Raw genomic sequence first — 144,179 nt, 5'->3', positions numbered from 1 at the left:
CAGTGGGGAAGAGGATGATTACGCCCAGTATCGCAGGGGATGTACACCCCTGCTGTGATGTTGTTCCTAATATCGGGGGGGGGGAGAGGTGATATTACTCCCCCTATCACGGAAAGTGTTCACCCCCGTTATCTGATTCGTAATATGCAGGAGGAGTGGGAGTGACATTACTCCCCATATCGCCCATATCGTGAGGTGTGTACACCCCTGATATGGTTTATAATATCCAGGTGGGGAGAGGATGATATTACACCCAATATCGCAGGTCGTGCACACCTTTTTTGTAATATTGTTCGTAACATCCAGGAAGGGAGAGGATTATATTATTCCCAATATCGCAGGAAGGATACATCTCCCCCATGACATTGTTCCTAATATCAAGGTGGGGGATATGATATTATTCCCAATATCGCAGAGGTGTACAACCCCCTGATATATTATTCCTAATATCCACGTGGGAAGAAGATGACATTACTTTCAATATCGCAGTGGGTTTACACCTCCCCTGTGATACTGTTCTTAATACCCAAGAAGAAAAAGAATGATATTACTCCAAATATCTCAGGTGCTGTACAACATCCATGTGATATTGTACCTAACATCCATGGGAAAGAGCATGATATTACTCTCAATATCGCAGAAAGTGTATACCCCCTTTGCGATATTGTTCGTAATATTTAGGGGGGGAGAGTATAATATAATTCCCATTATCGCAGGGGGTGTTCACCTCCCATGTGATATTGTTCCTAATATCCAGGGAAGAAGAGGATGACATTACTCCCGATATCGGAGGGGGTCTGCACCCCTTCTATGACACTGTTTTTAATATCCAGGGGGAGATTATGATACTACAGCCAATATCGCAGGGGGTGAACACCTCCCCTGAGACATTGTTCCTAATATCAAGGGGGGAGAGGATATTATTCCCAATATCGCAGAAAGTATTCACCCACCTTGTGATATTGCTCCTAATATCCAAGGAGGGAGAGGATGACATTATTCCAAATATCGCAGGGGGTGTACAACCCCCCTATGATATTGCTTTTCAATATCCAGATGGGGAGAAGATAATATTACTTTTAATATTGCAGGGGGTGTACACCTCCCTTATGATTATTGTTCCTAATATTCAGGGAGGGAGAGGATGATATCATCCCCAATACCTCAGTGGGTGTACACTCCTTCTGTGATATTGTTTCTAATATCCAAGCGGGGGAAGGTGATATTATTCCCAATATCGCAGGGGGTGTACAACACCCCTGTGTTAATATTCCTAATATCCAAGGGGGTAGAGGATAATACTACTCTGAATAACCCGGGGGGGTGCTCACCCCCACCCCATTGTTCCCAATATCCAGGGGTGAGGGGATGATATTGTTCCTAACATCCAGGGGTGAGGGGACGATATTACTCCCAATATAGCAGTTGGTGTAACCCCCCCCCCCCCCGTGATATTGTTCCTAATATCCAGGGTGAAAAAGATGATATTACTCCCAATATGGTAGGGACTGTACACCCCTCCTGTGATATTGTTCCTTATATCCAGTGGGGGAAATGATGGTATTACTCCTAATATTGCAAGTGATGTACACCCCCGCTGTGATATTTTTTCTAATATCTGGTGTGAGAGAGGATAATATTACTCCCAATATTGCTGGGGGTGTACACCTTCCCTGTGATATTGTTTCTGATATCCAGAGGGGAAGAGGATAATACTACTCACAATATGGTAGCAGCTGTACAACCTCCTGTGATATTGTTTCAAAATCCAGGGGGTGAGAAGATCATATTTTTCCCAATATCCCAATAATATGTTCCTAATATTTAGTGAGGGAAAATATGATATTACTCCCAGTATCGCGGGGGATGTACACCCCTTGTGTGTTATTGTTTCTAATATTCAGGGGGGGAGAGGATGATTTTACTCACAATATCACAGGGTGTTTACACCCCCACTGTCATATTGTTCCTAATATCAAGGGGGGAGAGGATGATATTTCTCCCAATATCCCAGCAGGTGTACACCCCCCATGTAATATTGTTTCTAAATCCAGGGGAGTGAGAAGATGATATTACTCCCAATATCGCACAGGGTGTACACCCCACCTGTGATATTGTTTCTAATATTTAGTGAGGGAATGGATGATGTTACTCCCAATATCGCACGAGGCATACAGATCCACTGTGGCATTGTTCCTAATATCCTGGGGGGCAGAGGATTATATTACTCCCATATTGCAGGGGTTGTACACCTCCCTGGATATTAGGAACAATATCACAGGATGTACAGCCTCCCCACCCCGTGATAATGTTTTTAATATCCAGAAGAGTAGAGGTTGATATTACTCCCAACATCGCAATGGGTGTATACCCACCCTGTGATATTGTTCCTAATATCCAGAGGGGGAGAGGATGATGTTACTCCCAATATCGCAGGAAGCGTACACTCCCCCTGTGATAGTGTTCCTAATATAAAGAGGGAGAGAAGAATATATTACTTCCAATATCGCAGCGGGTGTACACTTTCTCTGTAATATTGTTCCTAGTACTCAGGAGGGGAGAAAATGATATTACTCCCAATATTAAAGGGAGTGTAACCTCCCCCTGTGATACTGTTGTTAATATCCAGCGGGGGAAATGATGTTGTTACTCCCAAGCAGGGGGTGTACACCCATCCTGTGATATTGTTTCTAATATTCAGGTGAAGAAAGGATGATATTACTGTCAATTTTGCAGAGGGTGTACACCCCACCTGTAATATTGTTCCTAATATTCAGGGGAAGAGAGGATGACATTACTTTCAATACCACAGTGGGTGTACACCCTAATTCTGATATTGTTTTTCGTATCCAGGGAGGGAGAGGATGATATTACTCCCAATATCGCAGGGTGTGTACACCCCCCCGTGATATTGTTCCTAATATCAAGGGAGGGAGAGGATGATATTACTCCCAATATCCTAGGGGGTGTACACCCCCTCGTGATATTGTTTTTAATATCCAGAAGAGGAGAGATTGATATTACTCCCAATATCGCAGTGGGTGTGTACCCACCCTGTGATACTGTTTCTAATATGCAGAGGGGGAGAGGATGATGTTACTCCCAATATCACAGGAAGTGTATACTCCCACTCTAATATTGTTTCTAATATCTGAGGGGAGAGTATAACGTTACTCCCGATATCGCAGGGGGTATATACCCTTCCTGTGATATTGTTCCTAATGTCCAGGAAGGGAGAGGATGATATTACTCCTAATATCGCAGGGGGTGTAAACCCATTCTGTGATATTGTTTTTAATGTTTAAGGGGTTAGGATGATATTACTCCCAATATCGCAAGGGGTGTACTCCCCCCCATTACATCGTTTTTAATATCCAGACGAGAAGAGGATGATAATGCTCCCAATATCGCAGGGGGGGGGTACACCACCCCTTTGATATTGTTCCTGATATCCAGGTGGCTAAAGGCTGATATTACTCCCAATATCGCAGGGGGTGTACACCTCCACAGTGTTATTGTTTCTAATATGCAGAAGGGGATAAATTGATATTACTGCTAATATCTCAGGGAGTATACACCACCCCTGTGATATTGTTCCTAAAATCCAGGGAGGGGAGAGGATGATATTACTCTCAATATCGCAGGAGTTCTAATACCCTCTGTTATATTGTTTCCAATATCCAGGGTGAGATTATTATATTACTCCTAATATTCCAGGGGGTGTACACCTCCCCTGTGATACTGCTCCTAATATCCAGTAGGGAAGAGGATATTATTCCAAGTATTGCATGAAGTGTACACGCCTCTGGTGATATTGTTCCTAATATCCAGGTGCGATGATGATATTACTCCCAATATCGCAAGGGGTGTACACACCCCCCGTGATGTTGTTCCTGATAGTTAGGTGGGGAGAGGATAATATTACTTCCATTATTGCAGGGTGTGTACACACCCCTTGTGATATTGTTTCTAATATCCAGGGGAAAGAGTTTGATATTAATCACAATACCGCTGGAGGTGTATACTCACGCTGTGATATTGTTCTTAATATCCAGGGAGGAAAAGGATAATATTACTTCCAGTATCACAGGGCATGGACACGCCCTCTGTGATAGTGTTCCTAATATCAAGGAGTGGGGGAAGGATGATATTACTCCCAATATCGCAGGGAATGTACACCTCACCTGTGATATTGTTTCTAATATCCAGTGGGGGAGAGGAAGATATTACTCACAATATCACAGGAATAGCCATATAATCCTTAATCTTTTCTTTTTTAATGAAGCATCATTTATTGATGAATAAATTTTTTCTTCCTTTGGTCAACATCCCATCCCTTAAAGCTAATTATCCCAAATTTAAAAAAAAATTTAAGACATTACAGCATAGTTGGACTTCAGAGGTATAAAAATATAGCTTTCATTGGCCATTCTTGTTCCCAATCTCTGTAAAAAATAATAAAAAAAAATTCCATCAGTTTTCTAATTCCTGAAATTCTACCATCAGATATTCTATCTATTGCCTTTATTTTCTTTCCAAAGATAAATATTTATATCCTTTGCCCACTTTTTGATGGGGTTGTTTGTTTGTTTTTTTTCTTGTTAATTTGTTTAAGTTCTTTGTAGATTCTGGATATTAGCCGTTTGTCAGATGGATAGATTGCAAAAATTTTCTCCCATTCTGTAGGTTGCCTGTTTACTCTGATGATAGTTTCTTCTGCTGTGCAAAAGCTCTTTCATTTAATTAGATCTCATTTGTCTATTTTGGCTTTTGTTGCCATTGCTTTTGGTGTTTTAGTCATGCAGTCTTTGCCCATGCCTATGTCCTGAATGGTATTGCCTAGGTTTTCTTCTAGGGTTTTTATGGTTTTAGGTCTTATATTTAAGTCTTTAATTTATCATCTTGAGTTAATTTTTGTGTAAGGTGTAAAGAAGGGATCCAGTTTCAGCTTTCTACATATGGCTAGCCAGTTTTCCCAGCACCATTTTATTTAAATAGGGAATCCTTTCCCCATTGCTTCTTTTTGTCTGGTTTGCCAAAGATCAGATGGCTGTAGATGTGTGGTGTTATTTCTGAGGCCTCTGTTCTGTTTCATTGGTCTATATATCTCAAAAGAAGACATTTATGCAGCCAACAGGCATATGAAAAAATGCTCATCATCACTGGTCATTAGAGAAATGCAAGTCAAAACCACAATGAAATACCATCTCACATCACAATGGTGGTCATTAAAAAGTCAGGAAACAACGATGCTGGAGAGGATGTGGAGAAATAGGAACGCTTTTACACTGTTGGTGGGAGTGTAAATTAGTTCAACCATTGTGGAAGACAGTGTGGCAATTCCTCAAGGATCTAGAACTAGAAATACCATTTGACCCAGCAATCCCATTAGTGGGTATATACCCAAAGTATTATAAATCATGCTACTATAAAGACGCATGCACACGTATGTTTATTGCAGCACTATTCACAATAGCAAAGACTTGGAACCAACCCAAATGTCCATCAATAATAGACTGGATAAAGAAAATGTGGCACATATACACCATGGAATACTATGCAGCCACAAAAAAGGATGAGTTAATGTCCTTTGCAGTGACGTGGATGAAGTTGGAAACCATCATTCTCAGCAAAATATCACAAGAACAGAAAACCAAACAACAATGGGAACACGTGGGCACAGGGAGGGGAACATCACACATCAGGGACTGTTGGAAGGTGGGGTCTGGGGGAGGGATAGTGTTAGGAGAAATACCTAATGTAAATGACGAGTTGATGGGTGCAGCAAACCAACATGGCACATGCATACCTATGTAACAAACCTGCACATTATGCACGTGTACCTTAGAACTTAAAGTATAATAATAAAAAAATTAAAAAACTAAAAAAGATGAATATTAGAGGATAAAATTTTAAAAGGATTTTCAGTCAATTACATCTAACTCACTTTTTTGGATGCAAATTTGGGGTCTACAAAGGTAGAAAGCCAGCAGAGAAGCTTAAGTTCAAAAGTTTTGGAAACTTAAGGGTAATGAATGAAAGGGAGAAGATGATTCAGGGAACAAACTTAAGCTACTTGGAGAAAACAATAGAAGTAAATTAAAATACAGGAGTCTTGTATGGAGACAATCTAAAGAACTCCTATATGTCAATAAGAAAGGGACTGACGATCCAATAAAATTGGGCCAAAATATTGAGCTGCCACTTCATAAAAGAAGATACACAAATGGCCAGTCAGCATGACCAATTAGATGTTCAACATCTTAAGTACTACTGATCTCCACAACAACATGGATGATCTCCCAGACAGAATGTTGAAGAAAGAAAGCAGATGTGCAAGAGCATGAATTCATTTATAAAAAGTTCAGAAACATGCAAGATTAACCTATGGTAATAGAAATTAGAGTAGTGGCTATGTTTGTGGGGTGGGAAATTTAACTGGAAATGGGCACAAGAAGACTTCCAGGTACTGGAAAATAGCCATATAATGATATGGTCTTGGTTTAATGGGCATAGTCATATGTTTAGAGTCATCAAGCTGCACATTTAATACTTGTGTTTTTTCTGTTGATATGTGATATCCCCAAAATTTATTTCACTTTTAAAATCGGGAGTCTTTATTGGAAATGTGAATGATATATCTGTGGGTTCTTGGGCCACACATTTTGAGATACAGCATACAAGCTTTGGATTCCCTTCCCTCAAAAGGAGCTGGTGAGATGATTATTGAGATCTTTCCAGGCTCAGGTGAGAGTGACAATAATGCCTCTGCCTACTTTGGTCCTTGACTCTGCCAGGTTTCAACTTCTAATTTCCCCATACAGTTCTTTAGTCTTCTCTCTCCTTATCAATCCAAGGTCTTAGAAACAAGATTTAGAGTCCCACATGGTAACACCCCATTGTGAAAATGTTGTTCTTAGAATTTTTATTTAACATTTTTCTTCTGCTGAGGCAGAACATTTTGAAATAAATTCTTGCCTAATACTCCTTGGAGCAGTTGAAATTAGAACATTAATCAACCAACTTGCTAGATCAAGTGTTTTCTCAATTTCTCCTATAATTGCCATGGCATTTAGGTCCTCGTCCATCCCTGAGACAAAAAAGATGGAACAACCGTTGCTGTTACTTAGATGCCTCTTTCATTCAACTGTGACTTCCTTGAAGCCAAGAAATTATCTCATTTATCTTTGTATCCCTGGCATTGAGCCTAGTGCCTGGTACATAGTAGGTGCTCATTAATTTTTCTTGAATTAAAATGAATGAGGAAGGCCTTCACAAAACCTTTTGCCAGAGGCAATTTTAACTTGCATTCAATATCCGAGGAGAGTGGGCGTGCTGCTTTGGCAATAGCTCTGACATTGAATAATCTGGATGTTCCAAATTTCTTGTTGCTCATTTATTTTCAAAAAAAAAAAAAGAAGAAGAAAGAAAGAAAGTTGGGGGAAGCAGGGGAATATTGTGTTTGCAGACCAGGCAGACACATCTCAGACTCATCACCCTGTGAGACGGATCAGATGAGACAGCAGCAAGACCAAGGCCACCTGCCCTGCTGCTGTCTTCTGACTGCTGATGTTGCCTTAATCACTGAGCTGATGCAATTTCCTGCTGCTAATCCTCACTATGGTCCACTGGGAGGTCTCATTTGTCACTGTCATTACCTTTCAGATCAGCAGAATATCCATCTTTGGGTGGGCCCTCTCTCAGTGTCTTGTTCAGGTGTCTAAAAAGCATGTGATCAGCGTGACAATTCAAGACAGTGACCCTGGGTGCCTAAATATGAAGGCAAATCTATGCACTTTGGTATATAAACTTTATTAATAGTGATTTTGAAGAGCAAGTAAATTTTAATCTCATTTCAAAGAAGTAACACTTTATTTTAATGTATCCTTCATAAACCACACTAGTTTTATGTCTATATAATTTAGATGTTCCATGGGAAGACCTTGATTAAATGAAAAGCTACAATTCAATCAATCCTATCACCTCTGATCCTACACTGAGCCCAGACCAGTCCTGATTTTACCTCCTTCAACAGTCCTACGTCCATCAGCTAAAAAACTCATACACACTTGACTATGAAAAGGAGTTCGACCCATATAAAAAATGCCTCCTTTCTGACATTTGACTTGAATAAAGCTAGCTTTCTTATTTGTTAAACAAGCACCTATCTTGCACTTACTATGTGCCAGACACAATTCTAAGAGCTTTGTAATCATAAACTCCTTTATTACAGTAAAATCTCATTTTATAGATGAAGAAACTGAGGTGCAGACAGACTCAGTGTCTTGTTCAAGTCGTATCACCAGTAAATGAAATTCTAACTAAGTACATGTTGTTCTTGAGCCTGTGCTGTCAACCACTACGGTCAGACAACAGAGGTTCTCTGGACCTAAATGTCAGGCCAAAATCTTCCAATAATGTATTCATTTTTTCTTTCAGCTCTGGCCCAGAGCAAAGGAGAGGTCAGGGAGAAGGGAACAAACAAGTAGTCCACAAAATTGTACACTCTACCACTTTCTCTCACATTTTACACCTCATTGTCACCAGTTGGATCTCCAAAAGCAGATGTGGAGATAGCGTTTGAAGTGCAAGATGTTCACAGATTCCCTGTGAAAGGAAAGAAGAGGAGGCAGAATTGGGTAGAATAGGGCAGGGAAGAAGTTGAGCTGCAGTAAGTCCTGGCAGAGACTTGGCCAACCAGCAGAGAGCTCTGGAGCAAATATGGCCTGTCAAAGTGGCCTTGGAGAACTGAAATGGCCAGACCTTATATACCCAACTTGCTGAGTTACCAGATTTGGACTGTCCTGGGAAGGGCATAACTTCAAATGAGGCACCTCTGCAGCTGAGGCAGTTCCTGAAGGCACTAACACCTGGAATATATTCTATCCCAGGACTCAGGATGACCCATTTTATACTGAAGAGGGAGATAAAAGTGGATTGGGACTCCATTCAAGAGCATCTTATCCAGATGACAGGATACATGGTCTCCTTCCACAGTTATAAGTTTTTCATAGCAACTGTATAGAACTGCCCAATAGTCCTATGTCCCAACAAGGAAAAAAAAAATGTGTAGCTCTCTGACACTGAAACATAAAACATGGTATTTTATGAAATCAGGTTCTCAATTTTGAAATCTAAGTCAATATTTTATTTACTTTGTAACAGACTAGGGCTTTGGGGTTTGTTTGTTTTTATTATTAATTAAAATGGAAACCAAAAGCAAAAATAATCTGTGAGCACCACCTTGTGGAGGTATCTATAACTATCACATCTGTTTGGACCCTATCAATCTGGATTCATTGAACACATATTTAATATGCTGACCCTGGGGATGGAACAATAAACAGGCAAAACTCCCTGGCGTGGTGGAACTTACTTTCTAGTGAGAAGACAGAAAAGTAACAAGAACAATACATGAAATACATAACGCATTAGACAGTGATTAGTGCTATAGAGCAAAAATAAAGCAGGGACAAGGATCAGGGAAGGGGAATTGCAATTTAAAATCAAGTGGTCCAAGAAGGCCTCACCTGAAAAAAATTTGAATAAAGGTTTGAAAGAGGCAAAACCAGATACGCCATTGCCTGGAGTCAGAGCCATCTACATAGAATGGCACGTAAAAAGTACTGAGTAGAAAAATGCCTGGTGAATTTGAAAAGGGTTGAGGCCAATGTCCAGAGCAAGGGTGGAGGAGAAGGCAGGAGATGAAGACAGAGAGGACACATGGGGCCAGATCACACGGAGCCTTTCTGGTCACAGTGAGGATTTAACATCTACTTCAGATAAGATGGGAGCTTCAAGAGACTCTGCACAGAGGGGTAAGATGAGCCACTTTTTTTTTTTAACAGGATTGCTTTGATCAAAGGAGTCAAAAGCAGAAATAAACTGGGAGTGGTGGGAGGAATGTGTAGTCCCAGCTACTCAGGAGGCTGAAGCAGAAGGATCACTTGAGCCTGGGAGGTGAGGCTGCAGTGAGCCATGTTAGCACCACTGCACTCCAGCCTGGTTGACAGAGCAGGACCCCACCTCAAAATAAAAATGAATAATTTTATTTTTCCAAGATGGAAATAGGCAATACTGCCTTTAGATGTATGCAACAGGGGCCCTGCCCTAGACCCATGCCTTAAAGAGTTCTTCATAAAACAAGCACAACAATGTATAAATTTATTATAGTACTCAGAGCACCTTGATTAGAGATCAGGGTTCATTTCTGGTTCAGTACAATCTGTAATCTTAAACATGTGCTCCTTTGACTAACACCCTTCAGGAACCCTGAGAAACTCACCTCCATGCTTCTTACCCTCTGCACATCAAACAAAAGATGACCGTCTCCAAACACCATCAGGTTTACTGGGTTGTACTGCTGCTATCATGGGTTTGGCATGGGAAGAGTTGAGCAACAGGTGGGCTTGATTAAGAGAAATGCAACTTAACTTATCAAGTCTTTCCTTTTGGGGAGCACAAATACCATAGATAACAGTGTGTTATATATCAGTTGTCCTGGGCATTCATTTTCCTACTTTCTCTTTGTGTTTCATTTTACCATTCTTGAGATACTCATGAATTGCATGGCATTTGGAAAAGTTGCACATTTAATGGCTAAAGGATAAGAACTCATATCACCCAAATTTGTATTAATGCAGGTCTAGACTGAAAATTCATAATGAATGTAGATTCTAAAATAGTATTTTAAGAGATGATGAAATGGCAATATAACTGATCATTGGTTTATATATACAATTTCAGTATCTTCCAATATTGTCTGCAATAGTAATAATGCATCTTATGCAAACCCCCTTACAATTTGAACCAAAACTTAATCATAAAATTACTACTGCATTTTCAAGTCTTACTGCCAATTCAGCTGAGAAAACTTTCTCTAAATAGAAATTAATTTTTTAAAATTAGTAAGAAATACAATGACTCAACAAAGGTGGTCAAATTTGACAGAACTGTCAACAGAACATGTACTGTATGGAAAGCTTGATTACAAAATATATCATATTTGTCTGAAATTCAGTTTTAAAAATAACATTTATGGGATAAATATAGAGTAATTTATGAATTAATGTCTTTGTCTTATTACTCATCCAAATATCACCTGCCTATTACTAGGACACCTAGACATACACCATAGTAATGAAGTCACTTTTGATATTTTGTTTACTGTGAGTGATGTAAAAAGCCATACTTTATTTTCTATTTGTTTCAACAAAAATGCTTATATTTCAAAGTAGAAGGATAGAAGATATTTTAAATAAACATTTGTTAGCTTCATTTTTAAGCTTTAAATATTTCAACATGTGGTATGTTGAGCTTTATTTGCATTAGGTCCTTGGATCTCTTATATGTGAGAGAGTTACATTTATTGCAATACTTGGCTATAGTTTGACCCAGGGTTGTGGCAGTGAAGAGGCACTATTCCTCAAACTCTGTACACATTCTGAAGGAAGCACCAAAAGGATTATCTGACAGATTACATTTAAGTATAAAAGAGAAAAATCAAGTGACACAAGGTTTTAGCCTGAGAAGCTAGACAGAACTTGTCACTACGTGAGTTAAGGTAGAATGTGGGAGGAGCAACTTGATTTTGTCATGTTAAGCTTGGGATGTACATTTCACTCAAGCAGTTTAGTACTCAGGGCTGGCAGTCAGGTGTGTATATTTGGTAATCATCAGGGTAGGAACAAGCTAGGGGTTGTGTTCAAATCCTTGGGATGGGATTTTAATTTTCTCTTTTTTTTCTGCTTTCCTTGATTTTTCTCCTTTTGACAAGATGGGAGACATGATGTTGTTGAAAGATGGTGATAGTCGGTTGTCCAATTCTCCACCTTCGTAGCAGAAAATGGAGTGAAGAACCTAGAACCTCCCTCCAAAGCCACTACCAGAGAATAGCAACTTCCTTGGTTTGGATGCCCCGGAGAGAACTCATAATCAACTACTACTCCTGGATCCTAACCCTGAGCTCGTAACTCCAGACTTCCTATGAAATGTCAGCCACAAACACTGGTGTAAGGTGCTGACAGATACTCCAAATCTTACACATGAATTGTTGTACCCCTACGGGTGCTCTGCCTGGTTCTCTTTTGTATCAAATCCTGTGGCGTGGTTTTTTTCTTCTATCTTCTGGGCTGCTTGTCTCTCAGCCTCCCCAGATTGTTCCAATCCACTCATAGAGATGATATAAAGAAAAAAAAATAAACATAAGAACATAGGAATAAGAGACAAAACTCTAAGTTCCTGAATTTCTTTATTATTCAATTCTAATTGGAAAAAGAAAAATCTTTAAGTGTAAACATCACTTTTTAAATCACTTGCAAATTATCTTATTCTCCCTCTGACAAATAACAAGCACAGCTACAACTAAAGCAATATTTCATTCTCAACAGGGAAGAACTGCTGAAGAAAGGGAGAAACGTCAGGAGTTAACTTTACCCCACTTGGATCCTTAAATGAGAAACAAATGCAACATTTCCAAAATGGATATACTACAGAATGCTCTTTCACAGTATGTTACTTGATCAATTCTATACCCAAAATAAACGTGATCATTGGATAAAATAAAATTAAACAAACTTATTTTCTGCGGGAACATCCGAGACTACACTAATGTGCTTTATAGATCTGCAACAGGAAGACAGAATATAGTACTTCCAATATTTGTTTGAGGCAGAACCCACTTTTTTCCAGTAGTTCATAATACCAACTTCCAGAAATGGTATTCCTCTGAACACAGTTTGAGAAACACATGTATATAAACATCGTTCATTTTTGAGGCTCTCACTCATATATAAATATATACATATGTGTATATATATATGTGTATATACATATGTGTATGTATATGTGTGTGCATATACATACGTGTGTATGTATATGTGTGTATATACATATGTGTGTGTACATATATATATGTATATATATATATATATATATATATATATATATATATGAGTGACAGCCTCAAAAGTGAATGGTGTTTGCCAAAGTAGGCAGTGCAACAAAGTAGGCAGAGCAGACCAGAAAGTTTTCTATCACCCACTCCCTGTCTTGATGCACCAAGATTTCCAAATCTGCATAACTATACCTTCATAGAACCAAATTCAATTTGGATTCAATAAATTTTCTTTCTTAAAAGATGAAACCAGCCAGGCGCAGTGGCTCACACCCATAATCCCAACACTTTGGGAGACCAAGGCAGGAGGATCACTTGAGCCCAGGAGTTTACGACCAGCCTGGGTAACATAGGGAGATTCCATCTATACAAAAATAAAGAATAAATAAATAAATTAGCCAAGCATGGTGACAAAGGCCTGTGTTCCCAAGTACTTGGGAGGCTAAGGTGGGAGGAACACTTGGGCATAGGAAGTTGAGGATGCAGTGAGCCAGAATCACTCCACTGCACTCCAGCTTGGGCTACAGAGCAAAATCCTGTCTCAAAACAACAACAACAACAACAAAAAAAAAACAGAAAAAAAAAATGAAACCACTGAATTATCAAATATTCACAATTATTATACATTTGCATTGCAAATGAACTCCCAAATCCCCACCTGCTCCAGCAATGTTATCTCTGAATAACTGGAATTAATTATTATAGAAATGATGATAATGATGTCAAAGAATTTATCCTAATTAAATGTTCTATCATGAAGAAAAGGCAAAAATTCAGATCCATAATGATTTCATTTTATTCTTGATTCTTTTGGGGACATTCAGTTCTTCTAAGCACAATAATTTGATGAATGATTTCATCTTCACTATGATCATCAACTTTTTCTTACATTTTACCCAATACACAAGTCCATATAATATAAGTTTTCTAAGCAAACCTTTACACACTGATAAATTTTAAATATCCTTTAGCTAGTCTTTGCCACCCTTTCTGTGTCATCTCCATGAATTAAACTAACATGAGAATAGCTCCATTTTGTCAGAAGGCAACCCACCCAAGAGAGTCAAAAACTTGCTGTCATACTCTGCAATTCACACAGAAAGAAGTGACACACATTGATCTGAGATATAGAAGATATTTAGCAAGAATACATTTATTAATTATAAATCCCATTCATACTTTGTATACAAATATTAATTATTATGCTTAAATGGAATGACTAATGCTAATAATGCCAAATTTTAAAAGCTACCTACAAAGTTAATAGACATATGCTCTGAAATACATATAAATATTTTTAAAGGAGGTGCCTTAAAATAGGAATAATAATTGACTAGGTGACTTTTTAAATTTTTCTGTATTATTTTTATAATCTTGAAAAAATGGAAGTTATTTTTTAATAGCACTACTCTGTGTTAACTGACTTATTCCACTGAATCTAAACTACAGGATTCAGGACACAAATTTATGGTGAAATTCCAGAAGTTTCCTCTGGGTACAAAAGGAACCCAGTAAAAATGCTGTCATCCTCAGCACTGACATACACCCCATTCCAATCTTTTGACACCTCAAGCCAGACTTGGTCTCCTGCACTTAATTTCAAGATGACGAGGAGAGAGGCCTGGTCTATTTCCTGACCATAGAGAGTTTCTCTGGACTTGAACTGCTTCTTATTCTGGGCCACCAGACTGATTCGAGCAGGTCGCCCCCTCACCGTAATATGGTAGGAAAAAACATATGTCCCAGGAATAGAGCAGTTAAACTTCCCAGTGACAGGACTGTAATTCCCTTGGTCATTATAGAGAATCTTTTCAAATTTGATGGGGATGTTAGGAGGAGGAAATGGCTTTGACAAACCAGCGCTGAAAGCCGACCGGGGCACTCTAGCCAACTCACCCTTGGAGCCTTTAAAGCCCCGAGAGCCCTTCTTCCCAGTGGGGCCTCGGACCCCTTTGTTGCCAATGTCACCCTTCGGCCCAGTAGGTCCCAGGAGACCAGGAGGACCTAACTCTCCTTTTTCTCCTTTAATCCCTGGATCACCTTTGGCCCCAGGCAGACCATTACGGCCGCTTTTGCCTTCCATTCCACTGTCTCCTTTGCTACCTTTTTCCCCTTTCATACCCCCCTCACCTTTCTGTCCTTTTCCTCCCCTCTCCCCAGAATCTCCACAGCAGCCCTTATCCCCCATCTCCCCCTTCTCCCCCATCTCCCCCTTCTCTCCCTTGGCGCCAGGCCCTCCGTGCAGGCCAGGTGAGCCCATAGCCCCTTGGTCTCCTTTTTCTCCTTTGGTACAATTCCCACATGTGTCTCCCTTGGAGCCTTTTTGTCCTTTCACTCCTCCCAAACCAATGTTTCCTTTATCTCCCTTAGGGCCAGGTTCACCTGAAATGGAAAATTAAAATAATGTTTAAGGATCACATAGGCCATAAACAGCATGCTATTACCACAGAGCTCAAAAAAGTAGAAACAAACCTACTAATTAGGAAACCTGATTCTTTCCTCAGTAAAAACTGTGCACACTTAGGAGGCTCTGACAATGAATAATTTATATTATGCCATGCTCTTAGAAGGGGAATAGTTAATGTTTCCAAGAAACAGTGGCTTATATTCAGATGCCATATATCTAATTCTTTTTGTTTTTTCACTTTTAAGATAATAAAGAATATTAGGACTGTAGTTGTTCGTTGTATTCCATTACCCTTTGCATTTTGGCCTAACCCAGGTATTCCCCTAAATCCCCATATTGTCCATTCAAGCCTAAATTATTATTGGCAAGGAAACTGAGACCCAGAACGAGTGAGGGATTTTTATTTTCCATTGACAGCTAGAGAGAGAAGCAGAGCACAGATACTATTACCTGGTCTCCAAATTCCTAGACTGGTTCTCCTTCACTGAGTCAGTACACTGAATTATTAGAAGAATAACAGTAATTTGTATTTTCAGCTTACCTCTCTGATAATTTTAAATACAAGCAGGAAGAGAATGAAGGGCTATACTGCGCACCTGACTGTACACAGTAGATACATTTCATGCTCTACCTTGTGCTCCCGGTTTTCCTGGGTATCCTGGAACTCCTTGGTCCCCACGTTCTCCTTTGAGTCCTAAGATGATACCAAGATTAACTTTTTACCAACTACATCATTTATGATATATTTAATATTCCTCTCACAACCATGTCACATTCTAGTGTTTTCTTTAACCAAAATGGGCTAAAGTTAAATCGTGTGGAAAAAGAATGTACGCCAGGCACGGCGGCTCACTCCTATAATCCCAACACTGTGGGAGGCCGAGGCGGGTGGATCACCTGAGGTCAGGAGTTCCAGGCCAGCCTGGCCAACATGGTGAAACCCCATCTCTACAAAAAATACAAAAAATTAGCCGGGTTTGGTGGTGCACACCTGTAGTCCCAGCTACTTGGGAGGCTGAGGCACAAGAATTGCTTGAACTCAGGAGGTGGAGATTGCAGTAAGCTGAGATCACACCGCTGCACTTTAGCCTGGGTGACAGAGTGAGACTTGGTCAAAAAAAATGTATTGAGGGTCATTAGGAATAATTAATTTCAACTGGTAAACTATTTTAGCGATCTGGAGGCAGTGATCCCTTCAAACAGAATTCATCTTTGCCCTCAGCATTTCCATGGCTCTTCAAACCTCTCATAAAACTCATGACATTCTGCTTGTATTATATATATATGTATTCATGTTTTTCCCAATATGAATTTTGAATAAAGTTAAAATGCCTTCTTTATATGGCCACAACACCTGAGAAATAATGCCATGTTCCCTACAAGTTTAAACAGAGTGCACAACATCCTGTAGTTGGCTAAAACCAATGATAAGAAAAAAAAGTCCGGGAAAAAAAACTGTTCTTTATATAGAGTATCTATGTAAGTATAGAACTGTAGGAATTCATAGTTGAAAAAAATGAAAACATCTGGATTTTCAGATATTTGTCATATTACCATAAAATATATTTTTATATTGGGCCTAACAGCCCATACTATTATAGTTCAGTCACACTGAATTGATTTCAACTATAAATTACCATAACAATAATAATGGTATTAATAATATCTCACTCTTATTACACATTTACTTTGCACAGATACTGTTCAAAGCTCTTACCTTTTTTTTACTTAATCCAGCCTTTTTATTTAATATAATTTTTACTTGACATTAACACAGCCTCTTCTATAGCACACAGGTTCATATAGCAGAACACATTTAATCAGTTGGAAAATTTCAAATTCACAAAAGTTTATAGCACCTGCCCTTCAAGAAAAGTAGGGAAGATATTTTTGTCATCATTTTATCAACAAAAGAAGCTGAGATATGAAAAAATTTAAAGCACTGGACAGAGTCAAATACAACTACATATAACATTGGTTGGCATCAATTTGCTACCTATATTGTTTATGATATAACTAACATCTTTTGTTTTATTTTTGTGAGGGAAAAAATAAATCCTAAGCCAAATTAAAAGTGGTGAGAATAGACTCCCTCCAGTTTCACAAGATCAACTAGAGAAATCCCACCATAGGTCATTTAGCAGAGTTTTCTAAGTTGCTAGCTACCCCAACACCACTCCGCATGAAATGCAAAATTTGGAAATTAAACCTTAGGCCATCAGGAAAATAACTGGACGCATTTTGAGAAACCCAGCCCTAAATGGAAGGGAAGAGCCGATTGTATTCCTAGCCTTTGCCAATACTCAAATACCAACCTTCACCACACAGAGTTATACTGCTTCTTGAATTCCTCGAAAGAGTTTAATTGCTTCCCCTAATTTACTCAACCAGGTAATGATTAACTAGAATGGAATCATTCAACTCATTTTTTTTTCTAACTTTCTATCTTAACCAAGAGTCCAAGCTAAGTCTGGAAGTGAAAGGAAAGTAGAGTTGCTACTTTATAAAGAATGGCTGAATGAATTTCTACTTTTGATCCTTCATCAAAGTGTATTCTTAAGAACCTTATTTTATTACACTTCCCTATTTTTTTCTTCTATTTCCAGAAGTCTAGCTTCCAAAATGTATGAATCACTGGGGAGGTTCATCACTCATCTTTATTTCACAAGGTTTTCTGCTAACATAATTCAGGCACAAAAGGATTAAATGTTTCCAAGAATGAAAATCACATAACTGACAAGTGTGAAGTAGCTCTCTCTTCCCTTAGCATTTTTTTGAGTAATTACTTCACTGAATGTTCTACCAGAAATGAGTTAGGCAGTTCCTGAGCCATGTGGAGGGTGATATATAGATGGTATTAGGCCTTTTGACATGTGACACTGAGGCTAAAACATTTAACTTGATGGATAGATGGTATTTCTACAGGCTGCTGGTATTCACTGAGGAATTTCTAAATATCCTAGTGAATCTGTAGCCTTCCTTCAGTACCTTTAAGCACTTACAGAACCAGGGATTTCCTGGGGCAGAAAGCCTTCTTTACTGATACACCTATGGAATTACAGAATTTCTGAGCTTGAAAAGAGCTATAAAGCCACTCATAACTACAAATCTTCTTCGATAGTAAACAAGATATAAATAAATATCTAGTTCATTTCCTTCAATTTCCAGGTGAAAGAAAATGACTTGCCCAATGTCATTATTATAAGCTTGATTACTTCTGTTTTAATTAAGTTGTCTTCCCACCACTGACACTGCCTCTGATTTCAGAGTGAGCCAAGGGATATATTAAATTCTTCTTAGCAGGCATACTATCCACCTAAACTGAATATTCAGAGAATTGCCTGCTCTAGTTAGTTCCATCTAATACAAAATTATTTGCATCCAAAGGAAGTAGGCTAACATGAGCATGTACAGGAAGGGTATCTCTATACCCTTCCCCAGAGACTATACTCTGTGGCTGCTTGTCACTAGGTCAGCTAGGTGACCAATGAGAGATGGAAAAGCTGTGTGACAATCTGTGTGCCTGCATGCATGTGTGCAGTGTTCCCAGGTAAGTTTAAAATTTCTCAATTGGCTGTTTATAAAGTTAACATATTTATATCAAATATAATGTGCTTTATCAAGTATTTACATTTTTAAAATTGACTCATCTGCAAGAATCTAGTCTTTAAGTAGCAAATTGCTCTCCTGAAAAATGATGCAGAATGTCCCTTGAGTTTTGACATGAATGAATTACCTACCTTTCTCTCCTTTGTAGCCTCTAGGGCCTTGGGGCCCAACAACTCCTGGTGGCCCTGGGATCCCCAAATTTCCAGCCTCTCCTTTAGGACCTAGAAATGGGATTTTAAATACATCAGAATATAAAATTTCTCTTTTAAAGTTCATTAGTTCAGGAAAGAAAAAAAGCATTTTACTGCAATCAATAAGTATCAATGACCTAATGGTAAAATCTGAGTAAGAATAAACCACACAGAGTCCTAAGGGCAATATTTTTGTCTGATTTGCAATTTCGTACTACCTGAATAGATAAATTGAGACCATTAGTACTTGTCACTGTATTCATGGCAGTGATCAAATGATTCAGGGAAGCAGCACTATATCAAACAAGAACAAAATGATAATCTGACACTTAACCTCATATGGACCACACTTTCACATTGGAAGTAAAAACAACACCTAGCACCTTTGGATTTCCCTTTTATTCACTTACTCATTCATTCATTAACTATTTCTGAGGCATCCTATACACCAAGCACCCTGCAAGGTGTTAGGAATGCAGCCATCAACATTCCAGCAGTCCCTACTCTCATGAAGCTGAGAGTCTATGAAAGATAAACATTTAACAAATAGCCACACAAATACGTAGAAATTGTCACATTGTAGTAAATGATATAAAGAAAAATACGAAGGTCTTATTGAGGACTTAACTGATGAGATCAGAGGCTTCCTTGAGAAAATGGTATTAAGCTAAGACCCAAAGAATAGATTAAGATTTCCCAAAGCAGAGTAGCTTCCCTAAGTAGGACCAAGATAGTCTCAGCATTCTAAGCTCTCAAGCACTATGCTCTGTGGCAGAACCAGTCAGACTAAGACATATGAGCTCCCCAGGCAGGGTAATAACTTGGCACACCTTGGAATTATTTGTCATATATATTTAGAGGAGAGAATGAACCCTGAGAACAGCACAGCTAAATCCACCACTGGGTAAAACAAAAGCCCTGATGTTACAGAACTCACAGCCTTAGCAAATAGTTTAGCAACCAGCTGTGTCTACTTGACCATGCCCTTGGGATTTTCACCGCCAAGCAGCTTACCAGCCAGATAGGATACTAAGACTTCTGGTAAATATAATTTTCTCAGTCTCATTAAATTTTCAGTAATGTTTTAGCAATCCTGACATCTTGGTACCCAAGCTACGGCCCATCTCCTTTACTCCTTAATGCAGCTCTGCATAAATACTAACCGCATTTCCCAAAAGGTCCCTACAAAGGGATGAAATGAATGAAAAGCTTGGTGAAGATGTATAATTGCTTAGTTTATAACATTAAATTCCTCAGGCAATGGTGAATTTTAAGTTGACATTCTGATCTTAACTTTACCTTGAATTCTCTTCTAGATGACATGTAAAAGCTGAAATGTATTAGAATAAAGCCAAGACTATATTCATTATGTATATATTATAGACATCTGAAATCTTGAAATACATAACCATGGTGTTCAATGGAGAAAATCATTGGGCAATGACACAGTATTGCCTCAGAAATTCAATGAGAAGCAAATGGAATCCTAAGCTTTATTCTCCACCTCAGAGCCATTCCATTTCTAATCCTAACTACAAATAGCACTCAGAAAATCCATCAGTCAGCACACATTCTTGCAAGGCAACAGAAGTTTCATTTACCCTTTTTAAATCAGCCACTAATTTAAAAAATTGTACTGGTAATAAACCTGTGCATCTTGAAGAACCAGAGCACCATGCTGGAGTTGGTAATTCCTGACTTTGCTCTCACCAGCACTGTCCAGTAGAATTGTCTACAATGATGGAAATGCTATCTGTGCTGCCCAATACAGTGGCTGTTGAGCACTTGAACTGTGGCTAATGTGACTGATGAACTGAATTTTTTACCTTATTCAATTTTAATTTTAATATTTATTAATTACCACATTGGGCAACACAGCACCCATTTACATTTGTAACAATGTGACACCTAGACCTGTTACTATTTGCATAACAACGTAGAAACTCCTGGGGCAATTTCACCCGACAACCTACCTCTCAACTCTACCAATGTACAAGTGAGAAACATGACTTCTTATATTTTCTAATACCTGGCTGTCCAGTCTCTCCAGGTTCTCCTTTCTGCCCGGGTACAGGTGAACAACAATCACAACAATTCAAAAAGAAATCAGCTGGGTCAAGAGTGAAGTTTTCAAAGGGAGAGAGAGTGGCAGTGCCAAAGACAGAATCCAAGGCCGAGGGTTTGGTAATTGGTTCTGCCATTTCAGCCATTTCTGTGAAGAGGGTTTCTTCTTCTTCTGGAGGTGGGCCACTGGATGGCTTTAGACCCTTTGGCATCTCTCTTTCCTCAGATTTCTTCGTAAATTTGGTATGTGGTGTGGTCTTTGCTATTGTGTTCATACCAGCAATAGCCAAAATAATTAAAATAGCACAAAGCCAAGAAAACATCCACATATTTGAAGCTGGAAGAAAGATATAATAGGAAAATATATACATATTATGTGAGGTCCAAATGAAAAGACTAAGTCATATAAACATATACTCATATAAAAGAAATATATATGTATATGAATCATAAGAATGAATGATATGCATAATATAGAATGATATATTTTCAATATATTTTACATGTAAATGTGTACTTGAATCACTACAGAATATTTTATGTACTTATTTATTATAAAGAACACTTTACTTCCATTCATCTTTCTGGTTATTTTCTTAGTATTATATATTGTTCCCAACTATTCAAACTATCTGGCCAAATAGCAAACATGATCTACAATAAATACAACATGACTCAATAGCTCATATACCCTGTGGAAGATAAATGTGTATAATTTCCTCACTGATTTCACTCAGATTTATAGAAATCAAATACATTTGTATTAGAGGGAGATGAAAAATATTGAACTGAGTAGTTTATTCCAGCAAACTCAATTATTTCAAGAAAAAATATGGTGAAATAGTCCTTAAATCTACTAAGGATAATGGTCCTGTTGTGAGAGCAATTTTTTAAAATCTATTTTAATAAGTGAAGAGAGAGACAATTAAAAATAATAAATTTGAATATATGCTACATTCTTAGATTCTTCACATGGCATTTAACTCTCCACCTCTTTGCTTTGTAATTTGGGGAGTTTTTCTAGAAATTCATGTTTATTCTTGTATTATTTTAATGGGGCAAAATGTGGTTATTCTAAAAAGAGCTTTGGCAATGTCCAAAGTGATATGATGTAAGGTTTCTAATGAGGTGAAATTTTGATAGTTCAGAGTATTCCATTCCAAATCAACTCCCAGTAGTCTAAGGGGTGCTAACAGATAGCCAGGGTTATAAATCCACATTTCCTGATAGGAGAAGGCAGCCATAATTAAGATAAATAGTAAGAGAGTAAATAGAATGGAAATAAAGAGATTAAAAAGGTCTACTGTTTATACAGTCCCTACTCTGAGTAGATGCCGTACATTAATCAATCCAATCAGGTCTCACAACAGCTCTCCATTCCCCCTTGAGAACTGGAACATGACGATGATGCTCTCTCTCACCACTCCTATTCAACATAGTACTGAAAGTGCTAGCCAGAGCAATCAGACAAGAGAAAGAAATAAATGGCATTCAAATAGGAAAAGAAGAAGTCAAACTCTCTCTCTTTGCAGAAAATATTATTCTATACCTAGAAAACCCTAAAGACTGCCAAAATTCTCCTGGGACTGATAAATAATTTCAGCAAAGTTTCAGGAAAGAAGGTCAATGTACAAAAACGAGTAGAATTTCTGTACACCAATAACATTCAAGCTGGGAGTCAAATCAAGATTGTAATTCCATTTACAATGGCCACGAAAAAAAATACCTAAGAGTACATCTAAGGAAGGAAGTAAGAGATCTGGAGAACTACAAGAAGAACTACAAAACACTGCTGAAAGAAGTCAGACATGACACAAATAAATGAAAAAACATTCCATGCTCATGGATTAGAAGAATCAATATTGTTAAAGTGGTCATACTGCCCAAAGCAATTGATAGATGCAACACTATTCCTTTCAATCTATCAATGTCACTTTTCATATGACTAGAAAAAACTACTCTAAAATTCATGTGGGTCCAGAAAAAGAGCCCTAATAGCCAAAGCAATCCTAAGCAAAAAGAACAAAGCCAAAGGCATCACATTACCTGATTTCAAACTATACTGTAAGGCTACGATAACCAAAACAGCAAGGTACTGGTACAAAAACAGACACATAGACCAGTGGAACAGGATAGAGTATCTAGAAATAAAGCCACACAACTATGACCATCTGATCTTTGATAAAGTCAACAAAAATAAGCGATGCAGAAAGGACTCCCTATTCAGTAAATTGTCCTGTGATAGCTGGCTAGCCATATGAAGAAGAATGAAACTGGACCCCTACCTTTCACTCTATGCAAAAATTAACTCAAGATGGATTACAGATTTAAATGTAAGACCTCAAACTATAAGAATCCAAGAAAAAAAAAGCCTAGAAAATACCATTCTGGACATCAGCCTTGGCCAAAAAAATTATGACTAAGCCCTCAAAAGCAATTGCAACAAAAAGAAAAATTGACAAGTGGGACCTAATTAAACCAAGGAGCTTCAGCACAGCAAAAGAAACAATCAACAGAGTAAAGAGACAACCTACCAAATGGAAGAAAATATTCTCAAATTGTCATCTGAAAATATCTAATAGTCAATCTATAAGGAACTTAAACAGTTCAACAAGCAAAAAAACAAATTATCACATTAAAAAATGGGCACATGACATTAGCTGACACTTCTCAAAAGAAGACATGAAAGCTGCCAACAAACATGAAAAAATGCTCAGCATCACTAATCAAAAGAAAAATGCAAATCAAAACCACAATGAGATACCATCTCACACTAATCAAAATGACTACTATTAAAAAGTCAAAAACTAACAGATTTCAGTGAAGATGAGAAGAAAAGGGAATGCCTGTACACGGTTGATGGGAGTGTAAATTAATTCAACTACTATGGAAAGCAGTTTGAAGATTCCTCAAGGAACTTAAAACAGAATTACTATTTGACCCAGCAATCCTATTACTGGATTTTCCAAAAGAAAACAAATTTTTCTCCCAAAAAGACACATGCACTAGCATGTTCATTGCACCATTTTTTGCAATAACAAAGACATGAAATCAATCTAGGTACCCATCAACAGTGGACTGGATGAAGAAAATGTGGTACATATACACCATGGAATACTATGCAGTCATAAAAAAGAAGGGGATCATGTCCTTTGAAGCAACATAGATGCAGCTAGAGGCCATTATCATAACCAAGTTAATGCAAGAACAGACAACCAAATACCACATGTTCTCATAAGTGGAAGCTAAACATTGGGTAGTCATGGACATAAAGATGACAACAATAAAAACTGAAGACTACTAGAGGGCATAGGGAGGGATGGAGGCAAGTTTTGAACAACTAACTGTAGGGTACTATGCTCAGTACCTGAGGATGGGATCATTTGTACCTCAAACCTCAGCATCATACAACATACCCAGGTAACAAACCTGCACACATACCCCCTGAACCTGAAATAAAAGTTGGAAAAGATTCTTAACTTAAGGGGAAACAAAGCCAGCTCCAGCAGGTAGGTGACACTATTATTCACCTTCACAGATGAGGTAAAAAGCACCAAGAGGTTACGTACCTTCCCCAGGGTCACATAACCTGTAAGTTATAGATCAAGTTCTCTTTAATTTCAGAGTCTAAACCCTTTTCCACAAATCATGTGGCATTTATAAAGATGAGATTAAAGAACAATAAATCCAAAGGTAATGAGATTAAAGAACAATAAATCCAAAGGTAGCTCCATGGAACAGAGCTATGGATGAAACAAATATAAATCAGTGCAGATAAAAAAAGGAGAAAGATAGGATGCTTTGTTTCCAAAATCATATAAAGATAAAAAATGCTAACTTTCCTTTGAGTTGTCTTTGCTACCATGTTCATCCATTCAACCAATATTTAACAAGCCCGAAAATATTATATACGGTAACAACAAACATGAGGCATGGTCATTGTCCTCAGAGAATTTATAGTCTAGTAATGAGAGATGAAACACAACAGAGGAAATGGAAGAAAATGTGAAAAGCAGCTGATCACATTGCATCTTCCCAAATATAGGCCCTTCTGTCCCCAAATGCAGATTCCCACACACACATATATACTCTTCATTCCACAAGAATGAGGACATCAAACACAGATACAATGCATCAGCCAGCTAAATCCAGTCCCAGCAAAAACTAGAACACAGAAATATTCTGTCTGGATATAAAATAATTAAACTTTCATTGCTTCACACAATTGCATTCAATAAAATATTCGTTTGTTCAACAAACATTTATTTGAGCATCTAAGAAGTCTATGTGGGGTCCCAGAATACAAGGAAAAGTAAAACCTGGCCCCATCCCTAAGGATCCTTTTTGCCGTAAACATTCAAAAATAACCAGGCCCACGTATTTGGGCAAAAGAAAAATCAGAGATTTGGCAGAAGGCTTGAAGGGAAATATTGGTGGCTTTTAATTCTCTCACCATTTTAAGAAGAATTAGGGTTTGCAGAATGCTCAGTGTTAATACTCTAAGATATTTCTTACATTCTTTAGACAAGTGAGGTCATGTGAGAAAATAGCCTTTCTTTTTCCCTACTAAACGTATCTGTGTTAGTCTTCCATACATACAAAGTATTTTTGACCCTGCAAAGACGTTATGACAGCATCTTGGTAAGCCAGTCCTGAGGGTGCAAGCAAGAGATAGCCAGTGGGACAGGGAGGAAAAGGGAGAGCATGGGAGACATTGTCCTAGTTATTTATAATTGTTATTCAATTATACCACACAGGAACCATGCAAGATAAGATTTACTATGCCCATATAATGGATTCTAAAACTGAGGCACAGAGAGATTAAGTAGCCTGCACAAAATCACATTATTAGCAAGTAGTGGGGCTGGGATTAAAATCTAGGTTTTGACCCCAAAGTCATCCCATGCACTTCCCACTGTGCCATGCTTCCTGGGGATTAATGAGTGATCAGAGATGTTGCAAAAGTGAACTGAGTTGGCCCCTTCATGAAGCTCAACTCTGGGTCTTTCAGTAGAAGAAAGTGACTTTCTGCAGACAGGAAATGGGAACTTAATGAGAGCAATGAGAAAGGAGAGAGATGAGAAGTCTGCAGTAAGAACCTATTGGTGTGAGGCAAACAAAGTTACAGACAGCATATCTGACAAGAGGTCAAAGAGTTACAGAAAGTAATGAACAGAGCTAATCAGTATGAGGAAGGTGTTCAGCCTCCCTATTGAAGGGCATGGATTGTCCTCATATATGTTTCCTTTGCATTGTGGTTTCCTGCTTCCCGATTTAAACACAGATGTTAAAGGATAATGTTGGCAGCACTTTGATTGTGATAAGGCTCCCCAAGAATTTGGAGATGAGGAAAACATGAAGTTCTTCGAAAGACAGTGGAACAGGAGTTGGTAGTAACTTGACTGATGATGCAAATACGTCACTTCTTGTAACCAGAATTTTTCATGATTGTGTAAAAACATAAAATTCCAGCCAAACAAAATTTCCACAATGAGTGAAGCAAGTAAGGGCCCCTGACCAAATTTTAAGTCGCTAAAACAATAAAACATAACTTAAATGCTAAGCCTAAAGTAGGTGTAGATCTTAACAGAAGGGCTAGAAGTAAAAATCAAAATAGGAGTTTGGGATCCTTAATTAGAGAACCTAAGTACAGGAAACCCTTTTACTTATCCTGAAGATTGCCTAGACTGCAAACATTTCCAGTGCAAAAAGTTAAGTCTCTTGTTTCTGTGTTTCCAAAGAGTAGTATAATGTTTGGCAAATAATAGGTGTTCCATAGATGTTTTGCTAAACTGAAATGAACTAAACGTAGTAGATTGCATTATTGTCCCCAATTTTTTATCCCTCCTTGTACTCACACCCTTTGCTAAATGGATTTTGCACTGCCACACACAAAAGAAATGGGTTCTGTACTCCAATCCCTTGACTCTGAGTTCAGCCATGTGACTTCAGACCATAGAATGAGGTAGAAGTGACAGGGTATTAGGTCTCAAGGGCTCTTGGGTGTTTCCACTTGCTCTCCTGCAGTTTTGCCATTGCCATCAAAAGGATATGAATGACTCAGCTTGCTGGTCACTGGAGGAGGAAGAGAAACACATAGAGTGGAGCTGTCCCAGATAAGCTGTCCTAGCCAAATATGACCTAGATCACAGTCCCCAACTGACCTGAAGACACATGAGTGACCCCAGGTAAGACCAGCTGAGGCCAATCAATATTAAACAACCCTCACCAATCCCACAGATATGTTCCAGTTATCTACTGTTGTGTTGCAAACTACTTCAAACTCGGTGGTCCAAAAACAACCATTTTATTCTAGCCAACAATTTTGTGGGTCAGAAATTCAGGTCTGGATCAACTAGGTGATTCCTCTGCTCCATGGGGAATGAACTAAGGTCACTCAGAGTGTTCAGCTAGTGGATGAACTGGTGTAGAGAGGCTTAATTACAAGTCTGATACCTTGATAGCAATGGAAAATACTTGGGCTCCGTTAGGACTTTCAATCACATAATCTCTCTGGCATGCCAGTCTCAAGATTTTTAAACTTCCACCTGACTCAGGGCTCCTAAAGACATTTTTCCAGGAACATGGAAACTGCTAATATATTAAGGTGGCATAGTGACACTTCCACTAAATTTTTAGCCAAAGCAGTCTCAGAAGCCAGCCATACTCAAATGAAAGGGGCATGGACCTCATTTCTTAATGTGAGGCATGTCAATTTCTGATCATCTTGAATCTACCATAGATACACAAGCTATACTTTGTAAGCAATGGAGTTTTAGCAAGATTTGGCCACAAAAGCTAACTGACACCACGGTTCCAGCCTCTAGCCTAACATTATTTTTACCATTGAAGCAAAACTGACTAAGCAGCCTCCAGACAATGTCATCTTACCTTTCCCTGACAGAAGACAACCTTTGAGCTCCTCTCCCTCATCAATTAGCCCCCATAACGCTGGAAATCTCTCCCACTGAAAGTGTTCAAGCAGAATTTGGGCCACCCCTTGTTGAGATGCTTGCTATTAGAAAGGTTCTTGAAGATGCTATGATCTTGAATGTACCTTCCCTGAGATTCTGTGATGAGGTTTTATAACAGCGGGCACTCTATTAATACATAAAATTTAGCTCATTCTATAAAATTTTATTCTAAATATAGGAGGCATTATGTTTCTTCTAATAGTGTACTCTTTACTCCCATTAAAAAGAAAGTGCCCAAGATTGGGAGAACATTCTTTGAAGATTTATTAGTTTTTTTCCCGGTAGAAATAAGATGTTCACACTGACCTAATAGTGCACATTTGGAAGATGATCAACAAGTTTTATGTTGAGGCTAAAGCCATGGATTATAAATAAATTTTAGTAAGTGACTATCAAATAGTGTAGTATAAGGATTAAAAGCCATTAGCTTTGTAGAGAATAAGTCCTGAGTTTAAGTTTCAAATCTTCCCCTTTTTAATTGTTTGATTTGGAGCAAGACACTGTGCCTCTCTAAGTCTTGGTTCCTCATTTCTAAAATGGAGATAATAATAGTAGTTTCATCTTGTATGGTTGTGAAACTAAGTGAGGTAATACATGAAAAGCTCTCAGCATAGTGCCCTCAGTAACTGTTGCCTATTTTTTAATGAGAATTAGATCTAATGAAATTAGCCAGAAATATTTTGAAGCAGTGACAAGTTTTTCCTGTTCTCAGTTTAGTATCTTCCAATGAGAGCATTTGATGGAATTGGAGATACAGAAAGAAAATAGAAGCTCTCTGTAGTCCCAGCTACTACTTGGGAGGCTGAGGCAGGAGAATCGCTTGAACCCCGGAAGTGGAGGTTGCAGTGAGCCATGATCGCGCCACTGCACTCCAGCCTGGGTGACAGAGCGATACTCTGTCTCAAAAAAAAAAAAGAAAAAAAGAAAAAAGGAAGAAGAAGAAGGAGAAGGAGAAGGAGAAGGGGAGGAAGACGATAGCAACAGTAGCAATTTTCTGATTCTCTGAAGGCTAGAGGCAAACCTGACAGCTAGTGACAGCCATCCCTGCCTTTTGCTTCTTCCCCCTTCAATGATTAAATAAGCACCTAGTTACCCGAATTAAATCCCTTTCTGCCTAACATGCCTGTAGTGCCTTGAGAGCAAATTTTGTTATCATATCTTCTCCTCCATTTAATTTTATCTCTATTTCTTTTATTATAAAATCCCAGCCTGCCTCCCTTGTTTTGTTCTATAGTCAATGCTACATTCTCTTTCTTTATACCACGATCACTCCTCATCCATCCACAACATCTTTGTCTATTAGAAGATAGCTATATCAAATTATGTCCAAAAAAGTTTTTCAAAAAATTATTCCCATTTTAGTCCATTTTGTGTTGTTGTAATAGAATCTTACAAACTGGATAATTTATAAAGAAAAGAAATCTATTTCTAACAGTTTTGGAGGCTGGGAAGTCCAACATCAGGGAATCAGAATCTGGTCCAGGCCTTCTTCCCATGAAGAAAGACAGAAAGGCAAGACAGTTCAAGAGAGGGCTGAATTCACTTTTATAAGAACCAACGCCAAACATAGTGACATTAGTGTTGAGAGGTGATTAGGTAATCACCTAATTAGGTCATATTTGGCTAGGACAGCTTATCTGGGACAGCTCCACTCTATGTGTTTCTCTTCCTCCTCCAGTGACCAGCAAGCTGAGTCATTCATATCCTTTTGATGGCAATGGCAAAACTGCAGGAGAGCAAGTGGAAACACCCAAGAGCCCTTGAGACCTAATACCCTGTCACTTCTACCTCATTCTATGGTCTGAAGTCACATGGCTGAACTCAGAGTCAAGAGATTGGAGCATAGAACCCATTTCTTTTGTGTGTGGCAGTGCAAAATCCATTTAGCAAAGGGTGTGAGTACAAGGAGGGATAAAAAATTGGGAACAATAATGCAATTCTGCTACGTTTAGTTCATTTCAGTTCAGCAGAACATCTATGGAACACCAATTATTTGCCAAACATTATACTAGTCTTTGGGAACACAGAAACGAGAGACTTAACTTTTTGCACTGGATTAGGTAATCACCTCTCAACACTGTTGCATTGAGAATTAGGTTTTTATCACATGAACCTTGGGGGATATATTCAAACCATAGCACTCCCACAATGTTCTGAGCCTTCAAATATATTTCCCATACGAATATTGTATTCCAGTTGTACTCTTGAATGCTAATTCTAATATAAATACTGTTGAAATAGTTTTAGGCACATGGATATGTGTGCATATATTGTTTGGGCTGCAAAACTGGTGACCTTTTCTTCTTAACCTTATATAAAGCATTCTTCTCCTCTGACCCTGTACAGTTCTATAGAATTATAAAATGAACCATTATGTCTATAGCATTCGTTTGCTATTTGAATAGCTACTTTTAATGTCTCACATCATTTTATTTAGAGCAATATTTCATGCTGTGTTTCTTCTCATACTCATGCTTCTCTTTCTTCTTTTCACTCTTCCTTATATTCAGTCAACAAATGTTTATTAAAACCTACTCTGTGTCAGGCACCAAATTATATTCAGGAGTTATAGAATAAAATATATGCTCTCATAAAGCTTACATTCCAATGAGAGTAATAAATAACATGTGGTAAAGAAATAAACATTTCAGACTGTAATTAGGTGCTATAGAGAAAATAAATAGAAGTATTTGATAAAGAGTGACAAGGAAAGTTTATTTCAGACAAGAGAATATTACACAAGAATATCAGGAGAAGGAAAATGGGTAGAGGCAGTTGCTGCCACTACTTACATCGCCTTCCTCAGAGCTACATCCATCAAACAATCCTATTTTCCTTTTTAAGGTGCCTAGCATTGCACCTTCAACGCTATGCAGCCGTGAAGATAAATTAGGGGAGAATTTCTGATAAGTTATTTCCTCTTGCCCCACTTCTTCTAGTAAACTCAGACAGGGAGTCATTTAGAGCTCAAATCTTGAGTTCATTCACAAATTGCCACATCAAAAGGAAGAAAGAGAAACTTTGTAACTACAGATTTCTATTTCCCACTTTACTTTTTAAGAGCAATTCCAGAGTGATTGTAATCAGCTCTGATAGACGTGCCCATCTCTTTGTGTTGATAGATGCAGCAAAAGCATCATTATTTCTATTGTCTAGTGAAAGGCTATTTCTTCCAGAGTGTCTAAATAAGTGAATCCATTACAATTTTATTAAGGACATTGAATATAACATTACATTCTACCAAGTTAAATGCTTCTTGTATTTAAGAAGTATGAAGAAAATTAAAACATTCTCAGCATTTTTCTCTCAGATGGAAAGGGATTGGCTTTCGTTCAGAATATACCATAAAAACAGTCCAGCTGCAAATGTGGAGGCTTTTTGCCTCTATGGATGCCATCACTTTTTCAATTCCTCCTCTTCTCCTCTCATCCTGCCTTAAATCAAAGCTGTAGAACAGGAAGCAGAATGTTACAAGTGACAGTCAGGACCCACGGCATAGGAGAAGGAACTGCACTTATCAGAGCAATCAAGCTAGGGCAGGACCAAGGAATAACTCGGCAATTAGTTGGTAGAAAAGTTAAGTCACCTGCATGGGTGAGTAGACAGGTAAAAATGTAGCCTAAATTTGGTCACAACAATAAGCCCTAGCTCCATGTCTCCACAACCTTTAAAGAAACTTTTAAGGATCAGATTAGGCAAAGGCAAGAAGAAAATTATTACTCCTTAGTTTCACCATTTTTATTTCCCTCACAGTGATTCTGAGTATATCCGCTATAGTAGTTTTCTTATTTTAGGAAAAAAGAGAACTAAAGGAGGTGAGGGAAAGGGACAGTGTGCATCTGTGGGTGTGTGGCTGGATAACGAGCCTGAATTAAATTTTGCAGGCTGATATATTCCACTGATTAAAAAAGCAATGGGGAGTTGGGTGTGAAGAGTGAGGGAGGGTGGTATATGGGAACTCTCTGTTCTTTCTGCTTAATTTTTTAGTAAACCTAAAACTGCTTTAAAAAATAAAGTTCGTTAATGGTTTAAAAGATAAAGCAATGGGGTCCAGACATGTTAATGGATTTGTTCACTTACCAGTTAATAAACTGGTCCTGGCAGCAGTTAATAATCTATCAAAGTTGTTATTGCACTCCTGAATTTAAAACTTATATATGTCCATAATACATTTTTGTTAAATTTTGGCATGTTAACAAAAACCCATGATGGAGTCAAACCAGTTCCATGTTAGAAACTCTCCATGAAGTAAAATTTCACTGAGACTTTTCTGCTTCTTTGATATGAAGAATTTATATATCCATTAAAATAAGTAAGCAAAGCTCTTCACCTTTTTGGAGACCAAGCCGAATGCCTGTTGTAGGGTATTTCTCAGGAGGGAATTATTGTGTAAAATAAATGGGAGCTAGCTCATTCCTGCTCCATCCAGTCTATCCAAAATTAACCAGAGCTGTCCTAAAGGGGAGGTTCTGAGGAAGCATCAGGATACAGAATCTAACAGATGAGTGGGCTTTAAAGAAAAGGAATTTGTCTTTGAAGCGAAAGATGTTTTTCAGATAAGGTGATAGATACGGAATTTTCATTACTAACAGCTTACTTTCGGTTGATAACCTGGCTTCTCAGTGTTGAAAGCCTGTGTTGATTCTTTTATCAGCTTACTTGAATGCTCGCATGTAAGGCACTCGAATATGAAATATAACTACTAAAGATATGGCATTAAATAAATGCTTTATTATTAAACTATTTTCAATTACCCAACTCCCATATGTCTTTCATTTCTACAATGTTTAAGATCTTTTTATTTTCAATCCAGAGAGTTCTAAACCTATTCCAGGGCTCAGATATTCTTATAAACAAACATCAGAAGAATCAGAAGTTTGAAGATGTCAACAGACATTACATATCCCAAAAGATATCCATTTTTATGTTGTCCATTGGAATATGAACTAGTTTCAGAGCCATTTAGAATCATGGATCAAGGGAAGAGCAGGCCCCGTTACATTTTAATCAGAAGTTTCCAAGAAAAGTCAATTTAGGGACAATCTAAATAATAGGTACCAGAGTTGGTTCTTACTCTGTCTCTAGTTCTCAAAAAGTCCTCGAGAACCCCCTAATTACCCTTCACTATTCACAAAGCCATCGTCACTGACCTGTGGTAGAAAACATGAGAGGATTATCGGCTACATGGCAGTTTTTTGGGGTGTGTTGGCATGGTGACCCTAGCACTCTCCTGCTTTGCTCAAACTCCACAATTTGGCATCAGACTTCAAGACATAATCTTGGATCTGGGCTCATAAAAGGGAGCCCTGATCCTGGGTCACTAACAGCTGCCTGAGGCTAGGGTAAGTCCCTTTATCAGGAGAAAAGTAGTGTCCTTCCATTAAAAACAATGAATTCAGACTAGAAGAGCCAGCTCTAAACCCTTTTCTACTTCTAATGTATTAAGATTCTTTTCCTAACAAATCCTGTCTAATCATAGTCAGTGCTGAAGATTTAAATATCATTACATTCTCATTTTGTCACTTGGTCCAGAGCCCATTCCATGGCTTCAGAGTCAGCTCATGGAAAACTCTGCCTGTGGCGGTGGCTCTGGAAGACCCTTTAGAAGTCAAGGGCTCCCCTAGAAAGTTGAGAATAAGATAGCTCTGATAAGCATCAGGTTTGGGATCAGCCCAGAGAAGAACAGAAGGGAGTCTGTCCCTGACAAAGCTACCAAGAGGTTAATGCATCACATGAAAACACAGCAGTAACTTCCTCTCTCAGGACAGCCTTGCTATTTAATACCCCAAAAGACCAAGGACAAAGAATGACATTGTATAAGCACTGTAACTCAAGCAATTAGCCAGGTAATGGTGTGTGGGGTTCATCATAGCAGAATGTCAATTAAAACACTTGGAAGGAGGTTATGCAAAGCACTGAGATTTCAAATCTTATAAGCTACCAGTAGGACTAAATTATAGTAAATGTCATATTACTACAGCAGGTATCACATAAATGAAAATAAAGTTTCTTTTCTAATATGGACTCTTGCTTAATATCTCATAAATCCCAGAAATTGAAAAAAGCAGCCAACTGTCTAGTCTTTACTCAAGAATAAAGGAAATGGGACAAAGGATGTCATGTTTTAATTAAATATCTTCTTTGATACCTTGTATATCTCTAGTTAATTGTTTTAAAGATTCAAAATTATACCTTAGTTTTATTTTGGGTTTTTGCCAATGAATTTAAGGGGAAAGAAGAGAATAGGAATTGATAAAATGTGAATTTCAGGAGAAGCATTGTTTCTTAGAAGGATCTTTAGATGAAATTCTCCTGTTTAATGACTTGTCTGACTTCATTATCATAGAAGCATAGCATTTTCTTCTTTTTTCTTTTAGTGCAGATATATTACTAGAAAAACTGGCTTTTCAAAATGAAAAATAAATGACAGAGTTCTTTATGAAATTTCAAAATGCAAATAGCTTTTAGCATCTAAATAGATAGCAACACAGATTTTCCCTGAATACTGATAGACAGAACATAATATATAAACATCAGTTTCTTTCCTAAAAACCCACAAGTCACGTTTAAGCCAGCAGTTAATTTTTATTCATGAATTATAAATCCTTTACAGGAGGGAGTGAAGATAAAATGAAAATAAAATATATGTAAAAATGTAATGTTCCACTAATTCTATCACAGAAAACTAAATGCATATTAAATTTTTATTATTATTCATAATTGTTCCATAAATAGCACAGGCATAATACATTTTTAAAAGCAAAATACCTTTTTCTCTTATCAGATCATTGTTATGAGAGGAACCATATTTTTATGCACCTGTATTGTCTTAACTGAAGATATACCACACTGTTATAATCTGAACAAAATCTGATTTTTAAGAAGTTTGTTGCACATCATCTTGACAGATATTAATTACTGCATAATACCAAAAATGTGTAGTTCTACCTCAGTAATGCCAATATGTTATATTCTCTCTTTAGAATTTATTTTACTTATCTCACAGATATTCACAAATTTAGTAACTTTAAAATGAAGAATGATTCTATGCTCCATGCCACAAACTTCCATACTCCAAAAATCAAACAAAAACAGATTTAATACCAGAAAGGAAAAACTACCTTTTATCAATTGCATAGTTTTATCATTTCTATTCATATTCTTATTTCCTAGAGGCAAATTATGTCAACAGGACCTTTTTCAGCCTGGGATCTTATTGCAAAAGCTGGGTTGGAAGATAAAATAAATCAGTGTTTGTAATCATCTCCTACCTTATGGATCTTTCCTTGTCAGCAATTCCTCTCCCAGGTGGCACATTGGAAAATTCAATCTCATTTACCATTACACAGTAGTCTGTTTTATTTCTTTCAAGGTTTGCCCCTACCCAATAAGAAGTGAGTGCCTTGTGATAAGGGGAGTGGTAACCTTTTCAAACTCTAAAGAAAAGCTCTGAAATCTGATGAAATGCAAATGTCTTGGGAATATTGAAGGCTTAGCTCTTCAATGGCCTGACTTTGTCCACCATTGCCATTGGTTTATAGGACTATCTTTCATTTTAATACATTAAGGTCATGGCACCATAGCAACAAACAACTCTCCTGTTTAGTAAATACTATAGTTTTCTGAAGTGTGTCCACTGTAATCTGTGATCTGGACAGCATGTAGGCATTCAGAAGCATCTGCTTCCATTGTTGAGTAAGCCCTCACTGCAGCAGAATAGACACTTAGGTGGCATTTCTGAACCACACACTCCTCTCCTCCACTCACAGCCTCCCTTTTACTGAATTAGCTGCCACCCATTGAAAATTGACAAAGATATATAGATTCTTGGCCAGATTTACTTCTAAAAAGATATCTTTGTCTTCACTGGGGGCTACAATGTAAAAACTTGTAAATTACAAAAGTGCTATGGGCTTCTTGACTGATTCATTCAACAGCTTTCATGAGAACCTGCGAAGTGCCGCATTCTGTTCTAGGTACTGAGCAAAGAGCAGAGGAGAAAGATTGACAAGGATCTGCTTTCATGAAGGTCATATCCTGGTGGGAAATACAACCAAAAATTAAAACACACACATATAAGCAGTAAATATCAGATATTAAAAGCTAATAAGTATCACGTACAAACTAAAATAAAGTAATAGAGAATGAATGAGTGGCTTTTTTAGATTGGGTGCTGGGGAAGGCTGTTCTAACAAGCTGACCTTTAAGCTGCTACAATCTGAATTACAAAGGAATCATCTAGGTAGAGGAAATCAGAGGGATAAAAGCACCCCAATTTTGGAGACCCAGAGATGGCAACGGGCATTGAACTGTAAGAGTAACACAAAGAGGATCAGAGCAGAGATACAAAGATAACCAAATTAAATCCTGGAGCAGAAAAATGGTGATATGATTTAATATATTAACATATATAATATACAACTATCAAAACATAGAGAAAGGAGGGTGTATGGCATAAACAGAATTACCATCCAGTCAGACAGTCCCAAGGAACATAAGCCAATGACCTGACTTAAATATTTCACTCCCATTAGTAAGTTGATTTCCATGATGAGCTGGATGCAGCTAATTAATTTAGCCAGATGCCATTAAATATTTTGATTAATGTAAATCCTCTCCTTCAGATTCCACACTCACCAAGTGCTCTCTGATTCTTCCCTCTGAGAGAAGGTGTTGATCATAAGACTTTAAATAATTTGATATAGTGATTGGCCATCTAAGTTACAAAGTAGATTTCTATTTACCACTTGGCTTTCTCCTTAGCTGTTCACTTCGATAGAATGTTGTGGTCAGGCTGATGTAATGACAGCAGCCCATGCAGTTATACTTCTCACTGCAAATTGATGGGCATTCTGGAAGCTATCTATCTCCTCCTCATTTTAGTTCTCCTCTGGGGAACTGACCACTGTTAGACACTGACAAGTTCAAGTTTAATCAAGCCACTACCTAGCATATCCCTGTCCAGCCCCAGCTGGCCTTTTCTTAACAGTCACTGCCTCCTCCTGATGCTGAGGATATGGCTATGGGTACTGCAACCTCATCTAAAATGCCTAATTAGCTCAACTGAGCATGATGAAGAAAGCTACTGCACTGGCTACAAGCAGTTATAAGCAATCGAGCACACGAGGTGTATCTATGAGTTTACCAAACTGTCCGAGACCCTTGGCAGACAAATATCAGTTTCCTTATCTTAATAAAATGAAGGAGTTGAGCTAGGTCTTTATTCATAGATTTTTTTAATTACACAAGTAATATATAAATACATTTTTCCTGTAAACATATAGAACATTACAAAGAACACCTCAATTGCTATCTCCTGCTTCTGCTGTCTTAAGATGAACACAGTTATTGTGTATCAACCCTTTCAAACCCTTTTAAGCATTTATATCATATGTCCATATGTGTGTATATATACATACCCATTAAAATAGGTAGTATTGTTCACTCTGTGTTTAATAAATAGTTCCACATTGTACATCTTGTTCTGTAACTTGCTTTAGCGAAGCAATATGTCTTAGAGACTTTTCCACATCAGAAAATACACATCTCCCTTAGTCTCTTTTAATTGTTGCATAGCATTGCATTATAAGAATGTACTACACTTTTGTTAGCTGTCTATCAATTGAGGGCTAGTTAAACTGTTTCCAATTTTTAACCTCTAAAAATGTTGGAGTAACTATCCTTGTGTATTCCTTATTGTGCGTGCAAAAGAGAGTTAGTTTCTCTAGAATAGCTCCAGGAAGGGGGACTAACAAATAGAAACATCTGAATCTAGGCTCAAGCTATAGTTCATAGACCACCTGAATCAGAATCATAGAAGTGTTTATTAAGAATAAGGCAAGAAACAAATAAAAATAAAGAAAGTGGCAGCTTCTGTCTCACCTCAGACTAGAACCAGAATCCATGGATATGGGAGCCAGAAGCCATGATTTATACAAGCACCTTCAGTGGTTTTCACAGTTAAAGCTGGAGAACCACTGGACTAGGTGGCCCTAAGATGCCTACTGTCTCTAAAAATGTACTCAAATGCTTAGCTACCAACCACTTCCATGTGCAAGACACTGTATTAAGAGCTGTACGCATGTTTCCTGTTGAACTATAACTTTCATAGTCCAGAACCTGGGGTGGTTTGCAACTAAACCCAGATTCCAGTCCAGACATATATCTACTAAAATATATGAGGGCTCATGGACACAGTGCTTCCCTCCCAAGTAAGCTGTGCCCCAGAAGAGTCTTCTTTCACCCCCCAGTTACATCCCACCCCTGTGATCATCCTCCCAATGAGTTCTGTCCCCCTAATTAATGTTGCCTCCTGCAGGGGTGTGATCAGCAGCATGCTGCTCTGACTCTGGTTTTTCTCTTATTTTTTCCTCTGTTATTATCGAATCAGCCTGAAAAGCCTCTGTCTTTTAGAGATGGGGAAAGGAAGACAAGCTAAATGAGCAAAGGCACATGTCTATTGTGGAGCAGGAAAGTTACAGAGGATGCTGTAAATATGAACACATAAATAATTGTATTTGATTAATAATTTACTAGTCAATGAAACCTACTGAGGTAGACATTATTATTCCCAATTTATAGATGAGAAAACCAAGCACAGAGAAGTTTAAAAATTTGCCTATTGCTGGGCGTAGTGGCTCAAGCCTGTAATCCCAGCACTTTGGGAGGCCGAGGCGGGTGGGTCGCCCGAGGTCAGGAGTTCGAGACCAGCCTGGCTAACATGTTGAAACCCCATTTCTACTAAAAATACAGAAAATTAGCTGGGCATGGTGGTGCGTGCCTGTAATCCCAGCTACTCAGGAGGCTGAGGCAGGGGAATCTCTTGAACCCGGGAGGCAGAGGTTGCAGTAAGCCGAGATCTCGCCTTACTGTTGATGGGCAACAAGAGCAAAATTCTGTCTAAAAAAAAAAAAAAAAAAAAAAAAATGTGCCCAAGATAATTAGGAAACGAAGGATAGACCTAGCATAAAAACCCAGGTCTTTCTGATGCCAAAGTCTAGCTCAGAAGTCCCTTTTACACTATTTTACCTCTTTAAACCACACCTGTTTGTGATTTTTTTTCCTTCCTCCTTTCTGGGTATTTATTCACGTCTTTATTGCTAACGTAGAAGAAACAACCTTGAGCATGAAGTTTAAAGGAGTGTGGCCCATGGAAATCTTCATCAATTCATTCAAAAGTGTTCAGCAGGCAACACACATTATGTTGAGTCACATTAGGAATTCACGCCAGCCTATAATTCTCTACACTCCCTAGCATGTTGGCACTGGATGGATTTATGCACCACTAAACTTAGATAGCTTAAAACACTTCATTGCCTGAGCCCTCAGTAATGCTGATAAAATATATGTAGCTTCACTTATAAATCATCATCTTTACTTACATTTAATAAAATTGAAAATAATGTTTTCCAAGAAGTTGTTGGACAGTTTCAACTCACTATGGGTCGGCTGTGGTTGCTTTTTATACACCATGTCCCTACACTATTATCACTTTTTCTATGGTATTAGATTACATTGTTTAGATCATTTTTGTGCATTTCTTTTGAGATAAAGTTAAGATAATTTTTAATCATGTATACGCTATTTCAAATTAAGTTGAACTAATGGAAATGACAGAATGTTATGCTGTGGACTGAACGTTTGTGTCCTCCCAAAATTCTTACGTTAAAACCCTAATTCCCAAGGTAATGGTATTAGGCTAGTGCCTTTGAGGGGTAATTAGGTCCCTTATAAGGGCATTAGTGCCCTTATAAGAAAAGATACAAGACAGATGATCTCTCTGTCTCCACCATGTGAGGAAGAGGGTCCTTGCCCGGAACCAAATTGGCCATTACCTTGATCTTAGACTTCTCAGCCTTCGGAACTGTAAAAAATAAATTTCTGTTGTTTAAACAACCACTGTATGGTATTTTTATTACAGCAGCCTGTACTGTCTAAGACAGTTATTAGTCTTAGACATTCTATAAACTAAAGTATTTATGAAAGTATCAGATGCCTAAAATTTTTCAATGGTCTCCCAAAAATAAAAGAAAGACAGATGGGATAAAAATGACACAATGTTAACATTGGATGAATTTAAGTGAAGATCATATAGATATTCATTCTACTCTTCTTTCATGGTTTTATAGATTTCTGATTTTGAAGAATTAAAAGTTGAGGATGTATAAGTTAGATTCTGCTCTGATATTGCTACATAACAAACATGTCTAAAAATCTCGTGGTTTGTAACAAAAAGCATTCCTTTATTTTCCAAAAGTTTATAAGTTGGACAGGTAGTTCTACTTCAAGTTGTAAATCAGGTTTATTTCTGTGCTATATGTCTGTCATATTGGAACTAGAAGCTTCCAGTGCCTATTCAACTTGTAGCAGATGGCAGAATGCAAGAGGGTGAGAGAATATACAATGTCTCTTCAGATTAGAATTTGTATAGTCATTTTTTTCCATATTCCATTAGCCCAAGCAAGACACGTGGTCAATTCCAAGATCAATATTATACCCACAGTGAACCACAGCAAGTGTGGGAGAAAAAGAATGATTGACAAATAATACAATCTGTGTCAGGGAAAACATTTCTTAAATATCAAAAGGATGAAAGAGGACATATCCCAGAGTAAGACAAAGAGTATTGGCCGGGTGCGGTGGCTCACGCCTGCAATCCCCAGCACCTTGGGAGGCCAAGGTGGGCAGATCACGAGGTCAGGAGATCGAGACCATCCTGGCTAATAAGGTGAAACCCCGTCTCTACTAAAAATACAAAAAATTAGCTGGGCATGGTGGCGGGCACCTGTAGTCCCAGCTGCTCAGGAGGCTGAGGCAGGAGAATGGCGTGAACCCGGGAGGCGGAGCTTGCAGTGAGCCCAGATCGGGCCACTGCATTCCAGCCTGGGCGAGAGCAAGACTCCATCTCAAAAAACATATATAAAATAAATTTAAAAAGAGAGTATTTATACTAAATACAACACAAAGTTTTTTTGAAAAACGTTCAGTTTTTAAAAATCAAGGGAAGCCACACTGAAGAAATCATGTTACAAGGCACAATCTAATGGAGGCATAAAGGTGTGAAACACTCTTACTCACTTTGCTTGATGAAAGGGTGTGTGTAGTCAGGTAAGTGATTTAAACAAAGAGATGCTTCTGGCCAGGCGCGGTGGCTCACACCTGTAATCCCAACACTTTGGGAGGCCGAGGAGGGTGGATCACCTGAGGTCGGAAGTTCAAGACCAGCCTGAGCAACATGGAGAAACTCTGTCTCTACTAAAACTACAAAAATTAGCCGGGCATGATGGTGCATTCCTGTAATCCCAGCTACTCGAGAAGGCTGAGGCAGGAGAATCGCTTGAACCCAGGAGGCGGAGGTTGCGGTGAGTGGAGATCACACCATTGTACTCCACCCTGGGCAACAAGAGCGAAACTCCATCCCCAAAAAAATAAAAAAATAAAAAACAGATGCTTCTTTGAATACCGCCAGGTTTCCAGTCATTCAAGATCCCAGAAAACATGGAACCAGTTGCAGCTGCCCTAATTTATCATCCCTGCTGGGCGATATAGATCAGGAACTCTGGAATAAAATTCAACCCTGAGCTGTGCCTCTGACTTCTGATTTATTTTGCACTAAACTGCACTATCCATATAGCTGGGCATCTTAACCTGAAAATCAGTATTCTTGCACTAATGCAGCCTCTAAATACTACCTTTTCTTCAATGGCCATCACATTGATCTATAAAGAAGTCATTTCATGTATTAAAATTGAGAAAATGAAGTGTGTCAAGGTTACATTCAAATTATTAGTACTAGAATATCATTCATATATATATATATATACATATGTATAATATACATATCCTCCAAAATTACTTCATAAAATGTTTTGTGCTCTTCAAGAAAGCATTTATACTCAAAATAATTTATCAGGAGGATAACAATGAAGGCCCAGAATAAAGCTCCTTTCATAAAACAGCTGCATCACCAACTAGATCATGTTCCTGACCCTGAATTGAAGGAGCTTGTCAGCTTACATTCTTTCCAAGTAAATCAGTCCTGTTGGGCTTCAGTCCAGAAAGCCTCTGCTTAACTCACTTTATCTCTCACTGACCTTTACTCCCCAGATGTGTATCTCATGTAACAGGTCTGCACACTTGACCCTGACTACTTTGATCAAACACAATAAATAAAGGAATTAAAGGACAAAGCTTCCCTTAAAACAGAAAATCTTGCTCTTTCAGAGCCTTTTGTTTTTAAGAATATAATTTTTTCCTTAAACTTACCTATTTAAAAATTAAAGTTACATTGGTAACATGGAGCTCTGAAAGTTCCAAGCAGTTTGAAATTAATTTTATTCTTTATAAGATTTTAATTGCTGTGAAGTTTTTGTTTCATCCTCTCTCTTATTGAAAATCTTATTGCAAAAATATTCATTTGTTTTCAGCTCTGGTGAAGTTACAAACCTCACATTGCAAAATTTAAATGGCACAGAGCTTCCTTCTATTTTTGTAATTTAATGTGTAAATAAAGTCAAAATTTAACAACTAGGCATTTCACTATACTTGTTCATCATTTAAGTTGACTGCCAGAAGAAAAGAAAGATTATCTTTTTGGTTGCTTCAAACCTTTTTCAAAAATCATTTAGCTTTTTCCCCATTGATTCAAGCAATAAGAGACCTAATGTTCCTTGAACAACTTATATTTGAAAATGCTTTTTCTTCCTGAAAATAGTCAAGTTTTATAACATTGAGGAGTTTTTTTTCAATAAAGTAAAGTTCCAGAATATAAGCAAATCTCCCACCAGGGACCTTTGAAATATTGCAATATGCCAGCAATTCAATTTAATCACTAAAAATAGTTCTTTTTATATCATATATTCACTTTAAGTCTTACATATGTATACTTCTCCTCTATAAAACCAATTAATATTTGCTAATATGCATCCATCACTAATATACATTAATATCTAAGTGTTTACTTTAAATACATGGTAAGGTGCCATTTACAATAAAAACCTTTTGTAGTTATCTGAATTCAATCTGAGTAGTGACTTCATGTATCTGGAAATAGTCCTATTTAGCAGCAAACTAATCCCAAGAATATAATGATAGATCGAAAATAAAATACATGTATAAACTGCTTTTTCTCCCAGGTTCTAGGTCACCTTACAAGCAATTTTTTAAATTTTTCCTTGCTTTTATATCCATGTTCTAAGATCCACCCTCCATTATGTCTAGGATTCCTGGTGGCTTCTTGCCAGGTGACCACATGGGCCCTGCATGCTACTGCATCTCAGCCTCCCCTGAATCTTTCCTGACACCATCTGTGCTCTTTCAGCGGTAGAGGATGATGGTGCATTGTGAAGCCGGAAATGTACTTTTCCGCCTTGTTTTAGGCCTTCTTGGAGGAGCCTGAGTGTAAACTTCTTATTCACTTGATGTCTTCAAGAGATTTAAGTTGTTAAACTAAGTTTGACCTAAAGCTGCCTCCTTACATATTTAAGTTCAGCCTAAAGGTTATTCCATACGTAATGAACTATAACCTAACTTGATGTGTAAACAGACTGTAACCTACTCCTTAGAAATTTACATATTTATTTAAGTTCATATTTACAAATTTAAGTTCAGTCTAAAGGTTTACATATTTAGGTTCAGCCTAAAGGTTTCCCCGTAATGAACTGTAATGTAATTTGATGTGTAAACAGACTGTAACCGATTCCTGTAACAAGTAGCTGAGTCTCAGCCAATCACAGCAGGTTCTAGTAAGGCAAAGACCCAGCTGTAACCAATCCAGCTGTTTCTGTATCTCACTTCTGTTTTCTGTTTGTCACTTCCTTTTTTCTATCCATAAATGTTATCTGGTCACATGGCAGCCTTGGAATTGCTCTGAACCTATTCTGGTTCTGGAAGCTGCCTGATTGATGAATCAGTCTTTGCTCAAATTCTGTTAAATTTAATGTTTCTAGAGTTTTTCTTTTAACAAAGTAAAAAACATTTTCCATTTCTGTCTTGCACCACATAAGAGTCCAAGGAGGGCTAGCCTGGGAGATGAATTTAAATAACATGAACATATTAAAATTACCCTTTCTAAGGGGCAACTTAAAACCTAAGAATGAATTCCTCTCTCTTGAGGGTTCTTAGTGCTTATGCTTGTCAGCTTCACTTTCCTCAATGTTAATCCACCATTTTCTACATAAGGGGGACATGCCATCCCAAAATATGACTAGGAGATCAGAATATGCCATCCCAAAATATGGCTTTCTGGCATAAGGATTATTTTGAGTTGGTTACTTTGAGGAAGTGCAGACACAGGAACAGCTCTGAAAAGTTGCCCTTTTGTAAAGAAATTTACATTTAATAGAAATCTCCATTTGTAAAGTTATCTCCCTCTCTGTAGCAGAAGAAAATGATGACTAAATCACTAGAACTCTTAATCAATGGAGAAAGCATTGACTCAAATCTGCATAGCAACCCTTAGCTTTGTTTAAGGTCCTTTCCCAGCCTTCTCATCTTAACCAGACCTTTCCATCCTTCTTTCTTTGTTTCAGAGAATGATGGTATTTAAGCCTGAAGTTTAAACCACCCCTTTGAGATCTACTTCAGATATTCACTCCTTTCTCTGAGTGATGTCTCATGCATATAGGATGTGTGCATGTGCTATGGTCTGAATGTTTATGTTCCTACCAAACTCATCTTGAAACCTAATCTGCATTGTGATGGGCATTAAGCAGTGGGCCCTGATGAATGACATTAGTTTCCTTGCAAAAGAGATTGAAAGGAGGACACAGTATTCACCCCTTCCACCATGTGAGTACACAGAAAAAGGACCATCTACAAGAAACAGGCCTTCACCAAATCTGCTGAGGCCTTGATCTTGGGATTCCCAGCCTCCAGAATTGTGAGAAATAAATTTCTGTTGTTTATAAATTGCCCAGTCTAAGGTATTTTTGTTGTATTAGCCCAAACAGAATAAGACAACATGTTTTTAAATTTTGCTTGTTTTTCTCTTGTTAATTTATTTTTTATTGCAGGGATCTGTCTCAACTAAGAACTATGGAGGATAGAGGGAAAATTATTTTTCCTCCCCTACACAGTAACACTAGAAATATCTGGATCCTGCTTAGATTTAAGACCCCTGTTCTAGGTGATTACCCACAATAAAAGTAACAGGTAGATATAGCTAAGACATTTTCAAAACTATTTATATTTTCATATTAAAATAGGAACTTCTGAGGAGAGAAATGATCACCTGGTGACCATCAAGCAGGCCATCCAGAAGCAAAACTCCTTACCTGGGGAATTTAGAAGTAATTAGACTTCCTTATTATCTAAAGCCAGCATCTGGTACCAGGCTTCTTTCCCCAAAACAACTAGAATTTCTATTTATCTCCAGAATGCATGCATGTTGAAACTCATTGTGCAGTCCTTGCTGACATTAAGGCACAAAAATATCTACAAATGTAATCATTTATCATGACCTATGTGGCTAATATGGTCCAAATGACCCTTAAGCTCCTATTTTAAGGTCCATAAATGTTCCTAAGAAAAATCCACTCCATTGTGTTCAGTCCTCTCTTGCTGAGACACCCCGCTGCACTCTTCAGCAATGTTTTTTCTATCTAATAAAACTTTCCTTTTCAAACTTATACTGGTGTTGGTAAATTCTTACTACCCTATGACCCACAAGCCAACCACTTCCAATGCTAGCGCTCTGATTCCTTGCCCTACAATTTCAAATACTTGCAGCTTAACTTCAGAGGTACACGTTGTTGTAGACATTTGTAGATATCCTGACTGACAAGCTTTTCTCTTTTTGTTTGGCAGATTTTTAAGCTTACTAGTCCCTCATCCTCAAGGTAGAACTCAGGAAACAGCCTCCCTTGCAACTAGGACTTAGGCAAGTGACCCAGGCTCTACCAATAAGATGTACTCAATGAGACTTCAATTTGGAAGTGAGCATCTTGAGGAAGGAAGCTCTGCACTCAATTTATCATGTTGGTGATGCTTACAGTAGAACTGTCTGGCTTTCTCAGAGACTTAACCTATGCAAGGGTCTATAGCAAAGCAAAAGATATAACTCGCTTCTTAGTGTTTGCTTTTGTTTGCAGGATTCCAAAGCATTCCTGGGGGGTCCTCAATGTTTTACAAACTTTCCCTGAAACAGTTCTTCCTGTTTTCTATAGCTTTCCTGAATGATGTGGGACTCAAACAGAAGTCCAATAACAACTACACTCTATTGTGAGTATGCCATCCTTACTGATGACTAAGTCTTTTTCACTAAAGACTGTTTGTTTTCAGCAAACCTGGCCCATTCTCCCCATATATTCCTCAAGCCTCCCCTGCAAATAGACATCTGTTAGCCCAACCCACACTTTTACTCTAGCCATGTCCAAATCCTACTTAGATTCAAGCTGGAGTCCTGACTTTATCAATGTCTTAAGTGGTTAAATTACTAAAGGATGAGAATGTTTAAACAAATCTAAACATGCTTAAACAAATAATCATAATGTTCAATTTTAACATTGTAGAGTACCAAAAAAGTTTATCGCTATCACTGTAATTCCAAGCCCCTTTCTACAGTTGCAAAAAGATGCCGTCTTTTTCTCATGGCTCTTCCCTGGAGATATTCCCAAGGACCTCCAGCATAGTTTAATTAATCTAAAATGTTAATTTCTAATGACTACTGTCTGAGCCTCCTCAGACAGCCAACCACCCCTTTGGTTTCTGCCAATGGCCATCAGAGCCATCCAGACCAATTTGCTATGACAGTTCTTCTCCTGGTGCTGGGCCAGGGAACTCAAGCAAGAGATACATTCTGTGCCCCAAACCAGCCTTCCTTATGAATTGCTCTAAACCTGGCTGAACTATACCCCTTTGACTTCCCAAAGGCACAACTACAAGCAAGCACTATAGCCCTGACAAGACCATCTCAAATTCTTAATCATTCAATCTTAAACAAACCCAGTACAGGGCACTAATAGTCCCTATTGAATATCTTTGAGGAAAACTACCTCTGTTTCCTCTTTTAGAAGTAAAATATGTATACCTAATTGACATTATTAAACAGAACACAATGCATCCATTTTGATTCAAAGTAACCTCATACTTTTATCCAAGGGCTTTGGGTGGGTATTTACTTATCTTACATACCTGGAATGAAAGAGCCTATTCTGGAGAATTTTTTTAACAAAAGTAGTCAGTTTCAGAGGTAAAGATGTCTTTACCTCCATAAAACCAAACTGCCAGCAACCCTGGAAAGAAATGTCCTTAGTAAATCTTTTAAACAGTTATATCCTTGTTATATAAGTTTTTTAATCTAAAAAAATTAGTGTTTTTTTACTTTAAAAGTCATTTAAAGGTTTTTAAAATTATATATATATGTATATGTTTTTAAAATAAATCTAGCTGCAGATGGTACAAAATTTAAAATACTCAAAGTAGCGCTCTGTCTCCCACCCGATTCTCCTTCTCAGAAACAACCACTCTCTGTAGTATTTTGTGAATCCTTCCAGAGATTGATGAAGAAGCAATACCAGCATAATGGCACAATATTTCTTTGAAATCTTCCTGAATCAACTTCTCCTTAAGATTATGTTTAACTTCTCATATGTGTGGATTCTATTGTCTTCCAATGTTTATGTTTTCTTCTCATTTCTGCAATTGCTTTGGCCTTTTACCTCACCATCAATTAGGCTTTTTCACTTCTCTTATTCTTCCCAACTGCAAGATGGTTTCTATTTTTCCTCAGAAAGAGGTAAGATAGTAACTTTGTTCTGCACAGTTGGGGAAGTCGTACTTTTGGTTAGATTTTGTTCATCTAATATATTTTGCTACTTATTCTGATTTTTAAGCTTTCCTGAGATTATGCACTCTAGTGCATAGCATGTATAGAGAATCATGTATAGAGAATCAAAAGCATGTATAGAGAATCAAAAACTGTGCAGTATCTGAGATTTTAACCTACTTACAAATTAACACATTAGCCTCTCACAGTCTAATGGATCCAGGTAGAAAAAAATGAGACTTCTGGATCAGAGACGGAGAGTTGACTGCTCAGAGCAATGCCTATAGCCAGAACATCAACATTCATGCCTGTTCCCCAAGGCTCAATTTCTATAATGTAAAACAAAGAGGGCCAAATGATACCTGCTGTGTAGTATAGTATATTACAGAGGAGGAATCCTCAGCATAACGTCCCAAATCTTCTATAATAGGAGGGAAACTTTTCTGACTTTTGCTCCTAAAGAAGATATACTTATCATATTGGATAGTAAGCAAGCCTTGCCACTGTTCTGGAGGAGACGCTATCTCTATCTTCCAAGCCAGTTTACTACACAAACATGTTAGAAGAGACAGTTCATAACAAGGGAATCAATTTCTCTGCTCACCAGATATGCAGAAATGTAAGAAACAAATGGATAATTGTCTCCAAACACAGAGTGCCTACCATGTGCTAGACACTGGTAAGAATTCTAATTCCTCCATTCAGCAAGCTTTTATTGCATACCTACTTTGTTTCCAGGACTGTAACAAGTATCCTTTAAAGGAGATAATGTATGTGAAGAAATTTTTTAAACTCCGGAAAAACAAGTGTTAGCTATTTTTTCTATTACCATAGTTCATTTATCTTTTTGGTATTTTCCTATTTTGGTAGTTATTCCATCCATTTCCGATGCTGGTTATCTTCCAGTATTGATCTTGTACATCTACAATTAAAATTTAGTTGAAGAGGCAGAATACTAAAGCCTCAGCAACTGGTTTCCTTTGCACAAAACAGGCTGACTTCACTTTGCCCATAACCAGCCATCCTGGGCCTTCAATCCTCTCCTTCCAGGAAGGGATGAAGGCTGGAACTTAAAAATGCAAAATTCTCAGTTGTGAAATCAAACAATATTCAAGCACATTAAAAAACATTGCCCATGTAAATCAGTAGTGGGATCATGCCTGTGAATAGTCACTGCACTTTAGCCTGGGAGCCATAGTGAGACCCCCATCTCTAAAAAAAGAAAAAAAAATGGACAGAAAAAATGTTTCAGCTGGGCATGGTAGTTACACCTATAATGCCAACACTTTAGGAGGCCAAGGAGAGAGGACTGCTTGAGCCCAAGAAGTTTGAAGCCAGCCTGGACAACATTTATAGGGACTCTGCCTCTACAAAAAAAAAAAATTTTAAAACTTAAGCAGGCATGGTGGTGCACACCTGTAGTCCCAGTTGCTTGGGAGATTGAGGTGGGAAAATCACTGGAGACTAAGAGGTCGAGGCTGCAGTAAGCTGTGATCACACCACTTCACTCTAGCCTGGGTGACCGAGTGCGACCCTGCCTCATAAAAAAAAAGTTTCATCAAGAATTTTTGGGTTGGATTGCTTTCTAATTTGAACTGATCCGTTTTGCTTACATAGATTTTCATACGGTGTATATTTAATTATGATGTTGTATAACGAATAAGAAATTGTGATGTTGTATAATGAATAAGAAAAACTCTAGTTTAACCATTCGTGTAAAAATATTTTCAAGATGAAAAAATCAACTATTATGCAAATTCATATATAATATATAAATTGTTTTTATAATACCAAGTAAAAAAAGTACTTTAGGCAAAAAAATGTAAATTATTTAGGGTTTTGTCCTTGTTATTGTTTATTATTTTTTTTCTTTACAGTTTATTGAAATATATTTGACATGCAATAAGCTGTACATATATAAATGTACAATTTGAGAAGCTTTAACCTGTAGATATAGCCATAAAACCATTACCACAATCAAAATAATGAACATTCACCCTCAAAAGTTTCCATGTGTCCATTTGTAATCCCTTCCTCCCTTTGTCCCCATCCTTAGGCAATGACTTTTTGCATTATATCAGTATAAATATGTTTTCATTTTCTAGAATTATACTTAAATGGAATATACAGTTCATAATGTACTTTTTTGGTCCAGCTTCTTTCACTAGCATAATATCTTTTGAAATTTACTCATGTTAATATCTTTATTAATAGTTCATTACTTTTTTTGCTAAGTAGTATTCCAATGTATGTATATACCACAATTTATTTATTCTTTCACCTATTGATGGACATAGGGTTGGTTGCAGTTTGCAGCTTTAACAAACAAAGCTATTCTAAATATTCATATACAAGATTTTATGTGAACATATACTATCAATTCTCTTGGGCAATTAATAATAGTAGATTGGTTGAGGCATACAGCAGTTATGCCCACTTAACTTTTTAATAAACTACAAATATGTTTTCCAAAGTATTTGTACCATTTTACATTCTTATAGCAGAGTATGAGCATTCTAGTTACTTCACATCCTTATCAATACTTAATATAGTTGTACATTTTAATTTTAATCATCTAGTTGGTGTGTAGTGGTATATCATTATAGTTTCAACTTACTTTCCTTTAATGACTAAGGATACTAAACATCTTTTCACAGGCTTATTGATCATTTGTGTATCTTCTTTGGTGAGGTGTCTATTCAAATATTTTGCTCATTTTTTCATTGTGAACTCAGTTGATTGTAAACATTTTAGATATATATATTCTAGACACAACGTATTTGTCACATATGTTTTACAAGTAGTTCTCCAAGTCTGCCGTTTGCATTTAAATTATCTTAACAGTGTTATTTGAAGAACAAATTATTTAATTTTAAAGAAGTCAAATTTTATTGATTATTTCTTTTACAGGTTATACATTTTGTGTCTTATTTAAGAAAGCTTTGCCAAACTCATGATCACTAATGTTTTAGCCTGTGTTTTCTTCTAGAAATTTTATTGGTTTAGGTCTATAATTCATTCAGGTTATATGTAGGTCTGATTCATGTCAAATTAATGGGTACATGTAGTATAAGTTAAGGTCTTGTGTTTGTTTATTTGTTTGCATGTGGCTGTCTAATAGTTCTAGCACCATTTGTTGAAAAATTTATCCTTTTTCCATTGAAATACTTTGGCAACTTTGTTAAAAGTCAGCTGTGCATATAAATAGGAAAACTCAAAGTGTTTTCCCCATTCTTTCACACATCAACACTGAACACTTCTGCAACCACAGATATGTGGGTGTTTTCCCCCTCACACCAAGCAATTCAGTGAACACCAGCTAGGTATCCTCTAATTCAGTTCAATTCTGACACTACTTACCCGGAGATAGCATCAGATCCCACAGGTTGAGCACTCAGTCCCAGAATACTGCCTCCAACTTCAGATGCCAATCAAATCCCAGGTTGTGGCCTGTGATTCTCATTGGCAGACTATTCATCAGGGTCCCCAAGACCCCCTTCTTGGGTTCAATTAATTTGTTATAGAAACTCACAGAACCCAGGGAAATGCTTTAGTTACATTTATCAGTTTATGGTAAAGTGTATTTACAAAGGATACAGATGAACAGCCAAATGGAAGACATGCATAGAACAAGGCATATGGAAAGTAGTGCAGAGCTCCCATGCACTCTCCAGGCTTGCCACCCTCCAGGAGGCTCCACATGTTCAGGTATCCAGGAGCACTCCAAATCCAGTCCTGTAGGGGTTTTATCAAATTTTTATTATGTAAACATGATTAATTAAATCATTGACCACTGTTGATCAATTTAACCTTCAGCTCCCCTGTTTTGTATTGTTATAAAGGAATACTTGAGACTGCGTGATTTATAAAGAGAAAAGGTTTATTTTGATTACGGTTCTGCAGGCTGTGCAAGAATCATCATGGCTTCACATCTGCTTTGGAGGGGGCCTCAGGAAGCTTCTACTCATGGCAGAGGTGAATGGAGACAAGCATCACATGACAAAAGAGGAAGGAAGAAATAGGGGAGGTCCCAGACTCTTTTTAACAACAGATCTCACAGGAACTAAGAGTGAGAACTTACTCACTAATGGGAGAATAGCACCAAGCCATTCCTAAGGGATCTGCCCACATGACCCAAAAACCTCACACCAGGCCCCACCTTCAACATTGGGGATTATATAGCAACATGAGATTTGAAGGAGACAAATATCTAAACTCTATTAAGGGGTGAGAGTAAAAGTCCCAGTCCTCTAATCCTGCCTTAGTTTTTCTGGTAACTAGCCCCAATCCTAAAGCTATCTAAGGGCCCCCAGTCAATAGTTGTCTCATTCACCTAAAAAAGACACTCATCACTCTAGAGATTTCAAGTATTATAGAAACTAAATATCTTTAAATGAGGAGGAAGACCAAATATATGTACATATGTATATATATATATATATATACACACACACACACACACATGCTCACACGCACACACACATATATATGTGTGTATATATATATTCTATTATAAATCACAATATTGCAAATATGAAAAATCTTTTTTCTTTCTCAAAATTGTTTTGGTATCTTGATTCATTACCTTTCCACATAAATTTTAGAATCAGTTTATCAATTTCTACTAAAAAATTCTGCAGGAATTTCTATTGGAGTTGCTTTAATATAGATCAGTAACATTTTAACGATATTGACTATTCCAGTCTATAAGCCTGGTATTTCCTTCTATTTATTTGTCTTGAAATTATCTTAGCAATGCTTTGCACTATTTAATGCACAGATCTTAACCAACTTTTGTCAACTTTATCCCTAAGTATTTCATATTTTGGTGATACTGTAAAGAGTATTATTTAGTTAATTTAAACTTCTAATTCCTTTTTAGCATTTTATTATCTTAACCTTTATTGCCATTCAAGCTAATAAAATTATTTCAAAACATGTAGGATGACAGAGTCCACAATTTTTAGAACTCTTCCAAGCACAAATTTCATAGTGAAGTAATATAATAATTACTAATTAATTGAACCAGTACTAAAGACTACCAATTAATTTTTAAGGATTAAAAAGACCACTTTTTTTTTTAGTGTATAAGTGGGGAAAATGTATTCCCTTAACTCTCGTAGTTTCCCTGGCTGGGCTACAAATTAACTTGACATAAGATCAAAATGACTGACCGTAGGCACTCAGCAGTCACCTCCTCCACAAAGAAGGGCCCAAAGAACAAATAAATAGCCACATATTGAATAGGTGTTCCCCTAAGGAACAACACTGGAATTCAGCCAATAAGTGATAAAGGCCCTCTGAGGTATAGAAACTCAGAAAGGCATTATAAAGAGGTAAGCAAAGCACCCAGATGATATCAATTCAAAGCCAATAGGGTCTTCCCATTTTAAGAAAAAAGTAGGTCTAAAAGTCCACACTTTCATCATGGATGCCTGCAATCCAGGCTACAGGAGAGCCTCATAGTCCTCACAAGCACGGAACTGAGTATAAAGAACTACCTGGAGTCCACAATACTGCATTATTCTACAGAAGAATTCCCTCTGAAAATCCTCTATTCCCCGGGATTCAGAGTGCTGTAACACAGGACAATTTTGAAAGCAGGGCCACCACCGGAGTGCATCCTGCTCTGGAGACCAATAGCCCCTGCATCTCCACGTCCCTGGAACCCCACTGATATCCACCAATATCCACCCAGATGGCTGCAGGGTTGCAACACCAGCTGAACCCAGTGGTACAGCCATGACCATGCCAGATGAGCCTGTGTATCTCCCCACACCCCAAGGAACAGGTGGTCTAGCCCATCAGGAAGGCTGCCCCCAATACAGAGAAAGCTAATGTGTGGACTCCCCATAGCCTGAGAGCCATCTGCCCGGGCCCCACTGCTACTGCCTCTGACCCTGCCCTCTCCAGCAATGGAAGCAGCCACATGCCATGCAAGCCCCGCTAAGAACCCAAGGATCTGGGTTAACAGCTGCCACCAGCATTCGCACCTCATCCAGCCGCAGAACAGCTGTGTGCCCATGAGCAATTTCCCAGGGGCCTGAGGACAGGAATACCTGGAACACACTGAAACTGGCAACCCCACCTCCTCCAGCAGCAAAGCCACCATAAACATGCAAACTCCCCCATAGGTTCTGAGGACCTGCCTGCCCAGTGTCCTCATCTCCAATAAAGCTACATCACAGCTTTTACAAACAACCACAGCCTAGGCCACTGAGAAACTCACAGACACTGTTGACATTGATTACAGTTGAAGAAATAATATGGAGAATACACTATTTTGCCCAGCCAGAACCAATGTCAAAGCACTCTACTCAAATGACACTGTAGGAAACATCTACAAGAAAAAAATCTTTCCCTATGAAAGCTATTCCATAAAATCGGTAGAAGTGATTGTTTCAACCAGATACACAGATATCAACAAAAGGACACAAGAAACATTTAAAAATCAAAGAAACATATTATCTCTAAAGTAACACAATAATTATCTAATAACAGACCCCAAAGAAAAGAAAATTTATGAAATGCCTGAAAAGGAATTCAAAATAATAAACTTAAGGAAACTCAGCAAGATACAAGAGAATGCAGGCAATGCAACAAAATCAGAAAAACACTTTATAGCCTGAACTAGAAATTCAGCAGACGTAGACATCATTTAAAAAAAAAGAACCAAACAGAAAGAGTGTAGCTGAAAAATTCAGTGAATGAAATTTAAAAATACAATTGAGAGCTTTGACAATAAACTAGATCAAGCAGAAAAAAGAACTTCCGAACATAAAAACAGGTCTTTTGAAATAACCCAGTCAGACAAAAGAAAAAAGAGAATGAAAAGAAAGCCTTCAGGACATATGGAATACCATTAAGTGAACAAATATTCACATTATGAGAATTACAAAAGGAAAGGTTATTAAAAAGCAAAAAAAAAAACCTGTTTAATAAAACAATAGCTGAAAAATTCCCAAATCTTGGGAGAAATATGGACATCCAGATGCAAGAAACTCAAAGATTCCCAAGTAGGTTGGGAGAGATACAGACATCCAGATACAAGAAACTCAAAGACTCTCTTGTGGATTCAACTTAGAAAACTTGTACATTACAGTCAAATTGTCAAAAGACAAACAGAGAACTCTAAAAACAGCAATAGCAAAGTGTAAAGTCATACATAAGTTATCCTATCAGACTAATAGCAGTTATATTAGCAGAAACCTTACAGGGCAGTCGAGAATGAAATCATATATTCAAAACAGCTGAAAGAAAAAAAAAGCTGTCAGACAAAAATACTATACCCACCATAGTTATCCTTCAGAAATAAAGAAGAAATAAAGTCCTTCCCAGACAAGCAAATACTAAGAAAATTCATCACCACTAGACCAGCCCTAGAAGAAATGCTAAAAGAGTAACATTTAGAAATGAAGAGACGATATCTACCACCATGAAACACACAAAACTAAAAACTCACTGGTAGGTGTAATGCACAAATGACAAAGGGAAAGGAATCAAACTATCACTACAGAAAACCACCAAACCTCAAAGATAAGCAATAAGAGAGGAATAAAGAAATGACTATACACAAAACAACCAGAAAACAACAAAATTACAGGAGTAAGTCCTCACCTATCAATAATAACCTTGAATGTAAATGACTTAAATTCCCCAATCAAAAGATATAGACTGGCTGAATGAATAAAAAATAACAAGACCCAACTATATGTTGCCTACAAGAAACTCACTTTACCTGTGAAGACACAGAAATAGAAAGTAAAGAAATACAAACAGATATTCCATGCAAATGAAGAGCAAAGGTGAGCAGAAGTAGTGTTACTCATGGTAAACAAAATATATCTTATGTCAAATAACATAAAAATAGGCTAGGCATGGTAACTTATGCCTGTAATCTAGCATTTTGGGTGGCTGAGGTGGATAGATCTCTTAAGCCCAGGAGTTCAAGGCCACCCTGGGCAACAGAGTGAGACCCCCTCTCTATTTTTCATAAAAATAAAAACTTTAAAAAATAAATTTAAAAAAGACAAAAAGTGGCAAAAATATTATCATAAAATGATTTAATTTAAAAAACACAAAAAATGACAAAAATATTATTATATAATGATTTAAAAATCAATTCAGCAAGAGGATATAATTATAAAGATATATGCACTCAACACCAGAGCAGCCAGATATGCAAAGCAAATATTATCAGAGCTAGAGAGAGTGATAAGGCCTAATAAAATAAAATTTGGGAACTTCAACATCCTACTCCCAGCAGTGAACAAGTCATATAGACAAAAAATCAACATAGAGACATCAATTTAAACTGCACTATACTCCATTATGATCTAATAGACATTTACAGGACATTTCATCAAACAGCTGCAGAATACACATTCTTCTAATCAGCACATGGGATATTGGAAAGGCCATACATTAGAGCTAAAAATGAGTCTCAAAAAAAATTTTAATCAAAATCATAGCAATTATTTTCTCAGACCAAAATGGAAAAATTCTAGAAATTAATAAAAAGAGAAACTTTGGAAACATATAAATACATATACATTTAAAAACAGACTCCTGAATGACTACTAAGTTGATGAATAAGAAGGGAATTTAAGAATTTCTTGAAACAAATGAAAATTAAAACACAACATGCCAAAACCTATGGGATACAGCAAAAGCAGTGCCAAGAGAGAAGTTTATAGCAATAAACGCCTATATTAAAGAAGTAGATAGATTTCAAAAAAACAACCTAATCATGTAGCTCAGAGAACCAGAAAACAAGAACAAACCAAATCCAAAATTAGTAGAAAAAAAAGAAATAAAAATTAGAGCAGAATTTTTAAATTGAAACTAAAAAATACAAAACATCAATGAAAAAATTGTTTTTTGTGAAAATAAACAAAATTGACAAATAACTAGCTACACTAACTAAGAAAATAAGAGAGAAGACCCAAATAGATAAAATCAAAAATTAAAAAGACGAGGAAAGAACAACTTATACCACAGAAATAAGAAGGATAATTAGAAATGTTTATGAAAAAACTGTCAACAAGTTGAAAAACATAGGGGAAATAGATAAATTTCTGGACATATATAACCTACAAAGATTGAACCAGGAAGATACAGAAAATCTGAGTTTACTAATAATGAGTAACAAGATTAAATTAGTGATAAAAAGTCTCCCAATTTAAAAAACAAAAAAAGCCCACAACCAAATAAATTTACTACTGATTCTACCAAACTTTGAAAGAACTAAAACAAATTCCTCTCAAACTATTCCAAAAAGTTGAAGGGGGAATTCTTTCTAACTCATTCTATGAGGCCAGCATTATCCTAATACCAAAAACAGACAAGGACACACAAAAAAGAAAACTGCAGACCAATAGCCCTAATGAAAACAGACTCAAAAATTCTCAAAAAAAATGTTAGCAAACTGACTCTAGCAGCACAACAGAAAGATAATACATCATGGTCAAATGGGGTTTATCCCAGGGATACAAAGATGACTTAACATATACAAATCAATAAATGCAATCTATCATATCAACAAAATGAAGAACAAAAAAAATGTGATCATCTCAATAGATGCAGAAAAAAATCATTTTATAAAATTCAACATCCCTTCATAATAAAAATTCTAAACAGAGTAGTTATAGAAGGAACATACCTCAACACTATAAAGGTTATATATGACAAACTCAAAGCTAACATCATACTGAATGAAACTGGAATGGAAAAAGACAAGGATGTCCACTTTCACCAATCTTATTCAACATAGTACTGAAAGTTCTAGCCAATTCAACAAGACAAAAGAAAAGAAATAACATCTAAATTGCAAAAAAAGGAAGTCAAATTGTCTCTCTTTGTGGATGACATAATCTCATACATAAAAAGGCCTAAAGCCCTCATCAGGAAAAAATGCTTAGAATGAATAAATGAATTCAGCAAAGTTGAAGGATAAAAAATCAACATACAAAAATTTCTACTGTTTTTATACACCAATAACAAACTACCTGAAAAAGAAATTAAGAATACAATTCCATTACAATACAAAAAGAGGCTAATTGACTCATGGTTTCACAGACTGTACAGGAAGCATGGCTAGGAAGGCCTTAGGAAACTTAGAATCATGGCAGAAGGCAAAAAGGAAGGAGGCACATTTTACATAACTGGAGCAGGAGGAAAAGAGAGAAGGGAGAGGTGTTACACACTTTTAAACAACCAGATCTCATGAGAACTCACTATTATGAGAATAGCAAGGGAGAAGTTTACATCCATGACCTAATTACCTTCCACCAGACCCCTCCTCCAACATTGGAGATTACAATTTGACATGATATTTGGGCAGGGACACAAATCCAAACCATATTATTCTTCCCCTGGTCCCTCCCAAATTTCATGTCCTTCTCACATTGCAAAATGCAATTATTTCTCCTCAACATTCCCCCAAGTCTCATTCATATGTGGGAGCTAAAAAAGTTGAGTTCTGAATTAGAAAAGAGAATTGTGGTTATTAGAGAATATGAAGGGTAGAGGGGAAGGGAGAACAAGGAGAGTCTGATTAATGGATATAAAGTTATGGCTAAATAGGAGGAATAAGTTATAGTGTTCTATAGCACTGTAGGGTGACTACAGTTAATAATAACTGATTATATATTCTCCAATAGCCAGAAGAGAGGATTTTCAATGGTCCCAATAGAAAGAAATAATAAAACTTTGAGGTGATGTATATGGTAATTACTCTGATTATAATCACATTGTATACATGTAACAAAATATTACTCTGTATCCCATAAATATGTACAATTATTACATGATAATTGAAAATAAATTTTTAAAAATAAATACAATAAAGATAAATCAACATAAGACAGGTTGATAGGAGAAAAACCATTTTAATTACATGCATACACATGGAAATCCCACAAAATATGAAACCCAAAGAAGCTCAGATAATTAAAGCTTATATAGCATCCTGAATTTCAGCAAAGAATAAAGGCTTGGGGTCTATGGAGAATGGTAGAAACAAGTTATGGGAAGCTGAGGGGAGAAAATGTATAGTGAATAAAATCTGTCTTATTATACAGATAAAAAGTCTCTCAGATAAGAAAAGTTGTCTTGGAGCAGCCCTCTTCCTGATGCAGATATCTTTACTAATGCAGATATCTTTACTAATGCAGATTTACTTTATAGTTGCAAATTTTCTTTATAAAAGGGAAGCTTTTAGGAGTTACTCCTGTATCTGCAGTTTCTCAAAATAACCTGTGCGAAATATGCTAAAGATGTGTATTTTGGGGTGGCATGTTCTGGTTACTCACATTCATATTTTGGGGTGGTATGTCCTGAGCCCCAACAAGTACAAATAGTTTATTGTGCTCAATAGGACCAAAGGAGGAGTGGGAAGTGAGACAGGGCAGGGAAGGAAACATATATATGGTGAGTTATCAGGGAGATTATTCCTATGGACAAAAACGTCTCAATACCATCTGAGAACTCAGGGACAGTGTGGAACACACTTCAGAATTATTCCACCTGATGGGTTAGGATGCTGGGGTTTTTATTCACCCACTGGCCATCTGTCATTTTTTTTTTGGATTTTTGTTTCATTTGGTTTGGGTTGAAGTTTTTTTTAGTGTTTCCCAGACATGCTTTTATAATTTTCTATGGTAAGAACACTTAACATGAGATCTACCCTCTTAATAGATTTTTAAGTGCACCATACAATATTATTATCTATATGCATAATGTTGCCCATCAGATCTTTAGAACTCATTCATCTTGTGTCACCAAAATTTTGGGCCTATTGATTAATGACTCACCATTTCTCCCTTCCTCTAAGCCCTGGCAATCACCATTTTATTCCTTACTTCTATGAATTTGACTATTTTAGATAGTTCATACAAGTGAAATCATGAACAACTTGTCCTTCTGTGACTGATTTATTTCACATGACATTGGTCTGTCAATTATTTTACGAATATTACACCAAAAGCAAAAATAAACAAACTACATCAAACTAAAAAGCTTCTGCACAGCAAAAGAAACAATCAAAAGAGCAAAAAGGGGCTGGGGGTGATGGCTCATGCCTGTAATCTCAGCAATTTGGGAGGCCAAGGTGGGTAGATGCCTTGACCCCAGGAGTTCAAGACCAGCCTTGGAAACATGGTGAAACCTCATCGCTGTTAAAAATGCAAAACTTAGCAAGTCTCATAACTCAGTCTCAAAATAAATAATTAAATAAAAATTTTAAAACAGAGAGCAAAAAGGAAGCCAACAGATGTGAGAAATTATTTACAAACAATATGTATAATAAGGGTTTCATTTCTAAAACATATAAGGACCTCCTACAACTCAATAGCAAAAAATAAACTAATGGCCCAATTAAATAAATGAGCTAAGGACTTGAAGAGACATTTCTCCAAAGAAGGCATACAAATAGCCAACAGCTACGTGAAAAGGTACTCAACAAAAGCTAAATCCAAATCAAAACTATTATGAGATATCATCTCACACTTTTTAGGATGACTACTATCAAGAAACAAAAGACAGCAATTGTTGGCAAGGATGTGGAGAAACTGGTGCACTGTAGGTGGAAATGAAAACTGGTGCAGCCATTAGGGAAAACAGTATGAAGGCTTCTTTAAGCCTTAAAAATAGAGCTACCATAATATCCAGCTATCTCATTTCTTGGTATTTACCCAAAAGAATTGAAATCAAGATCTCAGAGAGATATTAGTATTCTCATATTCATTGCAGGACTATTCACAAAGCCAATATGAAGAAACAACCTAAATATCCACCAACAGTTGAATGGATTTTTAAAACATAACATATATATATATATATATATATATATATATATATATATATATATATACACAGTAATGCCATTCAGCCTTAAAAGAGAAGGAAATCCTGCAATATGCAACATGGATGAGCCTTAGGAAATTATGCTAAGTGAAATAAGTCAACCGATTTTGTTTACCTAGTATCCTAACACTTTGCCAACTTTACATATTACTTCTAGTAACCTTTTACAGATTCCTCAGGATTTTCTACATAAATTATCATGCTGTCTATGTATAAAGATGGTCTTATTTCTTCCTTTCCAATCTGTATGACTTCTATTTCTCTTCCTTGCCTATTTCACTGACTATGACCTCTACTACAACGTTAAGGAGAAGTAGTGAGAGTAGACACTTTTGCCATGTTACCAATATTGAGAGGAAATCATTCAGCCTTTTATCAAGTACAATGTTAGCTGGAAGTTTTTAATAGATGCCTTTTATCAAGTTGAGAAAATTCTCTTATATTCCTAGATTTTAATAATTTTTATTTGAAAAGAATGTTGATTTTTGTCAAATGTTTTTCCACATCTTTTTAAGACGTTCATACTTTTTTTCTTTTTGTCTGTTAATATTGTAAATTACATTGACTGTGAAACCAACCTTGCATTCCTGGGATAAGCACCACTTGGACATAATGTATTATCCTTTTATAACATTGCTCAATTCAAATTACTAGTTTTTAAATTAATTCTTGCATTTATGTCCATGAGGAATATTGATCTCTAGCTTTCTTACAATGTTTTTGATTTAATGGCATTAGGATTATGCTGGTCTCATAAAATGAGTGTCCTCTCCTATTTTCTGGAAAAAAAAATTGCATAGAATTGTTATGATTTCTTTCCCAATTATGTGGTAGAATTCACCATGTGATCTGGGCTACTCAAGTAATCTATTCTTGAGCTTTAGAAGTTTTTATCTATTAAAGGATTTTCTGTTCATCTAAGCTGTTGAATTGATTAGCATAAAATTGTTCATTATGTATTCATAATATATTCTTTTCAATATTTATAAGATTTGCTGGCCCTTGCTCTAGGATTATAATATATACATTTAAGCTATTGTACTCTACCTTAAATTAATACTATACTACTTTATACATAGCATAAGAACTCTATATAACACTCTTATTTTCATTTCTCCCAATCCTGGACTTTGTACTGCTATTGTCATACAGTTTTCTTCTACATGTGTTATAAACCATACATTGTTGCCATTTTTGCTTAAAACAAGTATTCTTTAAAGAGATTTTTGAAATAAGAAAGAAAACTCTTTTATATTTATCCAAATATTTATTCTTCTAGTTCTTGTCATTCGTTTGAGTAGAAATAAATTTTTATCTGTCATCATTTTCTTTTTCCTTCAAGGATTACTATGACATTTCCTGTAGTGCTGCTCTGCTGGTGATAAATTCTGTCAGCTTGTTAATGTCTGACAAACCCTTTATTTCACCTTCATCTTTTAAACATATTTTAGCTAAGCACAGATTTCTACAATGATGGAGGTTTTTTTCTTTCAATACTTTAAATTTGTTGCTCCATTATTTTCTGGCTATATTCTTTCTTTGTCATTCTTCGTTTCTCTGTATGTAATATGTCTCTTTTTTTTTCTTTGACTTATGTAATTATTTTCTCTTTATTCCTGGTTTTAAGCAATTCAATTATCTGGTTTATGAGTGTGTGTGTGTGTGTGTGTGTGTGTGTGTGTGTGTGTGTTTCATGTGTTTTCTGATTGAATTCTGTTGATCTAAAATCTATGGGACTCATGGTTTTATCAAATTTGGTAATATTTCAGCCATTATTTCATAAAATATTTTTTCTGCCCCCTTCTCATCTCTCTCCTCTCTCTCTGTAATTCTTATGACACATGTATGACTTCATTGACAAGTGAAACTGAAGCACAGTTTACTAGTGCTGTGCTCATCTTCTTCAGTCTTCTATCTCTCAGTGTTTCAATTAGGATAGTTTTGGTTACTATGTCTTCAAGGTCACTACATTTCCTTCTGTAGTGCCTAATTTCTTGTTAATCCCATTCAGTGTACTTTTTATTTCATACATTCTGTTTTTTTTCATTTCTAGAAAGTCAGTTTAGGTTTTATTTGTTTCTTCTATTTCTCTCTTCACTATGCTTCTACCTTCTTCAACACAGAAGTATATTATTATAACTGATTTAACGTCCTTTTCTACTAATTATGTCATCAATGTCATTTCTCTTTCTAGTAGTTAACTTTTTCCCTCATTTTAAGTCATATTTTACTGCCTCTTTGGATGCCTTGGTAATTTTTTATTAGATGCCAGACAGTGTGATTTTCACATTGTTAGATACTGGACGCTTTGTATTTTTTTAAGTATTTTTGGACATTGTTCAGGGATGCAGTTTAGTTTCTTGGAAATGTACACTAGACTCTTTTCCTTTAAATGTTTTTAGGCTTTGTTCTAAAAAGTGGTTAATTTGCTTGGAAATAGTTTTATACTTTTGAAATTTGCTTTTCAGCTTTATTAGGCAGGTTTAGAACAGCTTTTAGTCTAGGGTAGAGCTCAGCAATTAGTATAGCGTGGGGCTCAGCAAACATTTTTGAAACACAAACTATTCCTGGCATTGTGTGAGCTCCATGTGCTATTTGAGAGCCAGATCTTCAGAATTCCTTTATGGGCAGCTCTCTCTTCTGTATTCTGTCCTTTCCATTATAAATGCATTGGCCTTTGTGAACTCTGCATTCCGTCTCCTTAGTTAAGAGAGACTCCAGGCTCTGTTTGAGCTCCCTTTCCCTGTGCTGAAGCCTGGAAACTCTCTTTATCCTGTAATCTAATGCAATCATACAGCTTACCCTATTTGTTCTGTTTACTCAGAAATCACTTTCCTGTACTTCCTGTTCTCCAATGTCTAAAAACTATGGCTTTATATATTTTGTTTGGTTATTTAATTTTTTTATTATAATTATTCTCTCTATTAATCCATCATAGACAGAAATGAAAGTCAAGAATATAATTTTTTGTATTTATTTACATAAAAGTAAATATAGATTTAAACTCAAGCAAAAGCATAATAGTTTGTCTTCCCATAACTTTTGTAAATCAAATTATGCTCATAAGTACGTGAAGCAAAAAAAGAAAATATATCCTTAGGACATTTTTTAAAATTAATTTTATGTGTAAGTATAAATAAGGAAATATCTATTGAGGTGACAAATTTTTATTTAATTATAATGTTTCCTGAGAATGAGAAAATTAGCATTAGCAGGTAGGAGAGCAGGGGAGATAGGAAAAGGTTGGTCAATTTGCACAAAGTTCCAATTAGAAAGGAAGAATAAGTTCTGGTGTTCTATTGCACAGTAGTCTATTGCACAGTAGGGTGACTATAGTCAACGACAAGGTATTGTGTATCTCCAAATAGCTAGAAGAGGGGATTTTGAATGTTTCCACCACAAAAAAATAAATATTTGTGGTGACAGGTATACTAATTACCCTGATTTGATCACTACGCATTGTTTACATGAATCAAAACATCACACCATCCCCCATAAATATGTACAATTGTATGTAAATTAAAAATAAAAATAATGTTTTAAAAATGTAAACTTATGCACAATAAAATTTTAAAGAGTTTTTAAAAATTAGCATTAACTATAAAGAAAAAGCTATAGGATACACCTCACCTAGATATTATAACTAGAATATATTAATATTTGCTTTAAAACTTTTTAATGTGGGTCTGGCATCAAATTTGGTAACTAAGTAAGCATTATATTTAGAACACCAATAGATATTTTAGTGTTCTAGGCAATTTGATTTTTAGAAAAAATAGAAGAATTTCAGTTACTTATTTAAAAACTAGAACAGAAATTTTAGTATTATATATTTAAAGCCATTAAATGTATAAAGTAAATAAATTCAACTTGTATGGGTCTTTTAAAAACCATCAGCTAATTGCTTTAAATACCTGTAATGACTTCTTTCAGACTTTGTTTAGAATGCCAATTATTCCAAATGACATGTTCACTATAATTTTAAGTCTTCCTGCATTATAAAATGATTTCAGCTTGTGATATTGCTTTCCAGCAATTAAGCTAAAAATATGCCTTAAATAGTCAACATTAGAGCCTAAATTACATGCACAATAACATTTCATCCATGAACTTCCAAGGAAAACTTTCTTTAAAATTTAATGATATTTCTTCTACTAAATGTAAAAGTAATAATAATACTTCTGGGCCGGGTACGGTGGCTCACACCTGTAATCCCAGCACTTTGGGAGGCCAAGATGGGTGGATCACAAAGTCAAGAGATCAAGACCATCCTGGCTAACACAGTGAAACCCCGTCTCTACTAAAAACACAAAAAATTAGCCAGGTATGTTGGCACATGGCTGTAGTCCCAGCTACTGGGGAGGCTGAGGCAGGAGAATTGCTTGAACCGGGAGGCGGAGGTTGCAGTGAGCCGAGATTGCACCACTGTACTCCAGCCTGGGCAACAGAGCAAGACTCTATCTCAAAAAGAAATAATAATAAATAACAATAATAATACTTCTGAAAAGACTCTTCAATTAAAATGTCACTTCTAACTTGTGATAAATTTACAGAAAACAAGTCTACTTTCATTAGAAGATATTACAGGTCATTCTGCTGCTAATCAAATAATACAACTTCATATTCTTATATGTTAATACAGAGTATCTTTTTCACAGAATTTAATTTAGCTTACATTAAATACTGTGGAAAGCAAGGAAGGGTAGAATGCGTTTCCCGCCTACGTGGAGCTGGCAGTCTACTTGTAAAACCAGGCACATAAACAATAGAGATAGAGTAAGCAATTTGTGATTTAATACACAATGATGCCAGGAATTTTACACATATTATGTTTAATCTTCTCAGAATTATTTAGGAGTGAAAAATTAAATAGAACTCTTTAGTTGCAAATAACATGTCTCCCCCCTTGTCATTCTCTCTCTCTCTCTGTCTCTCTGTCTCTGCCTTTCTCTGCCTCTGTCTGTCTCTTTCTCTGTCTCTCTGTCTCTCTGTCTCTCTCTCTCTCTCTCTCACTCTCTCTCCCACACACACACACACACACAAACACATACACATACACAAAAACACATACACCTCTCTCCTTCTCTTTTCAGGTTAGCTTCATTTTCTCAAGATCAGCGGCCACTCAAACCTGAAACTCTGATAAGAGTCATCTTGGGCCTTGTATACTCTCACATGCTCTCACAACCAGAGCACTTCACTTGAAAAAAAAAAAAAAAAAAAAAAAGAGTGCTAGGGGAAAAATTGACTGGTCTACCTTAGAGCAAATGTTCACATCTGTGAGTGATTGCTGTAGCAACCGGGATGGAGAACTATAATTGGTACAGATAGAGGAACCCTTTATCACCAGGAGAAGGGGCAGCACAATAAGACTACTGAAAAATACATTGTAAGCCAGTATTTAAGAAGTGGAATGTAAGCCTTTTTCATGCCGTTGACCTTTTTTTTGGAGGAACCAAGTCACCAGTTTCCTGCAAATCGTTGTGAGATCTCAAATCTGTTGGCACACCATGGTCCGTGGGCCAAATCTGACCTTCTGTGGGCTTTGTAAATAAAGTTTTACTGGGGCAAAGCCAACCATGCCATTTATTTACATATTGTCTATAACTTGTTTCGTGCTACACTACCTGAGTTGAGAAGATGCAACAGAGATGGTATGGTTTACAAAACCTAAAGCTTGCAGATTCCTGATCGAGATGCTTTATTATATTCAGTTCAATTGTTTAGGCTGGAATAATTTGTATGTATGCTGTGTAATTTTTTGCATCTCATTCTGATGCGCACAATACTGGATTTTCCCACTGTGAGCTTAGCAGTGGTCCAGGCTTGACACCAGTGATTCCATCTTGGGCTACTGACTCCACACTGAATTGCTGATGAACTTTGAAATGGACAAAGAAACTGTAAAAACATTTCCTTCATAAACATCTATGCTCTCAACAATACACAACACAATGAAATTGATCCTCAGTCTTTAAGGACATACTGTTTATAGCTTTCCTTGACTAACTAATGCAAATGCACTATTCCACTAATGATAAAAGACTTCTTTGTTTAATCAACTGGTGAAATAATCTGACACACAGTTTAGGTAATCTAAAAGCCCTGTTGACTCTCACTGGTGCTGCAGTCTCTGACTGCTACCTGGGTTACAACCCCCATTTCTGACTATGTGCTTATTTGCCTCCTTTTTAGGGTTAATACCACTTTTAGTAATACTAAGATGAAACCACATTTTAAAGTTAAACATAAGCTATCATATGACCCAGTAATTCCACCCCTAGGTATAGAACCAAGAGAACAGAAAACACATGTCCACACAAAAAAAAAATGTACATAAATGCTCTTAGAAGTATTTTTCACAAGAGCCAAAAATTGAAGCAACCCAAATGTCCATCAGCTAATGAATGGATAAACAAAATGTGTTACATCCATACAATGGGATGCTATTTAACCATTAAAAGGAATGAAGTACAGATACATGCTACAATATGGACAAACATAAAAACATTATAGTAAGTAAAAGAAGACATATTTCAAGATTCTGTTTATATGGATTTTCAGAATAAACAAATCCACAGAGAGAAAAAGTAGATTAGTGGTTGCCAAAAACTGGTAGGAGGGAGGAATGGTGAATTACTGCTAATAACTATGGAGCTTCTTTTTGGAGTGATGAAAAATGTTTTGAAATTAAGTAGTTGTTAAATAAAATTTATACAGGACCATTGGTTTGGACTGAGCTCCTGCACTAGGCCCAACAGACCTAACCAAAATGGAATCACTTGTATTGAAGTTTCATCTGTGCTGAAGCTAAGTTGTTCATCTGACCTTCAAGAAATCAGAAGACAGGGATAACAGTCAAATCCCCACACAGGCCACTTTCAGCTGGGATGGTAAGAAAGTCCTCTCTGCTTTAACCTTTACAGGGAAAGTGACTTTGAAATGACCAATCCGTCTTTAGATCCCTGGTCTTACTTTCTTCAGCCCTTTCTGTCTATGAAGCCAACTTTCTCTACTCAGCTCATCAGAATGAGGTGTTGTTTTATTCTAAAATTGCAAATAAAAGCCAATTAATTAATATCTTTCAACTAAATTTGTTGTAATTTTGTCTTTTGACAGAGAGGTGATGGTTGCACAGCTCGTGGCCACACTAAAAACCACTGCATTGTATACTTTAAGGGGTGAATTTTATTGTATGTGAATTATTTCTCAATAAAGCTATTTTTTCAAATATGAAGTCAGAGGGTTTAGGTTGCATCAGCCTGACTTCTCCATTATAAAATTATTCCATCCACATTTTACCTCATGCTTTTGTCATTTATACATGAATGTTGCCTGGAAGCATTATTTCATTAGGACTTGCAAATAAGTAAATTTCTAATACTGCTATTCTATCTGTATCTATTAGCTATAATTCTTCTATAAAGAATGATTTTCACTCACAAGCTTTTTGATTACATACATATACTATTCATACAGGTAAGGCAGATAAGCTTGATTATTTTTCTTGCTCAGTTTTTCAGAGAAATAATTGGTGCTCTGGCAACCTCCAGTGGTGAATAGTGAGATATTTTGTTAGTTTTGATTTGGTATCATTACAAACTCACTGATTTTTATATATGTGTTGTGTTTCAGTTTGATGCAGTCATTCCTTTTGATGCTCACATTGTCCCATCCACGAGGGAACTCCCTTCTAGTTGGCTCCAATGCCAACGTAATCTAGAGAAAATAAAATGTCACTAAGAAAATCATAAGGAAGAGAAAATACATGTACAGTACTGTACTGTATTTATTGATACCATAATTTGTGTTGCCTGTTTACAAGATGAATCACCTGTCTGAAATGGTGAGTAAAAGCAGCTGCAGACTTCAATCAATAGTACTATCAAGCAATTCAACTTTTTCTTGTAATGTCATGATTTTTCTCTGCTTCTCAGGAGCACATACAGCTTCACTAGTGGCACTTCATATAGGTCTCGTGGTGCTATTCAAGGTATATGGTATTGCACTAAACATGATGAAAAATATAAAATAACCATGAGAGATCACTTTGCACTGCAATCAGAAGTTTATCAGAGAGGTGACCTGTTCACGTGGAGTTGATTAGCATCATATGGTATTTTAAGGAGATATACACAACACTTGAGCTCACCACAATAGCAACAGGAGGTGGCTCCAAAATTATTACAGTAGCACAGTATGATCACAGTTAATTTTATGCAACTATGACTTAACACTGCATATTTTTATTTGTTTACATTTCTCTTGACTGCTAATGGCACCATGTATGGCCTGTAAGTGTTTGTGTGCATAAATTTTAATCAATTTTAACTTTTTATAATAGATTTTTATACATTTTATGGTAGTAAATGATAAAATAGTCTCCACATATATTTTATGCATTCATGCCATACCTAACTTTTTCTTAATTGTTTTATATTTCTAGGCTAAGCAGCTCATCAATGAGTTTTTTTTCAAATTGTCACAAATCTCCAAAAAATTTTCCAATATATTTATTGAAAGATATCTACATATAAGGGGACCCACACAATTTAAACCCATGTTGTTCAAAGTTCAACTGTATATGCATATTGTTTTATACAATTGCTGTTAAACTGTACCTAAGAAAAGAAATAAAAAGAAATATTTTATTTATACTTATTTTATATTACACAATTACCTTTACCAGTACTCTTTGTTTTAGGGGGTGCATTTGAATGAAGATCTGGACTCACTTGCTTTCAGTGTGAAAAACTTCCTTTAGTATTTCAGGTAAGGTGGGTTTCCTAGCCACTAATTGTCTCATTTTCTGTTGCTCTGGGAATGTCTTTATTTCATCTTTTTTGCAGAATAAAAGATTCTTAGTTGACAATTTTTTTCTTCCAGCTCTTTGAATATGTCATCCCACTATCTCTGGCTTCCATTGTTTCTGATGAGAAATCATTTATTAATTTTATTGGGGCTTGTGCGTATATGAAGAAATTACTCAATTTGTTTCTCACTCCTTTCAAGATTTTCTCTCTGTCTGTTTTTCAGCATTTTCTATAATGCACCTGATTGTGGACTTCTTTGTGTTTGTCCTACTTGAAGTCAATTAGTGGTTGCCTAGGCCATATACATAAATCTGTCCTTAGATACATCCCACTAAGCAGAAATAGTCAAAATACTGTGCTTTAAAGTCACTTTAAATAATAAATTTATCTGTGTAATTTTGCTACCAAATTGATATGCAGCTAGGTTTGTTTATTTCCATTTTTAATGTTTAGGGATTTCTTTTTATTATTTAATTTTAGCTTTCATTATGTAAACATTTTACATAGTACCGAAGTCAAAAACATAACAAGGTATATTTACAAAATTCTCTTGTCAATCCTGTTTTCTTCTCTTTGGTCCTTGACTCCTCTTCTAAGTAACCATTTTTTATTTAATTTGATTTATCATCCTACTATTTCATATTGAAAATATAAGCATTGGTGTGTATGTATTCATAGTCTTTCTTATACAAAAGTTAGCATATAAAAACACCTCACACAGATATTCTTTATTCCTATTAAAACTAATATTACTCCATTGTGTGAATGTATCATCATTTACTTAATCTGTCCCTATTGAAGAACATTTTGGTAATATTTTATTTGTCACTGTATTAGTTTTCTATTGCTGCATAACAAATTACCATAAATTTAGCAACTTAATACAACACAAATCTAATATCTGAGTTTCTTTAAGTAAGGAGTCCAGAGCAGGATAACTTGGTCCTCTAATCAACATCTCACGAGGCTGAAATCAAGATGTCAGTCAATGCCATGATCTCATCAAAAACTTGAAGTCTTCTTCCAAGTTCACTGGTGGTTGGAAAAATTAAGATTCTTGTAGTTGTCAAGTAAAGTCCCTGTTTTCTTGACAACTATCAATCAGGACTACTCTAAGAGGCCCTCCTCAGGTTCTTACCACAGAACCCCCTCCAGGGGCCATCTCAAAAATGATTTGTATGTACATATGGACCTGCTCTCACCTCCCAAAGAAGTCTTAAAATACCCATGTTAATTTTAATACACTACTCATAACATTGCTTTGGATATTTATTGCTTTCACATAGGCAGCATAGAAGAAAAACTGCTTTTTATAAAAAATCATTTCTCTCAATATTGTAGATGACTGTAATTTCTTTTTTTTTAACTTCCTGGTATATCATCCCTCTATTAACTCCATTCACTGCTCATGCCCACTTCCCAGCATGGGAACCCCAAAACCTGATGATTGTTCCCCAGCACCCCTGGCAGTTTAAGTCATGGGTGACTGAAACAGACCTGGTCAATTAAATGCAGCAGGCTGGCACTGTGAATTTGGACAAAGAAACAGGCAAAGTGGAGAATCCATTACAGTGGTGAAGGCAGCAGCAGCCAAGTCCAGTGTTCAGTGGCATTGGTGGTACTGATTGAAACTGAGATGTCTGAGTCCCTGTAGAGGCATCAGTGTGCTTCCCTGAGGTTGATCTGTGGTACAGTCTTGGCCATGGCTCTGCCTGCCTGGCCTGCCATTCTTCCTGCTGGCTTCTCAAGGCTTGTTCATCAGCCCTCCTGGAAACTCTGGGAGCAATCCTATGTTCTTTCAGTAAAATCCTTTTCTGCTTTAACAACTCTGACTGGTACACTTTCATTTTTTTCTTGCAGAAATTAATGGCAACTTCCTAAAAAAGTTGAAATGAATAAAAATTGTTTATATGAAATGAAAATGAACTTGATGACTGCTCAGAAATAAGAAATCCGAAGTTAATGAGAAAAAGAAGTTAAAATTGTAGTGATCTTTGACATAACACACTTTATTTATATCTCTTGTTTCTAATAAGTGCTTAATCACAAAGATGTGCATTGTTATAACTCTCTAGACAGCTGGAGGCTGCATTACCTCCTTGATCTTTAAGTAAAATCCCTTATACTAGGTAACTTCATAGCCAATGGAAAGCTAAAATTCTACCTCAACGTTTCTGCTAGGTCAGCAGCAACTGGCATCTGCCTGCCTCCTCCACTTCTAAGCTCTGATATCCCTACATTCTGCCCCATCCCAGTCAGCACTGACCCCATCTTAGCCCCTTTCCACATATCAAGCTTTTGTAATAGTAATAGATTTGATTGTATCTTTGGGAGGATTCCCATGGAGAGGTCACATCAAATAATGTGACCATCAACAAAACCTCTACCATTTTGCTGGCTCTTAATTTTTCCCTTTTTACTAAACAAAGCAGTTATGACCAATCTTTGAAGCTTTAGGACCCACTGACACCCTAACACCTTTAGGCAACCTGTTTACCCAATAGTAATTGTTGTACCTTGTTTTTGGTGTTCTTGTGCCACTTCTTTGTACTGACCCTCCCCAGTACACCAGAGGCATCTACATTGCCTTGAAAAGAATTAGAAAGGGAGATATGCGAAAAGAAAAAAACATGATTCAGGGTTTTTGTTTTTTGTTCACCTCTTGATTTCTGTTTTATATGTAAAATAGGTTATTAGGTGTCAAAGCAGGAAAGCCTTAAGGGAAACAGGACATGGAGTTTGATCCATAGAAATTCATTAGAAAAAAAATTGAAGGAGGCACAGAAAATTTACCCTTGAATCTCCATGGTGACTAAATGAAAGTTCCTGGGATAAGGAGGTGGCAGGAAGGGGAGAGTGTTCTGGAGCATCACCTGAGGGGAGGTAGGAAGAAGGGCTGAATTGTGGTGGGGGAGGAAAGGATAGGGAGTGAAAGAACAGAGTCACCATCAAGGAAAGCCAAGCTTCCAAAGCCTCTTCCACAGGGAGCCTGATAGAAGCTGAGCCAATGCCATCACCCACAGCCATTCCAGTAGAAGTCACAGGAAACACAATGACCACACTGAGGAACTATGTCAGTTTTCTTCCCATTGCTGATGGAAGACAACTTGTCATCCATGGATCAGCAGGACATTTATCTGGCACATACCATCCAAAATGTGCTGAATAGACATTGCTTTTTTTTTTTTTTTTTCCGAAAGTCCAGACTTTTCCGAAGTTTTCCAGAAAGAGGGGTCCTTAACACCAGGAAGCAGTTGGAAGTCTTGGAGGGGCAAGTGACCAAATCTCATATTTGAGAGAAACTGAGTAGCGACAAAATCTATCCCAGTTACACATTTATCAGTGTATGACTCTAGACAGAGTTTTCTCTAAAAGAGATTTGGGGGCCAGCTTTTAATATTACAGCATTTTGCCCACAGCAAATGGAATCAGAGCTACTCATCACTCATTTTGCCAGGTTAGAATAATTTTGTGCATAACAACACCAGAATTCCCCAGGACTTTGAACTGAATATGAGTCAAGTCTTCTCTTTTGTCCTCATATCAATGAGGGTATCTTTAGCAAGTCTGAATTACTGGTGTTATTTTTGTTAGCAAGGAAAAAAATTGCAAATCCAGATTCCTATTTTAAGGTTGTTTAAATAAAATAACTTTCAAAAGAACTCTGCCACATTGCCAGGAATCTATATATCACTATCTCCTTGGCTTTCCCATTTCCAGAGTACAAAAGTATATCTTCATCCAGTATCAAAAAGTTCACATACTTGCCCACCTCTAGCAACAGCTTAGTCAAAGAGCTTGTAATTTTTCAGTAGCACCCATTGTCACTGCAGAACCCGGAATCGAAAGATTTACCTTAAGTATGTAACCAAAAATATTTGTTATGTAAGTCAAGCCACAAGCGAGCTATTCTCATGCCAAAATTATTTTAAAAGTAGATTTACTTTCTTTTTCTCTCAAGAAAAGGAAAGTTCCATGTGACATTCAATCACTTATTACCAGATTTGCTCTTGGGAAAGCCAGTAAATGGTGGAATAGAGAAGAACTTTGTATCTTGCTCCCATCTCTTGACAAAACATCTTGAAATGATGCCGTTATAAATTTAACACTTTTCATAGCAGTAAGCAAAGCTTCCTTCAAAAATTTTGAAAAGGCTTTTGATGCCAATGCATGCCCATGTCAACAACAGTGAATCACCCTGACATGTTACCAAGCAGTAAAGCGCAGGGTGGTGCCAAGCATTACAGGGGTCCTGTCTGCACACAAGAAATTGAGATTTTTCTTTCAGGCAAATTTTGCTTGGCTAAGAAACACTGCATCATTTTGAAACTGTTGACAACCTTTACAGTTTCCAAAAGAGGTTCACAAAATGGGACTTCTTGGATAGCATCAGAATGCACACAATAGACAATCAATAGGAGCTGGCTACACTGAAAAACACTGTGGAAGAAACTAGTGTTGACTTTATGATCAGTCATGAAACATTAGGAGAAATGTCAACAGCTACATAGAGAATTGTGTAATTTAGGAAAGACACTACTTCAATTATCTTCCCTGCCCCATGCTACTCCTAGCTTGACTATTCCCAGGGCACACGGTTTCATCAAGATCTCTCGATGTGAGTAGTTTCTTTCTTTCCTGGTGCCCAATTAGCATTCTAACAGGCATCAAGTCAAGGCTTTTATTTAGGGTCAAATATGAGTGTGTATAAAATCCTGGCTGTTTCAAATCAAGTCTTTGTTTCAAGAAAAAGATTCACACTTTCCAATGAGTTTCAGAATGGTCAGACATGAAGTATCTCCTTGGTTTTGTTTGGGATTTGGGATACCATTGACAAGAACTCAGCCACACAGGAATCATGCCAGCTTTTGTGTTGGTGATAAAAGAGAAACCCAATGAAATATACATTTCATCATTTTAACCATGTGAGTATCTCAATTACAAAATATAAGCCTCTTCTCATTCCTGCTAGGCTGATAGAATGAGTTCAGTTTTCTGTTATAAGCAGAAACAGCTTCTCCCACCTCCTCAGGTTTCCAACACAGCTCAGAGCAGGCAGACGTTTCCAGCTCTCCCCATCCATGTTGGGTACTTCCACACATTCCCCCTTACTCTTCTTCCTAGAAGAAGAAGATTATCAATGGATAGGTCATTGGCCTGCATTTTATGAGCCGCTGAGGCTGCTTTTTCTTAAAAGGCTAGCAGCCATGTTCTGGTGTTTCTCTTCTATTCTGTTTTTTAGTCTAATTAGCACGTGTATGTGGCTCTGGTTCTTTGGAGCAAGTTCATAACGTTTTCTGCATTCCAGCAGCTCCTCCCTAGACTGGGAAGATAAGTCTGCTCAAAATCTTCTCTTCAGATCCAGCCATCTTAGTTCTGAAAAAGCCTGTTCAAGCCTCGGGCCTTAGTAGCTCTCCTGTCCTCTAACTTAGCTTACCAGAACAGCCATATTATAGAGGGATATTAGTCAAGGATTCAATCAGGAAAATAGAAAGCTCTCTAATTATTTAAAACAGAAAAGAACCTAATCCAGAGAATTAAGCTACTATACTATTGGAAGGCCTAGAGGAAGACAAGAGGGGAAAGTAATGTCTCTCAGAGACCAGGACCTGCAGGAGGCCACACTGGTCTGCCCTAAGCAGTGGGCAGCCATCACAGAGCACACATGCACTGCTGCTGCTGCCACTACTCCTGCCACTGGCACCTTGCAAGCATTCACAGGTGCATGTCAGCAATGCAGCTGGAACCAGAAGTCTAGGGCCTTCAAGTGACTTCTACCCGCTCCCTCTCATCACACAGGAGTCCATCCCATTAGAAGAACCAAACTGGAAACCAGCTGTCAAGGGGGTCTGGGAAAGGTGGTTCTCAGGAGTTCTGCCCCAGTGGTACAAGACAGGTATAGGCCTGAGTACTCCCAGACAATAACAGGTACATTGGTAATTATAATCATTTAATAAATAGTCATGTTGTTTTCTTTCTAGCTCCCAATCTTTGTGTATTGCCTTCTGCCAGAACTCTACAATAAAGGAGGAATGGAAGTGAAATTTGGGCAACAAACTCTATCTGAACCCTAATATTTTTTCTGCATTTGCCAAAAGCAGGTATAGCAATTTCAATGACTTATCATTCAAATCAGAGTAGTTTATTAATTTTGTAATAAAACCATACATACAGACACAAATTTTATATGAAGCAGTAAAAGAATATCCTATAACCCACACGCAAGAAAGTAATTTTGTGAACCTCTAATAATGGGGTGATTTCTGAGTTTCTGCTGAGTCCCGTGCTAAAGGTAGGCCAGAATGTGTGTTTGAAGAGAATGACAATTGAGAGAAAGGGGTGAAGGTTTGGGGGATGAGTTGGGGGGAAATTGTTTTATTTTCTACTGAAAGGACTGGATGGAGGAGAAAGAGAGAAAGAGTAGAAGAAGTAGGAGAGAGTGGCCAAAACAATTTTAAGAGCAGAGATGCCTAATACTCACTCTTACTTTGTTTGAAATGTTGTGATAATGAGTTTCCTTTTATATCCATACACATTGAGTGGGGTTTTAAAAGAAAACAAAGAGCTGATTTCACACTCAGATTGATGCCAGAGAGGAGGTAAAGAAAAAGTCACAAAGCACAGAATGGAGAACCAGAACTCAAGAAAGAAGAAATCAGACTCAGAGATGCCCCAAGGGTGTGTCCCTAGAGAGTCCACAAAAATCTTGGGAACAGCACTGGACTTTCCCACAGAGTGTGGAATAGAGACTAAGTCAAACCTTTCTAGATCTTAGGGAGAATGATACTTATGTTATACTTTTGTACACTTGACTCATAGGAAATTTGGTACAATAGGAGTTCCATTGCTATGAGCCTCAAGTGTCTGCTATGGTACCATTGGTAGACTGGGCTATCCTGAGCCAGCCCTTTTTTGTCACCATTGCATTATATCCATGGGCCTGGCATCTAGCTACAGATCACAGTAAGGAAAGAGAACACAGAAGCTTGAGCCAATTGTTCCTTTATAAAAGTCAGTTTTGCAGTTTTATATAGATCTAACATTCAAAATGGCCTATGGTCACTTAATAGGAATTCCACGGCTGGTTAGCAGTGGCTAGATTGGGGCATTAAAGTTAGCCTGGTATTTTTTCATTGTCTTCAAATATTATTGTGGCATAGACAGGCATGGGAAGTTAAAGTAAACTAAAATTACAAATGCCATCCAAAGGTGGGGAAAGGGAGATAAAAAGAGTATTACGTCCTGATTTCTTATCTTCTATTGAGATACCTTCCTATTAATTCTTTGCCTGAAATCACAAGCATTTATTAGATTCGAAAGATGTGCTTACTTAAGGGAAGAAAAATAGAGGTAACCTAGGCATTCAGAAGGAATCATCTAAGTTTGTATGTTTGTGCATCTTTGTGGTGAGTGTGTATATATTTAATTTGAAGAGTTTAGGAGTGTTAGGTTTTCCAAGCTACTATATTTATAGTCACATTTTATTTTCTTCAACATTTTCTAATTGTATGTTAGACCCAATATCAACAAACAAACAAAAATATTAATAATCATAATGGCAGAGCACATTTGCTTTAATTCTAATCAATAAATCTTAGATTATATGACATGATAACAATCCATTTTTAGCTCGTAAACAGTTGCAGTACAAGATATTTGAGCTGAAACAAACCACAATAATGTAATTTTATATATTAACATAAAACATTTTTTCATAATACCATTTTCTGAAAAACAGGAAGAAAATTTGAAAAAAAATTTTAAGTCTAAGTATTTGTATACCTGGTTTTTAAACTCCTGATATGTCCCCTAGAAGGTAACTCATTGGCCATGGCTTTAAAACTCCTGGCATAGTGTGTGCTTGGTGACAATGGATTGCTGTCTGTCAAAAAGCAGAAGGCTTGCATAGTGGAGAAAGGTTAAGAAAAGGCTGCAGTCAGATGGAGCTAGCACTAAAGACCCACTCAAGGAAGATGGACTTAATCCTACAAGTCAGCAAGAGCCACCTGCTACAGAGGAGCTTTTTGACAATGCAGTTTCTTGGGCACTACCTCAGATCTAATAAATCAGATCATCAGGGGCAGGGCCTGGGGATCTGTATTTTTCATGGCCCTCCAGGTGATTCTTACTCATGCTAGTATTTGAGAACAACTTCTTTAGGTGGCGATGGACTTTTGCAGGCATGGGGCTTTTATTTGCTATTTTTTTATTTGTTTAAAGCAGAGGGGTATAATAAAAACACAAATTTTAGTGTTTAGTGGTAGGCTGGGCACAAGGAGTCCTAGTAGGGCATTACTTTAATTGCCTAAGTAATGTGATGAGAATCTGAATGGTAAGGGAAACTGTAAAAACGGTTTGGATTTACTGTAAAAATGTAAAAATGGAATGGATGTGGCTTAATTAACAGCTATTAAAAATATTTTAAAATATATAATATATATAATAAATAGGCAAGAAGATTTAGTAAATTATTGGCTATGGAGAGAGAAAGAAATCAAAGTTAGACAATGACTTTCAGCCTTAATCAATTGATCAACAATGGTACCATTAAAAGAAACAATTAAGATTCATTGCATTAGAGATCAGAGTAAAACAGTATTCACTTGGCAATTATAAATATTCATTGAAACTTCAGAGAGGTTAAAATAAAATTATATATTCTAGATACTAGGCCCTTAGCAAATATATAATATGCAAATATTTTTCCCATTGTGGGTTGTATCTTATTTTTAAATTTTATTAATTTTTTTTTATTTTTTAGAGATGCGTCTTGCTATTTTGTCCAGGGTGGTGTCTCAAACCCCTGGGCCTCAAGCAATCCTGCCACCTAGGCCTCCCAAAGTGCTGGGATTATAGGTATCAGTCACAGCACCCAGCCTCATCTTTCTTGTGGGTTGTTTTTTCTTTCAACTTTTATTTTAGATTCAGCGGGTACATGTGGAGGTTTATGTGGATAAATTGTGTGTTGCTGAGATTTGGTGTACAAATGATCACATCACCCACATAGTGAGCATAGTCTCTGAAGGGTAGTTTTTCAATCCTGGCTTCCCCTACATCCTACCCCCTTGAGTAGTGCCCTGTTTCCATCTTTAAGTCCATGTGTACTCATGTGTACTCAATGTTTATCTCCCACTTATAAGTGAGAACATGCGGTGTTTGGTTCTCTGTTATAGGATAAATTCATTTAGGATAATGGTCTGCAGCTGCATCCATGTTACTGCAAAACACATGATTTTGTTCTATGTAATGGTTGCATAGTATTCCATCATGCATATGTACCACATTTTCTTTATCCAGTCCACCACTGATGAGCATCTAGGTTGATATTTGCTATTGTGAATAGTGCTTCAATGAACATACAAGTGCATGTGTCCTTTTGGTAGAACAATTTATACACCCAATAATGGGATTGTTGGGTCAAACGGTAGTTCTGTTTTCAGTTCTTTGAGAAATCTCCAAACTGCTTTCCACAGTGGCTGAACTATTTTACATTTCCACCAACAATGTATAAGCATTCTCTTTTCTCCCCATCCTTGCCAGCACCTGTTTTTTTTTTTGTTGCTGTCGTTTTTAATAATAGCCATTCTGACTGGTGTGAGGTGGTATCTCATTACAGTTTTGATTTGCATTTATCTAATGATTAGTGGTGTTGAGAATTTTTTTATGTACTTGTTGGCCACTTGTACGTCTTCTTTTGAGAGGTGTCTGTTCATGTCCTTTGCCTATTTTTAAGTGGTTTATTTGTTTTAGCTTGATGGACTGTTTCAGTTCTTTATAGATTCTATAGACTATAGAATCTATAAAGATTAGACTTCTGTTGGATGCATAGTTTGTGGACATTTTCTTCCATTTTGTGGGTTTTCTGTTTACTCTGTTGATAGTTTCTTTTGCTGTGTAGAAGCTCCTTGGTTTAATTGGTCCCACTTGTCAATTTTTGTTTTTGTTACAAGGACTTAGTCATAAATTTTTTCCCAAGGCTGATGTCCACAATGGTGTTTAGTAGGTTTTCTTCTAGGACTTTTGTAGTTTAAGGCCTTACATTTAAATCTTTGGTCTATCTTGAGTTACTTTTTGTATATGTTGCAAAACCAGAGTCTAGTTTCATTTTGTGTATGGCTAATCAGCTATTTCAGCACCATTTATTGAATAGGGAGTCCTTTTCCCATTGCTTACTTTTTTTCTTTTTTTATACTACCTTTAAGGGGTAGCAGCCGCAGGGAAAAAGGGGGCGAGCGCCCACACACACCTGCACATGCATGTGTGTTGTTTTTGTTGATTTTGTCAACAAAACATTGTTGATTTTGCTTATTTTTGTTGATTTTGTCAAATATTAGATGGCTGTAGGTGTGTGACTTTATTTCTGGATAAATCCTGTTCCATTGGTCTATGTGTCTGTTTTTGCACCAGTTCCATGCTATTTTGGTTACTGTAGTCTTATAGTATAGTTTGAAGTCAAGTAAGGTGATGCTTCTGCTTAGGATTACTTTGGCTACTCAGGTTCTTCTTTCATTCCATATGAATTTGAACTTTAGTTTTTTCTAAATTTGTAAAAAATGACTTTGGTAGTTTGATAGGATAGCATTGAATCTGTAGATTGTTTGGGGCAGTATAGCCATTTTAACAACATTGACTCTTTTGATCCATGAGCATGGGATGTTCTTCCATTTGTTTGTATCATCTATGATTTCTTTCAGCTGTGTTTTACAGTTCTGCTTGTACATATCTTTCACTTCTTAGGTTAGATATATTCTTAGGTATTTTATTTTGTGTGTGTGGCTTTTGTAAATGAGATTGCATTATTTATTTGGCTGTTGGCTTGACTATTATTGGTGTAAGGAATGATACTGATTTTTGTTCAATGATTTTGTATCTTAAAACTTTGCTGAAGTTGTTTATCAGCTCTAGGAATCTTTTGGTGAAGTCTTTAGGGTTTTCTAGATATAGAATCATATCATCAACAAAGAGAGATAATTTAACTTCTTTTCCTATTTGGATGCTTTTTCTTTTTTTCCTCTTGTCTGATTGCTCTGGCTAAGATTTCTAGCACTATATTGAATAGGGGTGGTGAGAGTGGGCATCTTTGTCTTGTTCCAGTTCATAAGGGGAATGCTTCTAGCTATTGCCCATTCAGTATAATGTTAGCTGTGAGTTTGTCATAGATGACTCTTATTATTTTAAGGTATGTTCCTTTGATGCCTAGTTTCTTGAGGGTTTTCATCATGAAGGGATGTTGGATTTTATCAAAAGCTTTTTCTGCATCTATTGTTTTTAATTATGTTTATGTGGTATCACATTTATTGATTTATGTATGTTGAACCATCCCTGCATCCCAGGAATAAAGTCTACTTGATCATGGTGAATTAACTTTTTGATGTGCTTCTGGATTCAGTTTGCTAGTATTTTGTTGAGAATGTTTGCATCTATATTCATCAAGGATATTGGCCAGCAGTTTTCTTGCTTTTTTCTTCTGTGTGTGTGTGTGTGTGTGTGTGTGTGTGTGTGTGTGTGTGTGTGTTTGCCAGATTTTGATATCAGAATTATGCTGGCATCATAGAATTAGTTAGGGAGGGGTCCCTTCTCAATTTTTTGTAATAGATTCAGTAGCATTGGTACATGCTCTTCTTTTTACATTTGGTATAATTTGGCTGTGAATCAATCTGGTCCAGGGCTCTTTTTGGTTAGTAGGTTTTTTGTTACTGATTCAATTTTAGAACTCAATATTAGTCTGTTCAGGGTTTTTATTTCTTCCTGACTCAGTCTTGGAAGGTTGTGTGTTTCCAGGAATGTATCCATTCTTTCCACTAGATTTTCTAGTGTTTGTGCATATAGGTGTTCATATAGTCTCTGAGGATCTTTTGTATTTCTGTGGGATTAGTTGTAAGTCACATTTGCCACTTCTGTTTGCATTTATTTGGTTCTTCTCTCTTTTCTCCTTGTTCATCTAGTTAGCAGTCTATAGATCTTGTTTATCCTTTCAAAGAACCAGCTTTTTGTTTCATTGATCCTTTGTATGGATTTGGGGTCTCAATTTCATTCAGTTCTGCTCTAATTTCAGTTATTTCTTTTCTTCCTTTAGCTTTGGGTTTTGTTTGTTCTTGTTTTTCTAGTTCCTCTAAATGCAATATTAGATTGCTAATTAGATATCTTTCCAACTTCTTGATGTAAGCATTTGGTGCTATAAACTTTCCTCTTAACACTGCTTTAGCTGCATCCCAGAGATTCTGGTATGTTGTGCCTCTGTTTTCATTTATTTCAAAGAAATTTTTAATGTCTGACTAATTTCATTATTTACCCAAAAGTCATTCAGGAGCAAGTTGTTTAATTTCCAGGTAATTGTGTGGTTTTGAGAGCTCTTCTTGGTATTGATCCTCACTTTCTTAATAGTATCTTTTAAAGACAATGCTTTTCATTTTGCTGAAGTCTAATTTGTTTTTCAGTTGCTTGTATTTAGGTATCTAAAAAATCCATGGCTTAATCCAAGGTCACAAAGATTTACATATAGGTTTTCTTTTAAGAGACTTATAGTTTTAGCACTTCCATTTTGGTTTATGATCCATTTGGAGTTCATTTTTCTATATACTATAAGGTAGGGATCCAATTTTCTTCTTATAGAAAAAACAATTAAATTATGGATATGAGAAACATCCACAGGAAATTGATAGTCACAGCAATGAGAATGAGTGAGTTCTTCGAAGGAACAAGTGTAATGAAGACAAATGAACTGAGTCTTGAGAGTCACACATATTAATATGGAAGTGGAAGAAGAGACATTAGGGAAGAAGTCAGAAGAGAAATGTCTTTAAAGACAAAATGTCACATTTTAAGGAAAAATATTACCCACAATTGGTGAAAATGAGATTACCCTATGCTGTCTACCTGCTCCTCAGTTGTTCTTTGCTAATTTTGAAAGGATATAGCCCCACCTGAAAGGAATCCAGGGGTTCAGAGAGGAATATAAGCTGGAAGTACTACTCCCAGAAGGCCAATAATTCCTCAAGACTAATACCATGCTCTATAAAAGAGAAAGCTGCATTTCATCCATTTCTTAATTTGTAGTGTGTATTTTTTCCCTAGTAGGGTTTTAAACTTTTAATTTCCTACTACTCTTCCAGCCTCAGGCTCTATCCTCTGACATTTCAAGCCAGGACGCATCTCATAGAAATAAACTCATGTTCACAATGCAGCTCTGTCTTTGAAGGGTCTGTTCCTCTGGGGTCTCTGTCTGCTTTTTCACTGGGTCCCTGAGGTCTCTGTGCGTACAGACTTTAATGATGAGAAGAGGTGTGGGCAGCGTGTATGCTCAGATTTCTGAGTCTCATCCTTTCTACAGTTCATTCTCTGCCAGAGTCTCCCTCTTAAATTTCCAACAGGTTTTTAAGCCATGAACACTGTTTAGCCTGGTAAAGCTACATTTTCTCCTACCTGCAGGGATTAGGGAGCACTATCAGGTAACAGGCCACAAACTTGCAATTCTTACCACTTTCAGTTGCAGTTTCTCAGGAGTAAACTTACCTTATTTCTGTTTGTTTTTGGATACTTTCCCATTCCTCTACATAGTTGGTGTTTTTTTTTAATATTTTGTTCAGATTTTATCAGTGTTATCTGTGGGAAGTTTCATATGATCACTTCACTCTGCTATAATTATGTCTTTCTCTCAGTTTGGGAGTAGGATGTTTGGGGCTCTTTGTGGGCACATGTGAAGAAATGGATAGTGGATAAATAAAAATATCTCTTCCCTAAAGAGCTGCAGAAGGAAACATTGTCAACACAGGAAACCTTTCTTGAATTAATATTAAATGCTTCTTTTTATATACAGTGGCCAGATTATTATTCTGACACTCTCCTTTTTCTCTATTTTACCAAAAATCGATCATACTAGCTGGGTGCTTGTCAGAACTCACTAGAAGTGAGGGAAAGGGAATCTTTGGGATAAATGCCCTCCTGCCAAACAAGGATACAGGCAAATAAATAAATAAATAAATAAAACAAAGCTACACATAGAAAAAATAACAATAATCACAGCATAGGTTTTCCTTGAAATTAAGTCTCAAGAGCTGAAAAGCATCTAAGACATAGTTTTATGGATGCTGGCAAAAAAAAAAAAAAACTCAGGAGTCAGAGAAGAAGGACTTTATTACTCAAGGCACAGCAGATAGCATGAGCCTCGTGTTCACCTCAGTTCCCTTTCCCATCTCTGAATGCACACAAGTTCTACAGGGATATGTCCAGTGGCCAGCACAGATGTTACTCACACTATGCTTTTGTATCCCAACTGATGACCCCTGATCTTAGGAAGCCCTCAATCTTACAAAAAGGCTGCTAGCAAACTTGCCCAACCTTTGTTCCAGAACAAGACAATATCCTTTTATTCCAGACAGCAAACAAATCTGTCCTTGTCAGAGATAGACACTATCGCATCTTCCAAAACTATTTACCATACAAACATCCTTGGAAAAATAATTGAGAACAAAAACTGATACAAAACATGCAGAAACACAAGAAACCCATGAAGAATTGTTTCCCAACAAAGTCGTCCACTAAATTTTTGAACCAGAAGTAGGGAAAGTATCAGGAAACCAGTACCTGTAGCCAAAGAAAGGCTTTTTTCCACCTGCGAAACTTGCTGTGGTGCTAAATGTGTGGTTCCCCTCCCATGCAGCCAAACCAAGAGATCAATACTAATAATAATCACTGGGGTAGCAGACATGAAAACAGACTACCTTCTCTTTCAGTGCAATTACCACACAGTGCACCAACTTTAAAAAAATTATTAGCAAATAATTAAGAAGGAAGAGCAATTTTTAAAACGTTTGAACATAAATGAGATTTCTTTTGTTTATTAACTCATTCAGAAAGGAACTACAACCTGTCAGAATGACTTTAGAATCTCTCTAACAATTTTGTATTAAGGGTTTGGTTTCTTGAAACCACTGAGACAAAGGTTTCAGAACCTTTTTGAGAATTTGCTGCTAACATTTATAAGGCAAATATATAAATATATCACATTTATATTTGATCATCAGTTACCAAAAAAAAAAATTTAGCACTTTCCAATTGCCAAACACTGCGCCAGGTACTAAGACAAAAGGTAACTAAGATAGACAAAATCCTTGCCCTCATGAAAATTATATTTCAGTGGGATAAGCCAACAGGAAGCAAGAAAAGGAATACATAAATGAAATAATTACAGGTTTTGAGATATTCTGGAAAGGAGATAAACAGGGACTTCAACAGAGGCAAAGGTTTAAGCAGATAAACAGGTCAAGATTCACTCTCTGAAGTTACAACATTAGAATCCTCATAATGGGTAAAAAGGAACCAGTTCTGCAAAAAGCTGAAGTAGGAGTGTTCCCAGCAGAGCAAATGGCCTGAGCAAGACTTCAGGTCAGGAAAGTTCTAGGAATTGACAGAAAGCCTACATGACTGCAGCCTGGTGTGTGAGAAGAGACTGATGTTACATTCAAGTCAAAATGCACTTGACACCATTTCCTTTAAAGAATCATTTGTTTCCATTTAGAAAATATTAACAGATATTGATCATGAGTAGCAGACGAAATTTCGATATATCTAAAATTTCTAGGAAAACTATGGTTGTGCATGCTCATAGCTTCTCTTCTGCATGGCCTCTTTCCTCTTCCTCCCTTACTGAAGCAACTCAGGAGTTTGTACCACCTTCTCCCCCTCTATATTTTACCAGGACTGCCAGAAAGTCTGTGTTAGTGTCATCTGGCAGAGTCCGTTGAGGCTACTCCTCCAGCACCATGGGAGGGTCTGACACTGCCTGCTTTGGCTTTGGGGAGAACTCTTTCTGTCTTTTGTTACTATCCCCATCCGCCGGCACAACCCCCTGAGAGACTGAAGTTGTCTCTGCCCTGGAGGCTGGGAGGAGTTGGAATAGAAAAGGCTCCCTTTCCCTTTGCCACTCTGTGGTGACCCAAGACTAGCTCAACAGGCAGTGCAGGCATGTTCAGGCACTTTTCAGAAAGGAATCGCAACATGCAAGGGAAAATGTTACCCACTACCCGGCGTAGATAACATCTTCAAGCCTCTTTATTCCAGATATATTCCTTCCCACAGGAAGAATTCTCACCCTAGAAATTCTTTTCCCATCTCCTCTTACAATGTTCCAAGTCAGGGTTGCAGGGTCTTGAGTATCTTCTACCTCAACCCAGGACATGGTGATGTACCTCACCTCCCAAGATCTCAGCAGAGCATCAGTTTCAACCCACAAGTAATGGAGTATCAAGCTTCTAATTCAAAATATCCTTGTAACAGTCTCACTAATGAGAGTTCCTTTAGTAGTTGACCTATAAAATAGCAAGCCCACTAATCTTCTGGCAAGACTGCATAAGGTGCATAAGATGCCCCAAGACTTTGCTCAGTCCATATCTACATAACCCCTAGTGCTGCCTCATCTTCAGCATCCCTGGACACTCATTTACCCTATTAAAAAATGTAGGCTTTGGACTGACAACGACAAGTTGGAACTGTGGTGAAACAACCTCATTACAATGTTCCAAAAGGCCACAGATTGAAAAAAGAAAAGGCATGCTTAATAAAACCCTGTCAACATCTCTTCTGCGTACATGATTTATTTATATTCAAAAGAGAAGGTAGCACATGCCCGTGGTGGGAAATACCACGTGACTTAGCATTCTGTCTTTTTGGAGAAACCACTTACAATTCTAGAAAAAGTATTTCCTAAATATACGCCACTCAATACATTTGTAGAATAAATTTGGAAATAAACACAATAATGTGATAACCCTAAGCAACACAAAACAAAAACGGAATGACGGATACTTCTTTGATAACTCTGTCTTGCTTTCTAACCTGCAGAGGCTGAAACCTCTCGTTAAAAAGATGTTAGATATAACTATTTTGGCCTAGAAGGGTTTTTTGAGTTAGTTTACCAAAAATCTGTGTTCATATGGACTGAATGCTTGTGTTCCCCCAAAATTCATGTGTTGAAACTTGGGCCCACAGTGTAATGGTATTTAGAAGTGGGGCCGGCCAGGCGTGGTGGATCACGTCTGTAATCCCAGCACTTTGGGAGGCTGAGGTGGATGGATCGCCTGAGGTCAGGAGTTCAAGACCACCATGGCCAACATGGCGAAACCCCGTCCCTACTAAAAATACAAAAATTAGCTGGTCATGGTGGTGGGCGCCTGTAATCCCAGCTACTCGGTAGGCTGAGGTAGGAGAAATGCTTGAACCTGGGAGGCAGAGGTTGCAGTGAGCCGAGATCACACCACTGCACTCCAGCCTGGGCAACAGAGCAAGACTCTGCCTCACAAAAAAAAAAAAGTGGGACCATTGGGAGGTAACTAGGTTTAGATGAGGTCATGAGAGTGTAGCTCCCATGAAGGAATTAGTGTGCTTATAAGAAGAGGAAAAACTAGAGTGCTCTCTCCCCAAACTACCCCCACCACCTCCAACCCCACCACCAGCAATGTGAGGACACAGCAAAAAAGCAGCCATCTGCCAACTAGAAAGTGGGCCTTCACAGACACTGAGTCTGCCAGCACCGTGGTCTTGGACTTCCTAACCTGCAGAACTGGGCGAAATAAATGTTTGATTTTAAGACGCCCAGTCTGTAATATTTTCTTATGGCAGCCTGAACTGACTAAATCAAGGTTCAAGGCTGCTGAGCCTAGCTTTCATCATCAGAAACAGGGCATTTAAAAACAGCCCATAGAGTTGATTTAATAATTTTTAACCCAGTTGTTATTTGTATTGAAAAATTTAATAAAAGTAAACTGCTTTAGATAAAAAAAAAAAACTGGGAAATGATTTAGGCAGTGAATGACAACTAGCTAAAAAAGAAAAGGATCTTAATGCTAGTTTTCTCCTGGTGTCTTTGTGTTTGTTTTTAGGCACAGTAGGGTTTGCTGGTATCTCTAAAACACAAGCAAATTGATTGACCAAGGCAATGCCTTTTGTGGACTCAATCAGCTGAATCATTAGAATATAGATTTCTTCTGTTCTAGGTCATGTTTCTGTAAAATGGCACCCAGTCTGTGATGGCAAATTGTTTTAAAAGGATTGGTTCTTGGGGACCAATAATGCAATAATTCTGCTTTTGAAGATTAATACTGTTTTCCACTCCATCTATCTCACTGTGGAAAATGGTGGCGGGGGGGATGTTACACAGGCTGGGAACACTGGTAAAACCTGGCCATCTGTGCCTGGATCGGTTTCAGAGCTCTTTCATACAAAGAGTCTGGATGAACAGAGGAGGTTTGTTTAAAATGCTTTGTCATGCTGTAAGACCAATAACTATTTGGGCAGTGCTGTAGATAGGAACGGGGTTATAGGTCTCTAGGCAGCTCATCCGAGAACTTACATGAGTAAATTGGAAATCACACACCTGAAAGAAACAGGGCAATAAATGTTATTGTAAAAGTGATTTAAAGAAACTCTCTATTCCCCAATGAGAAGACTTTTAATGGCTTCTTATAGTTATTCACATATGCTGTTGTATAACAAAAATAAAGAAAAAAAATGCTCCTTTGGGAGGCCTAGGCGGGTGGATCACCTGAGGTCAGGAGTTCGAGCCCAGCCTGGCCAACATGGTGAGACCCTCTCTCTACTAAACATACAAAAAATTAGCCGGGCATGGTGGCACGCGCCTATAGTCCCAGCTACTCGGGAGGCTAAGACAAGAGAATTGCTGGAACCCAGGAGGCGGAGGTTGCAATAAGCCGAGATCCCGCCACTGCACTCCAACCTGGGAGACAGAGTAAGACTCTGTCTCAAAAAAAAAAAAAAAAAAGTGCTCAGAGGTTATGCATGTCTTTAGAGCAAAAATACAAATCTCTCAAATTACATGAGAGAAGATTGTGAGAGAATATACCATTCTTACGGGGTGTTAGATACAACAATTTTGCTAGACTTTATTTAGATGTGACAAAATTTTAAATGAAACATCTATATGTCTTATTTTTTTGTCTTACTAACTTCCCATGAATAAGGGGAAAGAGCCAATATATTACAAAATTTAATTGGAATGCATAAGAGAAGATAAAAGCAAATAAGATTTCATTTGATATTTAAAATAACAAGGTTTTGCATTTAAATAAAAATCTACCTTAAAACACAGCATATGGACCCTTTTCACAACATGGCGCCGAAAGCGAAGAAGGAAGCTCCTGCCCCTCCTAAAGCTGAAGCCAAAGCGAAGGCTTTAAAGGCCAAGAAGGCAGTGTTGAAAGGTGTCCACAGCCACAAAAAGAAGAAGATCCGCACGTCACCCACCTTCCGGCGGCCGAAGACACTGCGACTCCGGAGACAGCCCAAATATCCTCGGAAGAGCGCTCCCAGGAGAAACAAGCTTGACCACTATGCTATCATCAAGTTTCCGCTGACCACTGAGTCTGCCATGAAGAAGATAGAAGACAACAACACACTTGTGTTCATTGTGGATGTTAAAGCCAACAAGCACCAGATTAAACAGGCTGTGAAGAAGCTCTATGACATTGATGTGGCCAAGGTCAACATCCTGATTCGGCCTGATGGAGAGAAGAAGGCATATGTTCGACTGGCTCCTGATTACGATGCTTTGGATGTTGCCAACAAAATTGGGATCATCTAAACTGAGTCCAGCTGCCTAATTCTGAATATATATATATATATATCTTTTCACCATAAAAAAAAAAACACAGCATATGTTCAAGTTAGAAGAAAAACAAGTTTTCTCTTACTTTGTAGAGAGGACAGATGTGCCCAGAACTATTTATTCCAAAAACTTTCACTAAGTATCATAACTTACATATCATTTTCTTATGGCCAAATGTTATATATTGAGTGGATTAAGTTATAAATTTTAGCATTATGGAACAATCTATGGGAAGCTATAGAGTTTAAAATTGCTATTTAAAAAAACCACAAAACTTAGTAGAAATTCCAAATAACTCGAAGACTCTGTTCAACAAGTGAATGAAAAAGAAAATAATATTTCCTACCCAGGAAAATCTACTTGACTTGATAAATTGACTTCAGGTTACAAAATCACCAGATGTCACTAAGGCTATCCTACAGTAAAACTTTCCTTCCATTCTTAAAATGATAAAAAATAGGCTAAAGGATTTTTGCCATGTTCTTCAGAGTCTCATCGCAACACATCAATTTCATTAGGAGAACTATCATTTACTACAAGCACAGACTACCAATGTCCACTACACACACACACACACGCACACACACAATCAGCCCCTTTTTTCAGGTTCTAAAGACTGCACCACCATTCAACCTGTCCCCAATGCCAGCTTTGCCACTCTGCATTTTATCTAAAATGGATAAATTCAGTCTGGGAATGGTGGCTCATGCCTGTAATCCTAGCACTGTGGAAGGCTGAGGTGGAAGGATCATTTGAGCCCAGGAGTTTGAGGCTGCAGTGAGCTATAACTGCACTGCTGGGCTCCAGCCTGGGCAACAGAGTGAGAGCCTATCTCTAAAAACAATTCAAATCCTGCATACTCAAAAGAAAGGTTGGAGAAACATCTCGAAATTACAGTTGATGAATTTATAGTTTAGCAATTCTTAATTTGACAGTGCCGATCAAACTTGGGCCCAAATCTTGAGCTCATTACTTAACACCTGTGCAGCCCTGGGATTTTTTTTTTTTTTTTTTTTTTTTTTTTTTTTTTTCCCCTTATTTCTCTGAGTCTCAGTGTCTTCACCTGTAACATGGAGAGAATTGTATCAACCTTGTGCATTATCTGTAAGAAAGAAAGATAATCCAGTTAAAGCACCAAGCACCAGGGCTGGCACCTGTAGTCAGTGCTCAATCAATCACACCTGTTAGGGTTCTTGACGATTTGGGAACCGGAGTTTCTCGATTTTGCTATTCACACACAGAATGCTCTTTTACCATTAAAAAAGATTTTAAAGTTGTAAAAGAAGGAGATAATTTGGCCACCCTGTCATGGTCTGCCTTCTCTTTTCCAATTTTATTCTGCTTCTTGATTCTAATTGGACTAGAATATGTAGTTGTTTGCTAGGGCAGCTGCAACAAACTACCACAAATGAAGCAGCTTCACCAACAGAAACTTATTGTCTCACCGTTTTGGATCCCAGAAGCCAGAGATCCAGTGTTAGCAGGGGTCCTTTCTTCTGATTGCTGCAAGGAAGAATCTGTGTCATTACCCTCTCCTAGCATGTGGTAGTTTGCTGCCAATCTTCAGCATTCCTTGTCTGGTAGAACCATCACTCTGGTCTCTGCCTTCATCTTCACATGGAGTTCTCCCTGTGTATGTGGCTGTGTAAATATTTTCCCTTTCTACAAGGACATGCTCATATTGGATTATAGCCCACCTTACTCCAGTGTGACCTCATCTTTACTTACATCTGTAATGACCTTATTTCCAAATCAGGTCACATTCTAAAGTACTGGGGATTAGGACTTTAACATATGAGAATACATTTCAATGCATAACAAAATGCTATAAGACTCTCATTATTTCCATGAACTTTCTGGACTGTAAACTCTAAAGGAAACAAGCAGGACCTAATTACAACTCTGGTTGTCAGCCTCTTTACCTTGCCAGCAGTCTGCACTGGAGCATGAATACGTAGCATTAAGTGTATAGGGAAAAGAATCTGATCTTCCTACCGAACAGCAAATCTTGTTCTAGAATTTTATCTGATTGTTTTTAAAGTAGAAACACCACAATTAATGTCTTGCACTGTTTACTTTCATCTATTGCAAATAACAGTTCAACTAAAAACCACTTCACTGACAAGACGGGAACTGAGAAACCCTATCAAAGGAAATGAAAAACATGGCACAGCTTGATCAAAAACCTAAGGATGAGCTTCAGCTGAATACATGAATAGCTGATGTTGCTCAAAACATGGGAGCCAGCTCTGAGGCTTGGAACAATTTTTATTACGAAAAAATTTTCTTTGGGTAGATTTTTTTTTATTTGGTTTCCTTTTTCTGTTGTTTGAAGAATGATCCATATGCAGATTTTTTTTTTTTTAAGGCAGAAGGCTGGATGCACAAAAGGTTTGCAGTGAAAAGAAAGTACACCTCTCTCTGTGCCTCCCAGTAATCCAATTCCACTCCCTGGAGGCGATGCCTACCTACCGCCAATTCCTTTAGTCTCTGCATTTAAAAACACAGATAGATTCACACAAAAGACAGCAAGTGGACTACCCTGCGCCTGGCTTTTTTCTCTTTACCTTGTATCTTGAAGGTTCTGCCAGATCATTAGCTGTTTCACTTACCATAACAGCTGCACTCACTGTGTTCCAGAGTCATGAGTCTTCTCGGGTAGGAATTTTTTGTTTGTTTTGTTTGTTTTGTTTTTTGTTTTTTGTTTTTGTTTTGAGACACAGTCTCACCCAGCCACCCAGGCTGGAGTGCAGTAGCATGGTCTTGGCTCACTGCAACCTCCGCCTCCTGGCTTCAAGCAATTCTCATTCCTCGCCTCCCAAATAGATGGGATTACAGGCGCCTGCCACCAAGCTGGGCTAATTTTTGTATTTTTAGTAGAGACAGGGTCTCACCATGTTGGCCAGGCTGGTCTCAAACTCTTGACCTCAAGTGATCCATTGTGTAGGAATTTTATGTATAAAGGAGCAGTGTTCTCACAGTCCTATAATGTGCCACCTCCCTGCCCCAGCTCCATACTGCTTCACCACTGCCAAGGAACTGGAAGGCAGGGCTTATGCCTACAATACAATGTCAAATGGAATGACAGACAGACTTGTACTGGAGAAGTTCTGTTTGGTCACCTGTAGTTTAAAAAGAAAAAAAAAAAAAGCCAGTTCAGGAATCATTGCTCCTCTACCAAGCTTCCCTCCCTTCCCTTCCCCTCCCCTCCCCTCCCCTCCCCTCTCCTCCTCTCCCCTTCCCTCCCCTCACCTCCTCTTCTTCTTTTTTTCTTTTTTTTTTTCTTTTTGAGATGGAGTTTTCCTGTTGTTGCCCAGGCTGGAGTGCAGTGGCATGATCTGGGCTCACTGCAGCCTCTGCCTCCAGAGTTCAAGCAATTCTCCTGCCTCAGCCTCCCTAGTAGCTGGGATTACAGGTGTCCACCACCATGCCCAGCTAATTTTTTGTATTTTTAGTAGTGACGAGGGTTTCACCATGTTGGCCAGGCTGGTCTCGAACTCCTGACCTCAGGTGATCCACCGACTCGGCATCCCAAAGTGCTGAGATTACAGGCATGAGCCACCACATCCGGCCCAAGCCTTTCTTACTTCCTTTGCTCCTTTCACTCCTAAAAGGTGAAGGAAGTGTAAACTTTTTTCTAAAAATAACAAAAAAAATTGTAAGAGTTTATTTGTATATTTAAAGTGGCCTAGTTACCTTTGCTAATGCTCTAATTTTTTAAATTATTTCATTTTAATTTATTCTATTTTATTTCACTCTGTCTTGCTCTAGAAAAGACTCACAAAGGCTCTAGTGTCTTGTAAAAGTCCAGAATAGCACAGATTTTTCTATTTGCTTGGAAATTTACAGATTTTTTAAACTGCTTTTAAATATTAAGAAGGTCTTTCTGCAGAGAGTAACAATGTGGAGTATTACGTAATTATTGTTCCAGTCCTCTAAAATGCTTTTTCAAATTGTACCTATTCAGTTCAGTTGATTAATTAAAAGTTAACAATCTCCTGTGTCAAATCTTCTAATAGATAGAAAATTAATCATTCCTTTTTATATTATATTTATCATGCTTTTTATTACAAAAGTAATATATTCATTGTAAATTTATCTAAAAATAAAGACAAGCACATTGCATTTAGTTACCCAAACTGGCATTGGGATTTTTCATGGATACTCCCAAATATTTTCTCATGCACGTCATATGTTTATGTTTCAATAAACTCAGGATCATATCACATGTACTAAATGGCAAACTGCTTTTTCTACCTCATCATGTATAAAGAACATTTCGGCATCATTAATTCTACAGCACGATTGTTAATAACTACATTGACTCTATCATAGAACTGGAGTGTGATTTATTTCAAATGTCCCACTGTTGAATATTTAGGTGGTTTATAGTGATTAAGCATTCAAAACAATATTGGAATACACATACGCATAACTTTCTTGCACATTTTGCCAAATTATTCTCCCAAATAATTTAAACATTTGTTCTTAACATTTGAGAGAATGAATCCCTTTGAGAATCTGATGGATTTTGCATCTCTTCTCAGGAAAGGGCAAATATGTTCAAATTTTTATGCATCTTCGGAGCCTTCCGACCAAAACAACCCCAGATTGAGAACGCAGTAGCATTTTATGTCCCTACAAACCATATGAACGCCCTTTTGCTCACACTATCCCTTTGTTTTCAAACTTTCTGCTGATTTGAGAGATGAAACAGTACATCAGTCTTTTCTTACTTTGTATTTTTGTATTGCTAATGAAATTTGAACACTTTTTCCAGAAGTTGATTGATCATGTATTTTTTGTACATTGCTTATTCAAGCCTTCTATCTAATATAATTCAGGTTTTAAATATTAAATTAAAAAATTTAACACAACACTGTAAGATCACATAATAGAGTGGAAACTTTCAATTCCTGGGCTTTCTCTGGGCTAAAGGCATGGTCTTTAATAAATGATCCAATCTGTCATGTCTCAATATTTCCACCAGAGGGCAATATTAGCCCATCTATTATTTCTCTGGCTTCTACAGCTCTCAAGATTTCAATTTACTTTTACTAGAAGAATCTTCCTGAAAAATACTTGCAATGATGATAAAGTTAAATACTTCATTATGCATGTAACACATTATTATATAAAAGTTACGTTGTTATAAATTTTCTATTTAATTTGTTTCAACACATGAAAATGTACAAATGGAATTTCAATAATTATAATCATTACTTCAAATGAAAACTATGCCTCTATTAGCATTCTTTATTATATCCATTTACTTAAATTATCATTATTTCTAGAATGATGTTCGCAGTATGATTTATAATAGAATCTTCATAAACCATTAGCATAAACAGGAAAAGCAATTGACTCCTGAAAAGCCATTCTTTAAAGACAACCAGATTAATTCCTGACTCTAATTATTTTGCGCCTTTGGCTTACCACATAACAAGATAAAACCTAATTTCTTCTTCCCATTCAATAAAGATATGCAGGGTATCCTTCTGAGTGCTAAGGATATTGTTGTGAAGAAAACAAAAATCCTTGACCTCAGGAAGTTTACTTGTTACAGGATTGGGACATGAAGGAGAGACAAATCCACGCATCCTATATACACATTGGAGTGTGGCAGGCTTGGGAGTGTTAGGAGGGAATAAAGCCCGGAAAAGGGATATAGCACACTGAGATACATGCGGAGACCATTTTAAGTGGAGTGGCCAAGGAGGCTTCACATGTGGATGACATCTAAGCAGACAGCTTAGGGAGATGAGAGTCACTTCAATCTGAAGAAAGACAAATCCAAGCAGGGAGGGGATGTCAGCTGCAAGAGCTGACTGGTGAGAAACAGCAAGGAAACCAGTGTGACTGAGACAAGTGAGCCAGGGGTTGGGGAGTGGGGAGGAACAAGAGGCCGGAGGGTGGAAGGCCTTGGCAGCCTCAGGCTTGGACTTTCACTCTGAATGAGATGGAGAAAAGTTGGCATTTTAAGCATAGGCAGGACATTTTCTGGATGCATAAGAAGAATCACTCTGCGGGAGGCTGAGGCAGGAGAATGGCGTGAACCCGCGAGGCAGAGCTTGCAGTGAGCCGAGATCGCGCCACTGCACTCCAGCCTGGGCGACAGAGCAAGAGACTCCATCTCAAAAAAAAAAAAAAAAAAAAAAAAAGAAGAATCATTCTGATTGCTCTTTCCACAACAGACTTTACAGGGACAAAGGTAGAGACAGAGAGACCAGTTAGTAAGCTACTGAAATTAACTAGATGAGAAACTATGGTGATTTGGACCAAGGTGATGGTGACAGAGAAAAGAGTTTGGGGGCAGATGACATGGGTGGTGCTGATGACCTAAAGAATAGGTAGTTGCCTATGGGAGACTGGCATTCAGAGAAGAGGTCTGGGTTGGAAATACAAAATTTGGAAGACATCAGAATCCATGTAGAGATAGAATGACAGCTCAACCCTGGAACATTCAATGTTTAGAAGTCAAGGGAAAGAGACACCAGCAATGAAAGCCAAGAAAGAGTGTTGAGTGAAGTAGGAGAAGACTCAGGAATAAAGTATCCAGAAGCCAGCTGCTCTGAAGAGCAGAAAGTGATCTATCATCAACAGCTGAGGACAAGGACTGACCCTTGACCTAAGCAGTGTGGAGCTCATGGTAACCTTATAAAGAGTGATTTCATGGAGCGGGAGGCCAGAAGCCTGATCAGACAAGATTACAGAGATGAAGAGTGATACTGGACACAGCAAGTATAATAGTGTTTTCAAGGAATTTTGACAGAAGGGAAGCCTAGAAATGATGCAACAGCTGGAGGATGATATGAGCTCAAAGGGAGCATTTTCAAAGATGAGAAAAGTGATAGCATGCTTTTATGCTATTAGCAGTAGAGAGGGAAAAGTGGAGATTGCAGGAGAGACGGAAGACTTTCCAAAGCACTGACCTGAAATAGGCAGAGAAAAAATCCAGTGCAGAAGCTGGGAGTGAGCCACCATTAGTACACAGCCAACCACAAAGGCCCAGAAGCCAGGGGATGTGGAGCACTTTTGATTAAGAAAATAAGGTTGTTGACTATAGTTAATAGCAATGCATTATATACTTGAAAATTGCTAACAGAGTAGATTTTAAGTGTTCTCACCGCAAACAAATGATAAGTATGTGAGGTGATGTATATGTTAGTTAATTTCATTTAGAATTTCCACAATGTATACATATTTCAGAACATCATGTTGTACAACATAAATATATACAATTTTTATTTTTCAATTTAAAAGAGTAAATAAGAAAAAAGAATTCTACTCTCACCAGTGCCTGCATCAGCACATCCTTACCAGTGTTAGATATTAAGATTTTAAAACATTTTTCTCATTTGACAGATACAAAATGATATTTATTGTTCATTTTTGTTTGCATTTATATCTATTTTTAACAAAGCAATGGGATAATGTTTTGAACATCAAAAAGAAAAAGAAAAGAAAGTCACTGTTACTCTATGCCTCTTTATTCTGTATTTTATGGGGAAACATGCCTCATAGAAGCTGTGTATGTTAAAGCTAATATCATATCTAACTAATTGAGTTGAACTGTGTAGCAGCCTGACTGCTAGACTCTCCATTGTTTAAAGGGTAGCACATCCCACAGCTGCCTGACCTGAGTTTTGCATGGGGGAGCCCACTGGGTGATAAAACCTGCTTCAGAGAATATTGGCTCTTATCATCCAGTGGGGGCTTTCACAAAAAAATTCTCCCATGAGAACAAGCAGGGCTTTGCCCCAAATATCTCCTGCTGCAGCAGAAAAGGCCTGCTACCCAGTTCCCTTGTGTTCCCTGCTGATTTGTTGCAGAAAATGGACAATGAAAAAATGACTGCCAGGTGGGGGCCAAAAGAGACCACTTCTAAAAACTGGCAATGTCTTTTAAATATTTCGAATTTTATTAGATTTAGGACTTACTTGCTATTCCCTCTGACCAGATGGACACACTTGCCCAGAGCTCCATGTGATTTACACTTTACATGGTTCTGGTTTCTGCTGAAATGTCACCGTCTCACAGACATCTCCGCAAATGAATTATGCGTTCCTCACTTCGTTTCCACCATCCTGTCATTCTTGTTTCTGTGTTTGCATTTTCTTTGATGCTCTTTCCATTCCTGAAATTCCATGGAGCGTGTATTTGCTTGTTTTACTCGCCTCCGCCAGGAGGGCAGGAAACTGCTAGTTTTGTTTACTCTTCTTCCCAGCACCCTGAACACAGCACGCAGAGCAGCTTTCAATAAATATTTGTTAAGCAAATGAACTGATGTGAATTGATTCTAACAGAAGAGGGAGAAAGGAGTGTTGAAGCTGACAGGAACCAAGCACATAATATTAGGAATATACTTATACCAAAAAAAAAATGTTGTTTATCTGAAATTCAAATTTAACTGGGCATCCTGAATTTCATTTGGCAACTCTATATATGAGTTCTCACTTATAAGTGGGAGCTAATCTACAAGGATGCAAAGACATAAGAATGATACAATGGACTTTGGGGACTCCAGGAAAATGGTCGGGGGGAGGTGAGGGATAAAAGATTATACATTGGATACAGTGTACATGCTGGGGTGATGGGTGCACCAAAATCTCAGAAATCACCACTAAAGAAGTGATCCATGTAACCAAACACCACCTGCTCCCCAAAAACTATTGAAATAAAAAAAAATCACAGGCTCATAAACTCATATTTTTTTCTATGTATTTTGCTATCCTTATCAGTAAGATATTTTAAACTATCTATATCCTCACTACCATCGATGTCTATGTAGAGAGGGAAATATTTGTGATTCTTTTTCCCATGAATTTCCAAAGGGGCATTTCAACATGTCTGCCTTTCTTTCTTGCCTGGGTCTTTCTCAGCACTTAGTTAACAGTGGGTTACTTTGTGCTCTATAAACAGCTACTCCACACTTTGTGTTTCATGGGGTGGAAGGACAGTGTGTGAAGTTTGAGTGGCATAAATTCATCAACAATCTCTCATGATTCAATGCTGTTTGAAATTCCTCCATGAAGGTCAGCACTTTCTTTTTCTATACATAAACATTTTATTTTAGAATAATTCTAGTTTTATAGAAATGTGGTAAAGATAGCAGAGTTCTCAACATCCCACACCCAGTTGCCCCCATTGTAAATGTCTTACACAGACACAGTACATTTATCGCAATGAAGGAATTAAACACAACCAACAAGACCTTTCAAAACATAACCATGACACCTAAAAATAGTTAACAATAGTTTCTTAGAATGCTTTGTTTAGCCCATGGGTTTCCCCCATCTTTGCCCCTTATCCATCTGCCTTGATCCCCACAAGGGGGTCAATTCTCCTTTCCCCAGACTTGAAAACAACACAAGAAGGTAAGCAGCTGCTCACTCAGGCCAGGTATCTCATGTGACGACAACACTCAGCCATGTCTGGAGATAGTTGTGGTTGTCACAACCAGGGAGGTGCTACTGGCATTGAGTGAGTGGAAGCCAAGGTTGCTGCTCAACATCCTACAGTGCACAGAACAGGCCCCACCACAGAGAATGATCTGGCCCCAAATGTTCACAGTTTCAAGACTGGGAAACTGGAGTAGGCCATGCTGGGAATACACAGAAACTCCATGCTCTTCACCACCCCAGGACCCCGCCACCTCCCTGGCTTCTAACCACATCCTGGGATCCCATGGCACAGGTCTTGGGGACTCAGCAGGGAAGGGCGTCCAATCAAGGCACACCCTCCATGCTGCAGACCCTGGCCCACCCGACCAACCAGGGCCAGAATGAATACTGTACTTGCATTCTCAAACTTGACAGTGAGAATGACAGATGCATAAACAGCACTTCAAAGGGATTTTCATGTCTAGAGAATGGATGAGTGCTCCCCTCTTGTGGGAAGTGAAGCCAATGGGCAGGGGGCAAAGATGGAGAAAACTCCATCTTGGGCTAAACAAGGCTCCTTAAGGAACTAAAATCACTTAAAAGAAAGAAATGCTAGTTTACAAAAAAATTGGAGAGCATTGCTTTGCAATGCAGCATTGAAGAACAAACTGAAATGAACAAATGAAAATTGCTTGTTCAGACTTTTGATTATCCTCGTTTGGACTCAGAACAGGTGTTATAGAAGAAATGTACTCTTCTCACAAGAAGTGGCTTTGAGCTGTCTTCAGTGACAGCTGTGGTTATCTATGATTTGGAAGATCTTGAGAGGTCCTTGTTCTGGGGTCCCCAGGCTCGGTCTACCCACTTAGCAGTTCTGACAAGGAAAAAAGGACCACAGAACACAGAAAAGATGGGAAGAGTCAACTTGGAGGTGGAAAGAGGAAGACAAACAGCAAGTCCACTGTGGGAGAATAAGGAGGAGCCCCCACAGCCTTCTCCAGCTCTTCTCAGGTTCCATTTAGAGAGTTCCAAATCCCAGCAGCACCCAACATCTCCCCACAGGAAGTTACACTCCCCAAAATTACAGAGCAGAGCTTCTTACTGCAAAAATCTTTTAACATGGCAATAATACAATTGTGATATATTGCCTTGTCTACCATGCTAAATGATGGTGGTCTTGCCTACCATTCTAAATTCACTGTATGGTTTTACAACTTAGAAATTTTTGAAGCTATGAAAAAACTCAGTTATGTAAATGACATCCATAGGCCCCAGGGTAAATGGACAACACCTATAGAGCAGCCTTGCCAATTTTATCATCCCACACTTGTTATGCACAGAAAGCCCTTTGCTTGTTTATTTTCTATAACACTTGATATTGTTTGTGGACCTCTACCCCACCAAGAGAGGAAAAAATACAAATTTATTCTAATCGATAAACTTCATTAAATAAATAGCATCTTTGGTTAACTCTGGCTTCCTGAGAAAGCTGAGCATGTTAAATTTCCTTCATTTCCTCTGCTTCTCTCCAAAATGGCAGTTGAGTGAATGGCACTGGGACCTGGATACAAACACACACATCATTCTTCACTCTCCAGCTCCTCTGCCTCATCACTGCAGCACCTGGCTGGCAACTAATGTTCAGACCTGGGCCTGAGGAACTCTCAGGTCTTTCTCAGCTGGATCAGGAGATTGGCAACCCCGATGGTGCCTGACCTCCCATTTCTATTCTATGTCCAGCCAGCCAGACCACCCTACTCTTGTTTTGGGTGTCACTTTCCCTCCAAAACTCACACACTCCCACATTACCCCTTTGTTGCGGGAAGTCAGGGACCCCAAACGGAGGGACCGGCTGATGCCATGGTGGAAGAACATAAATTGTGAAGATTTCATGGACATTTATTAGATCCCCAAATTAATACTTTTATAATTTCTTACACCTGTCTTTACTGCAATCTCTGAACATAAATTGTGAAGATTTCATGGACACTTATCACTTCCCCAGTCAATACCCTTGTGATTTCCTATGCCTGTCTTTACTTCAATCTCTTAATCCTGTCATTTTCTTAAGCTGAGGAGGATGTATGTTGCCTCAGGACCCTGTGATGATTGCGTTAACTGCACAAATTGTTTATAGAGCATGTGTGTTTGAACAATGTGAAATCTGGGCACCTTGAAAAAAGAACAGGATAACAGCAATGTTTAGGGAATAAGAGAGATAACCTTAAACTCTGACTGCCGGTGAGCCAGGCAGAACAGAGCCATATTTCTCTTCTTTCAAAAGCAAATGGGAGAAATATCCCTGAATTCTTTTTCTCAGCAAGGAACATCCCTGAGAAAGAGAATGCATGCATCCCTGAGGGTAGGCCTCTAAAATGGCCACTTCGGCGAGTGGCCATCTTCTATGGTCAAAACTGTAGGAATGAAATAAGCCCCAGTCTCCCATAGCGCTCCCAGGCTTATTAGGACAAGGAAATTCCCACCTAAAAAATTTTGGTCAGACCAGTTGTGTGCACTCAAAACCTGTCTCCAGATAAGATGTTATCAATGACAATGCGTGCTGAAACTTCATTAGCAATTTTAATTTTGCCCCGGTCCTGTGGTCCTGTGATCTCACCCTGCCTCCATTTGCCTTGTAATATTCTATTACTTTGTGAAGCATGTGATCTCTGTGACCCACACCCTATTAGTACACTCCCTCCCCTTTTGAAAATCACTAATAAAAACTTGCTGGTTTTATGGCTCAAGGGGCATCATGGAACCTACTGACATGTGATGTCTCCCCCGGATGCCCAGCTTTAAAATTTCTCTGTTTTGTACTCTGTCCCTTTATTTCTCAAACCAGCTGACACTTAGGGAAAATAGAAAAGAACCTATGTGAAATCGGGGGCAGGTTCCCCCGATACCCCTTCCATTAAGTTCATCCACCAGTACCACCAGCTATCTAGATAGTTCTCTCTAGCATTATGGAAGCTTCCGGAAATGGAGTATTGTGGGGAATCAGGCCTGCCTGACCCTGCAGTTGCCCATGTGGTTATGAGAAGAATCTCTCTGTAAGATTCTCCTTTTTTCCAGAAGGAAATAGAGCAGAAAACACTCTTCTTTTCCCTCTGTCCTTATCCTACCTAAAATTGCTCTATATTCAGCACTGTGGCCCAGAGAGGGTCCCGCAGACAGGCTTTCTTACCATCTGCTCCTGCTGCCTCTGTTACCTCCTTCCTACCACAAGAACAGCTCTCCTCTTTATCTTCCTTCCTGTCCAGGACTTGCCTGGAGAAATACTGGTGATATCCTCAGTCAGGTAGGCTACAACTGACCTCTGTGCCCCGATGGGACTCATCTTCCCTTTCCCTGAAGATTTTGACTTCATGGTTTATGCTCGAAGGTGAAAGACTAGAGGAAAAAAATAAAAACTATTCTAGAGCAAAACAAAATGTGTCTGTTCAGTATTTTCTAAATTGTAATTCCCTTACATTTATTTTCTCAGAAGCAGAAGTTTTGAACTCCTTTCAAGAATTTCTTTACCAGCTTTTACTCCCTTAGTTGCCAGGACAACTTCAGCATTCCAACCAGGCCTTTTCATTACCTCATTTAAAAAGCAAACACACCAAGAAAAACCCATGTAAACTAGTTTCTCTAAGTGTTGATGTGGAGCCAAAACAAGCCAGCAGTAAGTGACCAGAGGCTGTAGAAAAGCCTCGGGGGAGGAAGTGAGCACAGGATTGAATCCAGAGTACATTACTCCTAGAACTTGGGGAAAATAAAAGTATGTTTAGAAAATTTGAGGTCAGAATTATTAGTGAAGTAGACTTGTTTTATACAGCAGTGAACACACATTCATAATTACCTTAATGATCTTCAATATCACATAGTGAAGACACCCTCCAATTTCAAAAGGTGAGCCCTGCCCTATAAAATTTATCACACAAAACCAGTTCTATCTAGCTTTTTTTAAAATGAATCTTTCAATGCTATTGCCTAATTGAATAAAGCTTTAGTATGACTCAATTTAATTTGAATTTATTTAGGAATTCATCCAAATACTGATGTAATTTTTGGCACAGTCATTTCTAAGGTCACAGGGTATGAGCAAAAGGACTAACTTTCCCATTACTTGTCATTTCCAGATAGCATATGTCCTTTTGCATACTGATTAGATCCTAGGGAAAAGTTGCAGTTCATTTTTACAGTGTTATTATTAAAGTCTCTAATAGATGCCAGGTGAATAAATTTGCATAATAACATTTTAGGCATTATATTTAAAAGTCATTTCTAAGCAAGATAAATTTTATTCAGTTATATTGATAACAATACCCATTACATATGGTTTTTAGCAAGTTCTTTTCAATACTTACGTAACAGTTTTGTTGTCTTACATGTATGACTTTAATCCACAATCAAAAAGAATAAATCTCCCTGCTTTGGTACCACCGTAGTTTTAAATGAGAAAAAAGAAAAAGTTATGAAGATGTGATAAGATGTGTTTTAAAATATAAGTATAAAGAAATTCTGGGGAAAATAGGCATAAATAGCAGTGGTAATTTACTGAGAATATCAGGCCTATCTATGCTCCTTACTTAAACTTCCCTGAAACTTAATGTAATTGTTAACCAGGTTGTAAAATGTCACTGAGAAAACCACAGCTTTTTAGGAACTGGAACCTCTTCAGTCATTTTCTTTTTACTTCAAAATCTATTTTTTTAATAACAAAGAAACACTAAGTATGAATATTCTTCTGTAAACTCCTATAGCTCTTTTTTGGTATGTGTGTTAATATACTTAACATGAATAGACCCTGCATATTATATCCATCCCACCATACACACACACACAAACACACACACACAGACACACACACACACACACACACACACACCCCAGATTATGAACCAGGGCAAAATTATATCTTAATCTTTTTTAATCTTCCACAATTTTTATTCCAGCATTTTGTAAACAATAGGTGCTAAGTAAATGTTTAGCAAGTTGAACTGAAGTTTGTTTTAATAATTTAAAATTTTAACTTATTTTTTTTAGAGAAACATGAAACTAAAATGCTACAGTACATTGCATGGCATACAGACTAAATTTTATTTTTAATCAGTTCTATTATTATACCTAGGTTCAGCAGAAATTTTGCTAATAAATCAATATGGTAGATTTCCAGGGTTTTAGATTGCCTATTCAAAATCTAAAGCTGTGTTGACAAAAGGTATATCAAAGAGACTGATTGCACAGGCTTCTGATCAAATTAGTATTGGATGAGCTTTATTGCCTTCCTTTTTAATATCTTACTACTGAAGGGAAGGTAGAATTTAATTGCGTTATTATGTTTAAGAAAGTATGACTGTCCTCCCAGATTCTACCCACTAGGACAATTTCCTTTAATTAATGAGAAGTGTCTGCCCTTTTTTTTTTTTTTTTTTGGTATCACGAGTAACTCAAAATTAAGGACCTAGAAAAGCACTGCATACATGTGAGATAAAGATAAATGATGAAGCAGAGTAACTAGAAGAGAAAGGAAGGAAGAGAGAAAAAAAGAAAGGAAGGAAAGAAGGACAAAGTAGCAAAAAAAAAAAAAAAAAAATAGAAGAAACTTCAATGCAAATTTAAAAACACAAAACAAAACCGAGAAAAAGTGAGGTTTTTTTTTAATTTAAAGATGTTGCCTAAGTAGGGCCAGAACTGTCTCTTCTTGACTTGGCCATGCTGAAGCACTTGTCTCACTGCCTTGCCCTTGTAGTTCTCATAGAAGGTTACCAGTGCTTCTCAATATTAAAGACACATATAAGTCACCTGGGGATCTTGTTAAAATGCAGATTCTGATCCAGTATCCCAAGTGGGGACTGAGAGTCTGTTATTTCTCAGGAACTCCCAAGTGATGCTGGTGTCTGGAGACCACATGCATCAGTAAGGCGTTAGCCAGCACACTAAGCAAGGAACTGGTTTTCTTGTCTTGAAATATATAATGAGGTTTCTCAACCCTGACACAACTGACATTTTGGATTGGATTATTCTTTGTTGTGGCTGCTGCCCTGTGCATTGTAGCATGTTTAGCAGCATATCTGTCTCTTACCCACTAGATGCCAGTAGCAAACCTCCCCCAATTATGACAATCACAAATGTCTCCAGATACTGCTAAATTCCTCCTGGGAGACAAAAATTACCCTGCTGAGAACTACAGAAATAGAATATATGTTGTGGATATTTTAGGGGAAAAGGCTGTTAGATAAAATGCATGCATCTTTGTAAAAGCAGCCTTAGGTCTTACAGCTCCTGACATCAGTTCTGTGCCAGCCCTGACCCTTACCCAACCTTGGCCTCCCTTTAGAAATCACTGTTGGGAGAACAGCAGTGGAAGCAAGCCCTGATGCCAACACCTCAGAGGAAAGCATTACAACTGGGCTACCGCAGCCTGGCCTCCCTCCAGGAAAGTCTGACATCCAAGAACCACCTCCTCCATTTGCTGCAGAGCTGGCAAGATCTGAGAATATTCCCAGCATCTAGAAAGAATGAAATTCTTTGTATCTATTCTTAACCTTTGGATACATGATAAACTAGTAGAAATTTTGACTATTTTTAACAATGTTAAATCAGACACACAAAAAAGTGTAGTTTTAATATCACCTACATGATGTAGCTCAGAGATTCATTCCTTCCTTACACTTAAGAAAGCAAATAGCAAATATTTTTCAGAATAGTTCAAAAATACAGAAGTTAGCATAGCTTTTAGGGTAAACTTTAGGTTCATCTTCCTGTCAAAAAGGCCAGTGAGGATACAACTTCTTTAGGCATCAAATTCCCAGTTTCTGAAGGACAGAGAGCAGTTCTGAAGTTTGAGTTGAATCACCTTCAATGATTTCTCCTCGAAACCTCATCTTCTAACTGTAACTCTTTTCTAAGCTCACAGTTTTGGAGACCTCTTTTGATTTGCTCCTCTGAGTTCAAAGGATTTGGGGTCTAAGATAGGAAACGTGTGTTCTGATTAGACTCTCCCTGGAGCAACATGTCCCCTTTGGCTTAATCATACTGTGTAATCAGCTGTAGGGGAAGCTCGTTGTTTGACTTCACCTCTCTGGACCTATAAAATTCATCAGTGGTCTTCAGACTTTTATTTTTAATAAGTGATTTTTTTTTCAAACCAAATTTTCTGGAGACCATAAAAAAGATATAAAAGTTGGGGGGTGCAGTTAAATAATCTCTTTCATTACTTCAATATTTTCATTTTCTTTTTCTTCTCAACTCTCAAGTTACTTAACTTCTGTTTCAAAGTGTTTTTCTTTATTTGTTGTATTGCTCAATTATATTTAATAAATTCAAGTGACTAATAGGCTCTGCTAAATTCCATACAGTGTGGAAAACAGAAGAATAAGATAGTATCTCTGACCTCAAGGAATTTAACGATCTATTTAGTTAAGGTGGGACTAGTACAAATAAAACAACTAGTGAACAGTGCAAACAATTCTAAGACTCCCTGACTCTCAAACTGTGCCCAGCACATAGAAGACTCCCAACTAATATTTGTGGAATGAGTGAATGAACTACTCACTTTTTACATGAAAGTTGGCCCTGTGAAGGGTTAGATTGGTCAGAGAAGACCTCATGGTAAGAACCGCAGAACTTTCAGCATGTAACAACTCCATCCAAACCTCTGTACTAAAGAGAAATGCACCAAACTCTAGCCTGGCTTCTAGCAGCAGAAGGCGATGTCCGTAGGATGGCCCCAGCCCTGTATTAACATGTCTGCCTGAGAAAGCCTAGAGCTGCCAGGAGAATTTTCTGTTCGTCCCAGACCTCTATTGGGGCTCAAAAACCAATACCCCAAAATATGATGCTTTGACATGCTGAACCAAGGAAGCAGCCTCAATGTCTCTCTGACCTCCCCTCACTACTGTCTCTCAATCCTCTGGCTCTCCCAAAGCACAGAATGAAGTTGTTCTCTGAAGTTCCCATATCTGCCTAAATGCCAGACCCACCAAAGAAGAAAACAATTTCCTCTTGCCTCTGGTTATTTCCCTGAGTTTTTATTAACTTAACTCATATTGCAGGAAAGAAGACTGAAGTATGTCAACACACCTGGACAGACTTTTCTCACAAACCATTGTCTGCTCTGCAGGCCCAACAGACTTTGTTCCAGGCCATTGTATGTTCTTCAAGCCCAGTGAATTCCCCTGAAAATCATTTACTATCCCCCTAAAATCATCACACTTCCCCATCTCTCTTTCCCCTAAGTAAAGGAAGAAGGGGTATATAACCATTTTTGCCCCATTGCGTGGTGGGGTAGTCACTCTGATTCTCCCCCAGGGACATTAATAAATCTATATACCACTTCTATTAGTAGTAGTAGTAGTATTTCTGAGAGAGGGGCTCACTCTGCCACCCAGACTGGAGTGCAGTGTTATGATCTCGGCTCACTGCAGCCTCCACCTCTCCAGATCAAATGATCCTCCCACCACAGCCTCTCAAGTAGCTGGGACTACAGGTATGTACAACCAAGCCTAGATAATTTTTAAATTTTTGTAGAGATGGGATCTCACTGTATTGCCCAGACTGGTCTTGAACTTCTGGGCTCAAGCAATCCTCCTGCCTTGGCCTCCCAAAGTGTTGATATTGCAGGTGTAAACCACTACGCCTGGTCTATGGATGTTATTTCTCTTATTAAATCTGCCTTTTGTCAACTGACTTTCAGTGAACCTTCAGAGGACAAAGGAGAAGTTTTCCCTTGGCCCCTATACCTCCTCTTATTAAAGCATTTACTGTAAAGGCCTTACAATCATGAATCCTTCCTCTGTCCCTTTGAGATGTATATATATCTCCTGCAATTTAGGATTGTCTTTCTCAAAGATCTGAAGACCATTCTTAGAAATGTACTTGTCAGGATAGAATCCTAATTTGGGGCCATCATTGCTGGCTAGCAGACACAGCTGGCCTAGTCACATTTACACTGACCAACCCTTGGTAACTTTTTATTTGAACCCCAGTTCTCTCTCCCTCCCACTCTCTCCCTCTGAGGTGATGGATGTGTTTTATGTGATGATGACATCATGGGTGTATTTATATGTCTGGATTCATCAAGATACATACATTAGATGGGTACAATTTTTTTGTGTATCAGTTGTACCTCGATAGAGCTAAAACTAGAGAGAGAACTGATAAAACAATGTATATTACAAGTTTTTATAGCTAATTTTCAGACATAAACAATAAAGTCTTATTGGAATAATAAAAATTAAAATAAAAGACACCGCCACCTCTGCACAAACTGGAATGGAGCGCAGCTCTTTCCCTGACTGTCAGTAGTTACTGAATAAAATGTTTTCATCACTTTAATGTCAGTGGTGTTTATCTTGGACAAGTGTGAAGTTGAGACCCTGGGACAAAGGGAGGAATTTCCCTGCCAGCAATCCCTTCTTCGTGCCTCCTTCCAGTCTATCTCTTAGGCTTTGACGGGTCCCACTTTCCAGCCTCCCTACATCCACTTTCACTGCACACTACCCACTTCCATTTTTCTGTTGAGACTTTCTCCGATTAGTTGCCCCATCCAGGGTGGGTGGGTTCCCAAAGGCGGAATGCTTCCACACCCCTGGATAGGTTCTGCTGTCTGGCATATACCCTATTGCATCTGACTCCCCAAAAGACTCAGAAACTGTGGCCGAAACCAGCAGGCCCTGCCAGCAAATTAGTAACTTCCTGCTCCTCCCAGGTGCTGTGGAAAGGAGGGAAAGACTTTCTCAGGAGGGCAGAGATGGAATCATTGCTCATGGTGCCTCCTTCTTCCTCTGCTTATTTTGCATCCAGAGGATCAGAGATGTAAGAACTTGAGAGGATCTCAGAGCTCCTTTAGTACAATCTCCTCATGTGATAATTGAGGAGGTAAGATCCAGGGGTTACTACTGCTACAACCACCGCTACTGCTTTCACTTTTGCATGCATACTCTACCAGGAATTGTTTCAAATGCTTCACAAATGGCGCCATTCTTCCCATTTTACAGAGGAAGATGCTGAGACCCAGAAACTGAGTCTACCGGAGGTGATGTAGCTAAGTAGCAGAGGTGAAATTCAAACCCATTGAACAAAAAAAACCAAATCCCCAAACGTCTCACAAGCGTGAAACTTAAAATGATCCACAATTTTTAGTAAAATATTAAGAACACCGTCCTATTTCGTTAGATACATTACTTTTTAATGTGCAAAATGGTCAGCCCTGAGGGTATGGGAAAAGGGGCTGTGAGTATAGTTAGAAATTAGTACAAAAAAGTTTTCTGTAGACTTCCTCATAATCACATTTTCCTTCAATTTGGCTGAATTTCAGTAACAGTTGATTTAATATATGAAAATGGTAAGGTAATATGTTATCATCCTGAGAAAGGCTGATGCTGTAAATCCTGTTGTGACAAAAGGCTGTTGTGACAAAAGGCTCATGCTGTAAATCCTGTGTGTCAAATAAGTCACACTTCAGTGAAAGACTAATTCAGCAAAGAATTTTGCAAATATCGCAAGTTCCATAAGGGGGCAACATGGGGCCGTTACATAGGGAAGACATCTCTTCAAAAAACTGTAATTCCTCTCTTTAACCTCCAAATTTTCCAGAGATCGAGTTGTTCACTCCAAAAATAATATTCCAGGAATTGACTTTAAGAATATTGCCCAGAATTTCAAGCTCTGTGAAACTTTTCATGACAATCATAGCTAAATAGCAAAATAATCGAGAAATGTAATAACTGAAGTTTGACCTTGGGCAAGTCTTTTGGCCCCTTTGGGTCTCCACATTCACATTTGTAAAATGACACTAACCCCACTCACATCTGTAAAACAGCATTAATCCCACCTGCACCATTTACCACAGAGGGAAGGTGCTAATTCCCAGTGTAATGCTATGTCTGCAGATGTAAGATTTTTTTGTTTTGTTTTGTTTTGTTTTGTTTTGTTTTGTTTTGAGACAGGGTCTCAGTCTGTTGCCCAGGCTGGAGTGCAGTGGCAAGATCTCGGCTCACTACAACCTCTACTTCCCAGGCTCAAGCGATCCTCCCACCTCAGCCCCCCAAGTAGCTGGGATTACAGGTGCACACCACTCATGCCCGGCTAATTTTTATATTTTTTGTACAGACTTGGTTTCACCATGTTGGCCAGGCTGGTCTCGAACTCCTGACCTCAAATGATCCACCCACTTTGGCCTCCCAAAGTGCTGGGATTACAGGCATGAGCCACCGTGCCTGGTCTGCACATGTAAGATTTTAAGATTTTATTAAACATACAATTAATTCAAATAGATTGTTGGGTTACCTGTTTGGATCCACATCCTAAAGATAACATATGCTTAGAAGCATAAAGCAGGAGGTAACCAACAGCCTGCAGCTTGAGTCCCTAAGACCCATATGTACAAGAAAATCAAAGTCTCAGGTAAAACCCTTACTCAACTGCAGCTTCCCCCAGCAGGGATTAGGGACCACATGTTGGAATGCACGATGTTTTGAAACATTGCTCAGAACCAGTGGGGCCTGGGTGGGCAAGCTCTTTCAGTGTTGGATTTTCCTGCGGGTCTCCAGAAACTGATAGCCTGTATACATACCTAGCGCCAATAACCATAGATACATTATAGATTAAAATTATGTACCTAAAACTTGCCTCATGATGCAGTTAACTTTTCCAAGATGATTTTATCAGCTTTTATGAAAATCATGTTGTGCCATGTTAAGTTACTTAATAATGTGCCTGCTCTTCACTTTAAAGGTAGAAACTTTCGGTGCTGTTAAATCGTAGCACTTCTTGACAACACCTGTTGATGTAAATGATTCAACCGTGAGTCCCTTGCTTTGTAAATCATATTCTAGAACAACTAGCTTCTTACATTGCCTTCAAGTTTATGATTTTATGCAAGTATACTTGTATAAAACTCTTTTAGAATTTAGAATTCTATGTACATTTTCTCCTCACTTGTTTATCTTCAGAACTAATTCTGAAAGCATTTTGAAATTCCATCATTCAAGGTTCTTTGCCCTCTATGAAGGTAGTTTTTTTTTTAACCAGTCTCAAAATAAAAGATACTGAAAATGAAATGAATCAAACAACTTGGAGATTCCTAGCAAATCCCCGGGGTCTAGTGACCCCGAGCAAGGGTCACTAGAGAAATTGTAGGGGCAAAAACAGGGATTTAGCCTAAACCATAAGAATGATTAAAAAAAAATCTCTTTAGCATTTTATAAAGGTGTTATACATTCTAGAGAAAAGGATGAGAATCCATTCCATTCTAAAAATTCATCAGTTATCAGTAAGGGTAGGAAAAAATATGTAACCCTTAGTCAGAGTCATAATAGTCCCAACCCTTGAGAAAAAAAAAAAAACAATATGTTAGACTTGGTTCATCCATCTGCTGAGCCAATATTTGCACATTCAAAACTTGCAGGTATCAAATGTACATATTTGCTTTGAAAAGAATTTTTGGAGCTGGGAAAGAGTCTATTCTAAGTAGCAAATACTTAACATCTCCTGACATTTATTCCACTGTAAATGAAAATTTTTCAAGAGAAATTAGAATTATTATCATTTTAAGGGTTCTTACTATTGTGCTGAGAACCCCACAGCTGGGAACAACAGAATTCTTATGCTTCTGGATCCCACACTCCTCCACTAAGTTGCACTTTTGATTTCATTCAGAAATCAAAAAGTGCAAAAGTGAACTCTGGCAAAGTGCAAAAGAAAGTTCTTAGGAAGCAAAGGTTCTATTTGTATTTAAAGAACATTCCATGACAATGATGGTGTGATAGAAAAGGGCCATGTTTTAGGCAGCAAAAATAAAGACATAGATTATGATAAAAATTTATGCTATTTGGGGAAGAATCAACAGCATGTTTGAAATCAGAGCTTTCCTAGACCCAGGTTGTGGCTCTGGAGTTAACAGCCCCTCTCACAAGGCACTTTGGTGTGTGGCTACAGGAAGTGAGGAAGTGGTGGCATCAACCACAGCCTTCTTTTGTTAGGCTCCAGCTAAACACATGCATACACACGTGAAAACAATGGCCAAAATTCCTCAGACACTGGGAAATATTAATTTAATGCATAATAAAATTTTGCATGCAATCCCTCCTGCCAAGGCTATCCTTGCCCTTTGTTAGGCATCCCTCTTAGTCCATTTGTGCTGCTATTAAAAAAATACCGGAACCGGGATAATTTATAAAAAATAAAAATTTATTGTCTCACAGTCTGAAGGCTGGAAAGCCCAAGATCAAGGTGCTGGTAGGTTCAGTTTCAAGTGAGGGCCTGTTCCTCATAGATGGCACTGTCTAGATGTCTGCAACATGTTAGGAAAGATGGAAGGACAAAAAAGAAGATGAATCCTATATCCTCACATGGCAGAAGAGCAGAAGAACAAAAGGGGCCCAAGCTAGTTTCCTCCAGCTTTTATTTCCCTAATCCACTGTGGGGTGGAAACTTCATGACTTCATGACAAAATGCCCCACCTCTAACACAACCACAATGAGAATTAACTTTAAACTCATGAATTTGGGGGAGCATTCAGACTATAGCAGCACCTTTGTTCCCATGCCAGGAAAGCTGGTTATCAGCTTGGTTCATGCCTCCCTGCTCTCAACCTAGTGACCTGTGTGCTGGTTTTCACTAGATTCCACCCACCTAAGCCCTCTCCTTGACATTAGTTTGAACCCTGATCAACGTTTCTTTCCAGTAACATGTCAGTCTGCAAGCCTGCTGTTTCCCCAACCCAGCGAACATCAGGATTGCTCACAGCGATCTGATCCTTCCAGGAAGTTTAAACAGATCAAATGTGTCTTCAGCGCCAGTTCTCTCAATTTTGCCTATCACTTTTAATCCCTTGCTCATTCTTTCACATCTCCTTGTCCCATGCCATCAGGGACAGACTTCTACATCTAAGCCCTGCATGCTGCCTCCCTCTTGCCACAGGATTTCATGGAAGAGCTAAAATTGCCATCTCTAGTGGGCATCTCCACAGGGGTATTTGCTATGTTGGAGAATAAATTCGAGGATGTATAAGATACATCCTCTATCCTTTAGCTGATTACTATCAAATGGCAAAGGTAATTTCATAATTTAACAAATTTTCTCATAACGTTTCCTCAGGCATGAGGAAATGTAAAACAACTAGATTGTCAAGTATGTAGGTTTTATGTCAGTGGCTATGTAGATAAGCCCAGAAATGTAGGTCAGGTGAGATCAAGGTTTTCAATGCCAAGGGGGAAAGTTTAACTGGATTTCATGGGTCACAGATGGTTGATAAAGGCTTTTGTGCAAGGATAGCACAATTGATGAGTGAATTAGTAATACTGTCCTATAGACAGCCTGCCAGAATATTTGGAGGGGAAAATATTTGAAAACAGAAAGATCAGCTGTGTCAAAGAACAAAATTTAAGCACATTGAGTTTAAAGATCTAATTGGCCTTTATTAGCAATTCATGAATTGGGCAGCATCCCATTTACAAAATAGAAAGGTGCTCTAATGGGCTGAGCAGAAGACATCGGTTTTATAGGCAGAAAAACCTGAAGAAAAGGCAGAAACAAGGAACAAGAAGAGGATTGGTCTTTTCAAAGTTACTTTCCCTATAGGGTTAAAGCATGATTTCTCTGTCTTGCTGGCTCAGGTTAACTAAGCCCCTTTACACTGGTTGTTGCTGAATCTCCTGCTTTTCGGAAAACTGACCTATATCTAAGTTTCATTACATGGCATTTAGCATGGGTGACCCCATTTTGATTTGGTCTGGTCTGCTGAGGCCTAGTGCAGAAGCTCAGTCCAAAACAATTACCTCCATAAATTTTATTTAACAGCTGGAAGGCTAGTATACTTTTCCAGAAAGGAAACCACCAGGGCCTGAGCCAGAGAAGCAGAAAAAAAAAATCAGAAATATGAAAGACCTCACAACAGAAAAAGCCACAGGAACAGGACACAGAATGGATAAATGCAGTAAAGGTGAGACTTCAAACCCTGGTTCCAGGTTCAGCAGTGGTACTATGAACAGAAATTCTCTTCGATTTAATGTAAATCTGCTTCAAAGGAACTGAGGACATCTAGTTCCCTCAAACAGAAACAACAGTGGCCTAAGATGTGAATTCTGCTTTCCTGAGTTGTTCATTAAACAGGCATTTAGTATTTCCAATATGATAGGCATTAGGAAGTCAGAAATAATTAGATGATCTCCAGATCCTCTAAGAGTTCACCAACTTGTTCTATGACTTACAGGTAATTATTTTAGTTTCCTTATCTCTAAAATATACAACTATAACTCAATTTTCATTTATGATTTTCCCTATAACCAACTATTAAGCAACTTTCTTGGTCCATTTTCTGTTGCTTATAACAAAATACCTGAAACTGGGTACTTTATAAGGAAAAGGAACTTACTACTTACAGTGATGGAGGCTGAGAAGTGCAACATTGAGGGGCAACATCTGGTGAGGGCCTTCTTGCTGATGGGGATTCTCTGCAGAGTCCTGAGGCAGTGCAGAGCTTCACTTATAAGGGGGCTGAGTGTGCTAGCTCAGGTCTCTCTTCCTCTTCTTATAAAGCTTCCCAACCTCATTCCCATGATAGCCCATTAATTCATTAATCCATTAACCCATTAATCCATGAGTGAATTAATCAAGAGCCCTTATGTCCCAATCACCTCTTAAAGGCCCCATCTCTCAATACTGCCAAATTGGAGATTAAATTTCAACATGAGTTTTAGAGGGAAAAACATTTAAACCACACCAACAACTATCATTATTATAAATGTATGCTGTCTTTGAGCTATCACTAGCCACTGCTAAGGCATGAATAATTTATTATGCTCCCTTTTATAGCTTCATTGTCAAGGACAACACAGAGATTAAAGAACATCATTTCAAATGGTGGCATTTCAGACATCACAGAGGACCGGAGGCAATGGTCTTTCACAGCTCTGCTAAAGTATAATTTTCAGCTGTTCCTCAGATGGAATTTTGTGCACCACTAGGCATATAAGGCAGTATGTTGCACTATACTCAGAGCCACAGGCAACAGGACATGTTATTCAGGTGCATCTATTTTACTGGAAAGTTTAAGGTAATTTATTCATTTGAAATAGTTTATATCAAAACATACCAATATATTATGCAGTAGAATGTAGATTTTGCACTAATTTTTCATTTTAAATAGGGGAATAAAAATAAATTTAGTTCTGGGGTGTTTGGGAGCCTATGAAATGGACTTGGGGAGAAGGGAGAAGGTAAACATACAAACTCTTGGATGTACTCCAGAGAAATGCTTGGGAACCCTGATGATTCACCCAGCCCAGTCTAATACCTCATATGCCTTAGGGTGAAAAGAACAGTCCAGGACCACTTAATGAGATCCAAAACTCAGATTTTCTGGGCATTAATACATTTTTTAAATTCCTTTTCATTTTCCCTATATTTACTTTCAGTGGACTGATATGTGTTTTATAATTCTAAGCCTACTGGCCACAAGTTATAAACTCAATGGCTCTCTGAAATCAAAGAAACAGACATGAATAGAATGGCTGTATAGTAGCTAACACTGGTGTGTACAAGGTGACACAATTGTCAAGATGGGCACCATCATATGCAGAACATAACCGATCCCCACTCCCTGACCCACTATCCATGAATCACTGAGTCTCAACTAAAATGTCAGCAACTTTTGGTCTTTCCCCAACCCCCTCACCTCGCAAGGTCTTTAAAGCACTCAATAGCCCAAATTATTTTCTCTTTTGGGATGACATTGTAAATCCTCACACCAAGTGAGCCATCTCCATAGTAACCATAGATAAATCTAGACATAAGAATGGCTTGGATCTTTTAAACTGAAATGAGAAAATCTGGCTCAAACTATACAACTTTTGAAGGATAAAGATGATAGATTCAACAGAGTAAACATAATGTTATTCAAATCAGTAGTCATTTTACTTTAATCTAGAGATTTAGCTTTGGCGTTTTCACAATCTTCCTGAGAGCTTATCATGTTGTTGAACATTCTTTTTTCGGATAAAGGCTTAAAAATGGTTTACAATGACCCACAGGGAGAGGGCAAGACATTTTTCAACTACTGTTGATATTTTCTTATCATTATACCATGAGCTTCTACTTTTCCCATTCTCATTCCAACTTCTCAAATTTCAAATTTGGAAATCGACTTATTTAAACTTGAACGAAAAAAATCTTTCCAGATCTAAAGACTTTTCAAGATATTTAACATAGAAACTGATGATAATTAAAACTTACAACAGCCACATGAAGTCTTCTCCCAAGGAGGTCGTGATGACCCTGAAAGTAATACTTGAAGAGAATAACTTTATTACTCTTCAAAGATCTTGGAATATGAATGAAAGCTATACTTTAGTTTCTTCCTTTTCTGGTAAAGAAACTGAGATCCTAGTGAATTTGAAGAATTAATTCGATAAATCAAGAGAAGCCAAGAATTCTTATATTCAAGATATCTAATTAGTTACTATAATGGGGAATTTTTAACCACACCCATAAATCATACTAAATATTGTTAACATATCTTACCCTTTTTCTACCCTCCATTTTGACACCTCCTTTAAATTTTGAAGCCTGCAAAATAAAATAAAATAAAATACTCTAATTATTGTCTTGAGACAGACTGGAAGAAATAGGCTGTTGAACTCCCATTATTATAAATTACAGAAAGGGGGCTTTTCATTAAACAATTCACCTTCTGACTAAATCTCTTATGCTACTTATTCCCTTTATTTGTGCTATTTTTCCATTTAATGTAATTTAGCTCTTACTTCCTATAACTTTAGTAGCTCTGGAACTCCAATTCCAGAATGAATGTTAAGGACAGACATTGCATCCTCACTCCTAGAAAGCAGCTGCATATACAAGCATTAAGTTAGACCTTGTACAAAACAAGGGGTTTCTTCACTGTCAATATAAATGTGAGCTTGCTTTCCATAATTTCTTTGCAATAAGAAGTAATGTTATCAACTCTATACTAGCATTTAGATCACCAAAGAATTGTCAGGTTTGGCCAGAATATCAGGAAAGCGTCAAAGCTCCAGATGCAGGGCGAAAGACATTTTCACATGAAATTGGGCAGGAAATGAAGTACTATCAGGAGACTGCTTCTAACTAATTGCATTTTTGTGGGCCAGCTTTCATGGAGAACAGATGAGTTAGGCAGTATAAGATGTGATGATAAGGAAATATTGAGAAATGGAGGGAACCCAAGATTTTCCACATCTGTTTCTGCTGCCTTGGCAACTAACTGCTATCTCTTCAAAAGCCTAAGGGAGCTGACCCAGTTGATTGATTGGTATATTCTCTTTTATTCTCATACTCCAGTTCCATTCCCTTTTTCTGGTCACTTGACAGTCATTCTAATATATTTAATAAGTATCTGCTTGTGTATGTTCTCACAAATGGATATTTTTATTTTGTGTTCATGTTTTTCACATTAATTCACACAAATTAAATGGTGTTTAGTTTTCTATTTCATTCTATTTTGTACTTTTTTCACTAGGATTTTAAGATCCATCCACGTCGCTATCTCTACAGGTATCTGTTGCTTCTGTAGGGGTCAAGGGAAAACTTATCCTTAGCCCTCTGAAGATTCACTGAAAATCAGTGGACAAAAGACAGATTAACAGGAGAAAAGACATACAAATGTATTAATGTGCACGAGGGAGAATCAGAGTGATTACCCCACCACACAATGGGGTACAGATGACTAAATACTCCTTCTTCCCCCTCCTAGGGAAAAAGGAGGTGGGGAAATATGGATAATTTTAGTGGTGTAATAAATTATTTTTAGAGGAATTCAATGAGCTTGAACAATATACAACGGCCTGGGCCAAAGCCGGCTAGGCCAGCCCAAATAGTAGATAATGGTTTGTGACCAAAGTCTGTCCAGGTATATTGACAGAGTTCAGTCTTTCTTTCTGCATTATGAGCTCAGTTAATGAAAACTCAGGGTAGGGATCAGAGGTAAGAGGTAATTATTTTCTTCTTTGTCAGGTCTGGAGTTGAGGATTGAGAGAAAGGATTGTGGGGCGGCAGGGGTCGGGGGCTGGAGGGGGTTGGTCAGAGAGACCTTGAGGCTTCTGCTTTAGTTCAGCATGTCAAAGCACTATATTTTAAGGTATTAGTTTATCAGCCTCAACACTTCTTTTTTTAATTTTTTTTAACTTCATTTTATTTTAAGTTCCAGGATACATGTGCAGGACGTGCAGGTTTGTTACATAGGTAAATGTGTGCCATGGTGGTTTGCTGCACCTATTAACCCATCACCTAGGTATTAAGCCCCACATGCATTAGCTATTTATCCTGATGCTCTCCCTCCCCCAACCCCCTCCGACAGGCCCCAATGTGTGTTGTTCCTCTCCCTGTGTCCATGTATTCTCATTGTTCAGCTCCCACTTATAAGTGAGAACATGCAGTGTCTGGTTTTCTGTTCCTGCATAAGTTTGCTGAGGTTAAAGGCTTCCAGCTCCATCCATGTGCCTGCAAAGAACATGATCTCATTCCTTTTTATGGCTGCATAGTATTATTCCATGGTGTATTTGTACCACATTTTCTTTATGCAGTCTGTCGTTGATGGGCGTTTAGGTTGATTCCATGCCTTTGCTATTGTGAATAGTGCTGCAGTGAATATACATGTGCATATATCCTTATAAAGAATGATTTATATTCCTTTGGGTATATACCCAGTAATAAGATTGCTGGGTCAAATGGTATCTCTGGTTCTAGGTCTTTGAGGAATTGCCACACTGTCTTCCACAATGGTTGAACTAATTTACATTCCCACCAACAGTGTAAAAGTGTTCCTTTTTCTCCACAGCCTCACCAGCATCTGTTGTTTCTTGACTTTTAATAATCATCTTTCTAACTTGTATGAGATGGTATCTCATTGTGATTTTAATTTGCATTTCTCTAATGATCAGTAATGTTGAGCTTTTCTTCGTATGTTTGTTGGTCACATAAATGCCTTCTTTTGAGAACTGTCTGTTCATGTCCTTTGCCCACTTTTTAATGGGGTTGTTTTTTTCTCATAAATTTGTTTAAGTTCCTTGTAGATTCTGGACATTACACCTTTGTCAGATGGATAGATTTCAAAAATTTTCTCCCATTCTGTAGGTTGTCTGTTCATTCTGATGATAGTTTCTTTTGCTGTGCAGAGTTCTTTAGCCTAATTAAATCCCATTTGTCAATGTTTGCTTTTGTTGCAATTGCTTTTGACATTTTTGTCATTAAATCTTTTCCCATGCCTATGTCCTGAATGGTATTGCCTAGATTTCCTTCTAGGGTTTTTATAGTTTGGGGTTTTACATTTAAGTCTTTAATCCATCTTGAGTTAATTTTTGTATAAGGCATAAGGAAGGGTTCCAGTTTCAATTTTCTGCATATGGCTAGCCAGTTTTCCCAGCATCATTTATTAAATAGGGAATCCTTTCCCCATTGATTGTTTTTGCCAGGTTTCTCGAAGGTCAGATGGTTGTAGGTGTGTGGACTTATTTCTGAGATCTCTATTCTGTTCCATTGGTCTATGTGTCTGTTTTGGTACCAGTACCATGCTGTTTTTGTTACTGTAGCCTTGTAATATAGTTTGAAGTCAGGTAGCATGATGCCTCCAGCTTTGTTCTTTTTGCTTAGGATTGTCTTGGCTATATGGGCTCTTTTTAGGTTCCATAGGAATTTTAAAGTAGTTTTTCTAATTCTGCAAAGAATGTCAGTGGTAGTTTAATGGTAACAGCATTGAATCTATAAATTGCTTTGGGCAGTATGGCCATTTTCACGATATTGATTCTTCCCATGCAATTTGTTTGTGTCCGCTCTGATTTCCTTGAGCAGTACTTTGTAGTTATCCTTGAAGAGGTCCTTCACTTCCATTGTTAGCTGTATTCCTAGGTATTTTACTCTCTTTGTAGCAATTGTAAATGGGAGTTCATTCATGATTTGGCTTTCTGCTTGTCTATTGTTGGTGTATAGAAATGCTTGTGATTTTTGCACATTGATTTTGTATCCTGAGACTTTGCTGAAGTTTCTTAACAGCTTAAGAAGCTTTGGGGCTGAGATGATGGGGTTTTCTAGACATAAGATTATATCATCTGCAGAGACAGTTTGACTTCCTCTCTTCTTATTTGAATATCCTTTATATCTTTTTCTTACCTGATTGCTCTACCCAGAACTTCAATACTACACTGAATAGGAGTGGTAAGAGAGCGTATCTTTGTCTTGTGCTGGTTTTCAAGGGGAATGTTTCCACCTTTTGACCATTTGGTATGATATTGGCTTTGGGTCTGTCATAAATGGCTCTTATTATTTTGGGCTATGTCCATCAATACCTAGCTTATTGAGACTTTTTAACATGAAAGGATGTTGAATTTTACCAAAGGTCTTTTCTGCATCTATTGAGGTGATCATGTGTTTTTTGTCTTCAGTTCTGTTTATGTGATGAATTATGTTTATTGATTTGCATATGTTGAACCAGGCTTACATGACAGGGATGAAGTTGACTTGATCATGGTGGATGAGTTTTTTGATGTGCTACTGGATTCAGCTTGCCAGTATTTTGTAGAGGGTTTTTGCATCAATGTTCATCAGGGATATTGGCCTAAAGTTTTCTTTTTTTGTTGTATCTCTCTCAGGTTATGATATCAGGATGATGCTGGCCTCATAAAATGAGTTAGGGAGAAGTACCTCCTTTTCAGTTGTTTGGAATCATTTCAGAAAAAAATGGTACCAGCTCCTCTGTATCTCTGGTAGATTTCAGCAGTAAATCCACCTGGTCCTGAGCTTTTTTTGGTTGCTTTGCTATTTATTACTGCTGCAATTTCAGAACTTGTTATTGGTCTATTCAGAGATTCAATTTCTCCTGGTTCAGTCTTAGGAGTGTGTATGTGTCCAGGAATTTATCAATTTCTTCTAGATTTTCTAGTTTATGTGCATAGAGGTGTTTATAGTATACTCTGATGGTTGTTTGTATTTCTGTGGGTTCATTGGTGATATCCCCTTTATCATTTTCTATTGTGTCTGATTATTCTCTTTTCTTCTTTATTATTCTAGCTAGTGGTCTATTTTATTAATTTTTTCAAAAAACCGGCTCTTGGATTCATTTATTTTTTTGAAGGGTTTTCGTGTTTCTATCTCCTTCAGTTCTACTCCAATCTTGGTTATTTCTTGTCTTCTGCTAGCTTTGGGGTTTGTTTGCTCCTGGCTCTCCAGTTCTTTTAGTTGTGATGTTAGGGTGTTGATTTGAGATCATTCTAACTTTTTGATGAGGGCATTGGGCTATAAATTTCTCTCCTAACACTGCTTTAGCTGCATCCCAGAGATTCTGGTATGTTGTCTTTTTGTTTTCATTGGTTTCAAATAACTCTTTGATTTCTCCCTTAATTTCATTATTTGCCCAAGGAGTCATTCAGGCGCAAGTTGTTCAATTCCCTTGTAGTTGTGTGCTTTTGAGTGAGTTTCTTAATCTTGAGTTCTAATTTGATTGTGCTGTGGTCTGAGAGACTGTTAGTTAGGGTTTCAGTCCTTTTGCATTTGCTGAGGAGTGTTTTACTTCCAATTATGTGATTGATTTTAGGGTAAGTGCCACGTGGCACTGAGAAGAATTTACATTCTGTTGTTTTGAGGTGGAGAGTTCTGTAGATATCTATGAGGTCCACTTGATCCAGAGCTGAGTTTAAGTCCTGAATATCCCTGTTAATTTTCTGTCTCAATGATCTGTCTAATATTGAGAGTGGGGTGTTAAAGTCCCCCACTATTCTTGTGTGGGGGTCTAAGTCTCTTTGTAGGCCTCTAGGAACTTGTTTTTTGAATCTGGGTTCTCCCGTATTGAGTGCATATACATTTAGGATAGTTAGCTCTTCTTGTTGAATTGATCCCTTTACCATTATGTAATGCCTTTGTCTTTTTTGATCTTTGTTGGTTTAAAGTCTGTTTTGTGAGAAACTAGTCACTGAGTCACTGACTTCACTCTGTTGTGCCCCTGCAGATCATGGTGACTACTGGGGCATTAATTCTTCCCCAGGAGCACATGACTCTTTCAGCTCTAGGAGAAAAACTGGGGGTGGAAATGGTCATCTGTCTGGACAGAGCTTTATAACTTTAAAATACTGAGGTGTATGGCATATGGGCCTGCTTTCATACTGCTGAATCTGATCAAGCATCAACAATTTCCAAGAAACACCAGGTCAAAGAAACATGTTAAACCAAAAGCACTGTGATGTAATCAGCAAAATCCAGAATATGAAAAGTCTACAGGACAAATAACAAATGAATTGCAAGATGGTGGAAAAATGAGGCTGTAGAAACTATAAATTAAGAGAGATTTCAGAAACAATTCAACCAGCTACATTGTGCAGCCTTTGCTTGGATTGGAGTGAACTGATTGTAAAAATTATTCATGAAATATTTGGGATGAATTGAATACTGACTAAGGAATTATTGTTAATTTTTAAACATGTGGTAATGGTATTAAAGTTATATCCCTAAAAATAACTTTTACCTTTCAGAAATACTAATGGATGACATGATATGATCTCTGGGATTTGCTTCAAAAAAATCTAGTAGCAAGGGAGAGGAAGTGGGGACAGAGATGAAATAAGATTGGCCAGGAATTGATTTTTGATGAAGCAGGAACAAGAGATATGAGGACTTGTGATACTATTATTTTTAGTTTTACATGCATTTGTACATTTCTACAATTAAAATTTTAAAAATAAAGATTAGCTGGACACTTAATATGCGCCAGAGTGGTCAAGATCTACTATCACTGTCTTCATGGAATTTGGCATCCTTACTAGATAATTATTTTATACAAATACTTAAATAATTTCAACTGTACAGTCTGAGATTACATAACAGACCTGCTGATCACCTGTGAGTAAATAGAGAGGCAGCCCAGCAGCATGATGAGCCAGGCCTGGGTGTGAATCCTGGCTCCTTCTCCTTGTTTTCTGGTTGTGAAACGTTGGGCAGGTTACTGCACAGTTCTAAGCTTCAGTTTTCTCTTCTGAAAACTGACCAAAAAAATAGCATCTATCTCGCAAGTTTGTAGTGAGGATTAAATGAGGCAATATATGTAACGTGCTTAGCACTGAGCCCAGCAGATAGTAAATGCTGAACAAAGGCTAAGTACTGTGCTAATATTAGAGGAAGGAAGAATGCGAGGGTTCGGGGAGGACTTCTCTGAGGAAATGACATTTAAGCTAAGGCATTAGAAAGGAATAGTAATTATGTTAAGAAGTGGGCAAGGGAAACAGCACAGATAAGAAAGCATAACCTTTCCAGGGAGGGAGAAAAGACCCTCTTGAGAGTTAGTGAGAGGGCAAAGAGTAAAGAGGCACAAGAGGAGAGGGAGGAGCATGTCACATCAATTCCCAGCCTTAGAAGGCCACATCAAAGATGTGAGATGTTACCACATTTCCTCACTTCTAAGACACTGCCCACCCCACCTCATTTCAACAGCTCTGAAACCAGGATACCTGCTACAATCAAAGATGTGACATAGCAGCATTTTCTTTCCTGGTAGTTCACAAAATAAGGTGTGCCTTTCAAAAGACAGAACTCTCAGTTCTATAAAATGTGGTATTCTGAGAACAATGGAAAGAAAATAAATTGTGGTTGTTAGGTGGCACAGGGGCAGACTTATGTTCCTAAGAGGTTGTTCTGGCTTCATTGTAGAAGAAAGATTGAAGGGGTACATCTGGTGATGATCTTCTTTGGAAACAACAGTTTTTCAGAAGGACATTAGATCACTCACAAAATCATTAGAAGGGTGGGAGAAGCAGGTTCAAGACTAAACTTCTAGAAAAAACACTCAAAACTATGCCACAGAACTGGCCAGATAAGGAAATTGACCCCACTGCCACCACCACACCATCAAAGCCACTTCTGTGCCAGGAGCCTAACTTTGCAACCCCTGCCACTCCCAAGAACAGGCAGTCTCAGTCACCACTCTTGCTAGCAAAGTGAACTCCTCATGGATCCACCCTCCACCAGTTGCCCACTTCTAATCCAGCTGTCATGAGAGGGAGTGAATAGCTGTAAAGAAAGCTGAAGAAAGTTTTCTGAATTCTGTCTTGCAAATGTAGGACCCATAAACTAGAAAGTCTCCAAACAGCCAGGAAGGTCAGTGATTCCTACACAGCCAGGAAACATGGTGGACATCCAGTAGGAAAAAGCTGTGGAAGAGGGACCCCAGACAGGAGGCTTCTGTTGTGAAATGTGACTGAGCCCTCAGCTGCCAATGACCAGCTGAGGAAGTAGGCCTTTTATAACCAAGGTGGTGGGGTGGGAAGCATTCAGGCTGATATGCTTAGGCTGTGTCCCCACTCAAAATCTCATCTTGAATTGTGATACAAATTGTAATCCCCACGTGTTGGGGGAGGGACCTTGTGGGAGGTGATTAGATCACGGGGGTGGTTTCTCCACGCTGTTCTCATGGTAGTGAGTGAGTTGGCACAAGATCTGATGGTCTTATAAGGGGCTTGTTTGCTTCCTCTTCCACCATGATTGTAAGTTTCCTGAGGCCTCCACAGCCATGTGGAACTGTGAGTCGATTAAACCTCCTTTCTTTATAAATTACCCAATCTCAGGCAGTTCTTTATAGCAGCATGAGAATGAACTAATACACAGGTCCTGAGGCAGAGAAGCAGAAACAGGCTCAGTAAATATCTCAGTAGTTGACAGAACACAGGGAACATGCATGTTTTAACCACATTTTAAAACTTAAAGATCCCACAAATGTTGTGAAACCACAGTGATAAAAATAGCTTAAAAATCAAGTCAGACTCAAAATACAAAATACGTGGTAGCCCTTTGCATATATGATAGGGTGAAAAGACACACCAGTAGTCACTGACTTTGCTAACCTTATAAATCAGACAAATGATGATATCTTAGCCTCCCTCTTCTCCTTCCCTCTTCTCTCCTTCATTCCTTCTTTCCTTCTAGCTGAATTTATACACTAGACTAGAAGAAAAAATGAGTAGTTTGTGCAAATAAGTGCAATTCTATAGATATTTGAGCAAGTTTGTTTTTTTGAGCCAAAAGTTTTTCACACATTAAATAGGGACTTTATTTACATCACAACATTTATATATCAAGACAGTGCATTAGGAAAAGCAATTCTGAATCCAGAATGAGCTTTAATTTAAACATCACCTTACCAGCTGGGTGACTTTGAGCAAATCATTAAACCTTGCAGAACCTCACTGCCAGTTTTCTCACTTGTCAAACTGTAGTAAAACTACTCTGTTTGTTTTGCTGTGAAGATCAGCACAAATATTTGAAAAGTACTGGGAACATGATATGGTTCTCAGTTCACAGAAGTTACAATTGGTTATAGCCACCATTATTTCTATAATATCTATAAAGATTTAATTTCTTTGAGCAAAAACAGACATAATTCCTGATTTAAAATTTTTCACATTTTAGCATTTTATTAAAGATTTTGTTACATTAATTTTTATGGCAAATTTCTTCCTTTAACCTCAGGTAACAGCCACAGAAGTAGTAAGCAGTTAAAGTTCAACCCTAAATGTTGGTTTGATCATAAGATTGCCTTTGACTATTAAATTTTACTTATTTCTTGCATGCACTTTCAGACTGAATATTTTCTCTGTACATATGCATTTATTCAGAGAAGAAACGTGTATCACTTGGCATGTGCAAAATCCATCAGCTCTTGCAAGTTTAGTAATATGAATGTAAGGGAGGAATATTTCTCATCAGCACCACCTATCTTGCCTTCTCTCCTGGACCAATGGAAGAAGTGTCCCTTCTCCAATGGTCCCTCTCCCCTGGCACTGGAGTCCTGCTCTCCTCCCCCCTTTGCCTCCTAAAGGACAACATTCTAGCAATTCTCCCCTCTCTTTCCTACATCTTCAGTTTCTTCTGCACTACCAGATTATTCCCTTGAGCATAAAATATGCCTTACTGTCATCTATTTTTCAAGAAGACAACTCTCCCTTGATCCTATGACCCCATTCAGCTTCCTTCATCTCCCCTTTACAGCAAACTTCTAAGGAATTGACTAATCTTCAGCTTCCATTCTTTTTCCAGCCCACTCTGCTCCTCTCTCATCCCCACCATACCCATGAATCAACTCTTACCAATCGCCTTGGCCACACTAAACCCAGCGGTCAGTGCTTTGTCTTCATCTAACCTGACCTCTCACACCATTTTGATTCAGCTGCCCACACTCATCTGCCCAAATCACCTTTTTCTCTTAGCACCTATGACTTTTCACTCCTAGTTTTCCATTTCCAACTCACTTTTTTTCTTCTATGCTCAGTTGCTAATGATAGCAGCCTAGGGCTAAGTCTTTAGCCCTCTTCACATTTCCAGCTTCCCCACTCACACTCACACTCCACGCCATCACAGTGTTCATCTCACTCATGATTTTAAATGCTTCTATTCACTGATGACAACCGTATTTATTTCTCCAGCTCCAATTTATCTCCTGAGCTCTGGCTTCATAAATATAATTATTGAACAAACATCTACATTTGAATGTCGAAGTTAACATGTCCAAAAAGGAAGTCCAAATTTTTCCTTAATAATCTCCAGCTCTTGATTATGTACATGGGGGAAAAAAGGATCTAAGGATACTAGCTGTTTTGCAAAAGTCCCTTTAAAAATATTTAGGTTCTGTAGATTATTCAACAAACACTCTATTGCAGACACTGAGCTGAGTATCAAAAAAGTATGAGATGGAACCTCCACCATCAAGAAGCTCAATATAGTATAAAGCCATAGCTTTGACATCTGTTACTTACCAATTGTCTAAACTTGGCAACTTCTTGCCTTCAGTTTCCTCATCTGTAACACAGGAACAATAAAAATAATAATCATACTTTCCTCATATGGTTGCTATGAGACATAAATAAAATTTTATACATATAGATGATTCCAATGCCTGGCACATAAAAAACACTCAATAAATGTTAACTTTTAAGCAAGTAGCTAAAATTGTATGCTCCATTGTCACCTGAAATTAAAAGTGTCCTTTTTTATGCCTGGAAGGGGAGACAGACCTACAGTATAAATAAATATGGAATTTATGCAATACTTATGAGTGATACATAAAATAAATTCTGAAAAAAAATGTTCTCCTACAAAAAGTCCAAACCAGACAAGTGCCACATAAATGTCAACTGCATGAGATGCAGTTTTCTCTATCCTCTGCCTGCTCCTTTTAACTTGTTTCATCTTTGCCTATTGTCATCTCTTTCCTCTGAAGTTTCTTAATTAAAAGAGAGCACCCCACATTCAGAGGCACATTCATTCTTCTTTCCTCCTACAAGTGACTGATCTCATACATTAAAAAGCTGAGCCAGCAAAGTAGCGGTGTTTCAATGCCAATTATGAAAATCCATAAATAAAGTACATCATTCAGTTTCCTGCATGAATACTTTTCAACCACTCTGATGTCCTGACTGTTGGAATTGTTTTTCCTCTCTAAGGACAACCATTAAGTATTTACAAGCATGTCCTTTTCTTGGGAAACATTAAAGGCAAATGATATGAAGCAAAGCTGTTTTGCAGTGCAGCATATACCCCTTGAATCATTTTATACCAGCTTTTTTCAATATTGGTTGAAAAAGCTCAGTGAAGTCATTAGTCTTTGAAATTTCCTTTAGAAGTTTTTATGAACCAAGCTGATCATCCAACTCTAGGTTCTTCTAAGACTCCTGCCAATTTTTGTTATGACAAGCATTTAATGTATTTTGCTGTTAAGTCATTCACATATCAATCTTCTCATAAACTATAAGGTTTTCTTGGACAGCGTACTTTGCTTCAAATTACAAAAAATACACATAAACACTATTCTTTTTAAGTAAAATTTTTGCAACTATATAAATTAGGAGAAAACTGAACACATCAAATTTCACATCAAGTCCGAGATATGTGACAAAAAGTGCTATTTAGGGGTTACGTATGGAGAAACTGTGACCCAGAGACATAATTAAATCCATAACAGTACAGGAATGGGGTTCCTTTTAAGACCCTTTTTCCTTTTGGTTCTCCTACAGACCTTATTTAACCAAGCAGCCTAATCAGTATCCTGAACAAGGAGTAGCCTTCTAAATATGTTTGCCTTTTTCCTGAGAAGGAAAAGAGTATCTTCAAAGGACCTATTTACCTATGTTCATTTTTCCAGCTGCCTTAAAGTAAACACATTCCTCTTTGCCCCTCCCTTGCTTTATTTTTATGAGGACTTTACTGACAAATAAACTTTTCTGTTTATATTCAGATTCTATAAATAATGAATTGTCTTCAGAGATAAAGTGAATAATTAGTTCTTCCATACAACGCAAATCCCATAGCAAGATCAACATCATATTGTAATGCTCCCTTAAGTCCAACCTTGATTGAGCACAGAAAGGACAGGTTGTGTTAGGAACTTCCTTGCCAAGACTTGAGACGGAAGCATTATACTACCTCTTGTACAGATGGAGAAACAGACTCAGAGAAGTTAAGTTAACCAACCTCACACAACTAATGGGTAGTAGAGCTGGATTTAAGAGAGGCTTATCTTATTCCATGTCCATCCTTTCCCCTTTGCCACTATGAAAGACAAAGCATCTCTTGTAGAATACTTTCAGACATTCTATAACCTAACCCAAGGTCATCCAGACCCTCTGCTTGTTCAACTTTTGAGCTAGCCTCAGAAATCCAATCACTCCACATGAGAAACTAAGACTTAGGCAAGGGTTAGCCAGATTAGGGCTACATTCCTAAATTTTGATATTCTAGGTCTTTCTCCATCAAAGATAAGACAGGTCAGATCAAATCCTGGTGTCAGACAGGGCAGAACTCCTGATCAGGGCCCTAAGCAACCTGGACTCAGAAAATGGGAAGTAAAGGAAGCAGAGGATCTGGAACCAGAAAACCAGGTTCTCCTCTCAAGTTCCTCATTTACCAGCAGTGGGACCTTGAGTTGTCTCAATTCTCTGAGTCCCAGCTTCCTAATCTAGAGAATGAGATAGTAGAATCTTCTGACCATTCAACAACATTACAATAATGATCAAAAGAAGTAATAGAAATGTTCCAGATGTCTCTCAATAAAAAAATGGATAAACAAACTGTGGTATATCCATACAATGGAATATTAGTCACCGACAACAATAAACAAATTACTGATACATACAACAATACAGCCGAATCTCAAAAGCATTATGGTAAGGAAAAAAGTACAGACAAAAGGCTGCGAGATTTCACTTATGTGAAGTTCTATAGCAAGAAAAGCTAACCAAAGGTAATAGTAATCAGAATAGTGGTTGCATGGGAGCAGAGAAAGAATTGACTGAGAAGAGACTTGAGGACACTTTCTGGAGTGATGGAAATATTCTATATGTTAATAGAAATGTATGCATCTGTCAGGACAGAGGGAATGCACAATTTAGGTCTACACATTTCACCATATGTAAATTGTACCTCCATAAAAAAGATAATACAAATTTAAAACTTTCATAAGTAGAAGAGCTCTGTACAAACATTAAATGCCAGAGTTGCTCACTGAAATACTATGAGTCCTTTTTACATCACTGCTTGGTCAGACAACCTTATATGAGTGACTTGCAGTGACTCAAAAAAATGCACTTAATTGAAGTTGCTTTCTTTTATGATCCAAAGTTTATGGTTAGATCTGACTTAGGGATTCTGAGAAAAGCAAGGAACATACAAATAAAGCAATACTAAGTTTAGAAATAATGACTCATATTCTAATAGCAAAGTGGCATATGGGCCATTCTACAGCATATACTCACTTCCTCTAAATCAGACTCCCTAGATTTCCATAAAAAAGAGAAGTTGCTATTTAAAATTTAGTTCAAGAAAAGCAAGTTGCAACAAAAAGTATAATAGCCATTTGTATTGAGTATACCAGTCTCTTCCAAATGCTCTTGTTTCTGCTCACAACAGCCCTGCAATGCAGCATTATCTCCATTTCAAACATAAGAAAACCAAGACTCAGGAACAGCTAAGTTACCTGCCGTATGACACATATCAAATTTTCAAACCTGTATCTGTCTGTCTTCATAGCTTTATTCTATTCCGACAGATTTTTTATATAGTACACAATAAATATATGTTTTCCAGTCTTGATTATTGTTTTAATTAGTTATCTTCACAGTTGTAGGTAATTTTATCTCATTACACAACAGTCACTCATAGTAATATCCAACATTTATTGAGTCCTGATCAAGAGTCAGACACTTAACATGCAATAACTCAGTACATGCTTAAAATAGTTAAGAAGTACTCATTATCGCTAGCCTGATTTTACAAATGAAGAAACTGACAAAGAGATGTAAAGGAAGTTTCCCAAGGTCATGCATGTAGCTTAGCAGAGCCAAGATCTGTGCCCAGGGAACCTGGATTCAAGACATGTGATCATGAAAACCATTCCACTTTGTTTTCTCAATGCCAGTGAATGGGTCGCTTACTTCAGATAAACCCAAACTGCAAAGCATTATACAATAAAACTAAAATTGTATTTCATATAAGAGTAAAAACATTTTCAAATTTCCTAAGAAAGGTCTGCAACCAGAGGCTATTCCTAGATTGTAAAAGAATGCACTTTTCTTACTTCTAACTCATAAGGGATCACCAGTATACCTAGAGTAGATGCAAAGACAAGCAAAATGTAGAAATTTTTATTAACAAGTATCCTAAAAATGTCACAAGGTCAGGACATAATTCCATGATAATGGATCATCTCTAAAATGTCATTCATCTAGTCCAGTGGTGTATCCCAACACCCCCAAAGACTGTGTCAGAGTCCCAGAGTAATGGCTACTGTGCAATAATGGGAGTAGAAGGAGGAGCAGAGTGGGGGAAAGAGACTGTGAGTTTGGGAAAAGAAAAATCCCAGGTGTTGTTGAAACTCCACATCCTCTTCTTACCTCCTAGATAATTACTGATTTTAGGCTCATCTTTCTAGCACAGGGGTCTTAAACTTCAGCATGCATCAGAACCACCTGGAACAGGAGGAGTTCCATCGGGTTCCCAGGTGAGGTTAGTGCTGCTAGCTTGGAGCCCACATGTTGGGAACCACTCCTCCATAATATTAATCCTTACCAAGCCTCTGCTTAAATATCTCCAATCACAAGGGACACTGAAGTGAAATTAACACTACCCACTTAACAAAACAGGAAATTACCATTTCATTCACTGACGATGAAGAAATGCTGCCAAATGTTAAGTAAACACACACACACACAAGCGTGTGCACACTTTTTAATAATACATTCTAAACATGTTTACTTTTGAAATAAAAACAACAAAAGTGCTACAAGTATAAAAAAGTTAAAGGCAGACTCTTTCCATATAATTACCAGAAAGGCCAATTCAAAACTATACATGTGCAATGTTTATGCCTCATCAGAAGAAAACCCCTGCAGACCCAGAAGCTAATGTACAGGTTCTCCACAAATGTTGACAGCCTGAGTCTCCGTTGAGCTCATTTAGCTTAACAAGTCTCTAGCTACAGTTCACAGTCAGAAGCAAAGATCAATAAAAGCTCCATAATGTTTTTCCATTAGTCTCCAGGCTTTCTTTGCACAAAATGATAAAGGATGAACAAGGGTCAATAGTGTGGTAGACATAACTCATGCCTGCCTGCTCATTAGAGTTCACTACAGTTACCAAGGCAGGCAGCACTTTTTAGGGGGTTTCTGTTTTTCTGAGGTTGTTTTAAGAGAGATTTTTTTCCTCCCTTGGTTTGTTACCAACTCCTTGATATGAAAGAGTCCTTTAAAACCTCTTGGCTTAACTTCCTGTCAGCATATTTTGCAAGAATATTTCCTACAAAGTTCTTAGGAGATGTAAATATGGCAATCTTCCAGATAGAGATGAAGACAAACTTTCAAGACTTCTTTCTGTCGAGTAACATTACCTGGCTCCCTGGCCTATTCCTCGTGTGACATGACCATTGTTTCAAATGAACCCTTTAAAATGAAGGGATCTAATGAAGGGAGCCAAGACTGCTCAACTAATTAATTTGCCACCACAAAAATAAAAGCTCCATGAAGGGAGGAAGTCAGCCTCTGTTTGCCACCACTGTATGCCATAGCAAGCACGGCTGGACATAAGTGCTGAATAAATGCGCCTGGATAAATTAGTCAATGAGTGAGACTCAATTTGTAGCTATAATACCATTTTTGTAACTTTTCAGAATTACTCTAACTAATATTTTCTATTGCTGAGCATCCCATGAGGCTGCAAAGACACAAGTTTTGGCTTCAGATCATAAGCAACTGTGTGTTTTACCTAACATACTTGACAGTGATATCAAGGGAACACTTCAAAATAGCAGGAGAAACTAAAAGTATGTTAAGCCATAGTTGCAAATATGATACATTACTTGTTGGTGTTGTGAAATTCTTTGAATTTTTACTTTTAGTTGAACCCTAACAAAGCTCTCTCTATATGCAAACATGAAATTTACTCAGAAAGCAAATTGGAATTTTAGCTAACTCATTTAATCTTGGATTGTAATTTTACTACTTAAAATCTTTCATTAACAACTTCACTGTTAAAGAAGAAAACTAATAACCACTGAGCACCTGTTATGTGCAAAGCAATTGAAAAGGCTCCTTTGCAAGCATCAATCTTATTCATCACATTTAACAGGTGCTATATCCAGGTAATCTAGATATCTATTGAAATCAAGAGTAAGCCAATCTGGTAATTTGTGTAATAAATTTAAATTAAATAATGTAACAGCTATAAAGTTAAGAGTAAATCTCTAACACCTAACACAAGCCTTCATACGTGTGTTAAATGACTAAAATTGGAGAAAATAAACATTGACTTTAGTAGATAGGAGTGGGAAGGGTATTTCCACGTCTAGTCAGGAATACTGTCTGATATAACTGAAGAATGACAATTCAAAGTACATTGAGTATTTCCTCATGGACAAAAGTCAACCAAAAGGACTGCAAGTGACTTTTTAGTAGGTTACAGGGAGGTTAAGGATGGTCATGCCACTCTTTGCAGAAGGTCAGGAAGTCTAAACCCTCCCCCAAAGCACAAAGAGGGCTCAAAGAAGAGTGTAATGTTTACCAGAATGGTTGAAAAGCAGAGCAGCACGTGAGCTCATCCGCCACTAAACACTCAGTCCCATCTCTTATTCTCTAGCCTGTCTCTCTCCCTCGCTAAGCAACTTCTTATTCTTCTTTTTATTCTGAAGGAGAAAGATCTGTTTTCATCCCTTCTGGTCTTTTGATGTCCCATATTCTTCTTTCTCCTTCCTTTTCCTTCCCCTTTCTCCCTCCTAGTGACCATAATGAAGAATTCAAGTCCTCACTTTCATATAGTTCTTGATTAAAAATTTTAATAGTTCTCTCTCAAGAATTCTTCAGCTTTTGTATATGCTTCAGTCTGATTTAAAACTTCCAAATGTTATAATAAATAAAATTGTCCTGAAATCTGCTATGTCCAGTAAATCTTTCTCTAGGCCTTCCTGAAAGATCACGGTAAGATAGACTCATGAAAAGCATGCTTTTCACACACCTGTGGAAGGAGCACACACTGCAAGAGGATTGTATCCAGGAATGCATGGCCACCTGTGAAGCCAATAACTGAATTTAAGAAAGACACTATAAAAGAAAAATCTCTAGAAAATTTGGTGCAAATAAAATATACTGCCATTGAGCTGTAACATGACTCTTTCCTCAGGCTGATATATTGTTTCAGCATAGAGAACAAAAACGTAAGGAAGAAAAAGCATTTTTAAATTAAAAAAAAATTGTCTTAATATAGAACATTTTTCGAAAGTAAACAGAAATTTCATCCTGAGTGCTCGTTTTGTTTCAGCTATTGATCCATCTGTTAATTGCTCCTTCTGTTGTTATTATTGATTTCAAAATCAGGAGGGCTTACCATTTCTTCGTTTGTTCATCCCTCAAATGCCTGTGGGGAAACAGAAAACCAAATATCACATGTTTTCATTTATAAGTGGGAGCTAAATCTTGGGTTCACATGGACATAAAGATGGGAACAACAGACACTGGAGACTCCAAAAGGAGTGAGGAAGGGGGACAAGGGCTGACAAACTACATATTGGGTACCATGTTCACTATGTGGGTGAACATGATACCCAGTAGAAGCCCAAATCTGAACACCATACAATATACCCTTGTAGCAAATCTGAACATGTACCCCCTGAATCTAAAAAAAAGAAGAAATTAAAATAAATAAATAAAATGGGAATTCATTTTTTAAAATGCCTGTGGGGGATAGGGGCTGATGGGGGAGAAGGAAAGGAGGTATCTGCTTGTCTCTGCAGATTCTAAACTGAAAGACAGTCAAATGCCTCAAAAGAAAAGACTTAAATGTTGATGTACTGTTGACTGAAACTACTTGCCCTGCTTATAACCATCAAAGAACGGAAGCTGTGCTCCAAGGTTCCTTCCAGCTTCAGGGTTACTATCAGATCCTGCTATGGTTCCAAATTCACAATTTTGTTAATTGATTCTCAAAATTAAGTCCTTTATTGCTAAATCCCATAAGAACAACTCTGGCTCTGTTCTCCTGAAACTTTAAATAGTCTTAGTCCTCAGAAGGACTTAAATTCATGTTGTCATTCTTACAGCCTACAAAGACCTCTCGAAGATACTTCTCAGCATGCCCTCCACTAAATTGTGTTGCATCCACACAGCCACCGCAGAAAAATAGCTTTCACCTTGAAAATTAAAAGCCACACCTTGGAATTGATCACATATTATTTGCTAATGGTTTGAGGAAAATGCCTACGTAACTTATTCTTCAAAATTGCATCTCAATTTTCTTAACAACAACAGTGATCTAATTCCTTTCAAGAAGCTATGTGCCTACTTGAAGCTAAGATTAAAAATTAAACCCTTCCAATTTTTATCTAATTTTCTTCTGAATTAAATTTGGATACTTACTATGGAAATGCAGCTTCATGACAAAAACCTTGCTTTCTACTATCTGCCATCTCTCAGAAACTTTTAAAAAGACATGTGAAATCACTCTATTTCCTCCAAATAAACTGAATTATCAATGTTAATGGGAGACAGGGATAAGGTAAAATAAAGCTCAAGTAATTAAACTATTTTATTGTAAATATTCATATTACCTCCGAGCTAATTTTTACTAGAGGTGCTGGCAAATTCAAAACAAAATAAAAATTAGTTTCAGATTACTTCTTACTCACTAGCTAGGTGACTTCCTAACCAATCAACTTACTCATTCTCACATCAAATTCAGAATTCAAGCTTGTGTCTCAGCAAAATTACAAATTTAATGGACCTCTAGAATGCTTTAAATATAGTGGAACCACAAATGTTACATCCACATATGCCAAGAGTTTATTTTAAGGCCTTCATCACTTAATGATGAAGTCATTGGTTTGACTCTCAGACAACTGATAGGATAATAAATATGTAGTTAACATTAGTTCAATTCACACCTCATCTGAAAGATCTTTTGTTTCACTCCCATTTTAGAAGTCCTCTGCCCCTCTACCTATATTTCCCACAGGTTTTAACCTGGCTCCCGTAAGGAACACTTCTGGGAGTATTCAGTTATTTCTTTTTTAACCATTTATAATTGAAAATTTTATGGGTGTTGAATCCAGGCAGCCATCATCATTCACCCAGTTCAGATCTAAAAGGTTTCAGTCAACCACAGCAGCTCCTGTGGGCACAATGTCTGAAACCCTTGATAATAAGCATCTCTCTTCTTGCACCTCCTGTTTTCATCATCAAGAAATTCTCAATAGGCCTCATTTCCCCCTGTGAATGAGAGTTGCATAATCAATAACATCTAGCCAGTATAGCACTCTCCTCTTGGTCCATTTGGTTGCCTCACTTTGACAATGCCATTCTGATTTATAAGTGTTCTCAGTAAATGCTAGTTATCCATACCCTGCACTCCTTTCAATCATGGTAATTTAACACCAGTTTCATCCCCTTAGGAGTTTCTCTATTAAGCACCCTGCCAGATGTTTAACTGGATGCTCAATCTAAATCCTGCAGCACAGACCACATCCCAGGAAATGTTAACTCATTAAAGAGATTCCTACCTTTGAAGCACAAGTGGAAAAGGGAGTTTAGAAAATTTGCTACATCTTTAGCTTCATCTTTGGGAGTCTGACCTTAACTTTCACTAAGTCAAGATTCTGGAATATTCATGTCAATGCCATTGATATGTGGCATGGAGATAATTCTTAAGTCTCCTTTTCAAACACTTAGCTAATTTAGAAGTTCAAGAAAAAAGTACATTTCCTAACTGAAAGCCTTTTTTAGCCCTAAAAAAGGTGGATGATATGACAATATACATTTGTATATGATCCAATAAAAATCACTTAGTTCCACCCCCCTTTTTTCCCTTTATCTTTCTCATGTCTTTCTTGACTTAAAGGCTTTTAGAATTAATGTATCACTGGGGGAAATGTTGAGTTGTGCTCTAATTTTATATTTGACATTGACTGCATATCTTTGGCGATGTCAGTTAACCATCTTGGCTTTAATATATTATCCATAATTTACCATTCTTATTAAATGGCATTAATATATGTTGTTTTCTTAATGGAATGCTGTAATAAAAAGGAGATGATACTGTCAACTTTCTATGGACATGAAAGATATTTTTTGAACTCACCTCGATAAGTACAAATATTGCCAGCCACAATTCAAGACACTAACCCAGACACTAAGCTTGGTAGGAGGGATGCAGGGTTGACCAAGACATCGTTCCTGGACATCACTAAGCTTCATTTACATTTGGAGTTTTAAAAAACTTTTAACAAAAGAAATTCAAGACTTGTACACTGAAAACTACAAAATACTATTGAAAAAGATAATAAAGAAGATCTAAGTAAATGGAAAGCCCTCCCATGTTCATGGATCAGAACACCTAATATTGTTAAGGTGGCATAATCCTCAAATTAATCTATAAATTAAATCTGTATTACAGGATAGTAATACCTATCAAAATTCCTGCTACCTTTTTCACAGAAATTGACAAGATGATCTTAAAATTTATAAGAAAATGCAAAAAATAAATAATAGCCAAAACAAGATTTAAAAAGAAGAACAAAATGGAGGATCAACACTTCCAAATTTCAAAACTTATTAGAATAAAGCTATAGTAATCAAAACAGCATGGTACTGGAATAAGGCTAGATAGATAGATCAATGGAATAGAATTGAGTACCCAGAAATAATTCCCTACATTTATGGTCAATTGATTTTGGTAAGGGTACTAAGACAATTCAATGGAGAAAGAACACTGTTTTCAACAAACAGTGTTGGAACAATTTGATATCCACATGAAAAAGAATGAATTTGGATACCTACCTGACACCATGCACAAGACAACTGAAAATGGATCACACATCTAAATGTAAGAGCTAAAACTCTAAAATTCCTAGAAGGAAACTAGAGGAAAATCTCTATAATTTGGGATTAGGTAATAGTGTCTTACATAAACACCAAATTCATAAGAGACCAAAGGAAAAAAAGAGATAAGTTAGACTTCACCAAAATTAACAACTTGTGTGTTTCAAAGGACACCATCAAGAAAGTGAAAAGACAGACCATAAGATGGGAGAAACTCTTTGCAAATCATATATCTGACAGGGGACTTGTACCCAGAATATATTTAAAAAACTCTTACAACTGTACATAAAAAGACAAATATCCCAGTTTAAAAATGGGTAAATAATTTGAATAGACATTTCTCCAAAGATGTACAAATGACCTATAAACACATGGAAAGATGCTAAATATAATTATTAATTAGAAAAGCATAAATGAAAACCACAATGAGATACCACTTCACACCCATAAGAATGGCTAAAATCACAAACAATAACAAGCATTGGTCAGGATGTGAAGAAGTTGGAACCTCATACATTATGCGTAGGAATGTAAAATGGTGCAAACACCTTGAAAAATAACTTGGCAGTACCTCAAAGTTAAACACAGAGTTATCATATGACCCAGCCATTCCACTATCATATCTCATATACCTAAGAGAAATGAAAACATATGTCCACACAAAATGTTCTTAGCCACATTACTCATAATCACCCCAAAGGGAAAACAACCCAAATGTCCATCAACTGACGAAATGGATAAACAAAATATAGGACAGCCACACAATAGAATACGATTCAGCAAATAAAAAGGAATGAAGTACTAATACATATTACAACATGAATGACCAGAGTAGGGAATGGATCCACTCACCTCCCAACTCCAAGCATGAAGGTAGAAACTTTTCCATTTCTTATTCTTCATTCTGTAAATATTTTTTGAGCACCCACTATGTGCCAGTTGCCCTCCTCAACAGTGAGCAGAAAATATTATGCTAAGTAAAATAAAACAGTCACAAAAGGCGACATATTGTATGATTCCATTTATATAATATGTCCAGAATAGACAAATATGTAGAGACAGCAAGTAGATTAATGGCTGCCTAGGATTGGCAGTGGCGGTGGAAGAACGAGAAGTGACTGCTAACAAGTATGGGGCTTCTTTTTCAGGTCATGAAAATGTTGTAGACTTAGATAGTGATGATGGTTGCACAACCCTGTGAATGTACTTAAAACCACTGAGATGCTTCTCTAACCTCCCCGAATCCTCCCACCAAGTCATCAAATAAATTTAAAGTACAGATCACTAGATGAGATGAAGACTGGGACAGAACTATCCATGAAAGACCATGGTTTTACTTCCAGTTGCCACTCTGTTTCCATGGGCTTCTTTTCCTGTTGTTTAATCTTGACATCTGAATTGTCTTGTTGCCTTATCTTCTTACTTCTTACTTTCATTCTGGATTTGCTCTTTTCATCCCTAATAGCAACCCTGACCTGAAAGTTTAATTTGACAGAAATTAAAATAATACCTTCACAACGAATGCCAAATTCTCCACAGCAAAATGTCACTACGCTAGAGTTGCTATGAATTTTCATAATACATAAGGGAGAAAGATGTTTTGCTGGAGGTGAGTGACAACTCACCCAGTGGAAATATAAAATGATGGGGCGGCTTCTTCTCCATCTCATTATACAGCTATTCATCATACCTGAAGAGTCTTACTCCAAGTGATTCAAGATAAGAAAACTAGTTAGGGAAGATGGTTGCTAAATCAAAAGCCTTCAATGAAGCAATAAATCTCTCAGCAAGGACAGGCAAAGTAAGTTTGTTCTGAGCAGAGACACGGTCACGTGTCAAAACGCAAAGTAAAATGGTTGGATCATCAAAATTGCGGCCACTTTCAACTTAATCTGTAGTTCAAATATAGAGAGTTCTGTCATTATCATTAATATCTCTCTTTCTCATAAATTGGAATTTTTTTCTTTTTAAACTAATCTCTACTTTCAAAACCTTAAGATTCTTTTTTATCAACCACTGTTTTAGTAAAAGTCTTTTAACGAGATGGGGGAAATGCAGTGTTCTGCCTCTGAATATGTGATGTTGAAGTAAATGTATTTTCTGTTGGTCTGGAACATTAGGGTAAATAAATGGATTTCACTGAAAAATAGTTCATAGAAAACACAATTGCAGGCTGGGCCCAGTGGCTCATGCCTGTAATCCCAGTACTTTGGCAGACAAGGCAGGTGGATCACATGAGGTCAGGAGTTAGAGACAAGCCTGGCCAACATGATGAAACCCTGTCTCTACTAAAAATACAAAAATTAGGCGGGTGTGGTGGTGCAATCCTGTAATCCCAGCTACTTGGGAGGTTGAGGCACGAGAATCACTTGAACCCAGGAGACAGAGGTTGCAGTGAGCCGAGATTGTGTCACTGACTCCAGCCTGGGAGATAGAGCAAGACTCCATCTCAAATACACACACACACACACACACACACACACACACACACACACACACACACACACAAATTGAATAAGTCATAGCCACTTGTCACAAAAGGGGAGGTAGGAAAGACAAAAGGGAGAGAGAAGGGGAGAAAGGGAGTGACAGAGGGAAGGGGAGAGGGAAGGAAGAAGATGCTGATTGTATTCCTGAAAAACTACTTTAAAACTATTATTATATAAATAAAACATACTTAAAAGTAAAATAGAAGCATTAAGCATTTTCTAGGGGCCAGATACTGCCCTAACTGCTTTACCTGTGTTATCTCAAACTCTCAAAACAATAGTAGTGAACGCTTACAGGGCATTTGCTCAATGCCACCTACTCTTCTAAATGGCTTAGATATACTAACTAAAATAATTCAATACTGTTTTTATCCTTCATGGCAGATAAGGAAATTGAGGCTGAGGAGAGTTTAAGTAAGTTGCCCTCATTCATACAGTTAAGTGATAAAGCTAGGATTTAAATCTGGTAGGTCTGGCTCCAACATCTATTCTTTTAACTAGCACAGCACAACCATCTTCTCTGAGAAAAATATCAGGAGAAGTGATATATGAGTAGTCATGGAGAAATAATTTAAAGTGAGTTAACATAGTAAAGGGTAGAAAAAACAGCAAAAACAACAACAACAAAAAAGTCTTTGGTATCCAACTCGTAAAGTTGTGTCACTTTAGAAGGGTTCCAACCTCTCTGATTCTTGGTCTACAAAATGAGATACAAAGCTCCTACCCTCCAAACTTGCTGTAAGATTATTTGTGAAAATTTTGTGATAGTAGTTTAATAACTGATAGTCATTATCATCATTATTGTCTGTATCATTATTATTCATCTTCTTTTGAGCTTGACAGAGTTAAAACACTCAAGTCACTACCACTTTCCTGTTTTGTTTCTTTTTTTTTTGAGATGGAGTTGTGCTCTTATTGCCCTGCCTGGAGTGCAATGGTGCGATCTCAGCTCACCGCAACCTCCGTCTCCCGGGTTCAAGCAATTCTTCTGCCTCAGCCTTCTGAGTAGCTGGGATTACAAGCATGCACCACCACACCCGGCTAATTTTGTATTTTTAGTAGAGACAAGATTTCTCCATCTTGGTCAGGCTGGTCTTGAACTCCCAACCTCAGGTGATCCGCCCACCTCGGCCTCCCAAAGTGCTGGGATTACAGGCGTGAGCCACTGCACCCTGTCTGTTTTGTTTCCTTTAATCCAAAGGACTAATTAATGAAGAAAATAAAATTCTATTTTGGTACAGGAAAACTAAAGCAAAAGAATTGATAGTAATGGGGGATATCACATGCATCTTTGTAACAATATAGCAGTGAAGGGAAAAATATTTTCCATTTTACAGAGAAAAAATTGCCTACTTATTCTGAGGGAAAAAAAAGGATAACTATAAGATTATTAATGGGGCTTTCCTTATACCAGCCAGAAGGAAAGTGAGATTCGTTCCTTTATTGATAAATGTATTCCAGTAATTTATTCAAGATCTTAGGTTTAACCATGATATGGTCCAGTTATGTAGGTACCTGGAACAACCTCTAACTCCAGGTAACCAATTCATTTACTGATGCATCACTGAGCATAAGAGTGCAACATAATGCCCAGCAATAGATGAATGGACAAGCAAAATGTCGTATACATATAATGGAATATTGCCTTAAAAAGGAAGGAAATTCTGACATAGGCTGTAACAATGGTCCCTAACCTTTTTGGCACAAGGAACCTGTTTCATGGAAGACAATGTTTCCACAGACAGGGAGGTGGGGAGGGGAGGAATGGTTTCAGGATGAAACTGTTCTACCTCAGACCATCAGGCATTAGTTAGAGTCTCATAAGGAGTATGCATTCTAGATCCCTCACATGCGCAGTTCACAATAGGGTTTGCACTCCAATGATAATCGAATGCTGATGATGATCTGATGATGGGAGGCAGAGTTCCAGTGATAATGCTCGCCCACCATTCACCTCCTGCTGTGCAGCCCAGTTCCTAACAGGCCACAGATAGGTACTGGTCCAGGGCCAGGGATTGGGGATCCCTGTGCTACAACATGGATAAACTTTGAGAACAGTTTTCTAGTGAAATACCCAGCCACACAAATACTGTATGAGTACACTTATATGAAACAGTTAGAGTAGTTAAAATCATAGAGATAGAAAGTAGAATAGGTGGTTGCCAGGGGCTGCATGGAGGGAGGAATGGGGAGTTGTTGTTTAATGGGTACAGAATTTCAGTTTTATAAGATGAAAAGAATTATGGAGAGAGGTGGTGGTAATGGTTGCAGACTGTTATGAATGTATTTAATACCACTGCACTGGACATTTAAAAATGGTTAAGAAGTTAGCTAGTATACCAGAGGGGCATAGCTACTTGCTGTTAGAACATGTAAACTCCATTAACATATGACAATTCCCTCAAATACCCTTCAAATTCTACTGAATGTTAGGAAGAGTTCTACTCTGGGGGAGTAGTAGTATCTTTAGGGCATAAAAAATAAATAAATAGTGTTAATATAACAAGGTTTAAAAGAAATAAGCAAGGGTTAATCTGCACCTTATGAAAGCAAACCAAAAAAAAGTAAATAAAATTTGCCTCAAATTTCTGTTTATACTTTCAAATATCCTCATGGATTACTCATTTTATTTCTTTTTTCCCCTCTGAAAATGAGATCAATAAAAGAGGATAAGAGTTGCTAAGCCAGGATATTACCTAATACAATTAAGTGGAGCCTCACTCTTTTCTCTTAACTCTGTTGACTTTCCATTGTCTTCTTTGTCTTGCCCAAATAGATATAGCTACACCAAAATGGATGTTGTATGTAATAATAATGTAATATAGAAATAATGTTTTTAAAAGACTGCTTTAGAATAAATGATGCAGAAAATCTTTTGTTAAACTGGTCTTATTGCTACTCCTCAGCTCTATAGTGGTAGATGGGGACAGGCTTTTTAAGGGAAAAACTTGTGCCTATTCTGATAAATCTCTTATTTTTGTTAGTGATTAATGGGGACATCAACATTAAGTCCCTTAATGGAATGCTGTTTTTCCAATTTTTAGAATAAACTACTGATTGTCATTACTGATCATTAATAATATGGTCTTTATTCTAACATTAAATTTTACAAGTGTTTCAAGATTAGGGTCTTTCCCCAGTGAAAGACTTCAGTCTAAGCGTATGCATACTTGTTAAACAGGAATCAGTGAGTTGGGGAATGTAGCTCATGCATAGTTTCATAGGAACTCAAAAAAAATGTGGTAAGCAAAAATAAAGGGGGGAGCAGGCAGGAAGGAAGGAAAGAAAGAAGAAGCAGGCCTCATTTTTGCCATTTACACCTTGTAGAAAAGGGGCTAAGTTATTTTTAGATTTAAGAGGATCTTTCCAAAGCAACCCAAGGGTACTCAGTAATGATACTTGGATTTCTCTGATTGCTGGTAAGTCATGGAGTAGGCGCATGGTTTACTGAAAGGAAGGGAAGAAGGGGTAACATCCCAGTGACAAAATGGAAGGAATGTGAATAGCCAGAAGAGAAGTTACTAAAAGATGGCAATAAAGAAAGGCAGAATGGGGTTCGGGGTTCAGCAGGAACCATATGATGAGTACTTTGTAAATGACATTTCATTTAATTTTCAAAAGAACCCTATGAAGTCAATATTATTCCTACTTTATAATTGGGAAAACCAAGTATACTGATACAGCTAATTGTCTCAGACTACAGAACTGATTAGTAGAAAGAGCTAGGACTTGAATCCAGAGCTGTTTTTCTTCAAAGTCCATATTCTTTTCACCATGGTCAGGTTTGGAAGCTTTAGAAAAACTCACATTTTATCCTTGAATTTTCATCTGCTAAAAGTAAGATTACTCTCAGCAAATGCATGAAAGATTGGGTAGCTGACTATGGGTCATTTTAAGTGGATTCTCCCATCAACTCCTTTCTTCTTCCTGATATTGTAGACTCCAGAGACATCCCAAAAAAACCTAAACACAGTTTTACAAAGTGGACCCATTCCTTTCCCAATAATATCTGTCTCCAAACATCTCAGGTTACCTAGGGGAATACACACTAGTGATGATTACTTTTGAAAGTTTTCTACTCCAGCAGTGTGTTTTTTAGTTATGCGATAGAAACTTTAGGATACTGATGATGAAAGGCCTGGTTCAAAATGATCAGTTGATACAATTATCATTACTTTATGTTCTTACACTATTATATTCTTAACAATTCTGCCTGGTTCTTCAAATTTCATTCACCTCTGCACAAGCTGTAGTGCTAACTAATTATTATCTCACAAGTTCCAGTAATCAGAACAAAAGAAGATGCCATCTCATGCACAAAAAAATATCAATTGAGGTGCTTTTTAAATTTTTTAATATCTTCCTTATCTGTGGTTGTATGCCACCTTTCTTTCCTAATGTTATCTGTATCTTCTCTGCTTCCTGATCTTTTCTAGATTTATTTCTTGATCTTTCCAGAGAATATTTTTTTCTTTTCTTGATCAAGTCTCCTTTTTCATTTTTGTTTTTGTTTTTTACTTTCCTACTTTATTATTTTCTGCTGTTATCTTTATTAGTTAACATAATTCTTTCACAATTTTTTCTAAGTCTCCTTGTACATTGTTTTGCAATAAAGACACTTAGTGTGTAATTTCATAGATTGTTTGGCTTTTCTGTATTCTCTCAATTTTGTTATGTAGGGTTTTTGTTTTTCTTCTGTTCCTAAAGAGTTTGTAATTTTCCCATTTGTGCTTTTTAATACAGATTCAAAGCATCT

General features: G+C 37.5%; 1 protein-coding gene, 2 long non-coding RNA genes and 1 pseudogene across 3 annotated transcripts, besides 1 other annotated feature; 1 reads left to right on the top strand and 3 right to left on the bottom strand.

The window, feature by feature from the left end:
* Positions 1-14,360: 14,360 nt before the first annotated feature.
* On the bottom strand, positions 14,361-21,495 carry OTOL1 (otolin 1). Its single transcript, NM_001080440.1, has 4 exons — positions 21,132-21,495; positions 19,043-19,132; positions 15,934-15,996; positions 14,361-15,277 (listed from the first exon to the last, which is right to left on the bottom strand). Exons 1-4 carry the CDS (start codon positions 21,493-21,495, stop codon positions 14,361-14,363), a joined length of 1,434 nt encoding a protein of 477 aa, NP_001073909.1.
* Positions 21,496-70,060: 48,565 nt separating this feature from the next.
* Positions 70,061-91,876, bottom strand: LINC02067 (long intergenic non-protein coding RNA 2067). Its single transcript, NR_102265.2, has 4 exons — positions 90,646-91,876; positions 88,840-88,958; positions 74,607-74,702; positions 70,061-71,459 (listed from the first exon to the last, which is right to left on the bottom strand). It is a non-coding gene; the product is annotated as a long intergenic non-protein coding RNA 2067 (long non-coding RNA).
* On the top strand, positions 88,691-89,231 carry RPL23AP42 (ribosomal protein L23a pseudogene 42; annotated as a pseudogene).
* Positions 97,005-97,653: an enhancer, noted in NCBI's record as "OCT4-NANOG hESC enhancer chr3:161138438-161139086 (GRCh37/hg19 assembly coordinates)". NCBI's record gives its function as "activates a minimal SCP1, AML or CMV promoter by ChIP-STARR-seq in naive H9 embryonic stem cells {active_cell/tissue: H9 hESC(naive)}" and the evidence as "EXISTENCE:reporter gene assay evidence [ECO:0000049][PMID:30033119]".
* LOC107986150 (uncharacterized) lies at positions 103,443-139,326 on the bottom strand. The gene is made up of 3 exons (XR_007096152.1): positions 133,450-139,326; positions 126,339-126,381; positions 103,443-116,142 (listed from the first exon to the last, which is right to left on the bottom strand). It is a non-coding gene; the product is annotated as an uncharacterized LOC107986150 (long non-coding RNA).
* Positions 139,327-144,179: the final 4,853 nt, after the last annotated feature.

The sequence above is a fragment of the Homo sapiens genome, chromosome 3 (assembly GCF_000001405.40).
Source record: "Homo sapiens chromosome 3, GRCh38.p14 Primary Assembly".
In the NCBI taxonomy this organism is placed as follows: Eukaryota; Metazoa; Chordata; class Mammalia; order Primates; family Hominidae; genus Homo; species Homo sapiens.
This window is presented reverse-complemented; position numbering and strand designations above follow the sequence as displayed.

What these genes read in the sequence shown, in the direction of transcription:
- OTOL1 (NM_001080440.1), bottom strand. Translation starts at nt 21,495, where the DNA reads ATGTGGATGTTTTCTTGGCTTTGTGCTATTTTAATTATTTTGGCTATT. An exon ending in AGGCTACAAAGGAGAGAAAG is followed by an intron (nt 15,997 to 19,042) that starts GTAGGTAATTCA and finishes GTATCATCTTAG; the next exon opens with GACTCAAAGGAGAACGTGGG. An exon ending in AGGAAAACCGGGAGCACAAG is followed by an intron (nt 15,278 to 15,933) that starts GTAGAGCATGAA and finishes TTTCCATTTCAG; the next exon opens with GTGAACCTGGCCCTAAGGGA.